At 49.2% G+C, this 115,451-nt stretch overlaps 1 protein-coding gene and 1 pseudogene across 3 annotated transcripts; both read right to left on the bottom strand.

Moving 5' to 3' along the window:
- Positions 1-27,143: 27,143 nt before the first annotated feature.
- PRMT8 (protein arginine methyltransferase 8) lies at positions 27,144-109,688 on the bottom strand. Of its 3 annotated transcripts, none has more exons than XM_066631752.1 (11): positions 109,620-109,688; positions 106,726-106,731; positions 79,014-79,199; positions 76,650-76,805; positions 63,738-63,801; positions 50,909-51,051; positions 50,393-50,480; positions 41,857-41,972; positions 34,211-34,361; positions 27,758-27,879; positions 27,144-27,227 (listed from the first exon to the last, which is right to left on the bottom strand). In XM_066631752.1, exons 1-11 carry the CDS (start codon positions 109,686-109,688, stop codon positions 27,144-27,146), a joined length of 1,185 nt encoding a protein of 394 aa, XP_066487849.1. The 3 variants fall into 3 exon arrangements, with proteins under 3 accessions (XP_066487849.1, XP_066487850.1, XP_066487848.1); XM_066631753.1 differs by lacking the exons at positions 106,726-106,731; positions 109,620-109,688 and adding exons at positions 81,872-81,902; positions 82,947-82,970 and having other exon boundaries at positions 79,014-79,072; XM_066631751.1 differs by lacking the exon at positions 106,726-106,731 and having other exon boundaries at positions 109,581-109,688.
- On the bottom strand, positions 78,319-78,435 carry LOC136656688 (5S ribosomal RNA; annotated as a pseudogene).
- Positions 109,689-115,451: the final 5,763 nt, after the last annotated feature.

Below are 115,451 nucleotides of genomic sequence, written 5' to 3' on the forward strand. Positions count from 1 at the left end.
GAAAGAAGGCTCAATGGCAAGGATTATCACCTTCTGCATTCTTTCCCCCTTGCTGGGGCTCCTGGTGAAGGGAGGGATCGCTGCCTCCTAGTGAAGCCTCAGCGCCTGGAGACAGACTGATTGCCTCTGGGTGCATTTCAAAAGGTCAGCAAGGCTGTTTTAAATCACCAGAGCTAAGAAACTTTGTTTTTTAAATTGATTTGCTATAGTGCATTTTTTCGGAACCCTCAGGAATAATGAGTCTCGACCTGTAAATAAAATGTTATTGGTTCCATGCTGAATAATAATAACATCTCTTTGGCACTCAGAACAATCAATCTCATAGGTCAAAACTCAAGTTAAGCAAATCCACTTTTTGTTCCGCAAGGCAGTTGTGTTTTCATTTTCTGGTTAATTGGCCATAACTTTTGATAGAATAGAGATATTCCAGTGCAGTTTGTTTCATTGCATTCTGCATTAAATTACCTTTACAATGATGTATAACATGGTGGTATTCATACATACAAGATTTTCGTAATTTTGGTCACTAGTGTCAAGCTCAGCTTGCTGCCCCCCTAAAGCTTGATGCCTGGTGCAGCTGCTGCCCCTTGCACCCCTTAGTTACGCCACTGGGCCCACTTCTGCTGGGTCATCACATTGCAGCTCCACAGCTGAGAGGTGCCTCGCAAAGTAACACTTCAGCAGAAGGGCAGCCTGCATGTTAACTGGGCTCTCCCAGCACCTCAGCAACTTCTCCCCCTCTCACCCCTCTTGGTCCTTCCCTTCCCCCATAGAACTCCTTGCCTTCTGAGGCCTCCTTCTGTCCTCCCTCCCAGAGCCTTGGCAGAAATGGCACTGCTGTAAGTGTGGCCTGCATGATAATTGGGCTGTCCTGGAGACCTCCCTTCAGCTGTGCAGCTTCCATGTGACGCTTTAGAGCTCAGCAGCTGCGAGCCGCTGATGGTGGTCACATGGGCCAGATGAAGAGCTTCAGTGGGCTGGAACAGGGCCATGGCCTTATGTTTGCCACCTGTGTTTTAAATCAGGGGTGGGCAAATATTTAGGCAGGAGGATCACATTGTCTCTCTTACACTGTGTCAGGGATCAGTGAAAAAAAAAGAATTAATTTACAGTTTAAATTTGAATAAATTTACATAAATTTACAAATTTTCTGTTTGTAGCGGATGTTATTTTCTAAATAAAAGGTCTAAAATGTGCCTGCATGTTGCTGTTGTGTTTGATTGCTGGCCTTATCTGCAGCCAGCTTTTTGGCCTCACCCAGAGTCCCAAGGCACCTCATGGTAGGAAGACAGCAATTAAAATATAGGTCAGGGATGGGAACTCCAGTCAGAAGACCTGAGTCCAAGTCACGAGAACCAGGGTCTTGCTGACTCGTGGAGACTCGAGACACGTGCGCGGAAGACTCAGCAAAACAGTCGAGTGAGGGACGCCTGCCTTGTGAGTCGCCAGCAGGCAGAAGTTGCGCCCTTCCATCTTGCCCGCAAAAACCTCTTGCAGGAATTTGGAAGCCGTTCTTGGCATGTGCAAGCAGCAGGTTCGCTATGTTCAGAGATGGGCTGGGGTGGAGTGAAATGGTTAACCTTCTTGTTTGTGCTTAGAAAAGTCTGTGGGGTCTCCTGTGCAGACATTGGAGCAGCTTCTGCAAAATATCAGTTTTACCTGGCTTGAGGTACCTACATGCCTGCAGATCCTGGGGGAGGGAGGTGCCTCCTCTGGCCCCCCAGAGCATCCATTGCATGGAGAATGTGTCTCTGGGAGACGGAGGGGGGCAGGAGCAGCCATTTTTCCCTGTAGGGACAAGTGGGTTTTGCAAGCAGAAGGAGGGACTGCAGGAGGTGGGGGGAAACCACCACCCACATTTGGCCTTTGCATTGCCTCCCTCACAGCTGAAGCGAGCAGTTCTCTCGTTTCCCGGCAGAGGCAGGTGGCCTTCGTTGGTTCTCTGGCAAGGTAGGGGCGTCGTTGGATATACTTCTGCAGAAGCAGCAGCCTCTCTTTTTTAGGGGCATGTTTCTTGTTCTCCTCAGGAAGGATGGTTTCATTCTACTCAGGGGTTGGTTTTCGGAAAATGGCCGCCTAGCAAGTTATCCTTGCAGCCGCTCCTGGTTGTTTCTACATTTTTTCTTCCTTAGATGGGACCTCTGGTTTATTTCTTGCCCAGGAGGTCTCATAATCTGTTTCTGAACTGAAAGGCTCTTGTTTTGTTTGCAACTACGCCTGGATTATAGTGGATTGTTATTTCAAATCTTGAAACGCGGAGGCAGAGAAACCATTCAGAACATGGTAACTTCCCCAGCAAGTCCTCAAAACAGAGACACCTGGATGAACTCTCCTGGATGCAACATGTGAGTGAGCCTAATTTTATTTCTTCTAATAAGTTTGCTGTCCTTGACGTCCAAGACACTGCCGTGGAGTCAGAGGGGGGAGACCAGCGGCCCCCCTCCTCCCAGCTGGGAGATATCCACGATTCACAGTCGACACATTTCCCCTCTCTTCAGGACAAGCTCTCGCTACAGGAAGAGAGTACTACTAGCAATCAGTTTTTAACTTTCTGAGGAGATTACTCCATAACAATGGGGAATACAATTGTATATATCTTCCAGCAGTTCAAACCTATTTTATCAAAGCTGGACTTGCTTCATAAGGATATCCAGAGCCCTCCTCTCTCACCCTCCCATCCTGCACAGAATCTGGACACTCACTTCAGACACTTCAGACATCCCTCTCCTGTCTGAAGAGGGGGTGAGTTCAGAAGCCCATGTGAATTCGGCCCGTCGCTTGCTGAGAAACCAACTGATGTTAGTGATCTGGCACACACTCCTTAATTGGGGGAAATGGACAAATAAACCACAAGCACTCAACTCATTATCTAGGCTACTTTCTCTTGATATACATAACATTGATTTAATTGAAATGATCTGGCTCCCTCGGTGGCGACAAATGCCACAATATTCCCACATTTTGCGGAAATTCAAGACTCACAGGATTCCTCGCTTGCTTCATGAAAGGAAGCATGTTCTTGAAAAATTCATTATTTTCCAAAACCGTGTGTTTGGTGAAATGCATATCAATCCACTATTCCAGAGAAACCATCTGAAGCCTCCATTATCAGTTTCTTCTGCAGCTCCAAGGCTGGCCAATTTTGGCCAGCCACCCAGCCCTCGGTCAGGTGATAAGTGTAATCAACTTGCTGAAAACCCAGCTGATCCTTGGTCCTCATTACACTTGGACGTTAAGTCAACAGTCTCTGATCTGAAAGCGGCCACTGACAGCTTTACTAGTCTACTTCTGAAGTGAAAAGCCTCGCTTCCAGTGCAACAAGACCAAGCACCCAAGGATGCATACAGCTTACCTAATGTCCAACGCCCAGAAGCTGGGAAAGGAAAGCCTAAAAGGAAGAGCCCAGCATCTAGCAGCAGCTCCCAGGCTCAATCACTGGTTCCCAAGCCTCCACCCAAGGTACCAGTAAATTTGCCGCCTCGGAAGAAGACCTTCAGACCCCAAGATGACTTGCACAGTTCCCTGAATGGTTGGATTTCAACTGGAACTGCTGTATCCTTGGAGCCAATTCCATCAGTAGACCAAAATGGCCTTCTTTGCCAAGCATGCGAAACTTTGGACATCAGCAGTGCACACACAGAAACAGACTGCCCAATGGAGATAATGCCTGCCACTCCCAGGTGCCCTGTGAGGATTACAAACTCAATCACAAAGGTACAGGATGAGTCGCCTGCCTTAGACACAGTGTGTCATTTTCTGAGGAATTCTGTGTTCAGCTCAGAGGAGATCTTAGGCACTGCTGATCTCACTCAGTGTTTGCCTAATGTTTCTTCACAAGCTGCAACGCCACCTCAGAATACTGGCTCTCGCAGCAGTGATACAAGCTCCCGGTCCATGGACCTGCTGCTCCAGCTGGATATCGACGAGGACACACTAACCAGGGAGGCTCTAGAGGCGTACAGAGTTCTCCCTCAACAAAAACAATTACAGTTGGTCAAAGAAATTGAGATGGTCTGGCAGGAATTAATGGACATTATATTGACCCAATGTTCTTCTGCATCTTTGAAGAGCTCATCTCTACAAGACCCTCAAACATCATTCCTAGAAGCAGACCCCCTTCAGAAGTTGCCCATTCAGGCTGAGATCCACCAGGAGCCTCCAGGGGGAGGAAGATCAAAATCTATGATCTTTGATCTATGAGATCTATGATCTATGATCTAGATCTATGATCTATTTTGATCAAAATAGATCAAAATCTATGAAGCACTAATTACCTATCTCTCACTTTCCTTAATCCCTAATCCTGAAAGTGAGACCGATAGAAAGGATCGAAAGCCGCCATCTTGGTTTGATAGAGATTGTGTGAAGCTTAAAAACCAGGTATGGAAGGTTTATCATCTGTACTGACTTTCTGGGGAAGTTATGATCCCAGATATATATTTTGCCATTAAAAATCAACTAAGACAACTGATTCAAGAAAATAAACAGAGATATGCTCTTGCGCAATGGGAAAAGTTAATAGCAGCAGTTAACCATAAAAACTCCAAACAGTTCTGGTCCATAGTGACAGGGTTCCTCCGGAAACCCAATCCCGCTCCAATGGTCATTTCCCCTCAAACCTGGCATTTTTATTACACTTCTTTATTTCAGCAGGTAGGGATTGGTAATGTCACTTTTCCCTTACAAGAAATGGACAAGAAATTACGCTTAACCTTACAAGAAATGCCATTTTGGCCGCTGGTCACTTCTGAGGAAGTGAAGGATCTTATTCTCCACTCAAGGTCTGGAAAGTCACCAGGCCTAGATCTGATACTTCCTGAAGCTCTGAAAAATGGTGGGCCCCCATGCTGGCATCCTTCTTCACAATGATAGATCAAACCGGCATGACGCCGGAAGCTTGGACCAATGCGATGGTGGTTCCCATTTATAAAAGAGGAGATCACCAAGATCCATCCAATTATTGGGCCATCAGTTTGCTCTCAGTCCTGGGGAAGATTTATGCAAGACATCTGCTGGTAAAATTCAGCTTGGATGTCTTCCCAAGGGTTACCAGGCCCTGAACAGGTCGGTTTTCGCAAGGGATTCTCAACCCTTGATCATTGTGTAGTTTTAGCCCACCTTATTGAAAAGTATACTAAGAGCAGTCAGCAAAAACTGTATACAGCATTTTTAGATCTAAAAGGAGCATTTGACACTGTAGACCGTGTCCTGCTAGGGGAGAAACTAGTTAAGCTAGATCCCAGCCTCCTGGCCCTTATTAAAAAACTCCACATGGGGACGACTTGTCAGGTTAAATGTACAACATCCGGGAAGTTGACACCCAGAATCTTGGTGGAAAAGGGTGTGAAGCAGGGGTGCATTCTGGCACCTTTCCTCTTTACTCTTTTTTTAAGTAATATGGCCTCCTTCCTTCTTCAAGCTGACAGGCACTGTCCCAAGCTAGGTTCAACCTATATTCCCATTTTATTATATGCAGACGATGCTGTGTTGATTTCTCAAACACGAATTGGCCACAAAAGACTATTAAAAAGAAGCTCTGTCTACCTTTCAAAAAATAAATTGGAGTTAAATACCCAGAAGATATTAGTGTTCTCTAAAACCTGGAACCCACTTACCTGGAGTATAAATGGTGAGAAAATCGAACAGGTCAAGAGTTTTAAATATCTAGGGGTACACTTCCAATAAAATTTAAAGCAGGGGGCTTTTTCTTGGTCCCTGGTGCTGCCCCCATCCTGCACCTGCCTGCCTTGCCAAGCTCCCTGCCACGCCTCTGATGTGAAGGGGGTGGGTTTGTTGCGGCTGGGGTGGGATTGCAAGGAGGGGAGGAAGGGAAGGAGTCAGCACATTCCACGCTGCTGCCTGACATTGGGATGGGTGGGGACAGTGGGGGAGTGTCTACAGGGAATTCTGAGACACACACACAGCCCAGCAGCAGCCCCATTTTCTTCCGCGGAGATGTGGTGGGCTTTTTAAAGGGAATGACTCGAGACTCAAGTCTTTTCGAGTTGCACAAATACTCCAAGTGACTCAGAAAGTGCCCTCCTTATCACTTGTTTTCAAGCCAAGTTGTGGGGGGCATAGACTTGAGACTTGACTCGAGTCGAGCTGTGCCTGACTTGTCCATCCCTGATATAATTACACCACCATTTGCACTGCACAGCCCTCCGGAGGCTTTTTGGTCTCAGTAGGTTCACTGTAACCTTTTGCTTTAAGCTCAGTTAGGAATCCCTAGTACCAGATGACCCTAGTGCAATTGTCACAGAGCCTGCCCACTGCTCCCCAGAGCCTTGAAAACTGTGTGCGCGCATGGGTCTTGTTTCGTGTTTGAGCAGCAATTGGCATCCATGACTTGAACTGGGCACATGCCTTGCTTGTTATTTTGAGCAGCAGAACTTGAAGGGAAATTCTGATCATCTGGTACTACTCAGAAGCAGAGACTTTTCCTTTCAACTCCAGATATGGTACTTATGAATTTCACCACAGAATTATGAACCGAGTTAAAATAATTATGTGAGTCGCCTGCATTGCAGTGGGCCATAAGTCAGTGAAGCACCAACACTGGGCAGTTCACCTTTTCTGAAGCCCAATTCCCACAGCCCAAGATGCAGGCAGAGAGTTTGTTGCATTCCTGTGGAGGTAGCTGGCTTGGCATTGATGCTTATAGATGTTGCCTGCTGCAGTATTGCCATGTTCTCACGCTTGCTCACTGACACATGGAAGCACACCCATGTGTGTGCCAAAGCATGCATGTTTCAGGGAACTTGGACTGTGGTCACGCAGTCATTTCAGCTGGACTTTGGACTTTGCTCTCAGTCTGGAGAGGCTGAAGAGCATCCTTGGCATTGGCAACCTTCAGTCTCGGAAGACTCTGAAAGGTGGTTCTGGCACAGCGTCTAGTGTGGCTGAAAAGGCCGATTCGGGAGTGACAATCCCTTCCACACCGGGAGCAAGTGCAGTCTGTCCCTGGTCTGTCTCCCTGGCTGTGGGCCTTCCTTCTTTGCCTCTTTGCCTCAGACTGTTGGCCAAGTGTCTCTTCAAACTGGGAAAGGCCATGCTGCACAGCCTGCCTCCAAGCGGGCCGCTCAGAGGCCAGGGTTTCCCACTTGTTGAGGTCCATCCCTAAGGCCTTCAGATCCCTCTTGCAGATGTCCTTGTATCGCAGCTGTGGTCTACCTGTAGGGCGCTTTCCCTGCACGAGTTCTCCATAGAGGAGATCCTTTGGATTCTGGATAGACGCTCTCTGCAAGTACCTGGAGCCTCTTTAGTGCAACTCGAGCAAACAGCTTTCCTATAACGCTAAGGAGAGAGATGCCGTGGTAGTTATTGCAGTTACCCCTGTCGCCTTTGTTCTTCTACAGCGATTATGTTTGCATCCCTCATGTTCTGTGGTCAGGCCCGTGTCAAGATTCTAGAGGTGGGGGGAAAAACAAATTTTACAGGGGGGGCAATTATGTTGGGTATCTATACTGGTGTGCAAAATGAAGGGATAAGTACGGAGAAACATCAAAGACCCATAACTCCCCCAAATTTCATGAAGAGAAAATATTTGGGAGGGTGTGTTTGAAAGACAAATTCATTATCTGTAAACCAATCTAATGATCATTTGCATAGAATAAATGCATCTTTGTATGCAATGTAAAATGTATTTGTCTGCATAGAAATAACATGCAAAATATCCTTTCATTTTACACACCAGTGCAATACACAGGCTTGCATCCCTGCAAAAGTAGAACATATCACTGCGATGCAGGTAGTGCTCATATTGAAAGCCTTTCATTAGCCGATGACACATTGCTGATGCATTGATGCATACTAAAATAAAAGTTATTTGCTTTACATAAAAGCAAGAGGAAAAATATGCAAGTCAAATACAGTAACGCCATTGGAACATGAGTTTTTTTACAATATTCATTACTTTGAAAAAGCAAAGTACAGAAGATTTGAATTATTGCTGAATTCTATCTTTCTGAGAGTTGAATCTCCTTAGAATCAGGGGTGGATCCAGTGTATAAGGGGGAGACCATGAGCACTACCTTCAGAGCCCAGGTCAACCAGGTGGTTAGATCTGGGCTCTGCCTGGACTTGCAGTCCAGGTCTACCAGCCAGGTAGACCTGGACTCCTGATTGAGCTTATAACCTCTGTGGCTATTTGCTGGGTGTGTAATCTGGGCTTCCACCTGGACTTCAAATCCAGGTCTACCTGCTGTGTAGACTTGGGGTCCTGCTTGTGCTTATCACCTCTGTCGACATTTGCTGGGCGGGTAGACCTGGGCACCCACCTGGACTCGGAGCCCAGGTCTACCTGCCGGGTGGACCTGGGTTCCCAACTGAGCTTATAGCCTCTGTGGCTATTTGCTGGGCAGGTGAAACTGGGCTCTCATTTGGAGTCCAGGTCTACCTGCTTGGGTAGACCTGGGCTCCCGATTGAGCTTATAGCCTACATAAGAACATACAAAGAGCCCTGCTGGATCAGGCCAAAAGCCCATCCAGTCCAGCTTCCTGTATCTCACAGTGGCCCATCAAATGCTTCAGGGAGCACAAAAGACAGCAAGACAAAACCTGCATCCTGGTGCCCTCCCCTGCATCTGGCATTCTGAGGTAGTGTACTTCAAAAATCAAGAGCTTACACATACCTATCATGAGTGATTCGTAACCCATGATGGACTTTTCCTCCAGAAATTTGTCCAGTTCCCTCTTAAAGGCATCCAGGCAAGATGCCATCACCACTTCCTATGGCACAGAGTTCCACAGACTAATTACACACAGAGTAAAGAAATATTTTCTTTTATCTGTCCTAACTCTCTCAACACTCAATTTTAGTGGATGTCTGCTGGTTCTGGTGTTGTGTGAGAGGGAAAAGAGCATCTCTCTATCCACTCTATCCTTCCCATGCATAATTTTGTATGTCTCAATCATGTCCCCCCTCAGGCCTCTGTGGCTATTTGCTGGACTTGGAGCCCAGGTCTACCTGCTTGGGTAGACCTGGGCTCCAGATTGAGCTCTGTGGTTATTTGCTGGGTGGGCAGACCTGGGCTCCCATTAATAATATAATAATAATAATATACAGTATTTATATACCGCCTTTCTTGATCTTTATTCAAGACTTTATTCAAGGCGGTTTACACAGGCAGGCTTATTAAATCCACGCAGGGATTTTTACAAATTGAAAGAAGGTTCTCTCTTTCAAGAACCACCACATTCAAGCTGTTACACTCCGATCTGGTTTAACATTCTGGCCTCCATCCTCCCACGCTCCGAGCAGATGGAACAGCTCAGCTGCAGCTTGCCAGCTGCTTCAAGGTCGCACGGTGCCGGTGGCCTCGAACTGGCGACCTTGTGGATGTTAATCTTCCAACCAATCTCCATTCCAACCAATCTCCTTCGCGCCCACCCAGTGGGTGTTTCCCTGATACCCGATTTTGCTCTCCATTCTCGTGGGTGCCCTTCCCTGCTAGCAGGACAGTTGGGGGGGGCATATGCACCCATGGCCTCCCCCGGATCCGCCCCTGCTTAGAACCTTTTCCGCACTTAAGTTCTTGGTTCTCTTTAGCTCAAATGCTTTCCATGCTTTCTCCACCAGAAAAGGGGTCTCCCCAGTCCCCAAGCAGCAGCCATTAATTTTAAAAATACATATGAAAGGCAAAAACCCCACCATGAAGTCTCCAGACAGAAACCTGCACCTCCACAGCAATACCTTGTAGTAATTAGTATGTTCCACAGTAGAAGAAATAGCACCCTCCCCCCAGCCAGTACAAGTCGAAATCTCTCCCTACCTTCCTTGTAGCTTCTCTTGACCAGCCCTGCTCTCCATGTGCTCTGGATGGGGGCAGGGTGACCAGAGGTCATAACTTCCAAGTGATACAGGGTAATGAAAGCCATTTATGCCATGCAATTAGAACAAATGATTAGTTTAAAAGCCTAATAGAGCAAGTGCTTAGCAGCTTAAAAAACAACCTTAAAATCCACATCACTGTTGCTGCTTGAAGCAGGCCTGAAACTGCAGGCAGACAGATTTGCTAAAATTAGCAAAGTCTCAAGGAAGCTCTGGGCAGCTTGGATACCAAGGCATCCAGCAGGAGATAACTGTTTAGAACAATACACACATTGTAAATAGGGAGGAAGATGCAGGGAAACTCCCATCTTGAGCTCCCTGCTTGGCAAACTAAACAGAGAACAGTTTGCAGTTTTAAAAACATTATTCTTTCAGGCTTCTTTTAAACCACAGTGTTATATACATATATTAAACACTGGGAGAGCTATTTAGTGGGTATTATACCAAAGCATTATAGAAATGCCAAAGAGATTACAATGTTTGCATGCTTGCCAAATATTATTCAATGCCTTAATAGTTATTCTCTTATATATTAGCTATTAGAGTAAATTTAATTGCCTGATGTTATTAAAAGTTTGATTAAAGCATGGAAACACACAGAATAGTAAAAATCTATTAGATTTTATTATTAAAGATGCTTAAGCCTCAAGTTTGAAATGGAACTCAGACGCATCCTTGGCAGAGGCAGATGTCTTGGCAAAAGCATCCGCTAAGCCTGTATCTCTGTAGACCTTGAGGACTCAAAGTCTTGCGTTGATACTTTTAGAATTTGAACAAGGGAGTTGCATCTCAGATAGACTTTTGGCAGCAGCATACGGGCAAAGCAAGAGGGAAAATACACGGATTTGCAACTTTTATCTGTTGGCAGGTTAAAATAGAATTTTCTAAGATACAAACACCTGCAGAAACCAGCTAGACAGAAGATAACAGAAACATCCATGAGAGAGCCTCTGTCTGGGCTGCAACAGACAGAGGGAGTTGTAATTTGGTTAAAAATAAATGAGAAAAGATTTCTTAAAAAAAATCCTTTTTTACAATAAGAGTTTGTTTTGTTTTGTATTAAATATATGAAAGTACACCACTATACATCCCAAAGGTAACAGGTCACATATAGGATCACAGCATGGGATAGAGGCAAGTCAAAGGACTTAGCTTAACAAAGGTTGGCAGAAAGCCCCACAGTGTCTGATAGGAACAGGAGAAGGAATGTAGAGAGATAAACAGGAGGCTCTTACCAAGGCCATCTAAAGGATGCCAAGAAATAAGTACAAAGGACATGCCAAAAGGCCAGTTCTGAATAAAATGAGGTTATAGTGCACTCTACTGGTACTTGAAAACAAAGCTTTCTATATGTTTAAATGTATGGTATTGCCTTATTTGAAACCTGTAACTTGAAGCTCACCAATCAAATGTCTGTAAGGCTATCTCTGGCCAATCCAGAGTAAGCCCCATCTATGATGTCAAACTCCAGCCAATGAAAAGTGTAAAACTCCTCAAACAAAGGACCCAAAATATAATAAAAGGGTCAGGTTCAGATTGAAAATTGCTCTCACTGCTTTGGACTGGAGTCCCTTGAGATGCCCATTGCTGGCAACGAAATAAAGCTTGCAGACTATCACCGCTCTTGCCTACTGAGTCTTGCTTTTGAACCTTGCAACACCAGGAGCCCTCCAGGACCCTGTTTTATTCACTCTACACACATGCACTCTCTCTCTCTCCCTCCCATCCCTGCCAGAAGCACCAAGCCCTCTTTCCTCCTGTGGATGAAAAAAGTTGCAGAAAGAGCTTCAAATCAACTGATGCCAGACTAGACAGAAAGAGGACAGGGCTGGAAAAAATTCTAGGGGGAGCAAACTGCTGGCTCAGGGGGGGCAAAACCCCTTCTGCCCCCCCAGCTATGGCCCTGCCTGTGGTACTCCACGTTCTCTCCAGCAGAGACAGGATTTCATGCAGCTCAGAGGCAATGATCTCTTTGCAGCACTTTAGGACTTCCACAGGGATGCCGTCTTTCCCAGGTGCTTTGCCAGAGGGAGGGAGTCCAGGGCCACGTGAAGTTCTGCTAGGGTTGGTTCACTATCAAGCTCTTCCAACACAGGCAGGCACTCAGTGTCATGGGGTACAGGAAAGGGAAGTTGGCATTTAAGAAAGGAAGAAGGTGGCATGAAAAGAAAGTGCAGTGTTGTTTGCTGAGGAATGAATTACACCTGGGAGGCAGAAGCCGAAATGCCAGGAAATGGATATTTCCATATTTGTTTATTTGTGAGCAGTGACACGTGTCATTGGCGTAAAACACTTGCAAAACCAACATCTGTTTCCAGTGAGGGGGGAAGAGGGACCCAGTGGAGGGAGGGAGGGAGGGGGAAAGCTTGTCTGTGGGCAGAAGTGTTATTTCTGTTGATTTATTTAAGAAAGGGATGGCCTACCGGTCTGCTTAATGTTTGGTGCATGCCAGGTGGCTGACAAAGATCCATCATGTTCAGATCACATTGGTTCTGCAGGCGGATTGTGGCTGGGAAATGGCTGAAAGCCCCTTGCAGGGTTGAGGGGTTTCCCACCAGCCCCAGCTCCTCTTCCTGCGGTGCTGAAGTGAAGCTTGAAGGCAGACTGTAGGACGACTCTTTGCTCCCTGGCGGGCTTCTCTCTGTGTGGAGGTCAGCCTGGTATTGTCTGCACGGACTCCACCCTTGACCAAGATCTTCAGGCACTGAAGGAACAATGTGTGCAGCTGAAACGCCGCAGGATCAATTGAATAGCTGCCCCAATTGTTGTTCACATTGTATCGATGTTTGTGCGCATCCTCAAACAAAGATGCATTTCAGGTTTTCCTCTCCCTCTGGTTTATTTGGAAGAACTCCACTGCTGGGCAATCCGTTCACTGGAACTGGACCTAGAAGGGAACGAAGTGAAGTGAAGCTTCATGTTCCTGCTCTCTGGCAGTTTTAAGCCTACAAAAAAGCCCGAGGTGGGGCCGTTGCGCAACCTCAGCATTTCTGTATGTTTCTAGAGTAAACTGTTCCAGGCAGCACCTTGGATGAAGGCGCAGTCCATCAGAGTTTGTTCACTTCTGCTTGGACAAAAGTTTGTAGCACGTTGAGCCAAGAGAGATCCAGTGATGTCCCTGTCTCTGAGTTCACGGCATCTGGAATGCAGAGCAAACATGGCTTGGCCAAGTCAATTTGTTGGGAAGACTTGGGATTTGCTGATGAGGACAGGACATGAAATGCCGACATGGAAAACCACATGTGTTATTTTTGCTGCAGTTTTTTAGAGGTTTCTCCATAAAATTGCAGACTTAAAGGCTGTTGAAATGAAGGTTTTCCACCATCTCTGGAGGAGGAATGAGTTCTGAATCTGCACCAGTGTGCCAAGGAACAGGAGTGTGTGCTGATGACCTTCTAATCTAAGTGGTGCTACAATGAGCTGATTGTGGACGGGCTGATTGACAGGGCAAATGGGACTGGGCGTGAGTCACTTTGCTTTGCATGGAAGCTCTCTGTGCTGTTGATGGAGCCTCTTCAATTGCAAGGTGAGCTCCCAAGAAGGCCTTTGCATTCAGGATTATGATGGCAATAATTGCATCTACCTACTGTGTCAAGAGAACATCACTCCATCCAGAGTGTGGCTGTTCCCACAAGTAGAAGCCATTAGTGACACCCTTCAGCATTCATTGCAGAGAAATAGAATGAGAATCTCTTCAGTTCCTTTGTGACAGAGATAACAATAAGCAGATAACAGTCTGAAGGTTGGGACTCCATGTGAGGCTTACATGCTTAATGGGGACAGCCCTATTTGTGTGTTCCATTGGAAAGGAATTGCTGCCCAGATCAGAGGGCAATGTGTTCATTGGGCAGCTGTGACAGATCCAAGTGGAACCAGGAGGGCTCGTCCGCTGCTCAGACTCAAGTCCAGGCAATGAGAGAGGAGGAGGCAGAACTGGGAAGTCCAGTCTCAGCCCCTCCCTCCATCTGGAGATCAGCGGCCACCACAGATTCCTCTGTTACACAGATGAATTAGCAGTCCAGGGGTAATTAGCACAACTATAATTGCAGTTCTTTCATGTGTCATTTGCTGAGATAAATAGTTAGTCATTAGCTGATTAACATTTGAGTGACTAAAAAAGTGCTCTGATTAATGTTTTTTTTTAAAGGAAATTTTCTTTTGGAAATACACAGGCTACTTACAGAAACTGCAAGCAGTGGAGTGGCCTCCCCAAAGAGGCCCCCTCCTCTTTCTCACGCCCCATCTAAAACGGGATTTCTACTACACACGCACAGTAAGGACCTGCCCTCGCAGAGGTGACCCCTCCTCCAAACACTCAAGGATGGTCTGGACTCTGTACATATGAACACACCAGGAGAAAAGAGGTGAATTGCCTCCTCGCCATCTGCTGTGGTCCAGACTCGATTGCTGCCCCCCTCCTGGTTGCTGTGGCTGTTTAGGGGGGAAGACTAGATGCTTGGACGACACCTTTAGCATCACATCTGGTTGGACTCTGGCATTCTTCAGTCATGTGGAATCAGTCCTGGGTTTTAATAATATAATAATATAATATACAGTATTTATATACCGCCTTTCTTGGTCTTTATTCAAGACTTTATTCAAGGCGGTTTACACAGGCAGGCTTATTAAATCCACGCAGGGATTTTTACAAATTGAAAGAAGGTTCTTTCTTTCAAGAACCACTACATATTCAAGGTGTTACACTCCGATCTGGTTTAACATTCTGGCCTCCATCCTCCCACGCTCCGAGCAGATGGAACAGCTCAGCTGCAGCTTGCCAGCTGCTTCAAGGTCGCACGGTGCCGGTGGCCTCGAACTGGCGACCTTGTGGATGTTAATCTTCAGGCAAATGGAGGCTCTACCCTCTAGACCAGGGGTGCTCAAACTTTCAACTTTAGGGATGCTGGACCTTTAACAAGTGTATAGAAGAGAGAATTTCAGCAGGTGTAGCTTGTCATCTGTGGGATGACAAGTTGCACCTGCTGCAATTCTCTCTTCTATACACTTGTTAAAGGTCCAGCATCCCTAAAGTTGAAAGTTTGAGCACCCCTGCTCTAGACCAGACCTCCTGCCTTTTAACTTCTGATCAGCTATTTGGGCTTTTTAAAAATTAAGTTACCATCTAATTCAAAGGTGCTTTGGGTCCTCAGCTCATCCATCCTGGCTGGAGCTTCTGTTTCGTTTCCAGGCACTGGCATCGCTAGGGGGTTGCAGGCCACACCGGGTGACATGCGGGGGGGTGACGCACCCTGGGGGGGGAAGGACGTGCTAACATTGCGGGGTTAGGAGCTACCATGTCATGCCATACACCGTTGGATGCGGAATGGCCAGCAGAGTGCAGTGCAAAAAACAGAATTGAAATAGCTCCTTTCCTTCAAAGGTTATGGTCAAAAAACCAGAAGGAAAAAAATGCATGGAGCCCTATAGAAAGTGAAAGCAAGACATATCACGCATTAACTTGCAAGTAGGCATACTTGCCATAGTCCGTCAGAAAGGGCAGGCTGAGAGGAATCCAACGACACCAGAATGGTCCCGATCCAATGAATGCAGCTCCCCAAAACACCCGAGAAGCTCTCCCCTGCTGCGAGTCTGAGCCCAAAATGAAGCCATGTGGTCGCATTTACTCATGATTAGGCGAACTTGCCTTAGTCGAGGCAGGCTGAAAGGCTCCAAGGACGTCAGAATGGTCCTCATCCAATGAGTGCAGCCCCCATAAACACCGGAGAAGAAGGTTCCTCCCTCCCAGCTGCCTCCCTCCCAAAGCAAAGCAGCCTCACAGTCATGTTTACTCATGAGTAGGCAGACATGCCTTGGCTGGTGGTCAGGCCAGGCAAAGGGGAATGTGAGGACACCAGAAGGGTCCTGATCCGATGGAGCTGCTAGAGGAGGCAGCCTCCCCCCCTAAAAAGAACAAAAAAGAGACTTGAATGGTGTTATATATAGTGGGTCCATGCAAACAAAGGAAGGCATAGAGATAACAGCTCAATATGTTTATTCCATCTTCAGAGCAGGACCTGGCAATGAATCTGACTCAAGGGAAACACCTCTGGCTTTTATACCCTTTAGCTCCGCCCAGACTCCCCATGATTGGTGCAATTGAAACATTAACTAGGGGGCCAATCAGATGGTAGGATTTCAATTCTGCATAGCTTGTATACATAACAAATGGTAAGGGGAAAGTTTTCTATTTTGCACTTGTGAAGCCAGGTGGGTCTTTATTCTGGTGTGCCTGAAATAGAAGAACTTTAAACTGGGCACTGGGAGGGCTGAAGAGCTCACTGGTTCTTTGGGGGGGGGGGTTGTTATTGCAGGCAGAGTACAGCATAAGCCCCATTGACCACTATGGGACTTACTTCAGAGTAGACATGCATAGGATTGGGCTCACAGGCTGCAATCCTACCCACACTTTCCTGAGAGTAAGTCCCATTGACCACTATGGGACTTACTTCAGAGTAGACATGCATAGGATTGGGCTCACAGGCTGCAATTCTACCTACACTTTCCTGAGAGTAAGCCCTATTGACCACAATAGGACTTACTTCAGAGTAGACATGCACAGAATTGGGCTGCAATCCTACCCACACTTTCCTGAGAGTAAGCCCCATTGACCACAATAGAACTTACTTCAGAGTAGATTCACTTGGTGGAACAGGACTAGCTCTCCCTTATTCAATTATTTATTTTAATTTGCTTGATGATGTCACGTCAGGCCATGACATCACTTCCAATGGGTCCTGGACAGATTGTTATTCTAAAAAGTGGGTCCCAGTGCTAAAAGTTTGAGAACTGCTGCAATAAGGTGTTAGTAAGTTGACACGGGGTGTGTGTGTGTGAGACTCTACAAGTTTTCAAAATCACTAAAATCAAAATTTGGAGGAATAAGACCATCATGTTATATGTCAATCAATGCGTAATTTCATGCAGAATGAAATGAAACAACCACATTGAAATAACTGTGTTCTAACAAAAGGTACAGCCAAAAAACCAGTGAGGGCGGGGTGATGGTACATAACCACGCCCACCTGGGGCGTTGCCCCGCCCACTACATGGGGTGACGCACAGGCCTTCTGCACTGGGTGACATGAATCCTGGTGACGCCACTGTTTCCAGGAGTCCACTTACTATGAACACTCTAGGAAGTTATTTCCAAGAGACCAGCCAGAGAAAAGAGAGCATCTAATAGAAATGATCAATAGAAACGTGTCTCCACCAAGTGGAATTAGATCTCATTGTGCTGATGGATGGCCAGAGCTAAGCGGGCAACGCAGTGGTTCTACCCGACGTTTCTGGTTGCCTCTCCTGTGGATTTGTACTTCCTTCTGCAGAGAGACGGAGGTGGCACCAACAGCAGCCTGGAATCTACAGTCAACACAGCCGCTCCAGTGTATGCGTGGAGAAGGTCCACAGAGGCCCCCAGGCGACAGCAACAGGTGCAAAATTAGATTATGAGAAGTTTTTTCCCAAGAGGTTTGCAGCACTCCAAAGTATGTTATTTTTGTATTTCAAAACTTTTTATTTTACTTAATGCTTCTTAATGTGTATTATTTCTTCCTATAAACAATGAAAAATACGATGAATTCTGGATCTCCCTGGATTGCTGCTTGGGTGGCCAACTGGGACCTGGTTCCACCACCCGCAGGTCCATTGGCTGAGGAGGCCCAACTGTTTGTCTCACTGTGAGCTCCTTCTGGGGAAGGGGGTGTCCTCTCCTGCCTGACACCCCCTTCCCCAGGCCCAACAGGGAGTGCCCACGAAGCTTGGCAGACCTGGAGCCAGTCCCCTGCCAGCCTGCCTGCTGGGCCTGAGGATGGAGCACGTCAAGTGCTGGCTTCCCACAGTGCAAGGAGTCTTTAGAGGGGCACAAGAGGTTCTCCAGCCCAGCACCATCCTTCCCTCTTTCCTCACATGGCTGTGGCCTTTCTCCTACTTTTCTCAAATATCTATTTTTTCTCCCGTCACCCCTGGAGCCCCTTCCCATCCTCTGGCCTCCCCTGCTTGGAGTCCCCATTGTCACACCTTGGCTCCTCGTCTGGTTTTTCTGTCCTTCTCCACTGTCGCTGCCTCTTCTCTTTTCTTCTTCATCTCCTCCTCCACCCTGGCCTGGTACCCCAGTCCTCTCTTGTTCCCTTGGAGCCATTAGCTGTTCTGGCCCTTCCCTATGCGCTGCTCTGGCCAGTGCCTCCTGGCTCTGGGAGGTGCCCAGGGATGTCATCATTACCACTCATGCTGGAACCACCTGGACAGCAGGGGCCACCTTGTGTCTATGGCACAGCCTGCAGAGCCAGCGAGGGAGCCAGTCTGCCACAAAGGCCTTTAAAGGGGTTGCTTTGGGTACCAAGCTCCCCATTTCTTCCCAGGCAAGCAAGTCATCAGTCCCAGGGGCTGGCTGGAGAGCAAGTGTGGTAGCCACCTTGCTGGAGCTCAGCAGGTTGGGCTTTGGACAGAGTTTGGTTGGGGGATCCATTGCAGACCCCACGATACCTCCTTGAGTTCCAGCAGGGGAAAGAGCTGGTGTGGAAAAATAGACATGCCAGCTTTTGACTGACTCCAGAGCTTGTGTGTTGCTCTTGCTGGGCTCAAGGCTGTCTTAGTTTTGCAGGCCATCATCACTTGCAATTTAATCATTTTCTTACTTGTTTGTTTTTTAGGTTGTGGGCTATCTGTGAGCGTGGACCTGTTTCTGTGTACAACTCCCAGGACATTGCAAGGCACCATAGAAATAATAACAACTCACAGCTCAATTCGATGGGCTCATAACACTGGTGGGACGAGGGTTCTGCCAGTGCTCCCTGCCTTGCGGCAGTCAGGAAAGCACTTGTGGCGGCACACAGACTAGCACCTTGCGTGTGCTGGGAATTCTTTTAAACAAGCGAATGTGCTGCTGGAGTGCCAGCAGGAAGGCTGAAGCCTTCCCAAGTGCACAAGGACAGCAGAGAGGACCTGCTGGGCTGGGGACAGGGAGGGCAGGTGACAATGGGGATGGGGGAAAGGGCCACGATGGGGGTGGAGAGGGCGGATCAGGCCTGCAAAGGGGACGGGTTGGGTGGCAGTGGTGGCTGCTGATTCCTGTCTCTCTTCTCAGGCCTGACCCACTGTCCTTGGTCAGCGTGGACTTGTGCCAGCATGCCATGGAGGCTGACCTCAGGGTAAGGGAACAAATGTCTTAACCAGAGGAGACTTCTGCAACTGCCCCCCCCAGGTTGTCGCAGTAGCCTTTTTGGTGCCAGTACATGGGGGGGGGGAAGTGATAGGCTCATAGGTCATCATATGTTTTTCTTTGATCAGGTTGGAAAAGGACTAAACAACAGCCATTTCTATCTCCAAGTGCACCATCTCTCTGTGGTCACTCAGTTCCAGAAACAGTCTGCCTACAAGGAGCATATGGGGAGGCAGAGGGGGGGCCCAGGCACTCAGGGGGCAGGCAGCTTATAGGCTTGGGTGCGCTACTGTTTATTACTTGAAGCAGAGATCGTAACGCTCCTAGCCAGAGCCTGCTGGCCGCGGGGCACAGCTTGGGTGGCCAACGCTGACTGTAGCTGTCCCTGGAAAGGTTAGTGTCCAGCAGGAGGCTGGACGCTCTGTGGAAATCTCCAGGACGGCTTTCCGGTGTCACTCGCATGCCAATTTCTAGAGACTCCAGGCCAGTCCGAGAGATGTGGCAAGGTAAGGCGGAGCAGGAGATCTACCCCACATGGAAACAGGTGGGAGAACAGGACAGGGGCTGCTGTGGGGCCTCGAAATTGCTGGGCAGCCTCTGGAGGTTTGCAAAATGCCTGGCTGCCAATTCCAGCCTAAGACCTGGTCTGAGGTCTGGAAAATAAAACACAGACATGTGAAGCAGGCAGACACTGCTGAAGTGGGAAGTGAGAAGATCCTTCCAGCTCATAATGGGGGCCTGGCTGGGGGGGCCTTTCAGGGGGAACAAGTTGCTCAGCTCCAATATGTCAGTGAAGACATCTCTGGCTCTAGGAAGGCAGTGAGACGCCTTCTTTATACCTTTCCTCACAGCATGTCGCCCAGTTTGCTTGTCCGCAGGACGGGGCTTGCATCTTGGTTGTGTCTTACTGCTCATCTTCATTGTTCTCCAGGCCCCATAATTGCTCCCCATCCTGTGATTGTGGCAAACGACTTCTTGGGCAACACAGGCTCATTGGCTGGACTAACAGCAGTTCTTGCTCCCCCAAGCAGGGTCGAGGACTGTGTGGTCTTCAAGAGCCTTCAAGCAGGAGCAACGCACGTTTTGGTGGCAGAGGTGGGGAAGAGGCTCAAAGGTCTGTGCTTAGAACCAGCCACAGTGCACGTCCTCTTGCATGCGCCGCTCCCCTCCCTTCTATCTGAGCATAGCAACATGAGAGATTCATAAGGAGAAAGTAGGTTCTCTTTGCCCTTATGAAAAGTGGATCATCTGTGGCGCTATAAATAGAAAGCAAGGTGAACTGGGAGGTCACCCGCTGCCACCGCTCCTGCTTCAACCTGGCTATGATTACGGCTCTGCTTTAATAGAAATCACCTTCTTTATTAATAAAATGACACCTGAAAAAGGCCTGCCATTGGAGAGCTGCCAGAGTGATTTATGGCATGTATCAAGGCAATGAGCAATGACATTTGGAATTCCAGGGAGCTTGAGCAGGTGATGCTGAGGGGCCTGTGGATGGAGCAGAATGTTAATAACTTCAGGCTCACCACCACCTTTCCTCCCCTGATGTTGCAGCAACCCTTCATTGCTGGAAAAAAAAAAAAAAGACTATATAGAAAGTGACCCAGCTGGAATGGGAGCACATTCTTTCCCAAGTCCAGCAGCCCCAGACAACAAGGCAGCTCCACGGGAGCCAGAAAGGGGGCTGCAGGTAGAAGTTGCAAAGATGCGTTTCAGTGTCAGTAAGTGTAAAGTCATGCACATTGGGGCAAAAAATCAAAACTTCACATATAGGCTGATGGGTTCTGAGCTGCCTGTGACAGATCAGGAGAGAGATCTTGGGGTGGTGGTGGACAGGTCGATGAAAGTGTCGACCCAATGTGCGGCGGCAGTGAATAAGGCCAATTCTATGCTTGGGATCATTAGGAAGGGTATTGAGAACCAAACGGCTAATATTATAATGCCGTTGTACAAATTTATGGTAAGGCCACACCTGGAGTATTGTGTCCAGTTCTGGTCGCCGCATCTCAAAAAAGACATAGTGGAAATGGAAAAGGTGCAAAAGAGAGCGACTAAGATGATTACGGGGCTGGGGCACCTTCCTTATGAGGAAAGGCTACGGCGTTTGGGCCTCTTCAGCCTAGAAAAGAGACGCCTGAGGTGGAACATGATTGAGACATACAAAATTATGCAGGGGAAGGACAGAGTGGATACAGAGATGCTCTTTACACTCTCACATTACACCGGAACCAGGGGACATCCACTAAAATTGAGTGTTGGGTGGGTTAGGACAGACAAAATAAAATATTTCTTTACTCAGTGTGTGGTCAGTCTGTGAAACTCCTTGTCGCAGGATGTGGTGACAGCATCTGGCCTGGATGCTTTTAAAAGGGGATTGGACAAGTTTCTGGAGGAAAAATCCATTACGGGTTACAAGCCGTGATGTGTATGTGCAGCCTCCTGATTTTAGAAATGGGAAATGCCAATGCAAGGGAGGATACCAGGATGCAGGTCTCCTGTTATCTGGTGTGCTCCCTGGAGCATTTGGTGGGCCGCTGTGAGATACAGGAAGCTGGACTAGATGGGCCTATGGCCTGATCCAGCGGGGCTGTTCTTATGTTCTTAAGTTGACACTCCATGATTAACAGGAAACAGGTTATGACCGATGAGGGAGAGAGAGAGAACTTTCCCAGTCAGGTTTTCCCAGAACAAAACCAATGCATTTCCCGCAACTTGGAAAATAGCTCATCTGAGCCCAGTCAGGTTCAGCACCTCCAAGATATCTGCGAAGCAGTGCTGGCACCAGGTTGCTACAGGGTGCCCTGCAACCAAGCTCTGTTCTGGAAGCCCCATTGGGTCCCCTGCTTCCATGATGCACTGGGTGTGGTTGCTTGTACTGGCACTGAGAATTCAGGGGGGTTGGCCAGGTTCAGTGGGTCCTCTGATGGTCATCTAGACATAAAGCAGATCACCCAAGGAAGTGAGCCAAGTCAGAGACTGTAAATCAAGTGAACTCATGATATAGAATTCAAAACATATTTGGAGCAAATCAACTGAAATAAACTATGGGGCATAGCCAAAGGTTCCCTTCCTCCAACTGAAGGAGTTCTTTCTGCAGAGGAAGTGACATTAAAACCTTACTGTTTTACCCTTTGGGACAAATCCTGCAAATAGCCCTGATTTTCACTCCCAGAATGAAAGCTGCATATTTGCCATTACAGATGCATGGATATGAATTTGCAAGAATGACAGCACTGTAGTACCATTGGATCCACTTGGTGAATTGCACAAGTGCTTGCACAGTTAAGCCACTTTCATGTGCAATTTGTAACAGTGACTCAGATCTGCATTATAGCAGGGGTCTCCAAGCTTTTTCAGTATAAGGGTCACATTGTAACTTTACACATTTTTGCAGGTTGAAAAAATCAGTTTTATAAATGAATGAATGAAATTTAAAAGAGTGAATAAGTTTTACTTGGAATTTTTTTTATAATCAGCATGATATGATTCAAGGTAAAAGAGAAATGTGACAATTACAAAGAAACAATGTTGTGCTTACACCCAGAAATCAAATATAAGGAGTAAAAATGTCAAACATTAGCAAATGCTCTGACAGCAAAAAAGAAAAAAAGTTGCTGGGTGCCAAATAACGTCTTGTGGCAGACTGGATGTGGCCCCGGTCTGTAGTTTGGAGACCCCTATTTGTCCCGATTCTATGCTTTTGAACCCAGAGCTTTGACACTCCAATTGAAGATTGTGCTAGAATTGAGCAGTCTGGAAGTTCTTCATGTTCATTCACTATGTTTGTGTCTCGCATAGAGGTAGTTGTTTCTGCTTTTAAACATGTACTTATTAAGTATGACTTGACCCACTTTTGCCCGACCCACAGGTGTATGCATTTGGTCCCTTTGCGTATATGCAACATTGGGCAGAAATGGCTTCATTAAATGGGACATCACTTTGCCTTCCAAATGCATCTTCCTAGTTGTCCATCTTTGTATTACTTTGTCAGGACCCATGTAATTATCTATCTCTTGACAGGGTACATCCATTCCAGGAGGAAACAATGAGATGACTGTTTAGGAAACTAATTGACAACTTTTAGGAAACTAGGAGATTAATTGAGATGCCTGGGTGGTAGTAGTCAGACAACAGCAATAACAAGATAATCAGACCAATCCCAAAGTAAATAGTGGTTTGTGTTAATCAGGTCTCATTAGCTAATCAGCAATTTGTCAGGCCAATAACTGAAAATAATATGCTATGGTGTGACAGTAAAACATTTAAGTTTGTTGATTGGCATGATGAATGAGGGTTAGACTAATGAATCACATGTGCCATTTCTGAACTGACCTTCTGAATTTTATCTGTAGAATAATGAGCATAACTTGTGATTAAGCGAACGGGGTGGCACGTCAAGGGCACTGTTTTGGACCAAACTGGCACCCTGACTCCGCTGCTCCTTCCACCAGTCTCTTTTTGTAAATTTTGAAAACAAAATCCTGGTTCACGCAAGGTTGTATGCAGCAGCTGAGAGATGAGAATAAGTGTCTTGTGTGTAGGCTGAATGTGGCCTACATCTTTGCTTTAAGTGCAGTGGAATGATAAACAACAACAGAGCCAATGTTACTGCCAAAGTACAGTTTATTTTTATTCTACATAGATACCATGTAGCGTTCTCTCAAGACCATGATCTTTAAACTGGAAAATAATAAAAGCACCAGCTCATCTTTCTAATAATGAATCCCCACCCCACCCCATATATCTCCGATCAACCAACCAAACAGAAAAGCTTACAGGTTATGTTACACTTTGAGCATTGTTAGCAAATCACACACTTCTACATCCTTTCATCAGCTAGCCACTAGATTTCGAACAGAAAGCTAGTCAGTTTAGCCAACATATGACAAACACTCAATTTGTTGCACTTTATGCTGGAAGGAATGCTATCTGCTGCAGAAGGACATAAAAGCAATGTTTATTAAGATGATTACATTCATTGAGAATAAAATTATCTTACAAATTCAAATATCAAGATAATCAGTAGTATTTTAACAATAAAATGAATGACTTTTAAGCAAAACAAAATGACAAAGATGAATGAGTGAAAGGCATTTTAAACAAAAAAGGATATTGCCCCATTTCAGCAAATAGTTTCACAGGAAGCTGGAGATTATTGGAAACAGGGATGTGGGTGGCCAAAGACTCAAAGGGACAGAATTCCTCTCCCAGCAGTGCCCAAGGACCTCATTCATACCTTTCCCACAATAGAAGGTCAAGTCCACATTCCTTTCAGAATGCATCCCCCCAGCTCCTTCCTGCTAGCCAGGCCCCATGGAAAGCATTTAACTCCAGGGAGACTCTCCCTAAGGACAGAGGGAGACAGAAGGCCTTGAAAAGGCTACATCTCTAAAAGCCACAGTCATGACACCTGCCTGCCTCCCTCCCTTCCTGATGCAAGGAACATGGACTTGCTGGCAGTTTCAGTATAGGAGGAATTTCAGTGGTGGCTTGGGCCATTCTGGGGGCAGATCTATTTCTAAGTAAGCAGGACATGCTGTCTTTTGTGGTTTGGCCAGGTCTGAAACAATTGCTCTGCATGTAGTGACGGCAGAAGAATCTGGGGCTGGGGTTTCAGGACATGAACCCTCCCAGTTCAGAAACCTGCAGCTCCTGAGGACTGGAGCCCAAGCCCTCCACATGTGGGTCCAGCTCATCATGAGAGTTCACTATTGCTGCCAGCCAGCCAGCCAGCCAGCTTTGGTTGCCAACCCCTCTTCCTCCCCAAACAAGCAAGCCCTGGAGGCATGGAGGGAAGCCAGGGCTAGCTGAAGACACCTTTGCCTGGAAGGCCTTGACTGGCCTGGATGCTTCTGACACTTTGGAGCCCTCAGGCCAGCTCAGGACGAGGCCTGCCAGATCCCTTGTCTTCCTGGAGGCAGTGGCAGATCTCCCCAGCTCTGCACCCTGGGGGCAAAGCTCCACAATGGTGCCCTCTGCAGGATGCCACTGCCCCTCATGCACAAATTCGCCCTACCCCACTCACCTGGAGCACATGGTGCCTTGTGCAACTCCAGGACACTTCAGGGAAGCCTCCTGAAGGTTCGCCAATGCTCTAAACCGGAAGCACAGTTTCCGACCCCATCAGGAGCTTCAGAGAGGCTCCTGCGGGGTCCTAAAGGCGCACAGGGCTCCGTGCCTGGGGCATTTGCCCCATCAACTGAATGGGAGGTCCGCCACTGCCCAGAGGCCTTCTGCTGCTGGGGCCTGCTGCCCACTGGTACATGTCCTAGGCGGGAGGGGAATGAGCAGCTGGAGGGGCACTTATTTGTGTTGGTTTCTTCTGCGTTTTCTCAGGAAGCCTTGAAATTTTTCTGAGAATTGTGTGCGAATGCTTGCAGAAACCAGACATTGGCCAAAGCAATTGGAGAGGGGCCCCCGGCTCAGAGCAGGGTCAGACCCTCTGAACTGCATCGCGAGGACTGTGGTGCACGAGGGTTAGAACCATTAAAATCCTGCACTCCAAAGTCTGCACCAAGAAGAGCTTCCTGGATCAATTACGCACATGGAGAAAATGTGCATAATTACTTTTAGTTTGCATAACTGACTCTACATGTCTTGCATAGTTTGGTCTTTCTTTGTTGCTGTTATTCCTGGGAAGGGCAAGACAGTGCAGTCCCTCCACATGCCACTCAAAATGTCCTAGGCTTTGGAGATGTTCACAGGCATTACCCATCCCCTCCCAAGCACATCTTCACAGCCATAAAGGTGAACACCCAGCTTTTGTTTTCCACATCAGAACTGAGCTTCTCTGAAAGCGCCACTCTCTGAAAGCTGCCACAGTGTCTGCTTTCTCCATGTGCTGCGAAAGAGCAGCATCTGCACAGCCAGCACTATCTGTGAGAGACCCCAAAGGACCCAAGAACACTCCAGCACACACTTGCTTGGTGCTCCTGACCTCATGGGATCTGAGAAATACAATGGAAGAGAGAGTCACTGGGGAATAAATACAAGGTTTGTGTTTATTAAGAAGTAGGTGTGCTCCCTGGGGCATTTGGTGGGCCGCTGTGAGATACAGGAAGCTGGACTAGATGGCCTGATCCAGTGGGGCTGTTCTTATGTTCTTAGGTTGTTGCAAGAAAGAAACATACCAGGGTCAAAAGCAGGACTCTTCAAAGGTTTTGTTTGCAGTACTTTCAGATGCTAGATGTTCAATTCTTAGAGGTTTCTGTGCACTTTCCCATCATTGCAGCTCATCACAAAATACTGAAGAGTGATGAAAGTTGCCATGTTGCCTTCTTTTTTGGTAAACTAACCAGTGGGTGCAGCATCTAATTAATAGAAAGAATTGGCCACTGTGACAAAACCAGCAAACAGAAATCCACATTTACAGAAATCAACTGTGGAGATTAAAACAAGCAGCAAGTTGGCTTGGACTCTAGCAAGGAGGTCTGCTTTTTAAAGAAAACCATTTCAAAACACCTGCTTAGCTTGCACTCACACTCTGCTTGAAGCATTTCCCACAAAGTGCCAAGGAGGGCAGCAAACAAAAGCACCAGCCACTGGCTGCACTTGCTGAACACAAGAATAAAGGCAGGCTCGGATCCTGCCTCTGGACACCTGCTCCTGTCAGAGGGTTGCAAGGCCAATGCTGCAGCTCATGTCCCAGCAAGAGCTGAAGGGGAACAGACCAACCAATCACCAAGCACACTTCTAATTGGAAACAACCAGATCCTTCCAGTTGGAAATGAGGGTCTATCATTTCCCTGTGAAAATAATCTCAGGCATCTATTCATGAAAATATGTCTTCAGCGGTCTTCTGTCAGTAGGAAAAATACCCGTAGCATGCAAAGCCTGGGAGAGCCCCACAATTCATAGTAACATAAGTTATGTGTGTGGGTAATTTTGCCGCCCTAAAACTAACCAGAGTACTCAGGACTGTTGCTTGAGTTTGCCTAGAGACAACGAACAAAAGCTATGAGTCTATAGACTGTACATTCATGTGACGACCCCCCTGGCTCTTGGGACTGCCAACAGGGGGGTCAGAGTTACCATCTTCCTGTCAGAGACAACTTTGAGGGTTTAAGAGTCCTGCAAGAGATTGTTCCGGCTTGGGGTGAGGCAGGTCAAGAACGGACACAATGTTCCCGTCCATCTTCTGAAGAGGGCTTCTCGTTAGCGCATCTTGTAGTCATTACATATAGATGTTTCACAGAGCTGCCCTTTAAAATCCAAGTCTACTGTGAAGTCCAGGTCACGCTGTAACAAAGACAACAGGTCAGATCTGGGTGGGACCATTTATCTGGATTCTTCTAGAAACTGCAGCAAGTCCCAAATACAGCTCCTGTATTGCTGCCTGGGACTGGGCATGTGGACATTCCCTTTCAGTTTGGAAAGAGCTGTGCTGGCTCCCAGTCAGCTCCCAGTCACAGTGCAAAGTACACTGTCCTCTACAGCCCTGTCCAAGGCTGGACATGTCTAATCCAGTGCTAAAAAGTTTGGCACCGCTTGACTGGGCATTACGAAGGAAAGTTACAGGGATGTGCAGATGCGGCAGAGCCTCCCCATGGAGTCCTTCAAAAAGGGCCGCCGCCACTGTGCGAGGCTCTCAAGCACGCTCAACCCACGTGCAATATGACTACCTGAAGGGGTCTGTCTTGGGTTTAGAAACCCATGCATTCCTAGGCCAACAGCCCTCAAAAATGGAGGTGTGTAGAAGGCCCAGGTATACTCTTGGGTTTCATACGTGGCATCCAAAGTTGAAATTCAAGGGTGCAAACTTCACCTACCACATTTTTTTCATTTGGTTTCATGGATATGGTGCCATAAATTTCTTCGCCTCTTCTAACAGTGAGGTAGTCCTCCAGGTAGAATACGGTTTGCTTCCAGTGAGTATAAGGGGCATCTGGGGCTGCAACAAAGAGATGTTGTCATCAGACACAACTTCATTTTCTTTGCTCCAGACACTGCAACAAATGCTGAAAGCAGAGGGTTAATATCACAAGGCCTGGATGGTCTCTTTTCACTCTGGTTGATCTAGTACATAACAACAGCCCCGCTGGATCAGGCCATAGGCTTACTACCTTCCCACCCCCCATTCTTCCAATCAGTTTGGATGTGCAGCTTGGTGGGACAAGACTTGGTAAATCTAACCTGCTGCCACCAGCCCAAGCGATCCAATTCCCTGGGCAAAACCCCTCCCCAAGAACGCTATTTGGACAATAAGAATAACAATATATTTTATTAAAATGCCCTCACTCTGCCAGTAGCACCTGCAGAGCAGGGAGACTGACCACAGATCCCAGAACATGGCGAACATAAGAACAGCCCCACTGGATCAGGCCATAGGCCCATCTAGTCCAGCTTCCTGTATCTCACAGAGGCCCCACCAAATGCCCGAGGGAGCACACCAGATAACAAGAGACCTCATCCTGGTGCCCTCTCCTGCATCTGGCATTCTGACACAGCCTATTTCTAAAATCAGGAGGTTGCACATACACATCATGGCTTGTAACCCGTAATGGATTTTTCCTCCAGAAACTTGTTCAATCCCCTTTTAAAGTCATCTAGGCCAGATACCATCACCACATGCTGTGGCAAGGAGTTCCGCAGACCACACACAGAGTAAAGAAATATTTTCTTTTGTCTGTCCTATCTCTCCCAACAGTCAATTTTAGTGGATGTCCCCTGGTTCTGGTGTTATGTGAGAGTGTAAAGAGCATCTCCCTATCCACTCTGTCCATCACCCGCATAATTTTATATGTCTCAATCATGTCCCCCCTCAGGCGTCTCTTTTCTAGGCTGAAGAGGCCCAAACACTGTAGCCTTTCCTCATAAGGAAGGTGCCCCAGCCCTGTAATCATCTTGGGACCCAATCCTATCCAACTTTCCAACGCCGGTGTAATCACAATACAGCCATGAGGTAAGGGAACAAGAGTTCCCATACATTGAGGAGGCCTCTGTGACTGCCTCCCCACCATAGCATGCAGTGCACACCCCATGGGCACAGCTGCACCGGCACTGGAAAGTGGGATAGAATTGGGCCCTTAGTTGCTCTCTTTTGCACCTTTTCCGCTATGTCTTTTTTGAGATGCGGTGACCAGAACTGGACGCAATACTCCAGGTGTGGCCTTACCATCGATTTGTACAACGACATTATAATATTAGCCATTTTATTAGTATCAATGTTTTAGTGACATTATTGTCAAGCAGGACTTTATGTGTGCATTTTAGCTGGTGGACTGTTGAGAGAGTTGTCCAGTCACATGTGGGTAGCTTCTTTTTAATGCTGCTGTTGATTTTTTTCCCCCAGTGTAAAATGTTCCACTGAAATTGAGACTGCCTGCCACATTTCAGGCCGCAAAGCTCTTCCTCAAAAGCAAAAGCACTTCCTTAAAATATAAAACATGAAACTAGTAATTACAACCATTTTGCAAAATGTAGCTCATCAAATCCCCAAAACAGAATGAAACTAAAATGTATCCTATGTCAACAATTTTTGGAAGGTCAACAAATATTAAATTTAACACTAGACAATAAGAAGAGTTTTAATGTTTGTTCTGACTGTTGCATGTCCCCCACTCCCACATCTTGTGCTCTTTAGTGTCAATATAATGATATTGATGGTATCATACTGGTTAGTTGTTGGCACAATTCATGTATTTTATCAAAATCATCACGCATTTTGCAAAATGATTGTAATTCATTTTCCATTTTAGTTCACCTCTGTGGAAGGGCTGATCAGCCTGAAGTGGGGTAAATGTTCATGATTTCATTGGGGATTTATACAATAATAAGAAAACTTAGCAGCACTTTGGGGTTCCCCTCTTTTTTCCCTACTTGCAGAAAAGCAATTTCCCCCCTATTCTTGCATGTTTTGTTCTTTGATCCCCTGGAGCTCTAATGTGCTGTGACAGTTTTTTGGACTCCTTCTCCACATGGGCCACTTGTCTGCCAAAGATCACCCACCAACAGAAATGTCCCCATGAAACCCTTACTTGCCATACTTAATGCAAAAGACAAAAGAAAAAACAACAACCAGGGAAAACAAACTGAAATATTTTTTAAATACTGGCTCTCAATATCCTGACTAAATTCTTGCTTGAGTCAGATGTCTTTGCAGGGGTAGCTCCGCCAAGTGCCCAGGTATCTCACTGTCTGCAGTGTTTTGAAATCTGAGGCTATCTGAAAAGTGACTTGGGTGACCTCCAAGAAATTTTGAGAATATCTTCTGGGATGAAGCAGAGTTTTATCGTGACTTTGGGAGTCCTGAAACTAATTTACTTTGGTACGTGTCAGACATTTGGAGCAGAATGCAGGGCATTGGAGTGAAGTCCAAACTATTTGGGTTTTGTGTGAACCTTGACATTTAGTATTAACAAAGTGCAACCACTTTTTCATGTTTATTTTGCACACATTGTAAAGTCTTTATGTAGTCATTTACATTGCCCTCACGCTTGGGTCCAAGGCTATCCTGTGGCCAACACCGCCTCCCTTGCACCCGAGGGGCCACTTGGAGACTGGGCTTGTGGGAAAAGATAAAGCATTTTTTTGTACACTGTGTGATCCCTGATTGGCCAGGGTTACCAACATCCCAAATTGAGGAAGCGGCCTCCAAGGGAACAAGGGCACCAAATGAGATAGAAATGAGGTAATTTGTAAAAGTGAAAATTGTGGAAAAACCTGCTTCCTCCCCCAGAAGTTTGCCACCTGCTTGCTCTGCCCCCCTCCCAGTCAGTGGCATAGCTAATGCATCTACCTACTACCTGGGGTCAAAGATTTTGTAGCCCCCCCATGACAAAATAAAAATTAATTAAGTAAATTAAAAGTGTACCCCTTATTGGTTAGAGATGCTGTGCTGGACTGAAGAGGGACAGTTATTTTCCGCCTGCTAAATATAAGAGGAACGTCACTTGAAAAAGTGCCTCTTTACCAGTTAGCAGGGTAACTGTATTATGATACACGGAAATGAGAGCTGATTGATATGAACACCTTAATGGTTCCATGCTGTATTATATAACATCTCGTTTAAAATCAGTCTCATAGGTCAGTTTAAGTTAAGAAAATCCACTTCCTGTTCCATAAGGCAGTTTTGTTTTCATTTTCCGGTTAATTGGCTATAACTTTTGATAGAATACAGATATTCTGATGTGGTTTGTTTCACTGCATTCCTCATTAAATTACCTTTCTAAAGATATATAACATGGTGGTATTATTCGTACATACCAATTTTTTCACAATTTTGGCCACTAGTGCAGGAGGTCTGGTCTAGAGGGTAGAACCTCCATTAGCCCAAAGATAACATCAGAAGATCGCCAGTTCGAGAACACCAGCAGCTCTCTGAACGGCTGAGAATGGTGAGACCTTGAAGCAGCTGACAAGCCCAGCTGAATGATTCTACCTGCTTTTGGTGTGAGCAAGAAGCGTCTTGGCTGCCCTCCATGTGAGAGATGGAGCTGCTTGTCAGCCTGCTGGGAGAACTGGAGGCCAGAAGTGAGACCAAACCAGGAAGATCCATCTGAAATGTTGTTGGTTCTTGAAAGAGAGAACCTCTAGGATTGTAAAAATCCCCTTGAGGGATTTAGAAACGCCTGCCTATGTAAATGGCCTTGAATAAAGTCAGAGGAGTAATCCGATGACCAGAAAGGCGGTATATAAATACCAAGTTATTATTATTATTAGTGTCAAGCTCAGTTTGTTGCCCCCTAAAGTTTTTTGCCTGGTGCGACTGCTACCCCCTGCATCCCTTTAGCTATGCCACTTGTGGAGATTTTCCTTCTACTCTGAGTCCTTAACGGATCAGCAAAAGGACACTGTTTGTTGGAAACTGAAAGCCTCCCTTGAAATAGTTTTAGTACTGGACATCCAAGCCTCAGCGTGTGGTTGATTCAGTTGCTCTCCAAAACATCAACCATTGTGAGCCAGCCAGCATTGGTCCTGATCCTGCCAGCAAGTATTCAAGCAGAGATATCTACTTGTTCAAGCATCCTTTGTCCAACATTCCTGTCATCTCCAGGACGAAGAGCCACTTAAAGCCTAAACCAGGGAGAATCTCCCCCTCCCTTCTGCATTCAATCAGCCTTGATGCTTATAGGAAAGTCTGGGTCAGGCATGGGGGCTTGGCAGAGGGGACCCTGCTTGCACAATCCAGGCTCTTCTGGCAGGCATGTTCCTCAGTTTAGAGCAGCCAGCAACTGCCCTCTCTCTCCACACTGAAGAGACTCAATTTAAATTATCTGCTGAAGACCGTGCTGCATTTTTTTTTTCTGTGCTGGTTATAGTACAACTGCAGCCGTCTGTGACAAGCTAAATTGAGTTTCTTCCCGTGTTATAAACATGCATGCATTGAGATCACATCAGCATAGTCAGTATAGCAGGAGAGGTTTCTGGGATTGCGCAGCATGGCCTTTGGAAGTTGGAGGCTGCCAGTCCATTCACAACTCAACATTCACCATCAAATCAAAAAGGATTACCTTTGAAAGTACGTCTCTCAATAATGCACTTTTGAAAGTCCATTATTTTTGAAAGTGCATATTTTATGAACTGGGATGAAATGTGCTGAGGAAGCCTGGGTTTAGCTGAGGCAGCGCATGAGCATCACTCCTATGTTCAGAGTGTCTTGAGATTCCTTAAAGATGGGAAGATGTATTGTGCCACAAGTTCTTGTGGACTATATGCATTACAAAGACAATCACTCAACTACTGGCCAGCAGTCACAACCTGGAAAGCCTGTGCCCCAGAAAAGCCCTCCCCATTCCGAGCAGCACTTACAGTTCTGCCATCTGCCACGGCACCACATTTCTTTCAAGCTGATCTGGGCACAAAGATATGGAACTGTAAGCAACGCTTACGGGAGGGGGGGGGCTTTTCCAAATCCTGGATCTGGCCTGTGGATGGAGGTTTGGAGAGCCCTGAGCTATTCACACATCATGTATGAAATCATTTCAGCATAAATAAGCATAAGTACATTTTCACTTCCAGTTACCAAACTAATTCTCAAAAACAAAAATTATAAAACCTACACACCACAATAATATGCATGCTTACTCAGAAGTAGGTCCCACTGTCTTCAATGGGGCTCACTGCACAATCCTATTCATAAGAAAGTCCCATTGAATTCAGTGGAGCTTGAGAGATTCAAAGATCTTTCTCCAGATCCGTCACAGACAGTTGAACCTATTAGCCTATACATAAAGTTTTGATTTCTTGCCCCAATGCACATGACTTTACATTTACTTACAGATGTGTTTCAGTGTAAATAAGTGTAAAGTAATGCACATTGGGGCAAGAAAGCAAAACTTTAGATATAGGCTGATGGGTTCTGAGCTGCCTGTGACAGATCAGGAGAGAGATCTTGGGGTGGTGGTGGACAGGTCGATGAAAGTGTCGACCCAATGTGCGGCGGCAGTGAAGAAGGCCAATTCTATGCTTGGGATCATTAGGAAGGGTATTGAGAACCAAACGGCTAATATTATAATGCCGTTGTACCAATCGATGTTAAGGCCACACCTGGAGTATTGTGTCCAGTTCTGGTCGCCGCATCTCAAAAAAGACATAGTGGAAATGGAAAAGGTGCAAAAGAGAGCGACTAAGATGATTACGGGGCTGGGGCACCTTCCTTATGAGGAAAGGCTACGGCGTTTGGGCCTCTTCAGCCTAGAAAGGAGACGCCTGAGGGGGGACGTGATTGAGACATACAAAATCATGCAGGGGCTGGATAGAGCCTTAGGGCTCATAGAGCATGCAAGGGCGAGTGAGAAGGAATCTCATTTCCGGGCTTTCCTCTTTTAGGAGCTCATGCTGGCACCTGCTCTATGTGGGGCTATTCTAGTGCAGTGCTCAGCTTGCTCAAGTCACAGCGGTTTTCTGAGTGCTTCCGTTCCTCACCATGGATGTGCCATGAGAAACACACTTTGGATGTGTTCAGAAGCAAGACAGCCCTTTATGACTATACGTTGCAATGCTGGTTGAAAACAGGTGGGAGGCTCTGCCAATTGCTCCTGGGCCTAAATTCTTGGGACTTCTGCTGGATCACAGGCCTTCTCCAAAGCCAGCAGCCCCAGGACTGCTACTGGACCTCTGGGATCACACCACAGAGCAGTTCCCCAGCCTGCTGTGGCAGCGCACGTGCAGGAGACGAACTTCAGGACAGATCGTGCCCAGGTGTGACACTGTCTCTGCACATCAGCACAGGCAATCAGAACCACAGAACGAAACAGTGGGAAGGGAGAGCAAGGACTGACCTGTGGAAAACCCTGTTTTCTTGTGGCACTTTGTAAATTCGATATTAAAATAAGTCACCAAGGCATGGACATAGTCGTTGCGCTGCACCTGGAGGCAGAACGCAGAGGTGAACGTCAGCTCCTCCTGCTTCACCGTATAGATGTCCACTTCCTGCAGCGAGGAGGAAAAGAGGCTATTTAGATGAGGCAGCATCACTTCCAAGGTCTGCAATTCTTAACAGTGTCTGTACTAATGGAAGGGCCTGATGCAGTGGGGTGAGTGACTCCAAAGGGCTGGCTCCACTGAAATGCACGGGAGAAGGGCAGGATTCCCAGCCAGGCAGGTCCAAAGGCCTGCCTTGGACATGTTCCAGGTGACATTTTTTTTAAAAGCAGCTTATTTTCATTTTCAGTACATCTGCTGCAGAGCTTCCCAATCTTTGCAGGTGAAGAGAAGGAAGCCCTCCTGCACACTCAACACTTCTGTTCTCCAACCAAGGACTACTAACTGATTTTGCTATTGCTGGCCCAAGATGACTCTTATTGGCTGCTGGGGCTTAGCCCAGGGCAAGGGGACAGGAGACCTCCAGCAGCTGAAATCCCCCATGGGACGCAGTGACAGCCACACCAGCACTGCTGCATCGCTGGGTGGGAAACTTGGGTAGGATTGGGCTGCCAGTGAGGCTGTAGGGCCAGTTGCCTGCCTGCCCACCTCCTGCTGTGTTTCAGACCACAGGCCATCTTACCTTAGGATGAAATACCTCTATTCCTGGTCAGCTTGTGAGAAGCCATTAAAAGGCCCGAACTCCATATTATGGTAAAACTGTGATTGGTTTCTGCAACTGAAGCAACACCTGCAAGAGCCCTGATCTGGGCTGGGACCTGCGCCGGGGGCGGGGGGGGGGTTGTAATGCTCCCCTCCACTTGTGCCCTGATCCTTTTCACTGCTGAAGATTGCCTAGAAGGGTCTGGTCACTTAGCTGTAATAAATGCTTCTGAGCATGTGCAGAATGCCTCTCCTTCACCATCAGCTGACGATGGTGCCTTCTTTGCCAGGTGATTTCAGCAGATGTTTTTATGGTCTGCTTGGTTAGTCTTTTGGGTGCCACCAGACTCTGTGGCTTTTGTTACCTTTGCCTGACCTGCCTACTTCACTGGACGTCACTGAGCACCTGGCAGAAGGGCTCTCAAGCATTCAACAGAGAGAACAAGGATTGTAGGCAGATGCAACACCCCCCCCCCCGGCTGCTTTGCAAGCAGTTGGCATTGCTCAACATGCCTGGCTTGGCCAAGACAAGCATGGAGCTGGAGGTGATATTTGCTCCATTCGGCTTCCCTCCCTTCCTAGCTACCCCTAACCCCACCCAGCAGGAGGCCGACTCCCTATTTTGCAAAACCAGGGTCTTCTTGGATTGATGGTGGTTCTGCCAGACCTGGGACAGGGGCAGGCCTTTCCTGACTTTACCACCACAGGACTGGGGTCAGTCATTGGTTGAGGGTCCACACACCCACCAGAGGGTTCACTTGGCTGGGTCTCCCAGCCCTTAGTAGTGGCAGCAGTGGTGTCATCTAGCACACCATGGGGGAGTAGACAGGGCACAATGGGGGCTCACTTGCCTGGCTCTGCCCCAGGACACCTCTGAACCTGGCAGTGGCAGTGGGTACTGGAGACCTGCATATTAAACCTGACCCCTTTGACATCAAGAACATGGGATCTGCCACAGAACTTGGCTCCTGGGTGAGTTGGGGGGGTTGAACTGGCAATTCCCACACATGTCATTCTAAAGATCTAACAGCCACTTTGCACAAGACATTTGCCTTGCAATTGTGCACACAGGTGTAGTGTGACCTTCCCAACTGCCTGTGTACACAAGAGTTGTTCGATGCCTTGTGTCAAAATGGGAGAAGAGTCTTGATGGAGAGTCTAAGGGTCCCAGTAGCCCAGCATTCGTTTCCAGCCAGATGTCAGGCAGCAGTGAGGATGGAAATGTAGCGATGAGATCTCGTCATGCCAGAACCTTGGAAGAGAAGGTGTTCACAGAGCAAAGCGCTTGACACCGGGAAAGCCTCGTCTCCCCACTTTGAAATTCCCCCCACATTGACTTCTTCTCCCATTGAGCTCCCGCAATCTTCCACCAACTTCCTCTGCCAACTATCCAGTGTCCCTTCCCTAGTGTTATTCACACAGCACTAAAAAATAACATCTCTTGGGAACATCATTACCACAAGGGACTGGGAAGATGGGGATTTAATTGACAGGTGCACTTTGCGAAGCTGCATCCCTTCATTCTGCTCCATGGTTTATTGCTAAATTTAGTTTTTTCAAAAAACCTGTTTATGAATTTTGGAGCCATTTGGCGGCACAAGTGCTGCTTTTACTGCTCTTCCTTCGAGTCGGCATACAGACACTTCCACCATTCTCCTGGGGAGAAATTTTCTGCAAAATGTAAAACAAAGTTTTCTATTTCTGAACGTGTTCCCAAATCTGCATTGACTCAGTTCCTATTCTTAGAATATTTAAGAATACTGCCTCCCAGTCTCAAGCTAGCTCTGGTAGAGATTCTGTTGCTCATTTGACCAAATGCAAAGGTGGCACCACAACCCCCCAGTTTTCATCTCAATGGGATGAAATCACTGGGTGGCTCTGTCCCAGCAGAACCTTCCCTGCATTCGCCTCCTGGGCTGCACAACAGCAGCAAGTGCATTCATGTGGCCTTCCAAGTGGGGACTTTGCATTAGAGAAAGATGCAATGAGAGTGTTCAGAGCACCTCACACACATTAGCTCAGTGATAAGAACAACACTTCACTTGCCCAGCACTTGCTACCTGTACAAAGTATGGCACATATACCATTTTGATGCAGTTCTTTTGGCAACACTGTAAAGTAAGCATTTCCCCCACATTACAGTTTGTGGGGCTGAGAGGGAGTGACCTGCATAAAGGCGCCTGGTAAAGTCATGGAAGAAGTGAGATGCAAACTGGAGAAGTCCTCATTTGCATCTCAAGCTCTTATGCTACTTCAACCCACACAGTGATCTTTACAACATTTCTGTAAGGTAGGCCAGTACTGCTATCTTCAAATTGCCGGGGGGGGGGGGAAGATGGTGGTGCAGAGAGAAAAAGGCTTGCTTTCAAGGTCACCTTGGGTAAGATTTGAATCAGGGATTTCCTACTCTACCATTCAGTTTCACAGGGTCAGGCTGGATGAGATGATGGAGCTCATCAAGGTGCTGCAAAACAAAGAATGTTTCTTGTTTGCAAAGTGTGGCTATAAGGGCCTTCCAGTGGGACTTTGCCACTGGACAACAGTGGGTTTGGATCCTTTATCCCAGAAGCTGCTGCCTGCCCTGTTAGAGAAAACTGAAGTGTCTCCTAAAAAGGGGGGGCAGGGAGAGAATGCTATTCTCTAGAGCAGGGCTGCTCAGACTTTTAACTTTAGGGACCTTTAAAACTGTGTAGGAGAGATAATTTCAGCAGGTGCAGCTTGTCATCTGTGGGATGACAAGTTGCACCTGCTGAAATTCTCTCTTCTATACACTTGTTAAAGGTCCAGCATCCCTAAAGTTGAAAGTTTGAGCACCCTGGACTAGAGTTTTGTCACAGCTAGAAAGAAATTGGAATTTCTCCTCAAAATTGGAATTTTGAGCCCCAAATGACCTGGTCTGGCTTCCAAAGGCCAATCAAGTGATTAGGAAGCCTCCATTGCCCTGTTTTGTTTGTAATTTCCAAACTGCCTACAGATTGCTCCTTCCTCCCACACTATGCTGTGCATGTGCACTTTGATAAAACACCACCAAAAAGGTGGTCTGGATTTGATTGAATATATCCAGATGCTCTTTGTGTGCTGCTTTCCCCACACTCAAGAGAGCAGAGGTGCTCCCTCCACAGAGCAACTGGACCAAGCAGGGACCTTGATGCCATTTGCATGTTCTGATCACTTTCTCTGCAGAGGTCTATGAATGTGAGTGTGTGGCAGAAACGCAGGGGAATGAATGCAGGGGAGCAGATTCAACTGAAAGCTGAAAGGGAAATTTTACCGCTGCTGATTGGGTAAGAGGCACCTTTTCAAGTGGGTGCTCCTTTTTTTAGCAGGGGGAGAGTAACTGGCCCACCTCACCCCAGCACTGTCTGTTCTAGTGGCTGTCTGCTGGTATTCATTTGCATCTTTTTAGATTGTGAGCCCTTTTGGGACAGGGAGCCATTTAGTTATTTGATTTTTCTCTGTAAACTGCTTTGTGAACTTTTAGTTGAAAAGCGGTATATAAATACTGTTAATACTTAATAATAATAATGACTGGTTAGAACCAGTGGCATAGCTAAGGGGATGCAGGGGGTAGCAGTTGCACCAGGCATCAAGCTTTAGGGGGGCAACAAGCTGAGCTTCAGACTAGTGACCAAAATTGGGAAAATCTTCGTATATATGATTAATACCATCATGTCATTGGAAAGGTAATTTAATGCAGAATGCAATGAAACAAACCCCCTTGGAATATCTGTATTCTATCAAAAGTTATGGCTAATCAACCAGAAAAAATGAAAACACAATTGCCTTATAGAACAAAAAGTGGATTTTCTTAACTCAAAACTGACCTATGAGACTGATTGTTGTTCAAGAGGTGCCCCTCTTATATTTAGCAAGAGAAGAATAACCATCCCTCTGCACCCCAATACAGTGTCTCAAATCTATCAGGGGCACACTTTTTATTTATTTACGTAATTTAATTTTGTCGGGGGGGGGGGGGGGGCTACAAATCTTCTTTGACCCCAGATAGCAGGCAGATGCCTTTTCACTTTTGAAAAAGCCCAGATGTGACATCACTTCCAGTTGTGACATCACTTCCAGGGCAACATTTTGAACTTGGCACCAGGCCACATGATCATTAGCTACACGACTTGTTAGAACAAGCTTGTCAGCTAAGACTTTTTTCCTTTAATTTAAAGGACACTTCTCATCACCTTGAGATAAAACCACGTGAAAAATCCATGGATAATTAGGTTATACCTGTATTTTCTACAATACATGATCTACTTGCCATGGTGTGCCTCAAGGGAAGGCTGTGCCATGGTGGTGGGGAACTGTTTCTCAGTGCACTCTGCAAAGACACCCTGCACCCCCTTGGCCCCTGATGCGGTTGCCACTAGTGCAGGGGTGGATCCAGAGTTTGTGTTTGGGAGGCCATGACCACTAGCTTAACTCCAGAGCCCAGGTCAACCAAGCAGATAGATCTGGACTTGGAGCCCTGATCTACCTGGCAAGTAGACCAGGACTCCCAGCTGAACCCGTGGCCTCCACAGCTGTGCTTTGCTGTGTGGGTAGATCTGGGCTCCCAGTCTGACTGCTCTGTGAGATGCCCACCCAGTGGGCGCAGCACTCCCTTTTCTCCCCATTCCAGCAGGTGCCCTTAAATTTACTTACAAGTTAAAGGTGTTTGAGTCCATAGAGTTAGACATTCCGTTTATCATCATTATAAAATGAAATCAGTAATGCTCAGATTGGCACATTTGCATAGGATATTTTTCAGGGACTATAATCAGCACATCCAAACCTGCAAGCCAGTCAGAAAACACCACCTTCTTTTCTGGAGCTCAGCTCCATATATTTCTAGTTTTGCATCTGACATCAACACAGATCTCTTCTAGGTGAATATACCCAGGAAATGCTCCTGCCCTCCTATCATATTTAAATCAGACTCAAAACAAAGGTGTGGCTAATCAGCTACAAACACTTCCAGACTGGATCATTTAGCCAGATTTCTGCTTCTTCAACAAACCCAGACCACACTTAAAGTGGAAAGCCTGCTTTGGAAACTTAATGTGGAAAGCTACAGGTCTCCTATACCTCTAACAGTGACATTTAACCACAAACAAGAATTCAGGAGCTGTTCTTTTTGCACCAAGGACCAGCTAATCTAAAGAAGGGCCCAGTCCTATCCAACTCTGCAGCACCAGTGCAGACCAGAGGTAAGGGAACTAACTTTCCCATACCTTAAGGAGGCCTCAGTGACTGTCCCTCCACTGCAGGATGCAGCACACGCCCCATTGATACAATTGCACCAGTGCTGGAAAATTGGATAGGATCAGGCCCTCAGTTCAAGGCAGGAAGGACTGGAATTCTCTCATCATGTCAAAAGAAACAGAGGAATACTCCAAGAGCTGCTGTCCTCTGTTTCACTATGAAACATCCTTTATTTTCTCCACACACACACACCCCCTTTGTTTGAGGATGCTTAACATCCAAAGTGAGAGTGAACTGAAAAGGAATGTGCGCTTGCTCGGACTTTTTAGTTGGTTTTAATATGCTTAGTTGTGGGTGTGGGTGTATCCTAATAGCTCCAGCTGGCTAGTTCTTGCCAATGGGGGCAGGGGAACAGACAGCTATCTGAGAACCCAACCCTATGCATGTCTACTCAGAAGTAAGTCTCATTATCGTCAATGGGCTTACTCCCAGGTAAGTGTCTGTGTCTTCCTACTAAAGAGTGATTTGGGCCATATTAGCTGTCAGTTTCCACTGTGCCAGGGCCCTTTCTCAAAAGCCCTCCCAGACAACCCTCTCTCCTTTCCAGCCAGCTAATGCTCCCCCGCCTGCTTGCAGCCTGTGGGAGGGAGAACAATGCCCTTAGCTGAGGGAGTTGACTTTTAGGCTGCACTCCTGTACCTACTTCCCTGGGAGCAAGGTCCATTGAACACAATGGGACTTACTTCTGAGTAGACCTGCTCAGTGCACCAGGATGCTTAAAGCACCAGAGTTGCAAATCAACTCTGCTACTTAAAAAAAAAAATTGCCTGATGTGGGGCACAAGGCTCCAGAAGTTGGGCAGCTCCTTGGCTGATGAGCTGGGCAAGCCACAGAGCTTGAAAACAAGGGGATGGCAAAGGAGCCTAAAAGTCACTGAGCAGGTCTACTCAGAAGTAAGTCCCATTGTGTTCAATGGGTCTTACTCCCAGTTAAGTACATACAGGAGTGCAAAGGAGGAGCAGCCAGGCCAGAGCAGCAGAGCAGGAGGTCACAGTTAAGGGGGGAATGAGAGCCACTCTGCCCCCCCCCCCAAACACTCATAGAAATGAGGTGGTTCATAGAAAAAGCCTTGAAGAAGCGCTGGGCTGCCAATTCAACAACAACAAAAACAACCTGGATCCACACTTACCCTCCTCCACTGCCCTTCCCCACTGGCAGGACAGCTGGGGGGGCACGCACCCATGGCCCCTCCCCTGGATCTGCCTATTCACCAGTGGAAGCTGGGCCACCACAGTATGAAGGGGGGTTGTGATTGTGCCCTGATTGCAGCATTCCTGTAGGAGCAAATGCCAGCCTTGGGCTTCAGTGAGAGGAAGTGAAGGGGGCACACTTAGGAATGCCATTGCTGGAGGGGGCCACAGTGTCTCAGACATGGGCAACTTCCCCCCCTTGCCTTTGTCCCATAGAACAGAAGGGCAATCCCAGACAACGGAGACACACATGGGCCTCTCTCTAGGTCCCGACTGCTTGATCAGCATAACCCCATCTCAAATCTTCAGGAGAGAAATGATGAATTAGGACCTGCAGCTCACGAGCCACATGAAAAGGCAGCGCCAAGTGCCCAGGACACACATACTGCTCCCCAGCAGAATGGCACAGACATCTTTCAGGCAATGCGGTTGAAATGCGTATTTTGGAACCACCACCAAACCTTTATTAAACAGGCATTGGTCACCACTTGCTTTGGGTCTACAATGTCCACCAAGGGCTCCTTCATGGCCACGTCCCTGATACAGGTCATGTCAAAGCCGTAAACATTCTCCCACCCTGTCAAAGCAAAGGGAGCGGTGTCAGTGGTCAGTCAAGGTCAAAGCGGAACATTTTCTATTCACACAGGTGCCTTCCAGGGTCACCTCTCCGGGTCAAAGACTCAGGGCCAGTTAGTGGGCACGTCCCCCTCGGGAATGGTAGTAACACCTCAGTGATTGCAAATGTGCACAGCACAGCCAGGTTCAGAGAGAGCTCACTGCACTTGCTCAAGAAGGAATTGCTGAGGAAAGTGCACAGAAAACAGAATGCTGCTTGAACAGAGACTGCAAGGCGAGTTTGGAAGCACAGCTGGTGTCAGGGGATTGGCCATGCCCACCCCGGCAGCAGCACTACCACCCAGCGCCCCACTGGGGGGGGGGACCAAGGGCAGGGCCCTGTCCCAGGGCCCCCAGCCATCTGATACCATTACGGTTTGAAGAAGCCTGCTTGCCAGTAACAGTGGGGGAAGTGGGGCAGAAGCATAGGACGCTTTGAAAAGGCTGGCACCCTGGACGGGTCCACATGTGCCGATTTATCACCATGCTGCATCTAAAGCAGAACTTTGAGATGACCCTGGACATGGCTGCTTGGAGGGAACTTCCATGGGGTTTACCACCCCATCCACATGGGGGGTAAAATGTGTTTCCATAAGATGGGAGGGTTTCTGTCCTGTTCCACTAGAAATGGGCGTTCAGAAATGTGCAGCAGCAGTTAAGAAGGCCAACTCTATGCTTGGAATCTTTAGAAAAGGTATTGAGAATAAAAGGGCTAATATAATATTGTACAAATCAATGGTAAGGCCAGACCTGGAGTATTGCTTCCAGTTCTGGTCACCACATCTCAAAAAAGACATAGTGGAAATGGAAAAGGTGCAAAAGAGAGAGACTAAGATGATTACTGGGCTGGGGCACCTTCCTTATGAGGAAAGGCTACGGCGTTTGGGCCTCTTCAGCCTAGAAAAGAGACGCCTGAGGGGGGACATGATTGAGACATACAAAATTATGCAGGGGATGGACAGAGTGGATAGGGAGATGCTCTTTACACTCTCACATAATACCAGAACCAGGGCACATCCACTAGAATTGAGTGTTGGGCGGGTTAGGACAGACAAAATAAAATATTTATTTACTCAGCTGTGTAGTTGGTCTGTGGAACTCCTTCCCACAGGATGTGGTGATGGCATCTGGTCTAGATGCCTTTAAAAGGGGATTGGACAAATTTCTGAAAGAAAAAACCATTACAGGTTACAAGCCATGATGTGTTTGTGCAACCTCCTGATTTCAGAAATGGGCTATGTCAGAATGCCAGATGCGGGGGAGGGCACCAGGATACAGGTCTCTCTCTGTTTGGTACTCAGGACCTGGTTAGAGATGTCAGTGTTACGGAGCCATTGGGGAACAGTGATCATGCTGCGATCCATTTCGACAAGCACGTCGGGGGAAGAATACTGGGCAAATCTCTCACAAAAACCCTTGACTTTCAACTAGCAAACTTCCCTCAAATGAGGAGGCTGGTTAGAAGGAGGTTGAAAGGGAAGGTAAAAAGAGTCCTGTCTCTACAGAGAGCATGGAGTTTGCTAAAATCAACAGTAATAGAGGTGCAGCAAAAGTGTATACTGCAAAGGAAGACAGGCTCAACTAAGTCCAGGAGGTGCCCGCATGGCTAACCAGCCAAGTTAGAGAGGCCGTAAAGGGCAAGGAAGCCCTTCCATAAATGGAAGTCTTGCCCTAATGAGGAGAATAAAAAGGAACATAAATTGTGGCAAAAGTAATGTAAGAAGGTGATACGGGAGGCCAAGAGAAACTATGAGGAACACATGGCCAGCAGCATTAAGGGGAATAATAAAAGCTTCTTCAAATACGTTAGAAGCAGGAAACCCGCCAGAGAAGTGGTTGACCCTCTGGATGGTGAGGGAGGGAAAGGGGAGATAAAAGGAGACTTAGAGATGGAAGAGAAATTGATTGAATTCTTTGCATCTGTCTTCACTGCAGAAGACCTCGGCAGATACCGCTGCCCGAACGGCCCCTCCTGACCGAGGAATTAAGTCAGATAGAGGTTAAAAGAGATGATGTTTCAGACCTCATTGATAGATTAAAGATCAATAAGTCACCTGGCCCTGATGGCATCCACCCAAGAGTTATTAGGAATTGAAGAATGAAGTGCTGATCCCTTGACTAAGATATGCAACTTGTCCCTCAAAACGGCCACGGTGCCAGAAGATTGGAGGATAGCAAATGTCATGCCGATCTTTAAAAAGGGAAAGAGGGGGGACCCAGGAAACTATAGGCCAGTCAGCCTAACATCTCTACTAGGTAAGATGGTGGAATGCCTCATCAAAGATAGAATCTCAAAACACAGACGAATAGGCCTTGCTGAGGGAGAATCAGCACGGCTTCTGTAAGGGTAAGTCTTGCCTCACAAACCTTTTAGAATTCTTTGAAAAGGTCAACAGGCATGTGGATGCGGGAGAACCCGTGGACATTATATACCTGAACTTTCAGAAGGCGTTCGACACAGTCCCTCACCAAAGGCTACTGAAAAAACTCCACAGTCAGGGAATGAGAGGGCAGGTCCTCTCATGGATTGAGACCTGGTTGAAGATCAGGAAACACAGAGTGGGTGTCAATGGGCAATTTTCACAATGAGAGAGGTGAAAAGTGGTGTGCCCCAAGGATCTGTCCTGGGACTGGTGCTTTTCAACCTCTTCACAAATGACCTGGAGACAGGGGTGAGCAGTGTGGCGGCTAAGTTTGCAGATGACATCAAACTTTTCCAACTGGTGAAGGCCAGAAGTGATTGTGAGGAACTCCAGAAGGATCTCTCCAAACTGGCAGAATGGGCAGCAAAATGGCAGATGTGTTTCAATGTCAGTAAGTGTAAGGTCATGCACTTTGGGGCAAAAAATCAAAACTTCACATATAGGCTGATGGGTTCTGAGCTGTCTGTGACAGATCAGGAGAGAGATCTTGGGGTGGTCGTGGACAGGTCGATGAAAGTGTCGACCCAATGTGCGGTGGCAGTGAAAAAGGCCAATTCTATGCTTGGGATCATTAGAAAAGGTATTGAGAACAAAACAGCTAATATTATACTGCCGTTGTACAAATCGATGGTAAGGCCACACCTGGAGTATTGTGTCCAGTTCTGGTCGCCGCATCTCAAAAAAGACATAGTGGAAATGGAAAAGGTGCAAAAGAGAGCGACTAAGATGATTACGGCCACAGTGCCAGAAGATTGGAGGATAGCAAATGTCACGCCTATTTTTAAAAAGGGAAAGAGGGGGGACCCGGGAAACTATAGGCCGGTCAGCCTAACATCCATACCAGGTAAGATGGTGGAATGCCTCATCAAAGATAGGATCACAAAACACATAGACGAACAGGCCTTGCTGAGGGAGAGTCAGCATGGCTTCTGTAAGGGTAAGTCTTGCCTCACAAACCTTATAGAATTCTTTGAAAAGGTCAACAGGCATGTGGATGCGGGAGAACCCGTGGACATTATATATCTGGACTTTCAGAAGGCGTTTGACACGGTCCCTCACCAAAGGCTACTGAAAAAACTCCACAGTCAGGGAATTAGAGGACAGGTCCTCTCGTGGATTGAGAACTGGTTGGAGGCCAGGAAGCAGAGAGTGGGTGTCAATGGGCAATTTTCACAATGGAGAGAGGTGAAAAGCGGTGTGCCCCAAGGATCTGTCCTGGGACCGGTGCTTTTCAACCTCTTCATAAATGACCTGGAGACAGGGTTGAGCAGTGAAGTGGCTAAGTTTGCAGACGACACCAAACTTTTCCGAGTGGTAAAGACCAGAAGTGATTGTGAGGAGCTCCAGAAGGATCTCTCCAGACTGGCAGAATGGGCAGCAAAATGGCAGATGCGCTTCAATGTCAGTAAGTGTAAAGTCATGCACATTGGGGCAAAAAATCAAAACTTTAGATATAGGCTGATGGGTTCTGAGCTGTCTGTGACAGATCAGGAGAGAGATCTTGGGGTGGTGGTGGACAGGTCGATGAAAGTGTCGACCCAATGTGCGGCGGCAGTGAAGAAGGCCAATTCTATGCTTGGGATCATTAGGAAGGGTATTGAGAACAAAACAGCTAATATTATAATGCCGTTGTACAAATCGATGGTAAGGCCACACCTGGAGTATTGTGTCCAGTTCTGGTCGCCGCATCTCAAAAAAGACATAGTGGAAATGGAAAAGGTGCAAAAGAGAGCGACTAAGCTGATTACGGGGCTGGGGCACCTTCCTTATGAGGAAAGGCTACGGCGTTTGGGCCTCTTCAGCCTAGAAAAGAGACGCTTGAGGGGGGACATGATTGAGACATACAAAATTATGCAGGGGATGGACAGAGTGGATAGGGAGATGCTCTTTACACTCTCACATAATACCAGAACCAGGGGACATCCACTAAAATTGAGTGTTGGGCGGGTTAGGACAGACAAAAGAAAATATTTCTTTACTCAGCGCGTGGTCGGTCTGTGGAACTCCTTGCCACAGGATGTGGTGCTGGCGTCTAGCCTAGACGCCTTTAAAAGGGGATTGGACGAGTTTCTGGAGGAAAAATCCATTATGGGGTACAAGCCATGATGTGTATGCGCAACCTCCTGATTTTAGGAATGGGTTAAGTCAGAATGCCAGATGTAGGGGAGAGCACCAGGATGAGGTCTCTTGTTATCTGGTGTGCTCCCTGGGGCATTTGGTGGGCCGCTGTGAGATACAGGAAGCTGGACTAGATGGGCCTATGGCCTGATCCAGTGGGGTTGTTCTTATGTTCTTATGTTCTTATGTACGGGGCTGGGGCACCTTCCTTATGAGGAAAGGCTACGGCGTTTGGGCCTCTTCAGCCTAGAAAAGAGACGCCTGAGGGGGGACATGATTGAGACATACAAAATTATGCAGGGAATGGACAGAGTGGATAGGGAGATGCTCTTTACACTCTCACATAACACCAGAACCAGGGGACATCCACTAAAATTGAGTGTTGGGAGTGTTAGTACAGACAAAAGAAAAGATATCTTTACTCAGCGTGTGGTTGGTCTGTGGAGCTCCTTGCCACAGGATATGGTGATAGCGTCTGGCCTGGATGCCTTTAAAAGGGGATTGGACAAGTTTCTGGAGGAAAAATCCATCACGGGTTACAAGCCATGATACTATGTGCAGCCTCCTGATTTTAGAAATGGGTTATGTCAGAATGCCGGATGCAAGGGAGGGCACCAGGATGAGGTCTCTTGTTATCTGGTGTGCTCCCTGGGGCATTTGGTGGGCCACTGTGAGATACAGGAAGCTGGACTAGATGGTCCTATGGCCTGATCCAGTGGGGCTGCTCTTATGTTCTTATGCTCCCTGGGGCATTTGGTGGGCCGCTGTGAGATACAGGAAGCTGAACTAGATGGGCCTATGGCCTGATCCAGTGGGGCGGTTCTTATGTACTTATGTGGTCTTGTGCGCTCCCTGTGGCCTCTTGTGGGCTACTATGAGATACAGGAAGCTGGACTAGATCGGCCTTTGGCCTGATCCAGTGGGGCTGCTCTTATGTTCTTAACAGGAAGATGACCATGCGATTCTGTGATCCAACATCTGAAGTTTTCCAGTGAGGAGCCTTTCCAGGGATGCCATAACAGGCACTTATTGCAGAGCGAAAGTTACACTATCCCCTGATGGATCCCAGTGACACTGGTCAGGAATATGGAATCTTAATCAAGCAGATCCATGACACAGAATCAGATGGGAAGTTTCTGCATCAGTGCCAGACCTCCCCAGGGGCACAGCTGTGTCCAACGATCCACCCACTTCATCTGATGGGATCTCTCAAAGGGATCTCTCAAGAGTTCCATTGGATCGCAGGCCACTCTGTGTCTGCCTTGACAGCTGTGTGGCCTTTCCTTCTAAGTTCTGGCTGGGCTCCTAGGTCCTGATGCAGGGGCTCTCATCAGTGCCAGCAAAGGGTTTGGCTGCTCCTGTGAATGTCAATGTTGCTTGCTCAGGAGAACTTCCTGCTGGACTGTGGACTGAAGGAATGTGAATACACCTTGACCAGCTGCCAAGCTGACACACTTCAGTACAAGCAATGAGGCTTGGGGTGGGATCAGTACACCCAGTGCAAACCCATTGTGGCAAAACGCAAAACGCTCAGAAGCCAGGCTGCTGAAGTGTGCAGGTGACTGTATCCATTAAGCGCTTTTCTAGCATGCTGTGTGTCAAGCCTTGAGCAAACAGTCTCCTGGGGGGAAGTACACTGGCTCCGTTCTGCTGTTTGATATTTCTTTGTGATGAAACACAAAGAGCTGTGTGTTCACAAAGACGACCCCTTGAAAAATCTTTTTACTCCGCCTCCTGCACCAAATGAGTCAAAAGCCACAGAGTGCGCCATTAAAAAGTCTAAACAGAAAGTTCCGCACACCGTGTGGGCAGCAGCAGGCACTGCATCAAAGAATGGCTCTAGAAGCAGCAGCTGGCACCTGTCAAAATAATGTTAAGCATGAGAGTGAGTGACACAGATTGACACCCACTGGCAGGGAACAAGAGCAGAGCTTTCTGTGTGCTCAGAAGGACCTCCCAGCACCTGACCACGAAAGGTCACTCTGCTGCGGAGCTTTTCCTGCTGCTTCTAAGGGCGCAATCCAAACTGCGCCTTGCGCCAGCCTAGGAGTCCCTTGCACCAGCCCAGGAGGGTCACAAACCTGCCGTAAGACATGTTTGTGCCTCCACGAGATTTGGCTGGGCCGGCACAGGAATGTGCGCCCGCCCAAGGAGGCCGAATCCAGCCTTGACAAGGGAGGTTTGTGTCGGCTGAGCCTGGCTGATGCAAGGGTCCGGGGAGGGCGGGGAGGAGGCTTGGGGAGGCAGGAGGGTGGGGAGGGTAGGTGGAGGGCAGTCTAGGGGACGGGCGGGGAGCAGGAGGCAGAGCTGGGACCTCTCAGATATGCCGGATCCTAGCCCCCATTCCCGAGCGGCGCAGAGCGACTGCAAGCCTCTCCACTCTGCTCTTCTTGGACTTATGCCACCTCCTGAGCATTGGGGCTGTGGTAAGAGTTTCCCCTGACCTTCAGCTGAGCGGCTTTGGGGCCTTATCTTGCACTGGATACAGCGCAGGCCTCCTGGATTGCACTGCACGTCAGAGTTGACACAGATTTGTCCTTCCAAACATGCCTGCTTTTTCCTTGATCAGGCAGAGGAGCGCCACATGAGGAAGGCCAGAAAGGGAGGGGCTGGGATGGGACGGGTTCCATGCACAGAATTTGGTGCAAAATGGCTTGAGTCCAACATAGAAACATATTTATTCACAGCACTTGCTTTCCAGAAGTTGTCCTGGGAAAAGTGGGCTCCATCTGCCTCAAGTCCAAAGAGGACTCCACAGCCTCCTGCTTGATTTGGTGAAGGGAAAGGGGCTGCCTCTTCCTGCAGGATGGTGACTTCCAACTCAGAGGTCCTGGGATCCCTGCAGCTGCTGCTTGGGAAGCCACCTTGAATGAGCAGAGAATACTAAGACTAATCCTGATGAGAATGATATTTAATACTAATAAAGCATATCCAGAATGCTTTTTCAGAACCTGTTCAAAGCCCTTCACATCGTGACGCTGTAATCTTTACAACAACCCTGCAAGGTCTGCCAGCATTACTGTCCTCTTGTTACGGTTGGGGGACTGATGCCAATTAGTTCATGTCCAGAGCAGGAGACAAACTGGGCAGTTGCTGACTGGATGCTGATCAGGCACAACTGGGGAGGGCTCCAGATCCAGTGGTAGGCTAGAGGCACCCCAGCCAGTGGATTTACTCATGTGTAAATCCTACACATCCTAGGATGTCACATGGAAGGCCAGGGTACCTATTATTCAGGAATTCTTCTACTCTTTGTGGGAGCAAATTTCTTTCAGCTACAGCTTGTGCACAGCAGGACTGTTATTTTGCAAATAGCTGCCCGCCCCACTGAATCACAAACCACTTCTGGAGCTCCCTCCCAGCACAGCTGATTAACTAGTTAACATCCACTTTGAGCCTCTGTATCAGAGCAGTGGGCTGTACGTGCATGTAAGGAAAATGAATGCAAACCTGGGTCCAATGGACACGAAACGCAAAGCCAACAGTCTGCGAAGTTTCAGTGTGTCCAATAAACACCACACCAATTGGTGAAATGGGTGATGACAGCCTCCCTAGCCTTGGGAAGTCAAGTGCATGGGGGAAGAGGGTGGAATTCCCCATGGGACTAACCCAGCAAAGAAAAAGAAGCAGCTTCCATGGGGAAAACACTGCTGCTGAAGCAGTTGCAAGGGAGGCAATGGAAAGGATAAATAATCACACCGTCTAAATATTTTCCAGGCAATGTTTCTGCCCCACTGCGATTCCTGTTTTTGATCTGAAAAGCAACTTTTGAGAATACTGGCATATCTCAGTGGGAATCACTCAAGAGCAACGTTCACTTAGTGCAGATCTGGGTACTCACAGTGAATTTTGAAGTCCTTGTACTGCCGGTCTTCAATGGCCACCACGTACAAGGCCGCCCGGTCTGGAAACATAAGCCCTCCAGGTCTCTGTTGATGAATTGTGGGGAAATGGGTCTCGTAATCTATTCACCTGACAAAGACATCACATTTTGAACTGCACATACAAAGACCAGACAAGCAGCCCCCACCCCCGCCACGCACATCAGTCCTGCTTTCTCCTGCAAGTCCACCTTGTCTCAGTTGCCTCTGAGACCCTCCAGCCCTGCAGCTGGGTCATGAGGTGCAACACATTGACGGAAGAGCGGCAGCTCTCACTTCACAGCAAAGGTTGGATGCTCAACAGGCAAGAGCTACTCCTGAGTTCCTCCCCCCCCCCCATGCAGATCTATGCGCAAAGTCTCAGGACCGGCATTCCAATACAGGGACAGGGTCTCTGGGGCCGTGGTAAAGCGAAGCGGGTAGCGGCTGGGCCAGCTCATGGCCAGTCCCTCCAACAAGAAGTGCAGACGACCTACCAGCCACTTGTCTCGCGCAAAGATGACTGTGTTGAGCATGGACTCATAGAAGAGGCAGTAGCCCATCCACTCGCTGATGATGATGTCCACTTTGTCCACGGGCAACTCCACCTCTTCCACTTTACCCTTAAATATTGTGATAACTAGAAAAAGAACCCAAAACACATAAACTTCACATAGCAGTGAAATTGCGAGAGAGAGAAAAAGAAAACTGTTCCTGATCATTCTTATTATTAACAGTATTGCTGGGAGCCATGTCTGTATTCACGTATCAGCCAAGACCAAGTCCAAGTGAGGGTCCCAGCCAGCTGCTGCTCATTCCACTCCTTCCTGGCAAGGAGCTCCAGAATGAGCAGATTCCAGCAGGGCCCCAACCCCAGGCCTGACACAGAAGGAGGGGCAGAGCCATTGCTAGTCATTCTGCCTTGGGAGAAAGTGACGCTGCAGGTGTGGGGACCGACAGCTCTGGCCCTGCCACCGGGAGAAGGGAAATGGTCTTGAGGAGGGGCTCCCTTGGAAGACTGGTGAGTGGGCAAGAGGAGCTCACCTGCAGCCACACCCCGGGGCTTGGATCTTCCTCCAACTGGCTGTGAATGGCTCTGAAGCACCCAGTTAGCAGGGAGAAGCGGTCTGGAGCCCACCTTCATCCCTCCCTCCCCTTGACTGACCAGGAGTGAGACACACAGACTCCCTCCTCTGGGCTGCTTCGGGGGCAGGAGTGGGGCCTGCCAGGTTCATTGCATGCAGAAGTGGTGTGGAGAAGGGGAGCTGCGTGCTGAGCTTAGGGAAGTCAAGTGGAGTGGGGGGTCAATACTCCCCCTAAGGAGGCTGCACTGCTGTGCAAACCCCTTTGGCTGCTGCACATCCACCTGGTGCAGGACACCAGGCACCACTGCCAGCCAGGCATCTGGGAACACCCTGCTCAGGCTGCAGGGAGCTTGGCTGGCCAGGGCCCCCAGCTGGGCAGTCCTGCAGCCGTGGAGCTAGCAGGGGACAGTGGCGGGGATCCCTCTCACCTTCTATCCTGGGGTGCTCTCCGGTCCACCTGCCCTCCTCCTACAACCACTCTGGGGTATGTGTCTGAGCAAGCAGAGGGGTGGCAAAATTGGGGCAGCTGCGGGGGGGGGGGGGGAGGCCACCGCTGAACAGTAGCTTGTAATCAAAATGCAATCAGCCAACAATGTTCAGGAGGCGGGACTTTCAGCATTTCTGCTCTTAAGTTACTTCACTTTTTGGTTTGGATCACAGCATTTCTGCACCCTGTTCCCCTTTAAAGAGGCAAAGATCCAGCATTCATGCACTCCTGCTTCTTTGGATGGAATGCCCCTGCCCAGCATGGCGCACTTTTGCTCCACATGGTCCCTTCGTCAAAGCGCTGGGCTGGGCAGCAGCTCATTCCCACTCCTGATTCAAACACTGCCTGGCAGGCTGGTTCTTATGCCAGCTGCTGCCTGGGAGTGTTCCTTACACCAAATGCTTCCCTGCCGCCTTGCTCTGGGTGCGGGATTTCTTTGCACCCTTCCCGATCCGCCTGCCCCCCACTCCACTGCTTCCCTGTGCCCTAGGAACTTGCTGAGCGGGAACGAAGAGAGCCCAGGAGCACCTGGCTTGCTGTGATGAAAGAAGGAGGCTTCTCTGTCCTGGTTCTGTTGGGAAAGCTACAGGGAGGCATAAGAACATAAGAACATAAGAACAGCCCCACTGGATCAGGCCATAGGCCCATCTAGTCCAGCTTCCTGTATCTCACAGCGGCCCACCAAAATGGCAATGCAGCTGGAGGAGATGGAGATCTTCTGGCCTTTGAATGCCTTCCAGCAACGACAGATGCTGCTGACCCTCCTTTTGTCAGGCAGGTGGGTGGCTAACCGCTCAGAGCAGTCAGCTGCCAGGAGCTGACTGGGAGAAGATGGCTGGGAATCTCTGCTGTCTGTTAATTTTTGCCTGGCCCACACATTTGATCCCTGTTGCATCCATGCAACACTGGGCAGAAATGGCTTAAAGAAGTGCCTTTTTCCCAACCCCCCCTCCCCCCCCATAGCTGAGGAGTCCACCTCTGGAAACAGAGGTCTGGAATTCAGGCATTAAAAATCTGCCAGGAAGAACTGGGAAGTGGGACGATAAAATCTGCCCTGGTGAAACCAAGACATGGACAAAAAACTGACTGAGAGTTTCTTGGCGCAATGGAAACTCCACAGCAGTTGTGGTGACTGAGAGTGAAACCAAAGGGCCCCATGAGTGGTGTACCCAGGGAAGCCATTCCAGGTAACACCCCACAAGAAACAGACTCAGATGCTTAAAAAAAAACCCAGAGAGGCATCTCATGATTGGGGCAGGCCATTTTCTGGCGGAGAAGGAGAAGCCATTTTGAATGTCACCCGGGGCAGGTGTGAGGCATCAACTCAACCAAAATTAGCGGAGAAGTCCAGGGCGTTGCCACAGCTCTGGCTGGGCAGCAGCACGTCCGTTGCTCAAACCTGAAGGTAGCAGCAAGGACACGAGTCCCTGCTCTTCTGAGTGCAGGTTTTATTTCATGGGAACACACGTGAAATTATATTAATTTCACACATTAACACACATTAATTGTATCTCTAGCACCCATGGAGAATCACAACCAACATATCCCAGTCTGGTTGCCACTCTAGTCTGCTATCTCTATGGGAACAAGAACCTAGAGCAGCAGCAGCAGCAGCAGACCCCGGCACTGTGGAAGAGAAGCCACTCAAGTCCAGCTCCTTTGCTGCAGACGCCAGTCTTCAGCACACAACACCCAGGAGTTTGCACCAGCAGTATTAGCTCTCCACACCCTCCCTCAAAGGAACAGGCAGTGTGACAGAAAACAAAACAAATCAGAACATGTTCTGAACCAGCCCTCTGGCAGCAATTTTCAATCAGTGTGCCCTGGCATGTTGATGTGCCGCAAATGGTCCACAGGTGTGCCATGGGAATTTGGGGAAGGGTCATTTATTAGTAGGGCCTTGTTGGCTGTCAAAAAACTAATGGTGTGCCTTCCAGTTTTAGTGCCTTGTCAGTGTGCTGTAAGATGAAAAAGGCTGAAAATCACTGCTCTGAGGACTCAGAAGTTTTTTCCAGTCCTACCACACACGGCACCTTAACTGCAGCAGAGACTCAAAAGAACATTGAAGTTTCAGACTAGATGTGACACGGGACATTTATGGACATCCCACGGACTGTTTATTTTCTTTTAAAAGCAGCCATGGGGTAACTTGGACTGGGATCACAGTGCTGAGGGAGGAGAGTTAATGCTTCCCCCTGCACCGACTGTCTGATTGGTCTGCTTTTTGGTGGTGGAGAAGGAGCTGGGCTCACAAGAGGTGCCACTATTGCTGCAGCCGGAGTGAGAGCCGACTCCCAGCGTGCTGCTGGCACAAAGCTCTCACCTGCCTGGAAGGAGTGTCCAAAAGTGACTCTCACAAATGGGTGAGATGCGTGTCATGGCCTTTGGCAGAGGGCAGTTTTGCACCCCAGTGTGGAGTTTTCCAGACTGACCCCAGCACAGGTGCAGAGGACAAAAATGAAACATGAAGGAAAAGTCTCTCTCAATTTTTCTGAGACCAACAAAAGGAAATGGCCTCATTTCGCGCTTCAGCAGCAATTGCAAAGGGAAGGGGTGTTCTTCCCTCCTTTGAGGCACACGGTGCACTTGGGGTCTTCTGCACTCAGGAGCAGGGGCAGAACTTACAGTTCTGGAAGCATCCAAGGTGGACTCTGCAGATGCAAAGCTTACACAGAAACTATGGAACTGGGAGGCAAGAAGAGCAGAGAATGGTATAGACCAGGGGTCTCCAAACTTTTTGGCCAGAGGGCCGCATCAAATATCTGGCATGGTGTGGAGAGCCAGAAAAAAAAAATTAAATATAAAATTTAACTAAATAAATTAGAGATGGAACTTAGATGAGTGAATAAATGAATGAATGGGCTCATTCATTCCACCTCTCTGGCCCTCAGAACACCCTCCAGACACTATCAGAGCACAGTTCTGGTCATGATCAGTTGAGTGGCCCAGAGGCTTTCAGGGGACAAGAGGTTGGCCACAAGCTGGAAAGAGGCTTGCCGCAGGCCACATCTGGCCCCTTGGCCGGGGTTTGGAGACCCCTGGTATAGACAGTAATTAGGAGATGAATTCTGGGCAACCCCCATTCATTCGCACAGAAGAACACTTTTGCTGCAGAGACCAAGGACTGCACAAAGACCTGTCCTTTCAAAACTAGCCCACAAAGGATTCAAAATCTCACGCAGGACTTGAAATAGTGTCTTCATCTCAGAATTTGCTGCCAATTCTGCAGTTGACAGTTTTACAACTTAAAACTGGTCAGTATTAAAAAAAAAAAATTTCCAGCAGGTACTTGGTCAGCAGGGAACACATTTGTTTCAAGGGCTTCAGTTGTTCAGGTCAGCATGGCTGAAGACCGGACTTGTGGTCTCTCTCCACAGATCAGAAGTGAAGCAACCTGCTGAACTGCTGCCATTGTGAGATTTTCAACTGTTTGAAGAACAAGGGAAAAAACATCCATGTGGACCAATGACGGAGTCAAACAATTAATTTTTGCAGAACTGAAATTGGAGGACTAAACTCTAGCCCAGGCATGACTCCGTTCTCCCCTCTTGATGCCAAGAGCCAAGAGCTCTCACTAAACTCTGGCCAAAGTAACGCCATTTTAACATCGGTTCTGACTCTGTCCTTGAAGATGCTTGTTAGCAAGCAGCTGCAAGCCACCCCTCACCCAGTGTCTTGTCTTAGGGATGGCGGGACCTCAAGAGTCAGTCTGCAACTATACCTCAGAGCAAGGGCAACCTACGTCCAAGTGCCTGTGGTCTCTCATCTCTCCAGTATGGTCCAGCTCACTATGGCAAAGGGTGGAGGGACAGGCCAGTGCTGGGGGACTAGGCAGTGAAAGTGGCAAGTTACAGGACCCTTGTCCCCTGTTTGCCAGCAGTGCCTATGAGTTTCAAACATTAAAAAGCTAGCTGCGTCTCGCTACACCTGCGCATGATCTGAGGCCTTGCTCTGGTGCCAGCAATAAACAAGCTGTTTTCTGCTATGCCTTCCCTCAGAGTGTTAGATGGGGATGTGGCACTCTGGGTAATGAACCTCCCGCTGCCTTTGTGGGTTCAAGGGCAACAACCTCAATCAAAGAAAATATCAGACCTCCCATCCTTTGTCCAATGATCATCAAAGGAACAGAGAAGCAGCTCCTGCCTCACCCCCTCTTGCTTGGATGCAGAAGCAAGCATTAACCCTTCCCTGCCTCCTGGATGGAACTTCCCTGCTGCTCACCCAGTCCGAATGATGGCACCAAAGGGTTTTTCATGCCGCGAAAACAGTAAGCAAGTGTATGCAGACACAGGCAGGTTCGAGCCTGCGTGTGTGGGGACAAGTGCCAGGGGCCCTTGAGTGCTTTTCTGAGTCTTCCATGAGTGCAACTCACAAGTCAGCAAAAAACATGCATTTTTGTGACTTAAGTCTGAGTCACCTGACTCATAAGAACATAAGAACAGCCCCACTGGATCAGGCCATAGGCCCATCTAGTCCAGCTTCCTGTATCTCACAGCGGCCCACCAAATGCCCCAGGGAGCACACCAGATAACAAGAGACCTCATCCTGGTGCCCTCCCTTGCATCTGGCATTCTGACATAACCCATTTCTAAAATCAGGAGGTTGCGCATACACATCATGGCTTGTACCCCATAATGGATTTTTCCTCCAGAAACTTGTCCAATCCCCTTTTAAAGGCGTCCAGGCCAGACGCCAGCACCACATCCTGTGGCAAGGAGTTCCACAGACCGACCACACGCTGAGTAAAGAAATATTTTCCTTTGTCTGTCCTAACCCGCCCAACACTCAATTTTAGTGAATGTCCCCTGGTTCTGGTATTATATGAGAGTGTAAAGAGCATCTCCCTATCCACTCTGTCCATTCCCTGCATAATTTTGTGTGTCTCAATCATGTCCCCCCTCAAGCATCTCTTTTCTAGGCTGAAGAGGCCCAAACGCCGTAGCCTTTCCTCATAAGGAAGGTGCCCCAGCCCCGTAATCATCTTAGTCGCTCTCTTTTGCACCTTTTCCATTTCCACTATGTCTTTTTTGAGATGCGGCGACCAGAACTGGACACAATATTCCAGGTGTGGCCTTACCATAGATTTGTACAACGGCATTATAATACTAGCTGTTTTGTTCTCAATACCCTTCCTAATGATCCCAAGCATAGAAATGGCCTTCTTCACTGCCGCCGCACATTGGGTTGACACTTTCATCGACCTGTCCACCACCACCCCAAGATCTCTCTCCTGATCTGTCACAGACAGCTCAGAACCCATCAGCCTATATCTAAAGTTTTGATTTTTTGCCCCAATGTGCATGACTTTACACTTACTGACATTGAAGCGCATCTGCCATTTTGCTGCCCATTCTGCCAGCCTGGAGAGATCCTTCTGGAGCTCCTCACAATCACTTCTGGTCTTTACCACTCGGAACAGTTTGGTGTCGTCTGCAAACTTAGCCACTTCAGTGCTCAACCCTGTCTCCAGGTCATTTATGAAGAGGTTGAAAAGCACCGGTCTCAGGACAGATCCTTGGGGCACACCACTTTTCACCTCTCTCCATTGTGAAAATTTCCCATTGACACCCACTCTCTGCTTCCTGGCCTCCAACCAGTTCTCAATCCAGGAGAGGACCTGTCCTCTAATTCCCTGACTGTGGAGTTTTTTCAGTAGCCTTTGGTGAGGGACCATGTCAAACGCCTTCTGAAAGTCCAGATATATAATGTCCACGGGTTCTCCCGCATCCACATGCCTGTTGACCTTTTCAAAGAATTCTATAAGGTTTGTGAGGCAAGACTTACCCTTACAGAAGCCATGCTGACTCTCCCTCAGCAAGGCCTGTTCGTCTATGTGTTTTGAGATCCTATCTTTGATGAGGCATTCCACCATCTTACCCGGTATGGATGTTAGGCTGACCGGCCTATAGTTTCCCGGGTCCCCCCTCTTTCCCTTTTTAAAAATAGGCGTGACATTTGCTATCCTCCAATCTTCTGGCACCGTGGCCGTTTTGAGGGACAAGTTGCATACCTTAGTCAAGAGATCTGCAACTTCATTCTTCAATTCCTTAATAACCCTTGGGTGGATGACTCAAGTTCCCATCCCTGCTAAAGGTCCCAGAAAATGGTTCAGCTCTGAAACAGTTGGGCTGCCTGCCAGTCCCCAGTGGTGGTTTTTTAGCCTCCAATCTGGAAACTGGTTGTCATTGTTAATGCATTTCTGGTCTGTATCCTGCTTATGCCTCCCAAGGTAGATTGACTTAGGCAATGTCATTTCAGCTGAAGACCACGGATTTCTGCTCTGCTGAAAAAGTGCTAAGTGCTGAGATTCCAGCAAGACTGCCTGGGAAGATGTGAGAGGTCAAGCGCACAATGAAAACTTCAGCAGTTTCTAGGACAGAACACAGTGGCAGCTCACACACGGGGGGGGGGGTGTTTGCAAAGATTCTCAGGGAAGAGAGATGATGGTGGCTGGCGAGAATCTCACCTGAACAAAGGTGCCTTAAAGACCCTGTAGACGATCTGATCTAAAGAAGAAGACAATTATGCAACTTAGGGCACAATCCTAACCAGGTCTACTCAGAAGTCCTATTTTGTTCAATGGGGCTTACTCTCAGGAAAGTGTGGTTAGGATTGCAGCCTTATGGTAACGGGATGCACTCTACTTACAGCCCAATCCTATGCCTGTCTACTCAGAATTAAATCCCATTGTAGTCAATGGGGCTTACACTCAAGTAACTGGGCATAGGATTGCAGCCTTAATGAAGAGAGTAAGCTAGAAATGAGGCACAGTGGATATGTGTCAAAGTCATCCTTAATTTGGTCTCCTTCCTCAATAGCTGAAACTTTTTTCTCAACTATCTTATTAACTCTTGATGTGCTTTGTATAAATTTATCCTTTTTAAGGAAGGCAGGCTCATTTTGGTGGACTTTGCTCTCTGCAACCTGCCACCTGCACCTGCTAATCAATTAATAAAAATACTCCCCATATCCCACTCTGTGTGGCCTCAGCGTTCAAAGTTACATTATAACAACAGGAGCAGGAATTATGTGCTTTCCACACAGCGCCAGGACTGTTCATGCAGATGTTTCTGCTTGGGTCTTCCCTGGTCACCATTTGGCCTCATTCTCCAGCCATGGCCTTCTCAGCAGCAGGTCCTGCTGAAGACCAGTGAGGTCAGGGCGGGGGGCTAAGAAGCTAGGCCTGGACGGAGGCAGGCCTCCCCTTGCAGTCCTTTGTTCCTTGTCATGCTGCCAAAAGGACTGATTTGGGCAACATGCCCGCTGGCCTGTCCAAATTTCATAGAGGTGCAGGTCTCTTCCCCACCCAGCACACTATCCCACCACTGCCTTGTTGCACATAGGTGGTTGATCTGAACACTCAGTGGAACACTCTTTTCGAGAGAGAAAAAATAATTTCATCTGCTTATGAGTGATTGTTTGTTCAAACCACACCCTACACTCACACAATCAGGCAGCAGGCAGATTTGCCAGATGGAGGAGGAGAACCTTCCAGACAGAGAATGGACTTTTCAGCTGAGTCAGTCCACTGCAGGGGACTAAAGTCATCATCATGAGCCCACAGGAACTCCTAGGAGCCAGATGTTTGCCTATCATAAGACTGTGAAAGAACTACCGGGAAATACCCAGAGACACAGAAGACTCCAAAGTCTTGCAAGGAGGTAGTCCAGTGACCAGAAGTATGAAGCTGCCCTGGTAATGGCAGCTGGAAGTGCATCTCCTGTTGGTGGTGAGCGGGCAGGGCAAGGAGAGAAATCTTCTGGTTGAGATCGACTAACCAAAAAGTCCATCCTCGCTGGGATGTCCCTAACCAGGTAGGACTAAAGAGCCACAGCCCATTTCCCCATATCCTCCCTGCTCAATAGATATATTTATCAATGAACAGACAATGCAAAGGAGAATTTTCATGGAAACAGATGAATCAATTGTACGATGATTACAAAATCATTTTCTCTTGACTTTTTGGAGCACCTGACGGCCATTCTGTGGCCAGAGGACCAAGGCTGTTAGCAATGATCCAGACCAGGGGTGCCCAAACCCCGGCCCTGGGGCCACTTGCGGCCCTTGAGGCCTCTCAATGCAGCCCTCAGGGAGCCCCCAGTCTCCAATGAGCCTCTGGCCCTCCGGAGATTTGTTGGAGCCCACACTGGCCCGACACAACTGCTTTTAGCGTGAGGGAGACTGTTTGACCTCTCGCGTGAGCTGTGGGATGAGTGCTTCCTCCACTGCTTGATGTTTCATGTCTGTGATGCAGTAGCAGCAGCAAAGGAAAGGCTGGCCTTGCTTGGTACAAGGCCCTTTATAGGCCTTGAGCTATTGCAAGACCATTCATTCATAGAAGTTCATCTTTAATATATTCATTTATGTAAACTTATGTAAATTTATTCAAATTTTAAATGTAAATTAATTTGTTTTTTCCCCTGGCCCCCTACACAGTGTCAGAGAGATGATGCCAAAAACTTTGGACACCCCTGATCCAGACCAATGACAGGCTTGTTGGGCGGAAGACCTGCAACCTGAACGTGCTTCTTTCGTTCTTCCCTCTGCATCCCTTTCCTTTGACCATCACGCCTCTTACATTGTAAGCTTGTGGGAAGGGGCTGCATTTTTTCCCCTAAGCGTTTTGTATGGTGTCTAGAAAATGTCAGGTCTTAAATAAATAAATAAGAGAAGACCCAGTTCAGGGTCCTTTCCCTGGGACTCCATTTCACAGGCACGTTGAAGCTTTCACTAGCAAGCGCCTGCCTCACGTTGCTACGAGTTACGCAAGCCACTGCTGCAGCCTCCGCACTTGTTCCCACTCAAGCTCTTTATTCCAAGGACTCCATGTATACTTCACTTAAATAGCTTTCCTCTTTGTCTTCCATGGCTACAAAAGCAAGAATAGCTGCGGGGGGTGAAGCGGAGAGTGGAAAGAGAGCTTTCAGGCCGCCTGCCTCCTTCTCCCCACTCCGCTGGAAAATGCCTGCAGTTTTTGGCAGCTCTCACCCTTTCCTTGCATAGTCAGTGACTGTCATAGCTGCTGTCCTTATGCTGCAAACTGTGAAATCTATTAATCCACAAAATAACCAGCTATTTTTAGGAAACTGCTGAAACCTTCATGCAAAATATGGAATTTCATTCTTAAGAACAAATCTTAACTTTGTTAAATATATAGAACAGCAGCTTCTTTGCACATAGTTTGTGTCATTCCCTTTGTTCAAAGAAAACACACTCCTTTGCTTCATGATGTTGATGGTGGTGAAGAGCTTGTGAGGAGCTCCAGAAGGATCTCTCCAAACTGCGAGAAGGGGCAGCAAAATGGCAGATGCACTTCAATGAAAGTAAGTGTAAAGTGACACGCATTGGGGCAAGGAATCAACATTTCACATGTAAACCAATGGGTTCTGAGCTGCCTGCGATTGATCAGGAGAGAGATCTTGAGGTGCTGGTGGACTGCTCAATGACAGTGTCAACCCACTGTGCGGCAGCTGTGAAGGTCAATTCCATGCTTGGAATAATTTTAAAAAGGTTTGAGAATAAAATGGCCAATATTATTCTGCCATTGTACAAATCAATGGTAAGGCCACACCTGGAGTGTTGCATACAGTTCTGGTCACCACATCTCAAAAAAGATACGGCAGAACTGGAAATGGTGAAGAAGAAAGTGACCAAAACGATTGCTGGGCTGGGGCTCCTCTCTTATGAGGAAAGGCTACAGTGTCTGGAGCTCTTCAGTCTAGAACAATGGTTTCCAAAGTCTTTTGTAGTGGTTGGGAACCACTTAAGTCTTTGCTGTGGCAGGGCTATGGCAACAAAGCGATCCCCAAGATCTTGCCACTGCTGGGACAGAAGGGGGTGGTTTATTTACCTGCAACTAGTCCTGGCCCAGAAGGTGAGAGGAGCCCCATGGACACTCCGCAGGGCTCCCTAAGCCTCTGATTTTAAAATAAAGATAGGAAACCACATCTGATTTCGGTCATGAAACCAGAAGCGGTTTCCAATCTCTATTTCCAACCTCCCTAGGCATGATCCTGGGGGTCACATCACTGCCACAGCCACCCCTTAAGGGGCCAGTGCTGAATGCTTCCCTGACTGGTGGGTTGCAACCACTGGTCTAGAAAAGGCGCCTGAAAGGGGGCATATAAATTTATGCAGGGGAGGGATAGAGGGGATAGAGGGAAGTTCTTTTCCCTCTCACACAACACCAGAACCAGGGACATCCACTAAAACTGATGTCGGGAGAGTCAGAATACATGCAAGGCTCCACTGGTAAAGAAAGGACTTATCCCCACATGACCGACCCCTACGTTAGCCTAGGCCAGTAAGTACAGCCCCAGAATATGACTTCCTGCCAATTCTGCAATGAATAGGCACATCTGGGGCCTGCCTTCTCCTGCTTTTTGGTCTTCAAAAAGACCAGGGGCAGGAGGTCTGGTCTAGAGGGTAGAGCCTCCGTCTGCCTGAAGATAACATCCACAAGGTCGCCAGTTCGAGGCCACCGGCACCGTGCGACCTTGGAGCAGCTGACAAGCTGAAGCCGAGCTATTCCATCTGCTCTGAGCGTGGGAGGATGGAGCCCAGAATGTGAAGCCAGATCGGAATGAAACACCTTGAATGTAGTGGTTCTTGGAAGATAGAACCTTCTTTGAAATTGTAAAAATCCCTATTTAATAAGGGATTTAATAAAGCCTGCCTATGTAAACCGCCTTGAATAAAGTCCTGAATAAAGACCAAGAAAGGCAGTATATAAATACCTGTTGTTGTTGTTGTTGTTGTTGTTGTTGTTATTCCAATCTAAAAGCATTCAAAAATGCTCTCCAGGAGTTGTACGATCTAGCAGAAGGTCGGGTCGCGGCCAAACCTTGCCCCCTTGAGCTTTGACCTTCTTGGCCAAGGGGTTGCAATTCCCATGGTCTCCAAGTCCTGGGCGTTGCTAAGGGCCATGGAGCATTGCCCCTCAAGTGGTCCTTTAAAGATTGCTCATCAATGGGAAAGCAGTCTCTGAGCCAATGGCTCCCCCCAGCTTGGGGACGGAGCCCCTCACAGTACACCGTATTTTGGAATGCGTGGGGAGGAGCGAGGCTTGAAGGATGTGTGCCGTCACGAAGTGCATGGTTCCCAGTGCTCATCCCCCCTCGCTTCAGCACACTAAAAAACCATTAGGAGCTCCACCTTCTTCAAAATTAAGAGATCCATAGGATGGATTCCGAGAGCTGTTTCCCTGAGAGCTGGATGTAGACATCCAGTGTGGGGAGGAGAGAACAGATCTCTCCTTGCTGCATCATTCGAGTTTGGGGCTGGTTATGCAGTGAGACCTAAAGAAGAGGGCAGGGAGGGTGAATCCAGGCTGGAAATGGGGTAGAGTCAGTGGCAGCCAATATCCTGCCCCCTTCCAGGCCTTGATATACCTTTCTGGATCCAGCTAAATCCCTGGCACAAATCTGCAGAGACCCATGCAGGTGGCAGAGACTTACCCTCAGGCAAGGACAAATTGTTCCCTTGCTCAGAGGAGGCATCCAGGATTATCCCCCGCCCCAATTCAGTGTGCTCTCCAGTGGAATGGCTGTATTGGCAGGGCTGGGTGGGCGGGGAGTTGATAGGATTGGGCTGTTCTGTTACTGCCACGGTATCTGGACTTGTGAACATGTTTCTGTTGTATATTTTACGGAGGTCACAATAAATCCATAATATGCAAACCAACATTGATTTGTAAATTACATTAAACTTAATCAGAAACAGAAGGCACAACATCTCTTCATAGATTTTTCTTACTGTGGTCCAAGTGGTTGGCCTTGATAATTTTTTCAGAGTAGTCAGATATACTGGAACATTCAATCTAAAGGATAAGGAGGGGGAGAGAGAGAGAGAGAGAGAGAGAGAGAGAGAGAGAGAGAGAGAGAGCTATGAATTACAGAAGAATCAGTTGGGAGTGATGCAAATATTGGTGGAAAACATGCTGTCAGTTCCTGCAGGGCAAAGGTGTGGAGCCAGGCTGCTGTTTTGCCAGTTTAGCAATTCTTCACCTATTTCAGGGTTTTAGAAATAACCAATTACATTTCTCTCCTGAAAGGCATAAATCTTCTGATTTCCAGTCCAACAGTGTCCTCAAACGGTCCAACAGGCACAGTTGTTTGCAATTAATTTCAAAGACTCTCCAAAAGATACCAATAATTAGCTGCAAAGTGGGACTGTATTAAATGACTGAGAATATAAAGTCATTACCTAAAACTGCTATCTTTAGGATAATGGATTTCTGGAGGTTACACAAGACCTCATGTGAGGTCAATGGAAAAAATATTATTGGATTAAATTAATTATCACTCCTGCCTCCTTAGAAGGCTCACTCCTTTCAAGAGCTGTAACTTCTTTCAGGCACTGATACTTCTAAAGAGACCATCAATTTTAAAATATCACTTATGACCACTTGCTGTTGTGACAGTTTAACACTTGAGAGCCCTGCAACAAAAAGGATTTTTAAAAAAAATTTCCTGGAGGTATTTAACATCAACCTGTATTCAGCACATTCCCACTGGAGTGAAGTGAACAGATAGGTGGAAAAATCTCTCTCTTTGTGCCTTAAAATACTAAAACTCAGGGTCACACAATGAAATTAATTGGCAGTACCCCAGGGAAAGAGAAAGGATGAACTTCCTGCGGCATCTGATTAACACGGATTATTCACTGGAGCTGGATGTGGAGACAGCCATTTACTTTGAGAGTTTTAAAAGGGTCACCCAGATTCAGGGGGGAGAGGCCTGTTAGTAGCCATTAGCCATGAAAGCAAAAGAGAACCTCCAAGTTCAGAGGCACTCTATCACTGAATACTGCTGATCAAGAAGACACTGGAAACAGCAATTGTTTCCAGGAACCAATCAGATCTGAATACTGACTCTGAATGGCAATGACACTTAAAGCAGGTGTCGCTCTCACAAAGTCTCACTGATGGACTGTCTCCCCCTGGTAGAGGCAAGGACTGAAGGAGCCATTTCACTGAGTTAGAGGGACCCACTCTCTCTCTTCCCCCTCCTGCATGAAGATCTGGTACTCCCTGCCCTCCCAATGGGGGAGAGAAGACAAGGCAAGAGTCTCCATTGCTGAAGCAAGCGGGTGGCAGTGTTTGCCATGCGGCAAAGTACAAGAAAACACCCCAGCCTGGTTGCCTTGGTAATGAGTACATCCCCTCCCATACGTTGGTGCTGAGTGAGCACCAAAAGGGATGTGGGGGAGCAAGAATCAGGTCTCCAGTTAGCCTCAGCTCCTAATCACCTGAATGGCTCATGCACTCACCTAGCTATGGGGGGGGGGGGTCTCACTCCAGCTCCAATGTGCATTGATGGGCAAGCACTCAGTCTTTCTCACTGTAAGACTTTGGCTGCCTTTGCTAGTCTTTCCCACCTTTTCACAAGGGAAAAGGATCAGGTGAATCAGGCCTGCAGCTGTACTTGGCTTTCATGTACTGTAACGTGTTACTTGAATGTTTAAGTTCTTAACAGAAAATGGCAGAAAACAAAATTAAAAACTGACTGGTTTTACTGTGAAGTTGTACAGTTGATCCACCCATTACTCTTAGGTCAGGTACAGTGAAGGATGAGCTGAGTTGGCTGTTAATGAGATGTCATCCACTTACTTAGGCCATGGGACATACCCCCAAAATGACACACAATCTTTAATATACTATTCACTCAGAAATAAGTCCCCTTGAATTCAATGGCACATACTTCCTAGTAAGTGTGCACAGGATTGCATTCAGAGTCCCTTTGCTTGTACTTATTGGAAGGATCTCCTTTTGTCTCGGATAAGTCGGGGGTTAGACTTAGGGGGGTGTCTGACTCAGTGGCATGCGAAGGTCATTTGGCACCCAGGGCCCATAAATTTTTGGCACGTCCCATACAATGAAATAAAAATTAAGTAATATATTCTACAATTAATTCAAATATATTATTAAGAAGCATTAATACACTGTCAATCTCTTGCTATGAAATTCAGCATGCTCTGACCTCACAATTTATCTCCACTTTTGACTACTGAAAGAGGGTAAGGTGAAGGAAGACCACTGGAAATGAGGCAAGAATTAGCGGCAATCAAAGCACCTATTCCACCTAAAGGAATTATTCTCTCTCCTGACCCTTTCAAAATTTAATGTATTACTAGTAAGGATCAAGAAAATACTCAGAGGTAATTTCTCAAGCATAAGATTATTCACACACACCCCCAGTGGTTAATGTAGCATCAAAAGCCTCTAGGAACACATATACAAGAATTCAAAATATCCATATTATAATAAACAACAGACAACTAGCAAGGCTGCAATAACACAACTAGTAAAAAACCAAAGTGTGAAGTACAATAGAGCAAGCCAATACGATTATTCAGACACAACCCCAAGTGGGGGATGGGGACCTCAGGGACGGCAGTTAATCCCTTACTTCTCCCCCAGGAGGGTTTCAGTGGCTCCTGCATGGGTGCAGTACACTGCAATGGGATCTCAGGCAGCTAAACTTTGCTGCATAAATGCCTGGTTGTCTGGGGATACTGCAGAAGCAAGCATGCTCTCCTAAGCAGCACTTGCAAGTGCTTCCGAGCTCCTGCCATCATACAGCGAAGATCTCTGGCTAAAATACCTGTTGCTGCAGAATAATTCTACTTTCAATTCTACTCTCTGCTTTTCCTGGGCTTTACATCTTTGCAAGGTCTCCAGGACTCTTCCAGTGAAAAGGACACACACACAGGGAGACTGCTTCTCTTTCTTTTTCACAGATGCTCCCCCCACATGCACAAGTGCAGGGACTTTTCCCCTCCAGTCCAACTTCGTTGGTGAGGATGGGGGGGAAATGAGGTTAGCAAGGAGGTTTGCAAAAAGCTTCGCAAGGGAGAGACTGAAGTGTGACTGTATACCAGGGGTGCTCAAACTTTCAACTTTAGGGTGCTGGACCTTTAACAAGTATATAGAAGAGGGAATTTCAGCAGGTGCAGCTTGTCATCTGTGGGATGACAAGTTGCACCTGCTGAAATTCTCTCTTTTATACACTTGTTAAAGGTCCAACATCCCTAAAGTTGAAAGTTTGAGCACCCCTGCTGTATACAGTAAGGGGAGAGGTGGAGAGGAAAGCAAGAGGAGGGAATAGACTGGGAGCCCAATCCTAGGTATGCCTACTCAGAAGCAAGTCCATTAATAGTCAATGGGGCTTATTCCCATGAAAGTGAGGATAGGATTGTAGCCTTAACTGTTTTAAGTGTGTGTGCGTGCATGCGCGCGCGCACACTCACTCACACACTCACTCAAACGCACACACAAACTTTTCCTTTTATAAAAGTTAACTCTTCCTCCCCCCCCCACAACTTCATCAGTGGTGAATGATGACCACTGATTAGGTTAGGGGAGAGGGCTTGAGAAACAAAGGTACAGCCTTCTGCAGGCTCCCTCTCTCTCTCTCTCTCTCTCTCTCCTATTTTTTTTAAAAAGATCACTCTCCCCCCTCCCCCCCTCCAGCTTCATCTGTGGGGAGACAGGAAGGGGGTTAGCAATTTGGGCTTGCCAAGGGAGTGCCTGAAGTTTCTATACAGTGGGAAGGGGGAGCAAGAAGGAAAGAGGAGATGGACTCAGCGGTTCAAGGACTTCTTCTTCTTGCTCAGGCGCCCCCTCCCACACAGCTCCTCGTCTCCTGCGCTCCTGCTCTGTCTTGGGTGCCCATGCCTCCGTGGGCGCTGGTGCTGGCTGTGGTGGCAGATGCCCCTGCCCTGCGCACTGAGCTCCTGCAGCTGGGCAGCAGCCCCAGCCTGCACAATGCCTGCCTCCTCCCCGCAGAGATTGCTTTCCCTCCTCCCACACAGAGACTGGCTGGCTCACTTGCCTCCACCCATCCTTGCTGCTTGCCTGCCCCGGAGGTCAGGCCAGGCCAGGATTCAGGCTGTGCTTCTGGGAAGAATTTTTTCGCCTTATAGGCGAGTACCTGCGGTATTCCCCTGCTCAAAAGAATATCACTACATATGACAGCAATTTGCTTTGTCCAGGCTGAAAGAAATAACAAAGTGTCCTGGCAGGATAAGTCCTAGTTCAGACTTATCTGTAAGCGAGCATCCTGGTTGACCCTTTTGCAGACCTGGTTTGTTCACAGGAAGCTGGTTCTGGGTGAGGGGAAGGAGTGTGTCCACTGCACTCTCCCGACTGAGGCCAAGTCAACACTGCTCAGTGGGGGAGGCCGACTGATAAGATAAATGCCCAGCACTGGGCTGGCCTTGCATGCAGGGGCAGGTCACCATCTGCAGGGCCCTCTTCTGAATCCATTCCAGCTCCCCAGCTTTGCTTGAGCAGAGTGTGCTCAGCAGACCTCTGGCTGCATCACCCCCCACATCAGATCACCTGCCCCTCCCAGTGGGTGCAGTCCTGTGAAGAAGGCAAAGGATCCATCTAAGGTCATTTTCCTGCCCGCCTGCCCCTCCCCACAGTCTGCCAAGCCCACTAAGACTGGACTTCTCTGCTCTGAATATTTAAGAACCTGCACTTTCTTCTTCCAAACAGCAAAGGGAAAAGAATCAGGTAACGAGCTGCCATTTCAATAAGTCTCATGACTTTGGGTGCCTATTTTGCACTTCTGTCTAAGAGACAGCCTGGGAATCTGTGTAAAGCCCCACCTGAGATACACAAAGCTTTGAGACAACAACCTCAGGGGTGTGCAATGTGGGGGCGGCAGGCAAGGCAGAACTGCCCCCTGGAAAAGAGCCGCAGCTGCCCCACCTGCTTACACTCGCTTTCTCGGGTGTAAGGAGAGCCTCCTTGGGTGTAAGCAGGCAGGGCAGCTGCGGTGATTTCCCAGACAACTGGGGGTGGGGGTTCTACCTCACCTGCCACCACCACATGGCAGGTCCCTGAACCATCTCTATTGTTATTTCCCTCCTGATGTCCCCAGTTCTGTACAACAAACATGGACAATTCCTTAAGCCTGAATGGGGAGACATCAGGAGCCAGAGGTCCCTTCTGCACACTTTCTCACTGTTCTGCCTCTAGCTGTTCTAACTGGATCTTCATTGTAATTTGTGGTTTATCAACCTCAAGGTCCTCCTAGTATTAAAAAAAGAAAAAGAAAGATTTTGAGTCCTGTTTTGTTTCTTGCTTCTTCTTCTTTATTTGCTTTTTTGTTGGTGATTTGATTTTCATCTTAATTTTCAACTTGATCTCCCTTCTCTCATTTTGGGACAACTTGATTCCTATAAAGTAGGTCACCCTGTCCTGGGAGTTCGCCAAACCCTGAGAGTCTATTCGCAGTTTATGCAAACAAGCCATTAATTATGCAAATCAGCCATACCAGTTTGGCAAAAGATATTGCTGATTATGCACAATTATGCAAACCGAATGGCAGTTTGAAGATGGCTGCGTATTGCCCACCTCATTTCCACCCCAAATTGTCCTTTGCAGAAAGGAAATGGTCTGTTAGGATGTTTTCTTTACACACTGTTGTTTGTGTTGTGTTATAAGTGTGCATGTATTTATTATAACAATTTTGCCCAATCATTTTGGGCAAACATTTTGATTGGTTTCAAGGCAACTTACAATAGAACTATATACGTAATTGGATCCTCAAAGTGTAAGCTAAAGCTCAGGAAAGCATTTTGATGGCCTAATCCTGTGCACCTTCTACTGCAGCAGAATTTCAGTTCTCCTGCAATAAAAGATCCTTTCCTGCAGCCCTTTCAGGACCCCTGGCTCTGGTAAGTGAGCAGAGAGTCATGGTAAGTCAGTGGGTTGAATGGGGTAGGGCGGGGCAGGAGGAGGCTGTGGCAAGCAGGGAGAAGGGTGGATTGAGGCTGGATCAGTAAGAAGAGCCCCGTTGGAGCAGGCCAAAGGCCCATCTAGTCCAGCTCCCTATCTTGCACAGTGGCCCACCAGGGAACACACAAGACAGCAAGAGACCTGCATCCTGGTGCCCTCCCCTGCATCTGGCATTCTGACATAGCCTATTTCTAAAATCAGGAGGTTGCACATACACATCAAGGCTTGTAACCCGTAATGGATTTTTCCTCCAGAAACTTGTCCAATCCCCTTTTAAAGGCGTCCAGGCCACATGCCGTCACCACATCCTGTGGCAGGGAGTTCTGCAGACCAACTAAACGCTGGGTAAAGAAATATTTTCTTTTGTCTTTCCTAACTTTCCTAACACTCAGTTTTAGTGAATGTCCCCTGGTTCTGGTGTTGTATGAGAGGGAAAAGAGCATCTCTCTAGCCACTCTGTCTGCCTTCCTGAGTCCACTCAGATTTGCGCTAGCTGTATAGCTGGTATAGTTAAGAACATAAGAACAGCCCCAATGGATCAGGCCATAGGCCCATCTAGTTCAGCTTCCTGTATCTCACAGTGACCCACCAAATGCTTCAGAGAGTACACAAGACAACAAGGAGACCTGCATCATGGTGCCCTCCCTTGCATCTGGCATTCTGACATAACCCATTTCTAAAATCAGGAGGTTGCGCATACACATCATGGCTTGTACCCCGTAATGGATTTTTCCTCCAGAAACTTGTCCAATCCCCTTTTAAAGGCATCTAGGCCAGACGCCGTCACCACATCCTGTGGCAAGGAGTTCCACAGACCAACCACATGCCGAGTAAAGAAATATTTTCTTTTGTCTGTTCTAACTCTCCCAACACTCAATTTTAGTGGCTGTCCCCTGGTTCTGGTGTTGTGTGAGAGTGTAAAGAGCATCTCCCTATCCACTTTATCCTTCCCACGCATAATTTATAATATAGTTCCAAGTAGGCCCAGCAGGTAGCGGGGCCTTGCCCCTGAGCAAGGGAACAAATGTTCTCTTACCTCTTGGAAAAGAACATAAGAATATCCCCACTGGATCAGGCCAGAGGCCCATCTAGTCCAGCTTCCTGTATCTCACAGCGGCCCACCAAATGCCCCAGGGAGCACACCAGATAACAAGAGACCTGCAAGGCCTCCTGGGAATTGTAGTTAAGAACATAAGAACAGCCCCACTGGATCAGGCCATAGGCCCATCTAGTCCAGCTTCCTGGATCTCACAGCGGCCCACCAAATGCCCCAAGGAGCACACCAGGTAACAAGAGACCTGCAAGGCTTCCTGGGAATTGTAGTTAAGAACATAAGAACAGCCCCGCTGGATCAGGCCATAGGCCCATCTAGTCCAGCTTCCTGTATCTCACAGCAGCCCACCAAATGCCCCAGGGAGCACACCTGATAACAAGAGACCTGCAAGGCTTCCTGGGAATTGTAGTTAAGAACATAAGAACAGCCCCACTGGATCAGGCCATAGGCCCATCTAGTCCAGCTTCCTGTATCTCACAGCAGCCCACCAAATGCCCCAGGGAGCACACCAGACAACAAGAGACCTCATCCTGGTGCCCTCCCTTGCATCTGGCATTCTGACAGAGACCTTTAAGACCGCCCCTCCCCCAATAAACAGTGACATAGCTGAAGGGTGCAGGGGGTAGCAATTTCACCAGGCATTTTAGGGGGACAACAAGCTGAGCTTAACATTAGCGGCCAAAATTGTGAAAACCTTATTATGTACGAATAATACCATCTGTTATATAGTGGTCCATGTGAATAAAGGAAGGCATAGAGATAACAGCTCAATATGTTTATTCCACCTTCAGAACAGGACCTGGCAATGAATCTGAATGAATGTGACACGAGGCAAACACTCCTGGCTTTTATACTCTTTAGCTCTGCCCAGCCTTCCCATGATTGGTGCAGTTGAATCATTAAACAGAGGGCCAATCAGATGGAAGGATTCCGATCTCTCACCCGATTGGCCAGCAATAAGTCTGGGCCAATCAGTTACGCAGGATTTCGATCCTGCATAACTTGCATACATAACACCATCATATATCAACGGAAAGGTAATTTAATGCAGAGTGCAATGAAACAAACTGCATTGGAATTTACCTATCAGGCTCCTTCCAACGCTATGATTCTATGAAAATCTGTATTGTATCAAAAGTTACGGCAAATTAACCAGAAAACAAAAGCACAACTGCCTTATGGAACAAAAAGTGGATTTTCTTAACTCAGAACCGACCTATGAGACTGATCGTTCTGAGAGCCAATGGGATGTTATACCGCATGGAACCAATAGGTGTTAATAAGAGTCAGCTCTCGTTTCCATGAACAGTCACACCGCTAAGTGCTCTTCTTATATTTAGCAGGGGGAGAAGAACCGTCCCTCTTCAGCCCAGCACAGTGTCTAGAACCAATAAGAGGAACACTTTGATTTATTTACTTAATTAATTAAATCTGATTTTGTTGGGGGGGGGGGCTTACAAAATCATCTCTGACCCCAAGCAGCAGACTGAGACCTTAGCTATGCCACTAGCTGGGCTGAGGCGGCACAGCAAGTGGATGGCAAACTGCTGGGGGGGGCGGAGGCAGGTTTTCCCCTGATTTTCACTTTTCAAAAGCCCATCAAAAGCATGATGTCACTGCTGGTTGTGACTTCACTTCCAGGGCATCATTCTGGGCTTGGCACCAGGCTGCATGATCATTAGCTGCGCCACTACACACACACTTATGTGGTGCAGCTGCATCGGCAGGTGGGGGGGGGGGCTGGATAGAACTGGGCTGTTCAGAATCCAGTAAAAAGTCGAGGGACCCTTAAGGCAGAGTTCACAAATCCTTGTGCATCAAGTGCCACCAGTTCATTAGGAAATGCCAGATCGTCCTGATGGGTGAGGCCCCAGAGCCTTTGTCTCTGTCCTGTTTAGCTAGACATGCACACACTTTCCAAACCTACGGAATATTTTTTTGAAAAAGAGCTCTCAACATTTTCTTTTATGCTTCCACCAATTTGCATTTGCTGTTTTGCTCTTCTAAAATGTGGCTTTACAAACAACCAGCTCCCTTGGATTTTCTCCCCAGACGAGACATGGCAATGGGCTGGGCTGGTTTATGGTACTCGTCATGTAAGAGTCCAAGAAATAGCATGTTTACTTTCGATAGGAGGATCAGGTTGGTAGCACGTTTTTCATTCATGTTCTGCTTTAGTTCCAAATGCCTGAAACTGCCTGACCAGCGTTTCTCCAAGAAAAATATATGCTCATTTAATCATTCCTTCCCCGAGAAGCCACCACATTCAGTTTTACTGAACGGTATTAGATTGATGTCAGTCCACATTTCCAGTGCATAAATTGTAGGGATCAGAAATCTGTAAGACTCCTGGTGCCCTTCTGTTTCCCCTGAGTGAGTGCTTCCCCAAAGCGTTCAGTGGGGTAAATCCATGACTTCCAGAAAGCCTTTAATCAGTACTGCCTTGCCGGACCCTCAGCAGAGAGGCTTTGCATACAGGTTCTGTCTGGTTTTCCTATTTTCCTTTCATGAAAAGTGTAACTTTCCAGTCATCAGAATCTAACAGTCGTAACGGGGAGCATAGAGACCTATACCACGGCTAAAGACAATCAAGAAATACGCCACGCTACTTTGCACACTTCCTGGGAATGCGCCCACCTGAACATGGAGAGATTTACAGCTCAGTCTTCTGGGCACCCTTCACCCACAGAACTCCTGTTCCAGCAGTGCGCAGCAGCTGCAAACAGCAGCACACCATTCTGGGCAGCCAGACCACCCTCACAAAAGGCCATGCGCACGCAGCCTTCCCACAAGCCCCTGGGTCAGTGAGTTAGTGCAGGGGCAGGCACAAGGTCAGAGGTGGACAGAGTGGGATGGAGACCAGAGTAGAGAGAGTGGGCTGGTGGATCAAGACTGGGAAGGGGCGACATCAGGCAGCAGCAGCAGCAGCAGCACCACTCTCCTATCCCCCTTCCTAGCCTCAGTCCACCTCCCTGGGTCCACTGGGATTGTTCTAGCTAAATCACTGTGGAAGTTCTGAGTAGACCCATCCAGGCAGTTGAGGCTTACCTCAAGGAAACCCCCAGGACTGCCCCCCACAGGATGCAGCATGCACTCCAGCAGTACAGCTGCATCAGCAGAGGAGTGGGGAGTATCAGATTTGGGTCTAACTTTACAAGCTACAAACTAGCCTTACAAAAAACCCAAAAGAAGATCTTTGCCTGACACTTGAGTCAGAGCAGTGAATGAGCAGCACATGAGCCTCACTCACTCCGGAGAGAGTTCCAAAGTTCCAGGCCTGCTACTGACTAAGTCTGACCTCAGGCAATCCTCCAGCAGACCAAACCCATTGGAGGCAGGGCCGGCCTGAGGAGCTGCGGGGGGGGGGGGGGGGGCCCTGCTGGCCACCCTTTTGTCATGGAACTGGGTCACACAATTCAAGACAGACCTAGTTCAGACCCAGTTCCATGACAAAAGGGTGGCCAGCAGGGCCCCGCAGCTCCTCAGGCCGGTCCTGCCTCCAATGGGACTAAGTCTGACCTCAGGCAATCCTCCAGCAGACCACACAAAATTTTCTTCTTGGCTTGGGGTGACTCATAACATCAGTGAGGCTCCTTTGGGAGGGGGTAGGAGCCAGGTGTGCCATCTAGAAAGTCTCCCCCAGGAGATTAGTGAGGGAGAACTTCTTTTGGTTCTGCTGAGTTTCTTGTTTATTATTATTATTATTATTATTATTATTATTATTATTATTATTATTATTATTATTATACCGCTTTTCATTAAAAAGTTCCCAAAGCGGTTTACAGAGAAAAGTCAAATGACTTCCTGGCTGCCTGTCCCAAAAGGGCTCACAATCTAAAAAGATGCGAAAGAACACCAGCAGACAGCCACGAGAACAGACTGTTATCCAGACTGTATTGTGGAGAAAATGAGAGCAAGGATTTTTCCTATTGGTTTTTAAGTGCTTTATTCTGACAGTGTTTGTGTGGTATACAGGCGAGGCCTCAATATCCACAGGGATCTCTTCTCAAAGCCTGTGGATACTGAAAACCACAGATAATGAAATCTTTAAGCTCTCTGGAGGCGACTAGCGCTCAGTTCCAGACATCTCCATAGGGCCTTCTGAAGCCTCAGGATGCCTTATAAGGGCAAAAAAGTCACTTTTGTTTCCTGTGGGAATCCGGAAGTCACTTTTTTGCACAAGGAGGCCATTCTGCAGAGGCCGCGGGTGGACGCCAACAGCTTCTGCAGGCTTCAGAAAGCCCTCTGGAGGCGACCGGAGCACAGTCCTGGTAGCCTCTGAAGGGCTCAGGTTAGGCCAAGTCTGGTTCAATGCGAGTCTGGGGGACCCACATTCAGCCAGAACTGCCTATACAGGATCTGCAGATACAGAAGCTCCACCTGTACTGTTAATCTGTGCCTTCTTAGTACTCTGTAGTTGAAGTTACTGCATGGAAATAAACTACACTTTTCTTACTGATACTGGAGGACTTTGGTTCATTCAAGTCCAGATTGGTTAATATATGGAAGCAGGAGGAACCTAGAACCACACAGCTGCCTGCTCTAGTAGATGGGGGCAGGTGGTGTACGTGCTACCAGGTTCACAGCCAAGGTCTGTAGAATCTTCGAGATATGAATACAATTTATTGCAGACTTTATATCTCTAGCAAGAATGGACTGCAATTAAAATGTGCAGTTTAAAAGTGCATGTGAGTTAATGGACCAAATGGATCTTAGCACATTTTGCTATAAAAGCACATCCATGTCAGCCTACACGTAAACATACAACATATAGATTTTCTTTGAAAAGTAAATAGTTACACAACTACTTGTTTTAGTGACTGTGAAATGGCTGCGGACAAACATTGATTTTATTTTTTATTTTTTTGCTTGAGTGCAGGGAGCCCTTAGGTACAGGACCCAATTGGGAGCAATTGGTTCAACTGACTTAAAGTCATCCCTGTGTGGAGGAATCTGGAGAAGCACCTGAGAGCAGTGGTTCTCACACACTTAGCACCAGGACCCGCTTTTTAGAATGAGAATCTGTCAGTTCCCATCAGAAGTGATGTCATGTCCAGAAGTGACATCATCAAGTAGGAAAATTTTTAACACTCCTAGGCTGCAATCCTACCCACACTTACCCAGGAGTAAGTCCCACTTACTATCATTGTTACAAGAATATACATAGTAACTTGTTAAAAGTACAGACCTGTAACATTTCCCCAAATGCAGTCACATACCACGGTAGCATCAAGTCTAATATATTAAAAATAAAATATTGAAATGAATGGGGACACACCTGAAATTGACTTGTGACCCACCTAGTGGGTCCCAACCATAGTCTGAGAAACACTGCCTTAGAGGACAGTTTGTTTTTAACTGTTAACCACCATCTCAGACTGCGGTTCTGACTCCAGACTCCCCTGTAATCTGGTCCAAAAGAAAAATGACTCTCAGAACAAGTGGCAAGAAATGACACGGAGAGGGAAGAATATCCGGTGCGATCCCTTCAAAGCAGGGTTGCCAACTGACCAGAACAAAATCTGTCTTTGCTTAATTCAACTGCCAGATTTTTTTTTATGTAAACCCCTATAAATGCGGGCTGGTTGCCAGAAGGTTTGGAGAGACGGGGCTTTTGTGTGTGGCTGCCAGTCACAGCCCTGAAGGGACTCTTCTCAGACTTGCTTCCCCTTCTTGGCTGCATCATGACCCAATTCCACCAGACTCTGCTCCCTGCCCAGGCACTGGAGACAGTGTGCTGTATCCACACTGTTGAAATGCAAATTTGGCAGCTCTGCTTCTATGGATGTGACCTGAAGCACATGAGAGAGAGAGAGAGAGAGAGAGAGAGAGAGAGAGAGAGAGAGAGAGATGCTCTTCTTACCCCATAGACTTCCTTGGCTCCTGCCTTGGCAGCAAACATGGAGAGGATCCCAGTGCCGCTTCCAACATCCAGCACAACCTTATCCTTAAATACATGCTTATTGTGATACATGGAGTTCCTATATGTTAATGTGCGCACCTCATCCTTCAACATTTCCTGCACAAATAAAGCATCACAGGTTTACTTCACAGCACGATTCACCTGATTTAAAAATAATAATCATCATATGTTCCAGCTAGCAAAAAATGTTATAGCTGAACTGGGACTTAAAAACCAGCCTCTTGTATCCTAGGTCCAGTTCCTGTATATACTTTGATAAAGTTGTGGAAAAGCCCTTTGGAGACAAGGCTGCCTCTTGATCACCGTGCAAAGAACAGCTTCCACAAATCGCTTGAATGCCTCATCACAGGAAGGTCCAATTCCTCCCATTTTGAAGGGGAAGAAATGTGGAACGGGATCTCTCCAGGATGCTGCACGGCACTCTAGAGTGTGTAGCGCTCTAGCTCACCACTGACAGGATGCAAATGTTGCTTGTCCTCTTCCCCTCCCCCATCCAAAGCTTGTTCTCAGCCTGAGTAGGCATGTGCCTTCCTCAACTGTCCTCCAGGATGCAATATCTTTTTAGGGAGAGGAACACCCTTATCAAACTAGCAAGGAAAAGACTCCATTCTTCTGACAAAAATTCTCCAACATACGTTGATATTTTCACTTACTACATCCTGACTTAAATCCAATCTATTGTTCTATAGTTTTCAGTACTACTCAAACCTTGATTTCTAGTACACAGTTTCAGTACAACCAACTTTCCTGAACAGCCCAATCCTATTTAAATCTCCCCCACCCGGTGTAGTCGCACCACAAAAGCATCTGCTGCATTGTGCAGTGGGGGGGGGGGGGCAGTCCCAGAGGCTTCCTCCAGGCAAGAAAACATTAATTCCCTTGCCCCAGGATATGATCTGATTGCTCCACTGGGTCTGTGTGGACCTGCGTCAGCCGTATAGCTGGTACAAGTCCAAGTGGACAAGCCAGGAAAGGGGATAGGATATTGGTGGCCAACACTGCCCCCTTGTTCCACCCCCCTCCCCACCCTGATCTCCATTCCATTCCTCCCTCTTCTTGCTTTATTCCGCCCACCCCACCTCCCTTCACCCCCACTCTGACTTATTAGCACTGAGGATCAGACACAGGCCACTGGCCTGCGCACCAACAGTGTAAAAAGTGTGTCACTTTTTGCGACATCCGTAAAGGATCTTGCACTGCCTACTGTGTTCCAGCAACACAGGGCCCTGTTCAGGCTGGGCCATAAGTCAGTGCATCATGCTAGTGCTCTTAGAAATACAGATCAGCTGACTTCCTCACACAAGAAAATCTGCATGTGATTTATTTCTTCTTCTGTGCACTGGCACAAGCTGTTATGGGTGTAATCTGTGCCTGCCACTAAAAATGCTACCCCTCCCTATTCATAATGCTCCCTGATGCCCAGCAATGTCTAGTGAAAGTCTCAGTGAAATGGAACACCCTCACATGGTGGGTTTGTCTGCCGCAAACCAGACCATTGACTGCTCTTGATGGAGAAACTCCATCAAGTGTGCATGGTCTGTAAGAACCCATTCTCATCTTTTCCTCCAAATATGGTTGGCAACCTTAAGTCTCAAAAGACTCTGGTATAAGCCTACAGCATCTGGTATTCCCAGGCGGTCTCCCATCCAAGTACTAACCAGACCTGACCCTGCTTAGCTTCTGAGATCAGATGAGATCAGGCATGTGCAAGGGAGTATATATGGTCTCTCTCTCTCTCTCTCTCTCTCTCTCTCTCTCTCTCACACACACACACACACACACACACACACACACACACACACACACCAGTTTTGTCCTGGGAGATTACGACTGGCCCAACTCACCACAAAGCTCTACTGCTGAGTGTGGGTTGGCCCCAGGTAGCACCACCTCAGTCCACCATTCCAGCTGATCGCCTGGACTCTGCCTCTCATATTGCCAGTTTTACTACATGTTGTGGGGGAGGACTGGAAGTTTCTGCTGGATTTGGCATTGAACAAAAGTCACCATTTGAAGTGATGTGCTCACATGCTGAGTCTCCCCAGCAGCTGCGGACAGGGAAGTGGGCTGGGAAGCACCTGGACTTGCTGTGTCACATCACACCATGGCCTGAGTTTCAGAAGCAGCTTGGGGATATCAGGGGAGCACTAGAAGGAAGGGTGCCCTTGTTGGCTGCATCTCCGTATCATCTGATTGTCCCTTATTGGGCGGAAATGGATGGCTATTGAACAGGTTCCCCCTCCCCAAAGCAAAACCTGTTGCTCTGTCAAGTTTTACTAAAACACCTACTATGTCACTGATTACCTCATGAATCCCAAAGTGGGCATATGAGTCAAAATAGTAGTCTCGGGATGTCATCTCCTCTGGATTCAGGAGCTTTGCCATCTTTCCCCGGCCAGGACAGCTTGGCTGCAAAGGGACATGGATGACCGACTGAGCGGGCTTTGGGATGGCCAGAGGCTGGAGAGGCTGGGAGGGACCACTGCAAACCTGGAAACACAGAAGCCGCCATTACTGGAGGGAAGTGCTACAGTCACTGATTTGTTCTTTCACTCATTCAATATTTGCTTTCCAATTATAGAAAGTTTCCCTTTGTGGTTCCTCCCCACCCCCGATCTGACTTCCTTTTTCTACAAACAGCTCTCTGAAATTAAAATGATACCCAAGTTAGCACTGCTCATTAATGCAACCAAATGATTCTGCCTGCCAAGATTAAATTTCAGCAGCAAAAACCTCAATTGTATCGACAAAAGAAAAATTAGGTGCCTAAAGAGACTGCTGGGAAGCCAAGTCATTTTTGGTCCATCTGCAGATCAGTTTCAGCATCTGGGGAATAGACACACAGGGGAGGGGGGAGCGCTATTCAGCTGATCTGGAATCCACACTGACCTCCGATGGAAGAGTTTCTTTCAATAAAAAATTTCCCCTGGAAGGCTGGCAGTTGGGGTGGGAACTGTGATGGGGTCAAAGCCCCCATTTTTGGCCCCATCTCAGGCTTCCCAGCACACTGTTTACAAAAAAGCAACCACATTTCCCATTAGGCTTGGCCTAAGATTATCTAAATCAGGGGTGTCAAACATAAGACCCGGGGGCCGGATGCAGCCCCTGGAAGCTTTTGATCCAGCCGTTGGGCTCTCAGCTGCTGAGCAGTGCTGTTACCGCTGAAACAGCAGCCCACATGAAAATTGGGTTTTCCCATGTCTTGAAAAACGATCAAGATTTGCATATGTTCTCTTCTGCCACTTGCAGTTAATAAGCTTCCATATGATAACAAAGTGCTGATTTCTGGCCATCAGCTGCTTGATGATGTCACTTTCTGCTTAATGACGTCACTTCCGGCCCTCAACAGGCACCCTGAAAGCTCACTTCAGCCCTCTGCACAAAATGAGTTTGACGCCCCTGATCTAAATGAGGAAATGGTGACAAAAGACAGCTAATCAGGCCCAGAAAGAACAACATTCCCTTGCGCCACAAGTGAGTATCAAATGGCAGCCAACTGGGGCTGAATTGTTCGTTTGCTGAAAGTTGGTAAATCTCTCCTGCTAGCAGCAAGATTATTATTTGGGGGGCTTCTCATTCCTCCCTGGAGGAGACAATTTTCCTGGACTCTCATTGCCCTGTTAGCATTGAGCATATCTAAGCAGACCCATTGAGAACAAATGTTCCGCTACCTCAAGTCGCCTCTGGGACCCAGAACTCCCTGCAGGATGCAGTGCGTCCCTCCCTGACTTGCCAGTGTCTGATTCATGACAGGGGCATCCTCAGCAACGGGCCGGGTCCTCCTGCCAAGGCCCAGGGCCATCGGAACACCTCCTCCCAGGCCTGAATCACCCCCTCCTTGCCGTCCCGTGCCTTGAAACATCCTCTCCCTGTCTTCGTTCTGCCCTCTGGGCACCCTTTCCTTGCCTCTCCACTGGCAGTTGGTCGGGGATACAGCACCAGTGGGTCAGCGCAAGTGTTTATGCTGGAGTGGTCACAAATGTACTTTGTGGTATGTTTGCAATACTCAGGCTGGCACAGAGACTTCTGGCTGCACTGTTGGAGTACAGCAATGGGACTGCACTGACAGATTTGCTTCTTTTGCTTGTGTTAGACATTGCCATCGTAGGAGAAGGAGGTGGAGACCCATAGGTGGGCTGCTGTGAGATACAGGAAGCTGGTCTAGATGGGCCTATGGCCTGATCCAGTGGGGCTGTCCTTATGTTCTTATGAGAACCATTCTTCTTTGTGTTAACACGAGAGGTTGTCATCCTGGTCCTCTGAGATATCTGGATGGCAAACAAGTGCCACCCATTAAGTGAGTTTTTAAGGAAATCTGCAAAGGGGACAAGCGCAGAAGGCTAGTCAATAGTCCTGCCTGTTCTGGATCCCACAACAGCATTTTTGATGCTCATTCCCCCCCCCCCCGTGTCATTTTACTACACATCAAATACAGCGTGTGATTCTGACAGTGCCACTCCTTTTATCCTCCTGATCTGAAGCCCTGAAATGTGCAGGTTCTCACCTTGCCTTTCATTGCTTGCTTTGTCCCTTCATCCCACTGCCTATTTTTAGCCCTGCTCTCCTCCAAGTCCCATCTGCACTGCTGTCGATGCTATTTGAACACCTTTCAACAGCTCCCACATAATGGGATGATCTTCATGATGAAAGCAGACACTTCACAGGAGATGCGCACGGCCCAGGCGCTGTGCTGAATGGGGGACCATCTGTTTCCAGTTTGCAGGGAGGCCACAAATATTCATGCCACCCCCACTGAGAACAACGCACGTTTGGCAGGAGTCCACACCAGCAGCAGCAGCAGCAGGTTGTGTAACATTGTCCTAAGTCTGGAGAAAGTGGCCGCTATATGAGCTTTGCACTTTACAACGAAGGGGCATTCTGGGCCTTCAGGCAGCGTTTGCTTGACGAGGGCACTTTCCCTGCAGGCACCAACTAGGCTTCTGTGTCAAAAACTTGGCTTCACCCGGGAACTTCTTTATGACCTGATTTCAATAATAATAATAAATAATAGTACAGGTATTTATATACCACCTTTCTTGGTCTTTATTCAAGACTTTATTCAAGGCGGTTTACATAGGCAGGCTGATTAAATCCCCGTAGGGATTTTTGCAATTGAAAGAAGGTTCTATCTTTCAAGAACCACAAAAGTCCAGGTGTTTCACTCTGATCTGGTTTCACATTCTGGCCTCCATCCTCCCCCGCTCAGAGCAGATGGAATAGCTCGGCTCAGCTTGTCAGCTGCTTCAAGGTCGCACGGTGCCGGTGGCCTCGAACTGGCGACCTTTGGATGTTATCTTCAGGCAAATGGAGGCTCTACCCTCTAGACCAGACCTCCTGCCCACTTTGTTGTGGATGGGACCATATCCCCTTGACTTTTCCCAGAGGAAATATGGTAGTGGTGCTGGGGGGGGGGGTCTGCACTTATCTTTGCTGGCTTTGCAACCATGAGAGTTGTTGGGTAAGATGTTCTTGTGACACAGGAGGCCTGGTGGGACAAAAGTAGGCCGTGGCTGAAAAGCCCAAATCTGGGCAGGCTCCCACAAAGTGCAGGGCTCTACTCTGTCCAGTGATCTACTGCAGCTCACTGGAAAACCATTGCCTAGAGAGTCTCCAGGCAGGGCTGGGACTGATGCTCCTCTGAAGTCCTGGAGAGTTTCTCCCGGTCAGTGCAGACTGGTCTGGTTCAGCCAAGGATTGTTTCCCAGGTTGCCCTACAAGAACCAGCAGACTGTGACTGAGCAACTCTGGGGGCTTTTTCCCCTGGGAAGAGCCACACTTCCACGTCTCAATCCTGCTGGAGTCAGGTCCCCCCATGGCGCAGCTCCCCACCACTTTCTGGTGAGCTTGTGGGGCTCTTGGGAAGGCTTGCAGGGCAATGGTGGGGAAGAAAAGGTCCATTTTCTTCCCACAGGACCTTGTGACGATACCCAGAAGGGACTGAGGCATCCCTGAAATGTCTGATAGCAGCAGAGGAAGAAAAGAAGAAGCGGAGCTTGCCAGGACGTAGGGAACTTGGGGGATGGTGGGTGGCAGCCTGGGGAGAAGGAGGAGGCAGCAGGAGCCAAACTCAGAGGAAAGGGATGCAGAGGGGTTGTGGAAGGAGTGGGTGGGACATGTGTCTTGCATGCCGGCTGGGGCAGCAGAGTCTCCAAGCACCAGCGAAGAAGCACAAAGCAGTCCCCCAGTGGCAGGGTGAGCTCAGCCAATCTGGTTGCTTATTCTGCTCCCCCCTGGGACTGGCACTGCTGCTGTCACCTCCATGCATGTGCAGCATATCTGCAGACAGGCAGTGTGCAAGTGCAGGTGAGCAAGCTCCAAACGGCCAGAAGCTCAAGATGGCAGCAGTGATGGGGCATCAGGGCTCTTGCACCCTCAACAATTAGCCCAGGTGGCAAAGCCTTCAGGGTGGCTGTCGTCATCTCAACTATCTGATGCCTGAGGCCACTGGTTCATCGTAGTTCAGGGAAAGTGATTACTGGGCTGGGGCATGTCCCTTATGAGGAAAGGTGACAGGGTTTGGGGGTCTTCCATCTAGAAAAGAGGCGCCTGAGGGGGGCGTTATTGAGACATACAAAATTATGCGGGGGATGGATAGAGTGGATGGAGAGACTTTCTTTTCCCTCTCACATAACACCAGATCCAGGAGACGTTCACTAAAGTTGAGTGTTGGGAGAGTTAGAACAGACAAAAGAAAATATTTCTTTACCCAGCAAGTAATTAGTCTGTGGAACTCCTTGCCACAGGAAGTAGTGATGGCATCTTGCCTAGATGCCTTTAAGAGGGGATTGGACAAAATTCTGGAGGAGAAGTTCATTACAGGTCACAAGTCATAGTAGGTATATGCAAGCTGTTGGTTTTAGAGGCAGGCTGCCTCTGATTGCCAGATGCAGGGGAGGGCACCAGGCGACAGGTTGAATCTGTTGTCTTATGTGCTCCCTGGGGCATTTGGTGGGCCACTGTGAAATACAGGAAGCTGGACTAGATGGGCCCTTGGCCTGATACAGCGGGGCTCTTCTTATGTTCCTATTTGCTTGCTAATTTATCTATGCAAATTAGTAGGTGCAGGAAAAGCCTTCAGAAAGAGGTATAAATAAAAATTTCTCATCATTGCCTGTGGGATGGACAGATCAACTAACAAATTGGAGCAGAGCACCAGGACATGCAAGAAGAACAGGGCTTGCTGAATGAAGATAGCCAAAAGGGAGACCATGAGATTACCAGCAGTCCAAAACTAAGAAATATTGGTTAGACCAGTGGTGTCACTAGAAGGGTGCGGGGGGTGCGGGCCACACTGCGTGACGTGCACGGGGGGGTGACACACACTGGGGGGGTGACACACTGAAGTCGTGGTGGTTAGGAGTAACCCCATCATATTAGATACTGTTGGATGTGGAATTTTGAGCGGAATACAATGCAAAAAAACCAGACTGAAATATCTCCTTTCTATCAAATGTTATGGCCAAAAAACCGGAGAACAAGAAATGCATGGATCCCTATGGAAAGTGAAAGTCATGAAAGCTAAATGAGTGCTCCAGAAGGCAGCCTCCCTGCCCCCCACTAAAAAGGATCAAAACAAAGGCTTCCACTGATAAGATGAACCTTTTTGAGACTTGCAAAGCCAGTTGGATCCTGACAGTGATCTGGTTTAAACAGAAGTTCTTAAATTGAACTGGGCTCTGGGTAGGGCTGAAGACCTTACTGATTTTGGAAAGGGGGGGGCTACAGAGGAAATTCACTTGGTGAAACAGGGCTGACTTCTGAGTATTTAATTTATACTTTAATTATTTATTATTTATCAGGTATTTATTTTAATTTACCTGATGGTGTCACTTCCACCATGACATCACTTCTGGTGGGTCTTGGACAGACTGTCATTCTAAAAAGTGGGTCCCAGTGCTAAAAGTTTGAGAACTGCTGCATTAAGGTGTTAGTAAGTTGACACCCTGGGGTGTGTGTGATACCACTAGTGACCAAAATCACTAAAATCACAGTTTGGAGGAGTAATACCATCATGTTATATATCAATCAATGTGTCATTTCATGCAGAAGGTGTTCTATCAAAAGGTACAGCCAAAAAACCAGTGGGGGCAGAGTGATGGTACATCACCACACCCACCACCTGGGGTGTTGCCTCGCCCACTGCATGGGGGGTGATGCGCTGGCATCCTGCACCGAGTGACGCACACCCTAGTGACGCCGCTGGGTGAGACCCTTTATGGTGGGTCATCTGTGTGTCTACAATGGTTCATTGTGCTTTTGGAGTCTCAAGAGACTAATATGTGTTCTATGGTTGGTTAAATTGTTTAAGCGTGTCTTGTGCTGAATGCAAAGTAACCTGTTTGTTGTTGTTGTTGTTTTTGTTGTTGTTGTTGTTATTATTATTATTATTAATTTATATCCCGCCTTTATGCCCAAAGGGCACACAACACAAGGCGGCTTACAGCAATTAAAAGTACAACGTTAAAAACAATAATTAAAACAATTTAGCAATAATTAAAAATCTAAACAACAAACCCCGTGGATTCTCATATAAAAAGCAAGAAGCAAGAACGCCAGCCAGCCTGTCAACAATTAAAAGCTTTTTGAAATAAAAAGGTCTTCAGTCCACGCCAAAATGTTAGCAAAGAGGGAGCAGTTCTCAATTCTAAGGGGAGGGCATTCCAAAGTTTGGGGGCCACCACCAAGAAGGCCCTCTTCCCGGCCGCCGTCCTTCTCACCTCTCTTGCTGGCGGCACAGTCAAAAGGCCCCCCCCCCCAGATGATCTAAGAGCCCGGGCAGGATTGTAAGGAAGGAGGCGGTCCCTCAAATACCCCGGACCCAAGCCGTAAAGGGCTTTAAAAGTCAAAACTAGCACCTTGAATTGGGCCCGGAACAGAACTGGCAGCCAGTGTAGCCGCCGGAGCAACAGCTCGACAGAGTTAAACCGAGATGCTCCAGCCACCACACGAGCAGCCGCATTCTGTACTAGTTGTAATTTCTGGACTGTCTTCAAAGGCAGCCCCATGAAGAGTGCATTGCGATAATCTAATCTAGAAGTCACTAGGGCATGGGTTACTGTGGCCAGGTCCACGCAGCTCAGGTACAGTCGCAGCTGGCGAATCAGCCGAAACTGAGCAAAGGCTCCCCGCCGCCACCTGGGACTCCAGGAGCAGCTGTGGATCCAGGAGAACCCCCAAGCTGCGGACCTGCTCCTTCAGAGGGAGTGCAACCCCATTCAGAGCAGGACGATAGTCCAGTACCCGAGCTGTGGATTTCCGAATCAAGAGCACCTCTGTCTTATCCGGATTTAATTTCAGCTTGTTCGCCCACATCCAGCCCCTAACCGCATCCAGACAGCGATCCAGGACCCCATCCGCCTCCTCAGAATCAGGGGGAAAGGAGGGATAAAGCTGGGTGTCATCAGCATACTGATGACAACCCACTCCAAACCCCCGGATGACCTCTCCCAGCGGCTTCATGTAGATGTTAAAAAGCATGGGGGATAAGATGGAACCCTGCGGCACCCCAAACCTAAGAGGTTGGGGTGCTGAACAGGCATCCCCCAGCACCACCTTCTGGGATCTGTCAGCCAGGAAGGAGCGGAACCACTTCAAGACAGTGCCTCCAAGACCCAACCCGGCCAGCCGACCCAGAACCCGGCCAGCCGACCCATGGTCGATGGTGTCGAAGACCACTGAGAGGTCCAGCAGGACTAACAGGGACGCACTCCCCCTGTCCATTCCCCGGCGAAGGTCATCCACCAAGGTGACCAAGGCAGTCTCCGTCCCAAACCCCGGCCTGAAGCCAGATTGGAATGGGTCCAGATAATCTGTTTCCTCCAGTATCCTCTGAAGCTGGGATGCCACCACCTGCTCAATCACCTTGCCCAGAAACGGGATATTTGAGACCGGCCGAAAGTTGTTTAAATTAGTGGGATCCAGGGAGGACTTCTTCAGGAGGGAGTGAACCATTGCCTGCTTCAAGGCAGGCGGGAGCACCCACTCCCTCAGAGATGAGTTCACCACCCTCCCCGTCCACTCGGCCAGCCCTTCCCGGGCAGCCCTAATTAGCCATGCTGGGCAAGGGTCGAGTGGGCAAACAGCAGGTCTCACACTCCAGAGAATCCTGTCCACATCCTCAGGCTCTACAAGCTGAAAAGAATCCCAAATAGCAGGATAGACAGGTGCCCCGGGGACATCACTAGATATGCCCACAGCGGCATCCAAGTCATGCCGAATCTGATCGATTATGGTTGTGTTTGAATCTGTTTTGTAGTTTCTCTTATCATAATCTCCATCCTCTCTGAAGTGAAAAAAGGAGGAAAGTAAGTCACTCTGGTGTCTGACTTTGAAGTCATAAAACCTTAATGAGGCTCCACGCTGGGTAAAACAAATCCTGGAAGGCAAAACCAAACCTCAGCGTCAGGCTCATGTAGCTATATTGGGAAAAAGCACAGTAAGAAAACAGAACTAAGTGAAAGCCTGTTGTCTGTGTCTGACGAATGATTTCTCCCTTTTTCCACTGCTGTTTTGAGGAGGGATGAGCTGTACAAGTATTAGCAAAACTAACGTGTCCTTGTTTGGAAGAAGACCCAGTTTCTTTCCCTTTCCCAAGGACCCAAAAGAGTCGTCAATGGAAAAAGAAGCAGAAGCAGTGTAAGCAAAAATCAGGTTTGTGGTGTGTAAAGTTCATGATTTGTTTCGGTTTTCCTCCCTCTTTGACGTAAGAAGTGTGGTCCAGCTCACTATGGCAAAGGCTGGAGGGGTAGGGTGGGGGACTGGGCAGTGGAAGTGGAAACTTACTGGACCCTTGTCCCCTTAGCTTTGAGTTGAAATGAGTATGAAAAGCTGGCTGTGTCTAGCTACACCTGCACATGATCTGAGGCCGCTGGCCTCCTTGCTGCCTTGCTTTGGTGCCAGCAATAAACAAGCTGTTTTCCGCTACGCCTTCCCTCGGAGTGTTAAATGGGGATGTAGCACTCTGGGCAATGAACCTCCCGCTGCCTTTGTGAGTTCAAGGGAACAAGCTGGATATTGAAATGGAAAGCAGCCACTTCAACCCAGAACAGCTTAGCTGAAGACAGCCCTGGAAATGAGACCCATAATCTGAAGACGGCAATGAGGCTCTTTCTGCTTTCCATTCTTTGACTTGGAAAGGAGACTTTGTAAAAGAGTTAGCCTCATGCATGTTTTCTTGTAAAAGAGAAACTGCGGCTTCTACCACACTCAAGGGCAACCGTTGTACGCAGGTGGCACCAAAAGCCTTTGGCCAAACAATGGAGAACCAGACTGGCCATTCCTTCTCAGTTGGTAAGAGGCCTGGGGGGTCCCGGACTCATCATTTTCGCAGAGATGCTGCTTTTCAACCACAGTATGCACAAAGCAGTGTGTGGAACAAGATCAAACTAAACACCAGGAATTTGGCTTCTGTGGTCACTGAGACAGCTGATTACACCACATTTACAAGGCATCCAGTCAGGAAATGAGCATTCAAGACACACTGCAGCCCTGTACAATGATCTACTCAAACCCACTTCTCACAAATAGCAGAAGAAGCAACAAAACACACTTCTGTTCACATACCCCAGACTTCACATGGGGGGCAAACGACGGAATGCTCATCTGTCTAATGAATGAATGCACACAAAGGAAAAAAGGATCTCACGAAGAAAGGTCCTCACTTCCAGTCAATTATTCAGTGGGGAGGGAATCAACCCTGCAATCTCAAAAAGGAATCCTATGAACTCAGGTCTCCCTCTTGACGCTGCACCCCACGCGACTCAACCAATCCTAACAAAAAGAAGTGCCAGTGAAATGCAGGCTACGCTGGTGCAGGCTGCCATAAAAGCTCCAGCACTGGTCAGTCAGTGGGGTGGGCAGGGCTGTGGCTGAATGAAGGGGATGGAGACAAGGGGAATTGAGGCTGAAGGGGCAGATACCAGCTTCTTCCTGGGTTCACTTGGTCTTGTGCCTGCAACATCACAGGCACAGGTCCTAACAGACCAATAGCCCTGCAGACTTACCCCTGGGCAGGGGAAAAAATGTTCCCTTACCTCAAGAATACCTCTGGGTTCCCCCCCCCCCCACATGATGCAACATGTACTCCAGGGACTTGGCAGAGGAGGAATTAAGATAGGACTGGGCTGCCTGCTTCCTGAATTGGAAGAGGATCCAGCAGGGGGAGAGTCACTGCCCTCCTCCCTCCAGGGCAGGGCATTTTGTTCCCTAGTGGCTGCTTGCTGGCATTTAGTCTGCATGGAGATTGTGAGCCCTTTTGGGAACAGGGAGCCATTCCCTTATTTGAGTTTGGGTGCAATCCTTACCAACTTTCTACCTCCAAGGTAAGGGAACAAACTTACCTCCGTGACTGCCCCCCAACTGCAGGATGCAGCACATGCCCCATTGGCACAGCTATGCCAGTGCAGGAAAGTTGGTTTGGATTTGGACCTTTGTCTGTAAACTGCTTTGTGAACTTGTTTGGCTGAAAAGTGATATAGGAATATTTTTGATGATGCTGATGATGCTTCAATTTTTTACCTGTGCTGTATGTGCATTTCTGTTATATTGATCATGGCTGTTGGCCACTTTCTGCGTATTGTATCTGCTGTAACTTTAAAAAGTTGAACAAAATGTTGGGGAAAGGTCTAGCCAAACAAAGAGGTCACATGATTTGCAGGGCAGCCAAGAGAGCCAGAGAGGGAGAGAGGTTTCTTGTGCATCCAGACCCTTGCGGGTGGCAGGGCTCACTGAGTGTGCCTTGTCCTCAGGCAAAAATTGCAGCCCAGGCAATCCAGGGAGTCCTCCATGCAGACCCATCCCATTTCTGCAAAGGGAACATGCAGGTGGGGGGAGGGCAACACAGAAGCCAGTCACTGACAAATATACCCTCCTCCTTGTACGGAATGTGAGGCAAAATTGAAGGTGGGGAATGTTGTGAAAGAGCCCTGAAGGTGCCAGTGAACCTTTGAAAGACCCGTGAAGTCAGGAGAACGAAACGGAGTCGAGGCCCCTGAAGGGTCGGCCTCCCCCGCATCCTGCTTGCTGCTGCTGCTCCAGATTGCAGAGAACAAAAGAACAGAACCTGCTTCTCCTGGTGCATCTGGGCTGCAGCCCCTGGGAAACCACGAGCACCTCCACACTCGGCACCTTTCACCTCTGAGACGTCTGGGCTGCGTTGAAATGCTTCAGGTGCTCTGGCTGGGCTTAGAATGTTGGTCACGGTCTCAGGGAGTCTAAAAATAGACCGTCTCCATTGCTTCCCAGGCATTCGCTGCAGTGTCACCTCTAAATCTGGCGCAGGCAACTGCTAACCTGAAGTGCGTATTCCTTGCACTGAGGCAGCCAACTTTTGGAGCGCCCCAAATCCTGCAGGGCTTCCAAGGGCAGGTGCTGGCTTCTCCGTCACTCAGTTATTGCTTTGTGTAATCTCCTCGGGTATGGGAGGCAGACACCCCCCAAGAGCACAGTGCTGGGGGGTTGGAGAGGTTGGAAGAGGAAAAGGAAGTCTTCCTTGGAAAAGGACTCAGCCTCCATGCACGGAAACAGTGCACGGATTCACCCCAGGAACCGGCAGCAGACAACAGGGGGAGCCTCTACCTTAACAGTCATGTTTACCATGTATACAAGTATCTCAAAAATGTATGCACATTTTCATGCAAAAGAACATAAGAACAGCCCCACTGGATCAGGCCAAAGGCCCATCTAGTCCAGCTTCCTGTATCTCACAGCAGCCCACCAAATGCCCCAGGAAGCACACCAGATAACAAGAGACCTGCAAGGCCTCCTGGGAATTGTAGTTAAGAACATAAGAACAGCCCCACTGGATCAGGCCATAGGCCCATCTAGTCCAGCTTCCTGAATCTCACAGCAGCCCACCAAATGCCCCAGGGAGCACGCGAGACAGCAAAGGACCTGCATCCTGGTGCCCTCCCTTGCATCTGGCATTCTGACTTAGCCCATTTCTAAAATCAGGAGGTTGCGCATACACATCATGGCTTGTAACCCGTAATGGATTTTTCCTCCAGAAACTTGTCCAATCCCCTTTTAAAGGCATCCAGGCCAGATGCCATCACCACATCCTGTGGCAAGGAGTTCCACAGACCAACCACACGCTGAGTAAAGAAACTCTAAATGCACTCTAATTCATACACACTTCATTGTAGAAAACATGCAACACTTGAACAGCAAAGGGAAGCAACCAAAGAGGTGTGCAGAACCATCGCACTGCGCTCACTGGTGGGTTTCTGCAGATCCCTGGCAGCCCCATTCTCCCTGTTCCTCCCCTTGCCAAAAGGACTTGCTCTGCATCCTGCAGGGAGGGGATCGGGAGACTTGGGAATGGTAAAGGAAAATATTTTCCCTTACCTCCTATAAGCCTCCCAGTGCCAAAGGGCCTCCTTGGACCTGTGCCAGTTCTTTAACTGTTCCCAGACCTCCTAGAGCTTGTACACGTCTGGTCTGAGGAGACCCATTGTGAAGCAGGAGGCTCACAGAAGGGTAAGGGGATTTAAATTTCCTTTTCTTTCCAAAGCCTCCTGATCCACCCCCCCCCCCACAGATACCCTCTCCTTTTCAGTGGGACTGAACCAGTGGGGGGGGGGGGAGATGGGATTGGGCTCAACTAGACCCACTCCCTTTGTGGGCTTGAAAGAGGTGTATCTGAGACTCCACCTATAGAAGTCTTCATAAGAATGTAAGAACATAAGAAGAGCCTGGCTGGATCAGGCCAAAGGCCCATCTAGTCCAGCTTCCTGTATCTCACAGCGGCCCACCAAATGCCTCAGGGAGCACACCTGATAACAAGAGACCTGCAAGGCCTTCTGGGAATTGTAGTTAAGAACATAAGAACAGCCCCACTGGATCAGGCCATAGGCCCATCTAGTCCAGCTTCCTGTATCTCACAGCGGCCCACCAAATGCCCCAGGGAGCACACCAGATAACAAGAGACCTGCAAGGCCTTCTGGGAATTGTAGTTAAGAACATAAGAACAGCCCCACTGGGTCAGGCCACAGGCCCATCTAGTCCAGCTTCCTGTATCTCACAGCGGCCCACCAGATGCCCCAGGGAGCACACCAGATAACAAGAGACCTGCAAGGCCTTCTGGGAATTGTAGTTGAGAACATAAGAACAGCCCCACTGGGTCAGGCCACAGGCCCATCTAGTCCAGCTTCCTGTATCTCACAGCGGCCCACCAGATGCCCCAAGGAGCACACCAGATAACAAGAGACTTGCAAGGCTTCCTGGGAATTGTAGTTGAGAACATAAGAACAGCCCCACTGGGTCAGGCCAAAGGCCCATCTAGTCCAGCTTCCTGTATCTCACAGCGGCCCACCAAATGCCTCAGGGAGCACACCTGATAACAAGAGACCTGCAAGGCCTTCTGGGAATTGTAGTTAAGAACATAAGAACAGCCCCACTGGGTCAGGCCACAGGCCCATTTAGTCCAGCTTCCTGTATCTCACAGCGGCCCACCAGATGCCCCAAGGAGCACACCAGATAACAAGAGACCTGCAAGGCCTTCTGGGAATTGTAGTTAAGAACATAAGAACAGCCCCACTGGATCAGGCCATAGGCCCATCTAGTCCAGCTTCCTGTATCTCACAGCGGCCCACCAAATGCCCCAGGGAGCACACCAGATAACAAGAGACCTGCAAGGCCTTCTGGGAATTGTAGTTGAGAACATAAGAACAGCCCCACTGGGTCAGGCCACAGGCCCATCTAGTCCAGCTTCCTGTATCTCACAGCAACCCACCAAATGCCCCAGGGAGCACACCAGACAACAAGAAGACCTGCAAGGCTTCCTGGGAATTGTAGCAACTGAATGATACAGGAAGCATCCTTTCCACAGCTAAGTGCTTGAGAGACTGGAGGGCACCAAACTCCAGGCATTCCTAGATGCAGATCTTCCTAGAGTTCAGTCTGGTTTTGAAGTTGCCTGGTTTCCCTGACTGAGGACCTTTGCTGAGAAATAGGCTGTTGATTCTTCTGGACTTCTCAGCAGTTTTCAGGTGCACCGCTGAAAACATGCAGTCATCTTCTGATGACTGACTTTTCCGACAAAGTTGATGACTGGTGACTATTTTAAGCCAGGGTACATCCAAGCATGCACTCTCCCAGCTACTTCCTGAACCTGAGTGAAACCTTGGCCATGAAATCTCTGCTGTGTGCACCATCTGATGTTTGTGTCTGTAACATGGTGCTCTGGGATTATCTAGGTGGTTCATTTTGTGGATTGTTGCTGGAGGTTCTCGTTTTGCTTGTGTCATTATTGCAAGACCTCTGAGAATATTGTGTTTCCCAGACCTCCCACTTTTGTCATGGCTTTTGACTATTTTTGTGGCAGGAACAGAGACAAGCAGTTTCATTTTCCATGAGCCAACCTTGTGCACCCAGAGTTCTCCAGCCACCTCTGTGCAAGGGCCCCCAAAGTCACCTTGTGCCTGATCCCCCAAATGCCAGCTTGTCTACATCACTGAGTTTCAGACACCTCACCCTGACAGTTCTAGTAGTTCAGGAGAAGGCATCCCCTGTAGGGCTGTGCCTAGCTTTGGAAATGGGAAAGGAACAGAATCAAAATAAAAACCCTGCCATGATTATTCATCCAAATAACAAGTGCCCTGCTTTGTCCTCAGTGGAATTCTGCTTGTCTTACAAGACCTGCTGCCTGTTATAAGAAACACGGAACTACCACTGAAAATGGCAGTCATGGGTTGAGTCCGTCCCTGTCCCCCCCCCCCGCAACATGAGCAAAACGTGCCCCGTATCCTGAATGTCACAATGTTCATGCGTGGCCTGGTTTCTGCTCCATCCTGCAGAAGTGCAAAGCACAAGGGTGTCAGGAAGTACAGAGCATAAGAGTGTCAGGACGCGAGTTGAATCTTGCTGAGCATTACAGAAAAGCGAACTCGGCCTGGGACAGCCCTTGTCAGCGCTAGCCCCGTGCTTCTCACAAGCTACTACTCACAAGAAGCTACTTCTCACAAGCAGCTACAAGCAACTGCACAAGCAACTCTCACAAGCAACTATAAGCAGCTACTTCTCACAAGAAACTGACTACTTCTGTAGTCAGAAGTATTTTCATACTCTCCCTCTGAGGGGGCCAAGGGAGCATGCACGGCCCCCCCCCTTATCTTTGCAATAGCCTTGTGAGGTGGGTGTGGTGCAAAAAAGGAGGTGCATGTATCTGTGAGATTGATTTTAATGAGGGAAGCATGATGCTTGCAAGCTTAGGTGACCACCCCCCCCCCTGGGATCCCCTCCCCAGGTGCTCTGGCATTGTCTTTTGTGCATTCCAAGAGCCCAGCATTGGCCTGCATTCCTTCCTTCCTTGACAAGCCTTTCAAATGCAGCTATTCCAAAATCATCTCCATTTTCAACCCTGTTTTGCTTCAGGGAACTGCAAACCTGCTCACATTAAACGTGTCATCCTTGTGGGGATGGATTTCCTGGTTTGGCAATTGTTTTGACAATCTTCGCAGCACCTGCCATTCTTTTGTGTCCCTTCCTAGAAGACAGAGCAGGAGGCAGCAGCAGCGGCTCCCCTGTCTTAATCTTCAGCAATACTAAAGAGGGGGGAAGCATTTTAGGAGGGAGGAAGGGATCTTGACCAGTGAAACTGACCAACACGTCTTTCCCCTTCACTCTCTGAGTTCATGCTCTCAATCACAAGCAGGAATCAGGACACTGGTGCAGCGCCAGCTGCAGAGTTACTGGTCCTGAGGATTCAGGATACGGGGACTGAGGATGCAGGGGAGTTCTCTTGGCAGGCAGGCAGGGGCCATCAGTGCTGGTGCCCAGATGCCATCTCAGCTCACCCCAAGTGCTGATTGCCGCTGCAGGCCACGCACGCACCCAGGGGAAATTATTATTATTATTATTATTATTATTATTATTATTATTATTATTATTATTATTACTACTAACTTCATTTGTACACCACCTTTCTCCCTGAAGGGACCTAAAGTGGTTTACAAGCACAGAGGAGAGAGAGTGCTGGGTTCCAGGTCAGAGGGCTGTCCCTTGAAACTCTTGACTTCTCAGGAGGTGGCCTGGAGCACTGGAGGAATGGCCAGACCCAGGGAGGACTCATGGCTCAGTTTGACCCAGGAGCCTGTGGAACAAGCCATCTCTTCCACCAGCTCTGTCCAGGGTCCTGGAGACCACTCTGGTCTCCTGTCCATAGTTCCTGGGCTAGAAGCAGATCTTGCCTGCTTGTCAATGCTTCCCACCCTCAATTTGAAATCTCCTATGGAATCTCCTTCCTCCCAACCCTGTCATGGGCTGACCATGAAAGACATGACAGGTCACAAACTTTTCCTGGGTTATAGGGTGCGCAGGGACCATTATCTCTGAGGAGAGGGAGGGTCATCGCCCCTGGCATCCCACATAGAGAGCGTCACATCAACACTACCGAGCGGTGCCCTCCCAAATGACAGTGAAGAAGGGTGCGGTGGGTCCCTTTTGCAAGTTGCTTATGTAGCGCTCCAGGTGCTTCCAAATTTATAAAGTGGGATTCACATTTATAAATAAAAGTGCAAACAGCCTTCATGCACCTCATCTATGAGTTTCTGTACATAGGCAGGCATGGTGTGGGGCCTGAGCCCAGCATTCTGTCATGTGGAATTGACCTTGGGCTTCTCCAGAATTAGAGGGTGGCCAGCGCAGTGGCAGGATTTGAGTCACATCACAGGGTTTGCAAATGAAAACCCTGCATGGCAAGACATGGCACTGAAATCCACAGACTGGGCTAGCAGATCTTCCTTAACAACATCAAGGAAGCATTTTCATCCTCGAGAGCTTTCAAGTTTCCAGCTAATGCAGAAATCATTTATGGATCTGACCTGACATCACCCAGCACCAGAAAGCACTCAGTCTGCAACTGCCAAGGAATGCAAATGGGCCCAGCCAGGCCGCCTGGACACAGAGAAGGAAATGGAATGGAATCAATTCCAGGGAACTTCACAATGGATGTGGATGAAAAGCCTGAACGCTTTGTGATGGTGACGACAACAACAGCAGCAGCAACAGCAACGACAACACAAAACATTCTTCAGATTGAGGACTCCTCTGCCCAACACTGTACAGGTTGAAGACCGTTGGCACCCTGAACCAACCATCCTGACCCTTTATACAGCCTAGAACTGGTCAGCCTAGAATTGTGACCCTTCTTCCCTCCATAAGGATATTCAGGTCTGGCCTGTTTTTCCCTGGTCTGTGAGCAGTAAAAGGACACAGTTGGAGTTGCCACGATCCGTATTCAGTTGCCGAGAGCAGCATTTCAAGACAACTCGGGAGGCAGAACCGTTTCTGCGATGTCCCAAGTCTGACAAGCTTAACATTATGGAAGTAACACGTGAATTTACCTTCAAGCAATGAGGTGGGACCTGGTGCAGCCCAAGGGAATCTAAGTCCCCTGAGGCCTCAACTGTTGCTGCTACTTTTTTCCTGAAAGCCAGGATGGTGCACTGGCTCTGGAGTGGCTCAAGTCCTCACTCAGCCATGATGCTTCATGGTTGGCCTTGGGTCAGCCATTCTCTCTCACCCCAACCGACCTCACATGGTTGTTGCGAGGACAAAAAGGAGTCATGTACACCATGCTGTGTCATTGGTGAGGGGTGGTATAAAAATGTGGAAAATACATACTTACATACATACATCTAAACTGGACACCATCCCTCCCAGACTCTGCTCAGTCCTGGACACACTCTTTTAAAGGCTCCAGGAAGCCTGAATGTTTGCCCCAGAGCCCTCCTTCCATCTCTTTTCCAACGTCATTCCTTTAGGCATCAGGAATATACAGCCAGTCAGTGTTGACGTGGCACCATGTGAGGGAGGTGGGGCAGTTGCCCTCCCAACAGTGAGACTGATTCTGGGCCTACCCAACTGATCTCTGAGTTACAGCTTCTGGCTGAGCCCAAACTTTGCTGAAACTCCCTTTACTTCACATTGGCTGCTATCATGAAGAAAGGTCCCTTCTTTTTCCTCGCAAGGCATTTACTTGATACAGAGAAACAGAGCAGGAAAGTCTTGCTATCAGTTCATCTTCAGGATAAGAAAGGCTTTGCATGCCACATGTCTGCAGTTTAGGCAGCCGTTGTCAGCGCAAGAGTCCTGCCCAGAGGCAAGGAGGCAACCTGGCTGCAAAAGAGCTTCTCTTCTTGTCCAGAAGTGGAAGAATATTTGACACTTTGGGAACATTTGGGAACCAGAAGTTTGGACTAAGACAAAGCCAGACTTTCTATTGTTTTGCTACTGTTCATTGCTGACTCCTCCACAAGCTGGAATGAAAATACAAGAAAGAAAATGGCCTGAAAGAAGGGCCAGACTTTTGCAAATTACTGAAAAGGACTTGTAATGGGCTGGGTATTAAATCCAACACAAACAACTGTGATGAGAGACTCAGAAAGAAGCTGATTTTCCAGCACTTGCTTTTGGAGTCCAACTTGGATTGTGTTTAATGTTGCTCTGTCTACAGTGTTGCACTCCCAACAGTGGGGAAGGCTTCCGATGACATTCAGACTTTCTGTGGCTGGCACTCAAAGCTTTTCCGCTGCCAGGTTCCTTGTGAAAAGCTGTGAGAGGCACACAAAGGCAGTGGGGGAGACGGAGGGCTCTTCAGCAAGCAAAGCATTTAAGTTACGACTGTGTTGTTCTGTGCCTTTGACACACCAGCTGGTCCTCCTCCCTGACACTGGGCCAGACCAGGCCTGGTGATGAGCATGTCAGGGTTGGTTTTGGTCTATATGACAAGCCCCTGGGAGACCTAGTCTGGACCAAGACTGCAGTAGGGGGCGGAGGACTTTGTCCCACTAGGACTTCCCTGTATCCGCTCTTGATGGATGCAGGTTCCAGCCCTGGAGGGGCCTGGGGCAGGCTTGTTCCACTCCCAGGGAGGCCTCAGATTGGCTTGAGGGGGAGGGGGTTCCAGCACCCTTGTCCTCCTCCCGAGCAGAGCTGCCAAACCTGGCTTAGGAGCTGCTCACCTCACAGCTCCTGCTTCACACTGCCTGCCTCTCATCCCTGCTTCCCTGTTTTAGGGAGCAAGCCCTTTTCTTCCTCCAGGTGGAGCAGAAAAGGCTTTTCCTGTTCCTGGCTTGTTTCCTTCAGTGTTACCTGTTTGCCTCACTAACCGCCCCTGCCTGGTTGGGGTGAACCAACCTTCTCTGCCCCCTTCAAGGGCAGGGAAGCCTCCCCACCCTGGGCATTGGGTGCCTGCTCCAGGATAAGTTGGGGATCAGGGCATCTGGGGGGCCCCCGACAACAGATACAGAGTCAAGAACCCCTCAGCTCCCCCACTTTATGCCTAAAACCACTTGAGACCCTTTTACTGATCCAGGGCACTCACTCCTTCAGGCATAAGCCATATGAAGGTTGGTTTTTCCCCCACACACCTGGGGAAACGTAAATGTTAGTTACTCACATAGGCTGAGATTTCTGGAAAAAAGTCTGAATAGGATCTAATTACCTTCCTACCCAAACTAGAGAGAAGAAGCATTAGTGTAGGTGCTCCCAGCCTCTCAGAGGAGGTTCCAAAATGCTCCAACTATTATTAGGAAAGGCTGAGGCAACTGGGACAGCTGGTACTTCTAGCCTGGGAAACAGAGAACATGAAGTTTGCTTCTTCATAAGCCAGATGGATCACACCAGTGGCGTAGCTAAGGGGGTGCTGGAAGTAGCAGTTGCACCGGGCATCAAGCTTTGAGGGGCAACAAGCTGAGCTTGACACTAGTGACCAAGATTGTGAAAATATTGGTATGTATGAGTAATACCATCGTGTTATATATCAATTGAAAGGTAATTTAATCCAGAGTGCAAAGAAACAAACTGCATTGGAATTATCTGTATTCTATCAAACGTTTTGACCAATTAACCAGAACATGAAAACATAACTGCCTTGTGGAACAGAAAGTGGATTTTCTTAACTCCACACTGACCTATGAGACTGATTGTTCTGAGTGCCAATGAGATGTTATTGTAATTCAGCATGGAACCAATAACTTTTTATTTATTTACTTCATTAAATTTGATTTTGTAATGCGGGGGGGGGCACAAAATGTTCTTTGACCCAGCTAGCAGATATATGCCTTAGCTATGCCACTGACTGGGGGGAGGCAGCAAAGAAAGTGGGTGGTGGGCTTCTGGGGGGAGGGGGTGGGTTCCTCCCAGTTTTCACTTTTTAAAAAGCCCAGCTGTGATGTCACTTCTGGTTGTGACATCACTTCCGGGGCAACATTTTGAACTGCACGACTACACGATCATTAGCTACGCCACTGGATCACACCTGAACCATCAGAAGAGCCCTACTGGATCAGGCCAAAGGGGGCCCTCTAGTCCAGCTTCCTGTATCTTAGATGCCTCAGGAAGCCACAAAAGACAAGACCCTGCACCCTGTTGCCTTCCCTTGCAGGGGGCATTCTGTGGTAGCCTGTTTCTAAAACCAGGAAGTATACCCATCATGGCCTGTAACTTGAGATGGACTTTTCCTCCATAACCTGTCCTGTGAAATCTGTCCAATGACATGTTGGCTTGAGAGGGTCCCATCCTTCCCTCCCGACTCTTGTCATGAATTGAAGGAGGAGAGTTGGGCTGGCAGCCTCTTGCCCCAGGCTGGATGCAAGCTCTGTTTACCAGGTACTGTATACACTGAAAGGAAACGAGCCATTTTCATCACTGCGCAGCCCACACCATTAGCCAGTTCATCCGAGCACATTGCCTTCAGGTGATGTAGCTGGGCTTATACTTGCTGAACCTTTGCATGCGGTTCTGGAGTCTCAGCTCTGAGGGTGAAAACTGCCGGCTCAAATCAGTGCTGTTCAAGAAGATACTGATCGGTCTGAGTGATTGCTGTCATGCTGAGCCTGTGGAAAAGTTGCTGATTGGAGTTGCCTGGAGTGCCACACCTGTGGTGAATCTACCACTTCCTGGCTTTTCGGTTTTTGTATTGTGAGGAACTGTATCAGTGCCACCTAAACTCTAAGTTACAATCACTGTGTGGATGACAAATGAGTGCCCACCCAGTGGAGGCAGAAGCTGTCTCTGGTGGGGAGGGGAGGCCAGTACACAATCACCAAACCCTCACACCAAAAGGGCTTCTGGGTAGACATGAACATAAAATGTGCATGGAGAATGTACCTCAAGATCAGTTGCTGGTCCAATCCTACCACAGGGTGGTGTGCAGGATGCAGGGCCACTGACAGTGTCTCCACTGTATAACAAACACTGATAGGTGGCCAGGCCAGCCTGTCATGGGGTTGGGCAAGTGCCTTTACCTTTAAGAGGTTTTAAGCTGGTTGCTAAGTAAAAGAAGATGTGAGGCTGTCCAGGTGTGGCTGATATGTAATTGAGAGTATAAAATTTAGGTGTGGGTTCTCAGACAAGACACAAAAACAGCAGGAGAAAGGGAGTTGGAGCATGCTGGAAGCTGTGGCTGGCCTGGCCTGGCCTGGCCTGGCCTGGCCTGGCCTGTAAAAATGGTAACAGTTAGCTAATCTTTCTTACTTTATCCTGTTACTGTAAAATGCCTAAATTAATGTTTATGGAGCAACTAGAGCTCCCTTAAAGTTTAACTTGTTTCATAATAAAATCCTTCTAACTGAAGATTAAGTGCAATACATTTTATTGACCAAGGGAATGTAGTTTAAAAGAACCTGGGTACTTATGGTATTATAAGCAGACCACATTATCCTTTAGGGCAGGGATGTCCAAAGGTTTTGGCAGGATGGCCACATTATCTCTCTGACACTGTGTCGGGGGCTGGGGAAGAAAATAAATTTACACTTAAAATGTGAATAAATTTACATAAGTTTACATAAATGAATATATTAAAGATGAACTTTTATGAATGAATGAAGGTCTTGCAATAGCTCAAGGTCTATAAAAGGCCTCGCGCAAAGCAAGTCTGGCCTTTCCTTCACTGCCACTGCTGCATCACAGATGTGAAGCAGCAAGCAGTGGAGGGAGACTTTGTCCCACAGCTCACATGAGTGGTCAAACAGTCGCCCTCACACTGAGAGCAGTTGTGTCAGGCCAGTGTGGGCTCCAGGAAGTCTCCAGAGGCTCATTGGAGACTGGGGGCTCCCTGAGGGCCACATTGGGAGTCCTCGAGGGCCACAAGTGGCCCCAGAGCTGGGGTTTGGGCACCTCTACTTTAGGGGTTAGGCGGATTAGGCTGCTGGAGGAGGGTGTGGTTTACATCCTGCCAGGGTTTGGGAATTCCCTGTAATCTCTCTCTGCCCCCGAGGGTGATGGTTGTGACACAGCTGGAAGAGGTGAGAAACAAAAAATGCCACTGACCTTCGCAGCTGCCACATGGTCACCGACGTGGGACTCCTGTGCAGCTCTTTTGCTGGTGTAGCTCTGAGGAGCTGCTGAGGGTGTGCTGGAATCAGGACGGGGGTTTGGACATGGCAGATACTGGCACCACTGCAATTCCATCCCATCCCCTTAATCCACTCTGAACAGTGGATCCTCTGCTGGCAGAACCCCTCTGACAGTCATCTGTGCCCCAAGGTGTGGTTGCAGTGGGGTCCTCATTTCCCTGGCATAGCTGGGGGTCCAGTGGTGCCCCAAGGGTTAGGGTTTGGTCATTGCTCACCTGCAAATTTTTTTCATGTGCCAGGAAGACACCACCCAAAAATATTTGAAGACCATAAATGAGCAATAATCCAAGATGCAGCACAGCCCTCAGATAGTTGACTTGGAAGTCCCACTGAAATCAGTGGAGTTTCTGCTAGGAAACTATTCACAGGATTGCAGCCTATGTTGCTCAGTCCAGCCCCGGAAGGGATCCCAGTTAGTAAGACTTCACACTACTTGAAAGATACAGAATTCAGAATCAGAATGTGGAGAATCAATGGGATACTGCAATCCCAGGCTATAAACTCTACAGGAGGGACAGGGAGGGGCATGTTGGAGGTGGGGTGGCCGTTTATGTTAAGGAAGGGATAGAATCCAGCAGAGTAGAGATTGAAGGTGGGTCTGACTCCACCATAGAATCTCTGGGGGTTAAATTACCAGGCCTGTGGAGCTATGTAATACTGGGGGCGTACTATCGTCCTCCAGTCCAGAAATCTGAAGGGGACCTTGAAATGAGGAAACAGATCAGGGAGGTGACAAGGAGGGACAGGGTTGTAATCATGGGGGATTTCAATTATATAGACTGGGTCAATTTGTGTTCTGGTCACGTAAAGGAGACTGAATTCCTTGATGTGCTAAATGACTGTGCTTTAGAGCAGCTAGTCATGCAGCCCACCAGAGGACACGTAACTCTGGATTTAATATTGTGTGGTACACAGGACCTGGTTAGAGATGTCAGTGTTACGGAACCATTGGGGAGCAGTGATCACGCTGTGATCCGTTTCGATGTGCACGTCGGGGGAAGAATAATGGGTAAATCTCTCACAGAAACCCTTGACTTCTGACGGGCGGACTTCCCTCAAATGAGGAGGCTGGTTAGAAGGAGGTTGAAAGGGAAGGTAGAAAGAGTCCAATCTCTCCGGAGTGCATGGAAGCTGCTCAGATCAACAGTAATAGAGGCCCAGCAGAGGTGTATACCGCAAAGAAAGAAGGGCTCCACTAAATCCAGGAGGGTGTCTGCATGGCTAACAGGCCAAATTAGAGAGGCCGTAAAGGACAAGGAAGCCCTTCCGTAAATGGAAGTCTTGCCCTAATGAAGAGAATAAAAAGGAACAAACTGTGGCAAAAGAAATGTAAGAAATCTGTCTGTGACAGATCAGGAGAGAGATCGTGGGGTGGTGGTGGACAGATCGATGAAAGTGTCGACAAAATGTGCGGCGGCAGTGAAGAAGGCCAATTCTATGCTTGGGATCATTAGGAAGGGTATTGAGAACAAAACGGCTAGTATTATAATGCCGTTGTACAAATCTATGGTAAGGCCACACCTGGAGTATTGTGTCCAGTTCTGGTCGCCACATCTCAAAAAAGACATAGTGGAAATGGAAAAGGTGCAAAAGAGAGCGACTAAGAAGATTACTGGGCTGGGGCACTTTCCTTATGAGGAAAGGCTACGGCGTTTGGGCCTCTTCAGCCTAGAAAAGAGACGCCTGAGGGGGGACATGATTGAGACATACAAAATTATGCAGGGGATGGACAGAGTGGATGGGGAGATGCTCTTTACACTCTCACATAATACCAGAACCAGGGGACATCCACTAAAATTGAGTGTTGGGCGGGTTAGGACAGACAAAAGAAAGTATTTCTTTACTCAGCGTGTGGTCAGTCTGTGGAACTCCTTGCCACAGGATGTGGTGCTGGCGTCTAGCCTAGACGCCTTTAAAAGGGGATTGGACAAGTTTCTGCAGGAAAAATCCATTACGGGGTACAAGCCATGATGTGTATGCACAACCTCCTGATTTTAGAAATGGGTTATGTCAGAATGCCAGATGCAAGGGAGGGCACCAGGATGAGGTCTCTTGTTATCTGGTGTGCTCCCTGGGGCATTTGGTGGGCCGCTGTGAGATACAGGAAGCTGGACTGGATGGGCCTATGGCCTGATCCAGTAGGGCTGTTCTTATGTTCTTAAGGTAATGGCTTTTCCTCCTTCTACCTGCAACAGATTTTTTTTTAAGTTTTTACACTCGCAGTCATTCATGATCAGATGTTCACATTGGTGAACCAAAAGCACAGTTTCCAACCCCATCAGAAGCCTCAGAAAAGCTTCTGTGGGGTCCTAAAGGCTCGCTCCTGGGTCATTTGCCCCATCGTTCTTAATGGGAGGTCCACCACTGGGCATATGATGCTTGAGGTAGCTTTCATTTCTCTGAGTTTGTCCTCTAATTTTATTATGCTATCACTGCATTGGTGCCCATTGATAAAATACTGCAAAAAAGCAGTGCCCACATCCAGATTCTGTTCTTGTGGTGTTTTATGAAAACACAGGAAAATTGCTAATGTGGAAGAAATGCAGAGGAAGAGATTCAAATGAACTGAAGGAACTGAAAACTGGCAAATGGCACAAGCCCTCATTTCAGCATTGATTTCAGAAATTCTTTGTGTTAAACTAGAATTCAGAAGGAGTGGAATGCAAAGCAGGACAGACCTCTGGAGCAACCAAATAATCTGCTCATCCGCAGCTATTCCCCAAATGACAGTTCAACAAAATAGAAGAGGATCATCTTAATAGGTTAACCATGATGTCAACAGGCTTAAATTTCACGGGATTACCAGTCTGATGGTGGTTTTCCTGGCCTAAGGGGATGTTTTAAGGATTTGGGATCCAAAATGGAGAAAAGGTGCTGTTCTCTCAAATGGCATCAGCTGAATTTCTGTTTACTGCAGGCTGACTTCTGCCAGTGCAGGCTGCTGAAGAGCAGCCATCAAGTGTTGGGCAGCAGTGCAAACTGCCGGCCCACTGGTGGGAAGGCTGGAGCCTTCCTGTGCATGCTGATGAAGCTTGGAAGGCCCACTGGAACCGGTGAGCCTGGCACAGGGGGAGGAATGGGGGAGGGCAGGGAGGGGGGGAGGGAGAAGGGGGTCAGGCTTGGGAGGGGGAGTAGGTTTGGCAGCACCAGTGCAACCCCCTAGAACTGGGGTAGGTCCAAACGGACCCAAAGCAGCTGCTGGTGCTTACCCTGGGGCAAGGGGGCAAAAGTTTCCTGACCCCAAGGAGACATCCAGCAGCCAAAACTCCCCTGGGAGAGAGAGCTGCCACTGCTGCATCCCTGAGCAGGGGGCCAGGCAGGACTGGGACACCAGTCAGGGCCATGCCTGCAGGAGAGTCCAGGACTGCACGAGATGCTGTGCAGAAAGGGCTGGCGGCGGCTGCTTGGCCTGAAGTCCCTGAAGGAGTTGGAGGGTTTCACTTGCTGCTTGTTTGAGCACTGCCTGCTCCTGCCGCAGCTCTTGGCTGTGGCTGCACACCCCCAATGCGGCAGGAGCCAGACCAGAGCATCCAGGACAAACCCCAGCCCCCCCCCCCCGACAAAGGCAGGAAGTGGGGAGGGGGGAACTCGCTGAAAAGCCGCCACAGTGTTCTTGCCTGCTCCACTTCAATCCTCCCTGAATGTCAGTGCATGCGGTTTTATGCAAGTGCTGCTCGAGTGTGTGAACCCCCCGCAGGCTGATAAAATGTGTCAAAAATAGTATGAGCATTTAAGCATTCAAGAAAAATCAGTTAAAAATAGCTCCATGGCAACAAACTGAAATGATAGCAGGTTGCAGAGATGTAAGGAACAGAGCAGATTCCCTGGGAAGGGGAAGGGAGGGGAGCCTTTAGAGGGGGACAGTAGAACTTCTGTGTCTTCTAAGTGCCACAACGCACATTTCTCCACCTCCCCTCTGGAGAGCTCCAGGACGTGTCTGTGGGGCAGTTCACCCTCTATTTTCTCTTCAGACCTGCCCTGTAAGGTGGAGAGCAGCTCACTCACAGCCACTCCTTGAGCCTCGTGAACTGAACCGGAATCGGGACAGCTGTCACTCAGGCCCAGGCCTGACCCCTGTCCGCTCTGCCATTGAATGACGAGTCGGGATGCGCAAGAGTCCTGGTCACTGCGGGATTTTTTGTTTGCTCTTCTGTTTTTGCTTCTCTTTAGTTCAGTTGAGGTCACTGGACAAAACTACAAAGGAAGAGCAACGGAGAGAAACGGAAAATGGGAAGAACAGGACGGTGCAGCCAACCGTGGAAATTGAGTCCCACGGTGCAGGTGAGGGCTCGGAGGTGAGTCTCGGGAAGTGATTCCTCTGCAGACCTGCTGGCCGGCTGGTGCTTTTCTGCTGAGGAACCGATTCTTGAGGGAGTGCCTAAACCCGCCATGATTCTCTCTACATCTTCAGGGCTGTGATGGGGGGAGAAGGAGGGTATCCTTGACAGAATGGCCACGAGGCTGGCAAAGAAGCAGGTGAAGCACTTCTGTATGCTGTCTCCATGCTAAGTGTGGCAAGAGGATTTTTATCCGAAGTCTACCCGGCAGCAGCCCATGCGTGCGGATGGGGCCAGGACCAGCCTGCTGAGGAAGGGGCCTGGAGCAGCAAAGTGGGAGGGTGACCAGCAGGCAGGCCCCCAGCCCACCCGTCCCCTGCCCTCTTCAGCCTGCCACTCTGGGTGGGGCTCCCCTCGTCTTCCGACTTGCTGAGAGCAGCGACAGCCCCCACCTAAGCTGCTGGAGGAAGAAGAGTTGGGGGAAGCTACAGTGGCTCCAGAGAATGCCTCTCTGCCCACCCAGTGCTTGCTAAGCCCCAAACCTGCAGAGAGAGGCAAGTGGAAACCCAGTCCCTCCCCTCCGCAGGAGCTGAGTGCACAGGCCCCCTCCTCTGTGCCACTTCCATGCCCAGTCTGTGGGAGTGGGGTCTGCAGGGTTCTCAGCACTAGCAACAGTGGTGGGGCAGAAGAAGCAGACTGTGGGTCACACTTCTAGAAAGGGGAGGGAAGGGGTGCCTCTCACCCCCACCCCTGATAGGCCCTCGCTCCCGACCCGCTCACCGATCCTCCCCACTGCTTCTTTGCTTACTAGTTCACTCTCTTCCACAGCGGGTGGGCACAGGAGGGCAGCCACACTGTGGGGAGAGTTCAGGCAGGCTGTCTCTGCAGGATGCATTGGGATGGCAATCCGGTCACTCTAGAGGTGGGAGAAAAACTAACGTGACCAGGTGCTGACCAGAAATCCAAGAGCGCTCCTCCCTTCCAACAAGACCACCGTCCACAGCAGCCTAGCGATTCACTGCTGCAACCTGGAGCCCTGAACCCGACTGCTCCTGCCGACCCCTTCCTGCCCCTCCCCTCCCCTCCCCTCCCCTCCTGCCTAGGCCTGATCAGAGGGCCTGAGTCTTTGGTTTGATTTCTGTGCACTGCACACATAACCCATAAGAGATGCTCGTTACTCAGGAAACCGCCCTCCACAGAGAACTAGACAGGCAGCTCCCCTCAACCCCACTGGCTGAGTGCTGGTTTCCTGTGTGCTTCCTGTGCTACTGATCATTCTGGCCCAACAGTCCATGAATCCCAGAAAAGACCTGTGTGCAAACACCAGACCTGTGCGCCTGAGGGTCACAGCCACTGCTGTTGTTCATGTCATGACACGATGACCTCCGTCTGGGGTGAAGTTTGGTTCCAGCCCATCCAGAGGTTGCTGAGGGAGGCGAATGCTGGACCCCAAACAGAGCATTTGCAGATCTGAGTGCAAATTCATCGCATTGGGTGGTTTATGACCTCCTGGGCATCCCTGGCTGTCTCTGACTTGGTTACATGGCACGTGCGCCTGCGTGTCCAATGGCTTGGGGCACGGCAATCCCAGCAGGTGGGTTTGCGAGGGGGCTGTTGCTCTGCTGGACCCAAGCAGTCCACCGACACCTGCTTGCTTGGCCGGGCAGTCTTCCTGCCATGGCACTGATTTCAGAGTGAAGAAGGAAGCGAGGAGAACTTGATCATCGCTGCCTGTCTGTTTCCTTGCGTGCACAGGTGGGGAAGCACAAGTGGCTCAAGGTTTCCCCCCAGATGTGTACTTGGGTAAGAGCACTGATGTCCTGTTCAGTTCTGATCATATCCCCAAGTGCAGGTCCCCTCCTCTGACTGCCACTTTCCTTCTCAGTTCCTTCCACATCCAGTACAAACACACTGCCTTTTAATGTTCTCAAGGCCTCAACACCACCTTTCCTGCTGCCCTTAATCCTACTTCTCCCCTTGCCTGTGTATGGACAACCCAGTCCTACCAAATTCCCGGCACGGTGATGCAGCTGCTCCAACCAGGTGAACACTGGATCCCACGTGGGCGTTTCAGGCTGTGAAGACAGGGGAACACTACTTCCCAGCTCTGGGGTAAGCCCTTGGCCACCCTGCTGGGTAAACTCAGGCCTCAGCCAGCTATTTAGTTGGTATAAATAGTGGAACACCTTCTGTGCAGCCGATGCAAGCAAGTGGGCCCAGGTCAGAGGCCAGGAAGGGGGGTGGGATGTTGGCAGCGCTGCTGCCACTGATACTGCCCTTCCCTGCCCCAGTCTGGCTTCTTCCCTGCCCCGCCTCTCATCAGTGAGGGTCCTGCTCTCAGTTCTGTCCTCAGCCCCACCCAGAACAAGAGGTTTGGAAGAGTGCGATTTGGGACTGGAGTCCAGGCAGACTTTCTTCTTGCCTTTCTCAAAACGCTGGAATGCAGACCACTCAGAAAGCAGGTCAGGCACTAACCAGCATGCGCAGTTGCTGCTCCATAACTGTGGAATCAGGTTCCCATAAAGACTACCACTGTATTGTCTTTGATGCCCCTTTTAAGAACACACTATGGTCTCCCCCCCCCCCGCCTGAGCTCCCACTAAGTGATGAAGGACAGGATGACATCCTTCTTTTCGAGGTGCTATTCTGCTGGTTGCTTCATGTCTCCCCTGAAATTGTTCTCTTGCTGGTTCATCTCGCTCTTTATCCTGCTCCCCAGATCCTTTCCGTTCAAACCGCACGGCGTGTTAAGTGTGCAGCTGGGCCCTCTGTTTGGGGATTTTTAAAATTTAAGTGGATCACAGGGGCCTGATCAGGGTTGGACCCACAGTGTGATGCGGCGAGGGACTGCTGTGGTGGCTCCCGTGGCGCCATCGTGTGCCGGGGTGCCAATAAATTGTGCCCCCAAAGCTGCTGCTCACTTCCTTTCGTATCAGCAGACGCTTCCTTCCTGGGACTAGCAGGAGCTGAGAGGGTGAAGTGTTGAGGAGGGTTCAATGCACACACAAGCACACCATGTGCAAGACATGAGCATGTGCACATTCACACATGTGCATATCATCCTCTGACAGTTTTGTGAAAACTTCCGAGACCAGCTCTGGCCTCGTGCCACCTGTCCCTGGATCCACGGATTCCCCCTCCCTTTTCTCAGGCGGGACCCCAACTCTCCTTCCGCAGCCTTCCTTCCAACGCACTGGCAGCCCTGCGTTCCCCTCTCCTAAAGGCAGCTGCTCTGGGAAGTGTTGTGGGAAAGGGGCAGGCAGGAAGGCAGGCCTGGTCCTCTCAGACAGCGGCCAGGGTCTGCACAGGGGACTTGTGCCTCTGCGTTTCTGCCCAGTGCTGACACTTGCTGCAGCCTCTGATAGGAACAGCTGCTCCCTGTGCACTCAGAGCACTTTGCACACCTCGGAGATCCGGCCCCTCTGATGCAGCCAGCCTGGCGCAGGGTAAAGAGGAGCCGCACTGCCCAGCACACTGCTCCGTCTCTGAACCATTCCAGATGGGGGGCCAGGAGAGGCTACAGGTGGGGGCTGCCCCACTCAGGCAAGTCCAGAGGCCCTTCAGTGCTCCAGGACAGAGGGTCGTGGTCAGGACTGAGCCCCGCTGCCCCGTCTCATCACCTCCCAGCCTACTTCATTCGCAGTGCCAGCCTAGGCGGTCTACTCAGACGCCGCTTCGAGGCGATCAGCGGGGCTTACTCCCAGGCAGGACTGCAGCCTCCGAAGGCTCTCCCGCCTGCACGGGCACGGACGGGCAAGCCGCAGAAACCAGAAGCGTCCGCTGGCTGCGCCTGCGGGGATCGGGGCGCCGTCGTGTTTCCCCGGAGAGCCGCTCGCTGCCAGCCGGAGCGGGGCGGGCCTTCCCTGCGACCCCCGCCCGCCCGCCCGCCCGCCCGCGGGGCACTGCGGGGCAACCTCGACGCGGGTCGGCAGGCAGGCAGGCAGGAGGACCGGGCGGGCGGGCGGCGCCGTCCCCCGCGGCCCCTGGCTCCCAGCTCGCTGCCTCGCTGGCTCGCTGGCTGCCGCTGCGGCTATTTATAGCGGCGGCTCCGGCCCCGGCGCTGCGGCGGCGACGCGGGGCTTCCCCGCCTCCCTCGGAGCCCGGGCCAGGCTCGCCCAGCGTCGGAGGAGGCGGCACCGGGGGAGGGCAGGCTCGGCCGCCGCAGCACCGCGGACAGCTCCTGGCACGGGCGCCGCGCTGCCGCCCGAGGTGCGGAGAGCCCCGTCGGGGGCGCTTACCTCGGCGGCGGGGGCGCCGCTGCCGCTGCTGCTGTCGGCGGGGGGGGCGGCGCTCTCCGCCATCTTCCTCCGGAGGAGCAGGCAGCGCGAGGAGTGCTTCGTGCCCATCGGGGCCAGCCAGGGGCGCGGCGGCGGCGGCGGCGGGGCGGGCGGCTTCCTCCGGGCGTCGCCCCACAGCGGGCAGACCCCGCAGAGCGAGAAGGAGCAGTAGATCAGGCGGCTCGTGTCCCTCCGGCTGCCCGCGCACGGGCCCCCGCCGGGCATCCGCGGCGCCCTCGCCCTCCGGCCGGCCGCCTCCTCCTGGCGCGGCGCTCAGGCGGGCGCGGGCCGGCCGGGCATCCCGGGGACTCCCTCGCGCCCGCCGTCCAGCAGCTCTCCGCGCGCGGTCTGCGGGCGGCCCGCTGACCCCTCCCCCGACGGGGCGCCCGGCCGGCCCTGCAGCTCCTGCGGCGCCCGCCGCTCCTGGCCGCGGAGCGCGAGGACACCTGCCTGCTCCGGACCCGGCTGTGCGCGCGCGCCAGTGCGCGTGCCCGCGGCGGGCCGGCCGCCCCTGCCGCGCTCGCGCTCCGTCCGTCCCACCTGTTGCTGCGGGAGGGGCGCCAGCCGATTTCGGGCCGAGGAGGCGGCGCCGCCGCAGGTGTCTCTGGCGGGCGGGGCCGTCGAGGCCTGCGGGCGCCTCTCCGGGCCTCGCGGGCCGGTCCAGTCCCCTCCGGCGGGACGTCGCCGGGGGAAGGCCCCCTCGGCCCTCCGAGCAAGCTCCCCGGCGCGCCCTCCCTCTGAGCGTGTGCAGAGCGCTCTGCCCTCGCTGCTGCCCTGCAGGCTGGCTCCGGCGGCCCGCCGCCGCGCTCTGGGCCCCACGGCCTCTGGCCGCCCACCGCCGGGTGGGCTCCGCGGCCAGGCTCGCTCCGTGTGCCGGGCCTGCGTGGAGCGCGTGGTGTCGCGGGCGTGCGGAGCCTCTCCCGGCCCGGCCCGGCCTCGCAGCCCTCCCGCCCCGCCCGCCGCCCCGTCGCGCCCGGGCCCCTAACCGCAGCCGGGAGGCGCCCGGAGCAGCTCGTCCCGGGGGTCGGTTGGCGCGGGGCTGAACGGGAGCGACGGGGGCCGCCCGAACCCCTCCGGCGCTGGGCTGGGCGGGCGGGCGGGAGGAATCCTCCCCATGCGTCGGACCGAACTGGGGCGCATCGGGCGAGAAGGTGGCCGCGGCCTCCGCCCCGCTCCGTCGGGGCCCTCGGCCGCCAGGGCAGGTCAGCAGCGCAGCAGCAGGACTAGGCGCACCTGGACCCCGGCCGGCCCTGCGGCAGAGAAGCTCCGCTCCCGGACTGGGGCGACCAGGAGCGCAAAGCTCCTGCCCCCCCCCCCGCGCGATCCCCCACTCGGGGCGTAGAGACGGCAGAGGACCCGCTTCCCCCTGACCTGCCCGTCCCGGGATTCCCTCATCGCGCCCCCCCCCCCCCCGAACTTCAGCAGCAGCAGCAAAAGGTCCCTGAGAAGCTGAGAGCCCCAGGGAAGACCTGCCGGTTCCGCAGGGAGGAGGCCACTGCCAGCCACTGCTGAGCGCGAAGACCCTGATGAGCTCCAGGAGGGGCAGAGCAGGCGCAAAGCTCTGTGTGGTCCGCTCCAAACCGGGCCTTCCAGGCAGAACCAGGCGCAGCCCCCAGAGCCCCCCCCAGTGCCCTCCATCTCTCAGGGCTGGAGAAAGGACGAGCACCTGCCCCACTAGAGCTCCACTTGCCCCCAAACAGGCCCCGGTTCCTGACAACATTACGCCTCTTCTTCCACGGACTGAGGCCGCAGCTCTGCCTGCCTGGCTGATCCTGGACACAGAACAGGTGGCAGGTCTGGAAATCTTTCCCGAGGGGCTGTGCTGGGGCTCCCCCAGGCTCTCCCTGGGGTTCCCTCACAAACTGCCCTAAAGTCTCACAGCCGCTTGTCCCACCGCACTGCTTCCGACCCCGACATGGCAGGGGAAGGGTGGCACTAGTGCAGGCACCAAGCTCACAATGCCATTGATGTCAGAATGCCAGTGCAAGGGAGGGCACCAGGATGAGGTCTCTTGTTATCTGGGGTGCTCCTTGGGGCATTTGGTGGGCCGCTGTGAGATACAGGAAGCTGGACTAGATGGGCCTATGGCCTGATCCAGTGGGGCTGTTCTTATGTTCTTAACTACAATTCCCAGGAAGCCTTGCAGGTCTCTTGTTATCTGGTGTGCTCCCTGGGGCATCTGGTGGGCCGCTGTGAGATACAGGAAGCTGGACTAGATGGCCTATGGCCTGATCCAGTGGGGCTCTTCTTATGTTCTTAACTACAATTCCCAGGAGGCCTTGCAGGTCTCTTGTTATCAGGTGTGCTCCCTGGGGCATTTGGTGGGCCGCTGTGAGATACAGGAAGCTGGACTAGATGGGCCTATGGCCTGATCCAGTGGGGCTGTTCTTATGTTCTTAACTACAATTCCCAGGAGGCCTTGCAGGTCTCTTGTTATCTGGTGTGCTCCCTGGGGCATTTGGTGGGCCGCTGTGAGATACAGGAAGCTGGACTAGATGGGCCTATGGCCTGATCCAGTGGGGCTGTTCTTATGTTCTTAACTACAATTCCCAGGAGGCCTTGCAGGTCTCTTGTTATCAGGTGTGCTCCCTGGGGCATTTGGTGGGCCGCTGTGAGATACAGGAAGCTGGACTAGATGGGCCTTTGGCCTGATCCAGTGGGGCTGTTCTTAATGCCCCCAACGCACAGGGTGGTTTCCTGTTGGTTAGACTGCAGCCAAGCGGGCCTCATCCAATGGAAGCAGCTTCCACACCACTCATCAGCTCGGGTGATGCGCATCAAACAGAGGCTGGCCTGTGTCCTGGTTCAGCAGGTCCATGTCAAAGTGCTCCTTCTCTCGGGTCAGGAAACCAGAACTGGGACCCAACCCATTTACTCTGGGTAAGCTGTAGAATCTGTGCAAGTGTTCTCAACAGATATGGTGCGCAGTTTCCCCTAACCCAACCCCTAACCCTAGCCCTAACCCAAAGAATGGGGAATATGCTTCAAATTAATCAAGAAACTTTGTACTGCGCTAAACTGAGCTAAATCAATCCTTCTGACAGTCTTTGGTTTTGTCTTCCCATCGATCTTAGACTCAACCAGACGAGGAGAGAACTACAACTGCAGGGTCTTTGAAGTCCACATTTGGTGTCTGGGGCAAGGCCACTTGGGGAGGGCCTTGGTGGCTCAGGACTGCTCACCTCTTTTCCCACCTGCCATTTGCTCGGACTGAATCTCCTCTTCCTGGAGCATTTTTTTTTCTTTAAGGCCCTCCCCCCTATTCATGGCTTGTGGTGAGGAAGTTGGTGCTCATGAGGACACACGCGGAGATCAACAGGAACCAAAGAGCTCAGGTACTCCGCTTTCAATTCCAGTGGGACCATTTCCCACTTTCCCAGGGGCTGGTGCACCCAGGAGTCAACCAGTGCATTGTCCAATGTGGCTCAATGTGCAAAGGAGGCATAATGGATCAAACAACCCGACTCACCATTCATGAAAGCACCCACCAATTCAGACAAAATCCTTGCAACTGAGGCACTCACACATTCAGCAAAAGGCTTGTGCACACATGCAGGGTTTTCATGGAATGACTGCAGCTTCCAGGAAAGCCTTGGCTGAGTGAAGGAGCCTTCCGAGATCCAGTGGCGTAGCTAATAATTGTGTAGCCTGGTGCCAAGTTGCCTCGGAAGTGATGTCACAACCGGAAGTGACATCACGCCCAGGCTTTTTAAAAAGTGAAAATTGGGGGGAACCCACCTCCTCCCCCAGCAGCTCACCACCCACTTGCTCTGCTGCTTCCCCCAATCAGTGGCATAGCTAAGGCATACATCTGCTACCTGGGATCAAAGAAGATTTTGTAGTCCCCCTGCATGATAAAATCAAATTTAATTAAATAAATAAATAAAAAGTTATTGGTTCCATGCTGTATCATAACAACATCTCATTGGCACTCAGAACGATCAATCTCATAGGTCAGTTTTGAGTTAAAGAAATCGACTTTTTGTTCCACAAGGCAGTTGTATTTTCATTTTCTGGTTAATTGGCCATAACTTTTGATAGAATACAGATAATTCCAATGCAGTTTGTTTCTTTGCACTCTGGATTAAATTACCTTTCCAATGATATATAACACGATGGTATTTGTCATACATACCAAGATTTTTACAATTTTGGTCACTACTGTCAAGCTCTGCTTGTTGCTCCCCTAAAGCTTGATGCCCGGTGCAACCGCTACCCCCTGCATACCCTTAGCTACGCCACTGCTAAGATCCAGTGGCATGGCTATGTCATCTGTCAGCTGGTGGGGATTTTTGAACATACACACCATGTATGTATGTTTACACACACCATGTATGTAGGTTTAGTGAGAACCAGAAGTGCCTTTCTAAGGGTTCTGGCAGACTTCCTTGGGCCTTCTGAGGGTTGAGGAGGCTGCATGGCCTTCCTGACCCTCAGAAGGCCTCCAACAGACACCTCTGACACCCCCCTAGTGTGGCACCTGGAGCAGTTGTCCCCCTTAGCTACACCACCACCCAGATCAAACAGCAGAGGCAGAACTTCCCTATCATTCCACACACTAGGCTTTTTCAGTGGGACCAGTTCATACATTCGGCTGCCAGGTATGTAGTGCTGAGAAATCAAGTACTGATGGTGCAGGTGTGAACATCTGACGTGAGCCTGGGTGAGAGAACCAGCCCCAGCACACCCGCTCTGCAGGGAGCCCGCTCCAAGTCATTCATTTTTCATCTTCCTTCATGATGAAGATGAGCTTTGAAAGTGCGCCCAAAGTCTCAACCATTTTGAGTCATCACTAATTTATCCAAGTACCAATTTCTCCCTTGTACTCTCATTGCTGCTGATATATTTATAAACCCACTTCCTTTACTGTGGTACTGAGTCATTCCCTCCCCTCTCCTTCCCTTCCCTTCCCTTCCCTTCCCCACTGCAAACCTGAACTCCCACCATATTTTCATTTGTCTGTTGCAATTTTCCCCTCTCCTAAGCAGCTTTCATTATGAGCGGTTTTTAATTTGCAAATTATATGTCTTTGATCAACTCATTGTGAAGTTATCTTTGAAACTGTGTCTGTGGTGCCTTCTGAGATGGATCTAGATTCCAGAAAGGTGCCTATTGTTGGGTGACAAGGCATGTCTGCCAAATGCAACTTCGGCAGGAGTCCAGAAATGGGCACCAAATATCACATATTTGTCTTCTCTCCAAAATGCTTTCAAGAGAGATGAAGAAGCAGACCCCAGCTTGCTTCGAGACAGTGTGAAGACAGGATGGCCAGCCAAGCAAAAGTACTGCAGCTTTTCCTTGGTCCTGTGGCCACTGAACACAGTAAAGCATGTTCAGTCATTGCCTCTTGGGACAGGGAAGATGGGGAGGGGGTGTTGGAATGGAGGCAGCCAGAAAACTTTTGGTGCAACTGAGTCTGAAAGGAGCAGTCCTTCTGAGTAGTGGGAATCTCTGTTGCAGTGCCCTGAAAGACAAGCTTCTGAAGCCATTCTTGACACAAGTAAATGGGGAGCTTGTCCTGGAGGCTGATATGACTAGTAAATGGCACTGGCTCTGAGGGTCTCCAAAATAAGACATGCATGACCAAGAGTTCCTGTTGTGTCTTCAGGCCTCTGAGCATGCGCCCATCACCTTCCAAGTGACACAGAACTCTTCATCCGCCAGAAGGAAGCCTTTCATGGACGTGTGTCATCATAAGATGTGTGAGGATGGGGTGCGCCTGGGGAGATCTGAGATCTTCTGATGCCAGGGCTGGTCCAAGACCTCCCTGCTGTGGCATCAGCCAATCCCATGTTGCACCTGGGCTACACTACATGTATGCAGGCCAATTCA

This window comes from Tiliqua scincoides, chromosome 6 (genome assembly GCF_035046505.1).
Source record: "Tiliqua scincoides isolate rTilSci1 chromosome 6, rTilSci1.hap2, whole genome shotgun sequence".
Classification (NCBI taxonomy): Eukaryota; Metazoa; Chordata; class Lepidosauria; order Squamata; family Scincidae; genus Tiliqua; species Tiliqua scincoides.

Coding starts and splice junctions, on each gene's coding strand:
- PRMT8 (XM_066631751.1), bottom strand. CDS start 109,688: ATGGGCACGAAGCACTCCTCGCGCTGCCTGCTCCTCCGGAGGAAGATG. Junction 41,973..50,392: donor CAAGGACTTCAAAATTCACT/GTGAGTACCCAG, acceptor TTGCTTTGACAG/GGTGGGAGAATGTTTACGGC. Junction 27,880..34,210: donor GAAAACAGGGTTTTCCACAG/GTCAGTCCTTGC, acceptor TCTTTGTTGCAG/CCCCAGATGCCCCTTATACT.